The sequence below is a fragment of the Strix uralensis genome, chromosome 3, assembly GCF_047716275.1.
Source record: "Strix uralensis isolate ZFMK-TIS-50842 chromosome 3, bStrUra1, whole genome shotgun sequence".
Lineage (NCBI taxonomy): Eukaryota > Metazoa > Chordata > Aves > Strigiformes > Strigidae > Strix > Strix uralensis.
Window position 1 is genome coordinate 49,633,512 of NC_133974.1, and position 138,536 is coordinate 49,772,047.

Sequence of the window (138,536 nt, forward strand, 5' to 3'; positions counted from 1 at the left end):
TGGTTAAATAAAAGATATTATCTCTTCCTATGTGGAGGTTCAGGCTTGTAGTGGCTGTAGTCTCTGTTACTTGGTTACTCTTAAATAGTAGCTTAACCATAAACAAAATCTGAACCACATGCAGGAAAACACTAACTCCGAACATCACGGCAAACATGTTTTTGTCAACATTCCAAAGATATTTGAACTCCCCAAATTTCTCAAACACAGCTGTAAATAGCCCCAGGGCCGATGACTGCACGCTATCATAGATGAGCATCACATAGTACAACAGAAACAAAACCTTAACCCACCTCTCACTGAAGGTGAGCAACAGCATGGGAAACACGTATTGCATATGAGGTGATAAGATCTTAAGGAGCCAAACAATCCACATTTTACCCGTTTTGTTGTTATCTCAAACAAAAAAGAAAAGCCTCCGTGCCCCACATTGGGTGCCAAAAACTGTGGAGGTTTGAACTCAGCCGGCAGCCAGACGCCACGTGGCTGGCCGTTCACCTCCCCCTCCCCCCTCTGGTAAGATAGGGGAGGGACAAAAGAAGAGAATTCTTGGGTTGAATAAAAATAAAGAATTTACTAAATATAACAAGAGAACAACAGTAACAATAGTGAGTTCAAAAAGAAAACGGGCAAAATGCAGCAGTGGCGACCAAGCACAGCGACCGCCCCCCACAGCAACAATACTGCCCGATGAGCAGACGGCGTGCATGCAAGAGAGCCCGAGCCCGAGAGCGAGAGCCCCACCCCTGGGCATGACATCTCATGGTATGAAATACTCCAATGAAAATTAACTCCATCCTGGTCAAAACCAGGACACCCTACAAACCCTGCCTTTTTTCTACCATTCAACCACAACAGCTATACCATTATCGCAACCCTTTCCCTCCTCCAGGACACTCCAGCCCCTCAGCCATGCAGCAGAGATGACCAGATTTCAATCTGACTGTATACAGCATCCCAAGATCCCCAAACTGATACAGTAGGTATCATACCAAGGAAGCCTCCCTCATTGCTTAATAATCATTACATTGATGTGTGCTCCTCCTTCTACCAACATCAGGCCCCAGAACTGTATTTCTAAAGACCTGGATGCTGCTCCTGCTAAAGTGGTGAACTTGCACACCAAGCTGACAAAGCCTTTAAAAAGTGTTTCTTTTCCAGTGTATGCATATACATGTGGCATTCCTCTGCACTGATGGATTTTTAAAAGCCTAGTTTCTGACAGATGGAAGTCTTAAGCAGCTACATTCTTCTTATTTATGTGCAAAGATCCTCTGTGGAGATACATAAAGATTCATTTGGTTTCCTGAAAAAAAATATTATAAATAAGGAGTAGGAACGCATTGCATACATTCAACCTTTTTCAAGTTTAATTCATCCACTCATTATCTCAAAGATCTTCTCAAGCTGTTGACACAGAAAGGCATAGCACTTTAGTTTACTACCACTTCATTTTCAAGAAGCTTATATGAATATTACCTGTGCAATAAACTGTTGGCTGCATTTTGTAGAGTTCGGCCTGAATTCCCAAGTAATTTAAGATGCCTTAATTTTATATTTCCAAAAACAAGAAACTGCAGGCTATGAGGGGTCCTTAAACTTGACAGCACCCACCTGCTGTTTTGTCATGTGTAGCAGAAGCCTGTCCACATCTACTTCTTGTGTGGGTGTTCACCATTTTGAACAATTCTCCCTGGGTCTAGGTTAAGTACACAAAACCAGAGGATCTCATTTGTAAATTGCTTTGTAAATGTGGACTCAGAGACTTGTTCAGGCACAGGCAGTGGGGTTCAAAGCAGGACAGACAATACAATTGAAGGAGTCCTTGTTTAAATCCATATGCCATACAGTCAACACTCACTTTAACCAAGCTAGAGGTCACGTTAACTAACTCAGCATGTGCTGAGTTAAGAACTCATATCTAAGAATAGTTGCTATGAGTAAACAATAGTAGATATTAACTGTGTCACAAAAACACGATAGTTTGCCTGGAGGTAAAGCTGAAATGTTAATGAGTTGTAAAAGTGCCACTTTAGTGAGAGAAGCTATTACTTCACTTATTAGAACTTTTTTTGGCTTGAGTAAGTTTAGCAATAAAATTTCTTTTCATTTTTGTCATCTACCTTTCCATGAGCTATATCATCTGCTTTCAAGCTTCATTGTTAAACTTATGCTGAAGGCAATTTAAAAACTACTCGACCTCAGTTTTTCCAGCCATAGTTGCTATGGTTACATATATGTCAATATACATCTGGATAAAAGGAGGAAAAACATCTGACTGTTTGCCTTTTAAAAAGGAGAGCATTATGTTCTGCCACTCAAAGCATGACTGAAGACCATTTCACCTGCTCTGCTTCAAGTCAGTGGAAGCAGAGCTGAAGTCCATGCCACCTCCTCTCCATCCCCCATCAGCCACTGACCAGTGTGAAAATTGACCACCCTGCCTGGAAAAGCAGCACTGCTACCTCTGCATGAGCCATCGTGACCAGTGGGGCAGGCAGGATGCTGGCATGTACCAGGTACATGGGATGGACGTCATGCCTCAGAGTGTTGCTCTGCACCCTCACACAAAGTACCTCAACCATCATTCCCTTTTCTTCTGCCTATCACACTTTCACTGCATGGTCTTCTGGTCTAAGGTGTATGCATTCTGTGCCATCTCCAGCTTTGTTTTATTTTGCACATAAAGGGGGGGGGGGGGGGGGGGTATTTCCCCTCCTTTCCTCACACTTCACTACCTTTGGTAATAGTGATTTGACCTTATGGTTATTAACTCAGACATGCTTCAGTTTTCAGAAACACACAAGCCAGGTCTAGCAAGTTATTGTTTAGACCCAGTTTGTGCCAAAACTGGGCCAATCAAGTTGGCCATAATTTGGAGCAAGCAAGAAAAAAAAAAAACTAAAAGAATTTGCGGCATCGTTTCTTTACAGCTGCTGTGGTTTAACCCCAGTAGGCAGCTAAGCCCCACACAGCCACTTGCCCGTTCCTTCCCAGTAGGATGGGGGAGAGAATCAACAGACCAAAAAGTAGAAAACTCCTGCATTGAGATAAAGGTTGTTCAGCCACAACAACCCCCAGCAGTGCTACAGGCTTGGGGAGCAGTGGCTGGAGAGCTGCCAGTCAGAGAGGGACCTGGGGGTGTTGATTGACAGCCGGCTGAACATGAGCCAGCAGTGTGCCCAGGTGGCCAAGAAGGCCAATGGCATCCTGGCCTGTATCAGAAATAGTGTGGCCAGCAGGGACAGGGAAGTGATCTTACTCCTGTACTCGGCACTGGTGAGGCTGCACCTCGATTACTGTGTTCAGTTTTGGGCCCCTCAGTACAAAAAGGACATTGAATTACTCGAGCGTGTCCAGAGAAGGGCAACGAAGCTGGTGAAGGGTCTGGAGCACATGTCGTACGAGGAGCGGCTGAGGGAACTGGGGTTGTTTAGTCTGGAGAGGAGGAGGCTGAGGGGAGACCTCATCACCCTCTACAGCTGTCTGAAAGGAGGTTGCAGAGAGCTGGGGATGAGTCTCTTTAACCAAGTAACAAGCGATAGGACAAGAAGTAATGGCCTCAAGTTGCACCAGGAAAGGTTTAGACTGGATATTAGGAAGTATTTCTTTACAGAACGGGTTCTTAGGCATTGGAATGGGCTGTCCAACATAGTGGTGGAGTCCCCATCCCTGGAGGTGTTTAAGAGTCAGGTTAACATAGCGCTGAGGGATATGGTGTAGTTGGGAACTGTCAGTGTTAGGTTAATGGTTGGACTAGATGATCTTCAAGGTCTTTTCCAACCTTGATGATTCTGTGATTCTGTGAAAGACAGTTTAATAATAAAAAGAAAGAAAAGGGGGAGGAAAAATTTAAAAAGTGATGCAAAGAAACCTAATTGCTTACCACCAGCCAACCAATGCCCAACCAGTCCCCAGGCAATGGCAGCCCTGACAAACTTCCCCTGGAGATTTTATTGCTAAGCACCATGTCATATGGCAGGGAATATCTTTCTGGGCAGTTGGGGTCAGCTGTCCCCGCTGTGTCCCCTGCCAACTACTTGTGTACCCCCAGCCTGCTCACTGTCGGGGTAGGGTGAGAAGCAGAGAATGTCTTGATGCTGTGCAAGTACTGCTCAGCAATAACTAAAACATCCTTGTGTTATCAACACGATTTTCAGCACAAATCCAGAACATAGCACCATGCCAGTTACTATGAAGAAAATTAACTCTAGCCCAGTCAAAAGCAGTACAACAACATTTTGCCACTTCTGTGTTCCCAAACATCACAGTAATTCAGGTCATTAGTCATTATTTGAAGATTCATATTTTTGTTAGTGTGGAGGAAAAGTAGTTGCCTCCCAATTACATGTACTTTGCAAGATCAAATTCTGTAGCATTAGCACAAAGCATTGATCCCGGCAGAAAGAGCTTAAGTGCATGTGAATTGTCATCAAATCTCCCAAGAGAGGAGGTTATTTCTCCACTTGTCTTACAAAATTATAGGACATTTTTTTCTTAAATAAACATAGTTCTTACCAGAGCACAAATCAATTGTAAGTAGATTCTAACTTGAGTGGTTTCAGAGAAAAACCTTACAGTACTTTGTCCATCAAAATTATTGAAGCTGCTCACTATTGCATACACAAGATGTAGCCCTGGACAAGCCTCAGAGCAGAGAAGCTCCACAAATAAACTACTTCTCCCCATGAGCCAGAACCCATGGCAAAGCATACCACAGAGCCTTATGAGCTGATCTGACCAAACTGAGCAAAAAAAATTCCGTCTTACTAACAATTATAGTAACCAGCTAAATTATGAATATGAATGTGCTACCTCTTTCTTACCATCAACTGGAGTGAGGCAGTAAGAGGAACCGAAGTTGAAAATCCTTTTCTCTTGGGAAACCTCCACTCTACTTGTGTTTATGTTCTATTCCAGTGCCATGAAAATTAATATTAAAGTTACACTGTATTACACTGTATTAACACATTTTCACAAAGCCTGAACAAGGAGATAGTCATTAGTGATATTAAGCTGCCAATATTTAAATAATTGTTTTCCTTTATCAGCCTTATTATCAAATGATCTTGTTACAGCTACAGAATTACCTATAATCACTTGCACAGAGAGGATTTTAAGCCTGATCAGAAAAGAAACATTAAACATTAATTAAAATACTGCATGTGCACTCTGTATTTGGCTTGACAGTTTGCAGGAGCAGCCTGTTAAACAATTCCTGCTAAGAGCAGAGATAAAACAAGGTGTGTCTGTATCAACTGCACAACTGGGAACTAGAAACATGACTTTAGTCCATTTATAAAGTTTTCTCATTAGGTTTTGATTCAGGAGCAATGCCACAATGGTATTTAAAGGATATTCAATCACTCATGACAGAAAAGCTAGATTGACATTGCACAAATAGTGTTTGATTATTACTAATCTATCATGTCAGTTAGCAGGAGGAAAAGATACATTTCAATTGATTTCAAAAGACCACCATGACAAATGCATTCCAGGAAGCTGGGCAGCCACAGATTTCAGATCCTGATTAATCTGGTATACACAAAACTGGCCTTTTTTAAGAACACAACACACTCTTCAACGGAAAATTTGAGCAGCTACATGAACAAACACTGGATTATTTTCTTTCCAATCTTTCATTTGATTCTTGTGTTTGTAGGCTCAGGATGACCAGCACATTAGTCTGTTCAACTCTCCAAGAGGTAGTGGTTGTAACATTCATTAAAAATCTAGACTTCTACTCATCTGTTATATTGTCATAATTGTCATAAGAAGTAAAATGGTGTCTTTGAGAAAATGGCCCAAAATATTTGGGGACCATAAAAGTTGGTTGGATTACATAGGAGAAAGTAATACAATCAGACAGGCTATGCTCCAAACATGGTGGAAAGGGAATGTTACCCACCAGCAATAAATTGCACAGTCTGCTACCTCCAGCTGTTCTGAGAGGTACAAGGGTGTATTGAGGGGTCTCCCTCAATAAACAGACTTGTTTGTCAAAAAAACATCTCCACTGAGTTATTTTTTCCTTGCTATGGACACTGGTAGTGAAACCTGGTGTGTAATGTTCTCCAGAAACAACATGTAGCTTTTCCTGTGTCTTCTGTGTTCCCAGATTTGTTTGCCAAGTAAACACAGAAGAGCTATTGACCTTCCAGACATGAAGGAAACATAAAGTAAAAATAGTATCTTCAAATCCAGCACTCCTTAAGCAGAAAGTACTTATACAGAGGTTACCAGCATATATGATTCCTTACAAAGGGTCCCATTACAACAGGGAAAGCCATGGAAGTAGGTTAGATTTATTTGTTAGATTATCTGGTCATTAAGACAAAGAATTGTCCTTGCAGGAATTTGCTTTGCACTCCATATGGGTAAGATAGCCAGACATTTTCCCAGGTCTTCTCCATTCAGAATACCACAGAGACACACAATTTAATTATTTTTTTTTAAAAAAAAAAAAAAAGGTCACTTAAAAATATTTTTTCAAGGGTGGAGAAAGGAGGAGGGGACAAGTGAGAATTTCTTCTATGCAGGCTATTGCCTGTCTAGTTAGAACCATGTGTATGTCATGGAAGACTAAATGGAAGAACTCATAAAAAATACAAGCTCCATCATACTCCTTTCGCATTAACTCTGATGGTCAGGACAATCAACAGAAAGAGAAGTATTACCCCTTTTGCTGATGTGACTAATGACTAACTAAGACTGTCTAGCACCAAGGGAAATATTCCAACAATTAATGGGAAAGTGTGAAATGTAATCCTCTGGCTTCTTCGTTAGCTGAGGAACTTAAGAATTAAGTTTAACAGTAATTGATGTGGTCTGATATAGTGAAAAATCAGGAGAATTAATCTTATGGTTCAAAGTCTTGTTCTCTGATGCACCAGTATAATTGTAGAAAAATATCTTCTGCCTTCATGCTAGGAAAATGAACCTGAATATGAATCAATCCGAGTCAGTCTTTCATTGGAATGACTGTACATAGGGAGCTTTTTGGCGCTTCATAGAATCACAGAATGGTTTGGGTTGGAAGGGACCTCTAAAGATCACCAAGACAGGGACACCTTCCACTAGACCAGCTTGCTCAAAGCCCTGGCCTTGAACACTTCCAGGGAGGGGATATCCACAGAGTCTCACCACCCTCACAGGAAATAATTTCTTCCTTATATGTTATCTAAATCTACCCTCTTTCCATTTAAAACCATTACCCCTCCTCCTATCACTACATGTCCTCGTAAAAAGCCCTTTCCAGCTTTCCTTTTGGTCCCTTTTAAGTACTGGAAGGCCACTATAAGGTGTCCCTGGAGCCTTCTCTTCTCTAGGCAGAACAACCCCAACTCTCTTAGCCTGTCCTCATAGGGAAGGTGCTCCAGCCTCCTGATCATCTTTGTGGCCCTCCTCTGGACTCACTCGAGCAGGTCCATGTCCTTCTTATACTGGAGCTGGAGGACACAGAACTCCAGGTGGGATCTCACAAGACTGGAGTAGAGGGGGAAAATCACCTCTCTTGACCTGCTAGCCACACTTCTCTCGATGCAGCCCAGGATATGGCTGCAAATGCACATTGAGCTTCTCATCAACCAACACTCCCAAGTCCTTCTCCTCAGGGCTACTCTCAATCTACTCATTGCCCAGCCTGTATCTGTGCTTGGGGTTGTCTCAACCCATGTGCAGGACCTTGCCCTTGACCTTGAGAACTTCATGAGGTTTGCATGATCCCACCTCTCCAGCCTGTCAAGGTCCCTCTGGATGACATCCCTTCCCTCCAGCGTGTCGATTGCACCACACAGCTTGGTGTTGTTGGCAAACTTGCTGAGGGTGCACTCAATGTCTCCATATCTCCAACAAAGATGTTAAACAACACCAGTCCCAATACCAACCCCTGAGGAACTGAGCACTTGTCACTGCTCTCCACTTGGACATCAAGATGTTGACCACAACTCTGAGTGCGACCATCAAGGCAATTCCTTATGCACTGAGTGGTCCATCCATCAAATCCATGTCTCTCCAACTCAGAGACACGGATGTCGTGTGGGACTTCTACCACATTTCCTCCTTCTGGCCACTGGCAAGATGTATAGTAGTGTTGGATAACTCCCAATAGACTGATCCATAACAAAGGCTTTGGGAAACTTCCTGAATTCCAGATAGGGCTCCCGAATTCTGTACTGTAAAGCAGAAAGGAGAACAGGAAACCAGCTTCCTTCTATACATGCCCATAATTGCTGCGTTCTCATTGAGATTACAACTATGGTTGAATGTTCGAAAGTCTGATCTCAGATTTTTCTTAAGGTCGGTTTCTCAGTACAGACATCTTTATTTCCAGCTGTAATGGCAACAACTTCCAGAAAAAAAATCCCCAGTTTGCCTCACAGTGACACTGAGCTACAAAGTTTAATCATGATTAGCTAACAGGATGCTGAACACAGTTTCTCCTGGTGTAGTAAGGCTATAAAATCACAATCAGAAGCACAGCAGCCATTTATTCTTCAGAACAAATTTTGCACTTCGATAAGCTTTTACTCATGTTTTCAGTAACACTGTTCATAAAGTGAGGGACTGCTCAGTGAGAGTAACGGAAGCAGAAATGAGATTTGTGATTGGCATCGTCCTTGTAGTCATATCAACCACAGCAAGGCATCTCTCTCCAGTTGGGTCCTATGGGGTGTTCTGAGTGCATGTAAAAACAGAATCACTGAACTAATTATTTCACACTTCTCATAAGAACAAAAACCAAATCTGCTCTTGGGTCTGAAGTCTTATGTGACAAGTTCCAGTCCATTTACTAAAACCCCCTGACGTATGGAATTCATAACCACTCTGACGGCCTTAGTTAAAAGTGTGTCATTATAATCTGTCTCTCAACATAACTATTACCCAAAAATGATGTTCCTGCATATTCACTTTGTGAATTGTGGGCAAACAGAGAAAGAGAGAGAGAGCTGGGATAGGGCAGCACGGCACCTGAAGTGGGCTTGACTGCCTCACACCATTTGTTGAAAAATGCACTTTGAAGTTAATCACATTGCTTTCACCTCAATAACCAATGTAGACCCTGAATGTTTAATTATGCTACTGGTTTTATACTCAATCAATCTTTTTCATTAAAATCCAGTGAAGCAGACAACTGAGATAATTACTGAAGAATCATCTTAATTAAAAATTTTAGCTTCTAATTAAGAGTCATTGTTTACCTCATCAGAAAGCCATTAGGATTCAGGACAAGGTTGCCCTGTTCATTATGTTTTCACCTTTTTTTTTGAAAAAAAAGCTTTGGGCAAAGAGAGTGATACAGGATTTTATGTTAAAAAAGGAATTATTATAGTTGTCCCACGAAAAGGGAGAATACGCACATGACAGTGTCACTATTTGTCAGAAGCCCCATAGCATATTTACATCCAGAGTAATTGCAGAATATTTTTGCATATAAATTGACACTGCCTTGGTCCTTGAAGATAAAGCCATGTCTATACTTAAAATGGACATGACCTCCTAAATGATTTCTTTATTGTTTTCCGGCTACAATGAAGATAATTTTGAAATCCCTCAGCACTCCTATCCTGCAATCAGAAACTTTTCTCTGCTTTTCGTTGTTGTTTTCATGAATGTCTGACACTGACTGAGGTCTGCTTCAACTTCAGGAAAGTACAATCAGGCATTTCAACTAGGGAATTAGAACTGCATAGCATTTAAATGACATCACTGAAGATGTGTAACTTCACCACACTCACACTCACTACAAGGTATCAGCACCAGCTATACAGATGCAGTGAGTCTTCAAATGACAGAATTAATCTGGTAAAATTATTCTCCAGTCCTAACACTTGCAGGTTTCCTCTCTATATATATTCCAAGGCAGAGGGCAAAAAACAAAGACATCTCCATATTGAAGTTTTTTTTCACCTTCACCTCTAGCAAGAAAATTTGTAAAAATCATGATGATGTCAGACTAAGACGCTGAGTTCAGACATTTGAAAAGCAAAGCTAAACATGTATAGCTGAAATGGTTGCTAATAAGCACTGACCACCTGCTACAGAAGAAGCAAACTATGTTAGGATCAGCACTAAAATGAAACAAAACCTGCTGTATAGAAACATCTTGTTCGTTATGTTTATTTATTTACTTTTACTGGTGTAAGGAGCAATACAAATGTTCAGTTACACTTCTCAGCTGACCAATATTTCTGACATGAGGAGTTCACACTTTGGCAAACTACTGATCCACACTTCTCATGAGGAATTGAGAAGATAGTATTAAGAGTTTGAAGAATTTCTTTTTCATGCAAGTTCTTTGTAATCATTTAAGTAAGTGAGGGTAGAATGAAGAGCTGCCAGGGAATTCATGTAAAACTTTCAGGTACCACCTGAGTGTTATTAATTTAAGTAATAATTGCCTCTATCAGTAGGAATGATGTTTGCCAATAATAGAAGGTAGCCAGTTATGGTTCAGAAGAAAGTATCAGTTTATATGTTCGTTTTAAGGGAGAGAGAGACAGAGAAAACATAAGACATTTAAAATAAACTACACAGAAGAGTAAATAACAGCAGCTCCTAGCTGATTTCAGACAAAGAACTCAGTTGTGTTAGCTGGTGCCAGCACTTCTTGTGTAGTATCAGTCATACTTGCTCTATCCTTTTAATAAAGTCTGATTGCAGGAGGCTGAAACAGTTCTTGCTCCACTCAACAGGTAATTTGAGCATGTACAGCTGAGTGGTAGGCAACCAGCTACAGTACATCAAAGTGGCACATGAAGACAGAGGCTTTAGGGGTCTGAAATGCATTTGCATACGTTTGGTTGGGACACTCTTGCACAGGGGAAAGGCAAGATAAAAGGTTACATCTACAGGTACACCTGGGTGACCTTGCTGAAATTTCAGGTAACCTAATCTAAAACTTAGATCTTCATGCTATTGTCAGATGCTAACTGTACAGTTTCCAATGCACAAGTATTTCTATTACACTGTCACTGAACTGCCCAAAATCTCTTGTCCAGTAAGAGTCTCAAGCCCTCCTGGGAGGCCACATCCTGTAAATGTGTTCAGATACCAGAGATCTAGTTCAAATCATCACTCTCTCTGACTTGGATGAGTAAGCAGAGGAAGACCCACACCATAGCCTATCCGTTACGGAATTCAGACCCAACACAACATTTCACATTTCTGCTCCCTAGTATATATGGGATCTCATCACTGGGATCTTGGATATAGAGGAAGGACAACCAAGAGCAAGAACAAATCAATCATTTTAAGGACCAGTCAAGTCACCTAGCTTCTGAAACAGGTTCATGGCTGCTCATCCAAAAGGAAGAGGGAAGCATTTCCTTCCAGGAAGGAAGGTTTGGGTGCTTGCTTATCCATGCTAGAGAACAGAAAGCTTTGCAGTACTGTATCTGCTGGAGCTTAGGCACCTCTTCACTCAACTTTTTGATGTTCAGTTGTCAGCACTTCTACATCCCTGTGCACTGCAGGGAAGCCTGTCTAGCCTGATTTTACTACAGAAACTTTTTAGTTATTAACAAGACTAGTCCTTGTAAAGCTAAGACCTATCCACCACTACAGAGTTGGCTGTGAGTCACTTTTACAGGTCACTTTATACTGTGTTCGTATAAAGACTTTATTGTAGTCAGTAATGGAAAACACATGCCAAACTAGTTACAGTTGTAGGAAAGCTAACGACATAAAACAGGCACAATGCCTTGCCACTGACCTCTTATAAAATTTTAGGCCTGCCATTTTAACTGGTGGAACTAAATCAATTTATCACTTAATTATGTGTCAATTTATGAAGAAAAGTGATTTTTTTATTTGCTTGCAGTCCTACTGATCAGGGCTGCAGTGGCTAGAAAGTCAGAGATTTAAAGATAAAAAACTCCCATCTTTGCTGTACCCACCCACTTTTACAACTCTTTTAACAAAATAAATTATCTGCTTATCCAAGAAACCAAATTTCAGAGGATCTGAAATGCAACAGTAGTGAAGAACAGTTGTAAGGAGTTGTAAGGTGAATGTGAACATTTTCTAGTCTAGGAAAATACATTTACAGTCAGAGTAGATGAGCAAACATTATCCATTTCAGCCTTTTGCTGTCCGGGAAATCCTGAGACAAATGACAAGAAAAATCTCAGTCTTTTAAGCACTGGACTTATCTGGGCACAAGTAGCTCCAGATCCTCATGTCCACCTATGTAATCTAAATTTACAGAGGGATTTTATGACATCTAAATAACACTTAACATTGTATCCACATGAGGCATGGGAACTGAAAACACCCATGCTCGCTCCGTTTCTGGGGCTGATTTGCTTGGTTGGTTGTAGGTCCTTGTCTCTGGGACAGTGATGGCAGTGCTCACAGCACAAACAAGTAGTTTTCCATATAGCAACATAAGGTCTGGCAAAATAAGAAGAACCGGGAGCTAGCCAGCAGCCGGCTCTGCTGCTAATTGAATAAAAAGTGAGTAATAAAGAAATGCCTCCTGAAAGGAAACCTAGTACAAGTCAACATGCTCTTGAGACCATTGCAAGAGCAGTGTTCACTTAGGTCAGTTTGAGGAAGGGGAAGTAGAGAGAAGCCTCTGACTACAGAAGAAGAGGGCTGTAGTTATCCTTTCTGTGGAAAGCTGATGGGTTTTCCATCTAAGGGGCAATACCATCTGCCTGCAACACTGAAGGCAGCCTGAGTATGAGCAAAGCACATCAAAACTGGTCCATGCAAGTCCACTCTTGCCTTCAAAGCTGAGTGGTTACAAAGCAATGAAACAAAGTAAGGAAAGAGATAATAAGGAGCTGCAAATAAACAGGCATCTTAATAGATCTAGGAAAGGTGCTACCAACCCTTAAAACTTCCAAAAAAATCATTAGTAATCTGCATCATGGAAAGAGAATGAAAGAAGAGCAGAACGAACCTCTAGATCCAAGCACTGCATGAATGTGAATAACGACAGCAGGACACAGGAGGCATTTGCTACACATAACAGGGGAATACAGTGTTAAAAGAAAGCTGTCAAATATCTAGATTTCATTCTGATTAACACAACAGGAAGAAGAAAAAAACTAAAACATTTAGCAGTGAGATGGAAAGCTGCAAAACTCATTAATCTTGGCAATGTACGGTGGAATCCACATAAGGGACAGCTCAAGGCAGAAGAAATGAAGAGATTTACTGATGTGTTGGAGGGCACGGGACATCTGCTAAAACAATGAAGAACTTAAGCTATCACTGAATGTGGTGTCAGTGGTGCATGCAGAGCAATGCACATGAGTAACATTACAGCCAAAGTGGGAGAGCGGCTCCAGCATACAGCATAATTAAGTGTAATTGAAAAGGTGGAGGAATCCTCAGAATGGGTTACCTTGATTCCTACAAGCAATAAAAAATGAACACATGCTGGGCCAATCTGAATGTGCAAAGGCCCTTGGGATTCACACAGAGCTAAAATGGGGAAAACTGTACCACAGCCACCCTCCCAAATGTAACTTGCAAGGATTCCACAAAAGGCTGGGTTCAGTGCATAGGAACAGATACAGTTTACTCTCATCTGCTGGAGGAAGCAGAGAGGTCATTACTTCCATTACTGTGTTAGGAAGAAAGTACTTCCATACGTTAGAAGCACTTCATATTTTAGAAAAGGCAATGACATTAGGAAAGGAGAAGTGATCTGATCTAATCCTTGAAGGAGAAAAGTTGCAAGGATTTAAAGCACCAACCTCCACAAAAGAAGCAAACCACACTGAGGCTGTTGACTCTCTGTTAGTATTTACACAAAGATTAAGATAAATGTCAGCACTTTCATGAGGTCTGAAGGATAGAAGAGAGCAACTGGTAGTGAAGGACATGGACAAGAGCATCCAAAATACAAAGGATGACAATCACACTCAAATGACTCAGATTAATTAAAAGTCAAAAAAAAGATAAAATCCTGTAACAGCTGTCCTTTCATGCAGCAGGATGATGGCATACAAAAAAGAAGGGACAGATGTTCACTCACACTTATGATCTGCCAACAGAAATGGAGAAATGGGCAGGGAAGCACAGTGTGTATGTATTATTGATTTCTTTTTAATACAGCCAGCAAGGCCTGGATATCAGACACACAGCGTGGCCATCAGAGATGTTTGGATTAAAAAAAAATTCAGGCTCTGCATGTGGGATATGAACAAGTCCAAAAGTGGTTTAAAGAAAAAAAAAAAGGGATTCCAGAGAATATTTCCCCCAGGCATTTGGAAGAAAGTCTGTGAGGGACACTAAGATGAGGCAATGTACAAAAGGCAAACAAGCGCACAGGAATTTTCCAGAAAGACTTCACAAGTAGCATAAATTCTCCTAGACTGTTTTATTTATGTAAAGTATCAGAAAAAACAGCAAGGAAGCAATGATAGTTCATGATGCACCTAATAGAGGCTTGGCAGCAATTGGTGCCTGATTTATATGAACATAGGCAGCACCACTACCTGCTGATACTTGATTATTACAGTAGTTTTGTCAAAGTAACTCAGCTCAGAAACACATTATACAGCATTGCAATGAGTCAGACCACAGTAATATGCACCAGTCATAGTATTTACAGCAAGCTAATTTGAAATAATGGCTTGCAATATATACCCAAGGAATTCCAAAAATTTGCAAAAGACAGTATTTCATAGACACAACAAGCAGTTTGTATTAGCTGCAGTCCAACGGAATGGTTGAAAACACACATTTGATTAAGTGAGTAGACATTACTCAAGACAAATGAAGAGGAATTGAAATTCATACTTCAGTTTAGTACACTACCCAGACCAAGTTGTAGAGTTTTATCAGCACTGATGTTAAAAGTGCAAGAACCACCCTATCTAAGAAAAGGTGTAACACCCGGAGGTGCAGATCACTGAATACAATAGAGCCTGGTAGACAAAAGATAATGGAAATTTTACTATGAAATGTCAGGCTGCTAAAACCTTTCACAAGAAACATCAGTGTCATAATATCATATCCAGGCAATAAGGTGCAGTAACAGGAGGATAAGACCCTTTCAGGTTCCTCTGAAATATAGAATATTGTAATATATATAGATATATATATACTGTAACATAGAATACTACCTCATCTGCAGTAAACAGCAGCTCTTAGTCAGATGCACCCCACAAAGAATCTACCAAATCCACCGACTTGGCTGATCAGTGAGAAGTTGTCACTCTTGTTAATGCACCCATACTGTTGCCTCAGGTTACATATTTCCCACTTGCAGCTGATGTGTCTTCTGTTATGCGACCAGATCTGTTTTGCAAAGCCTGCTGATATCCCCAGGCAAATGCTGCACCTCACATATAAATATGGGATTAATAGAAAATTAAATATAAAATAACACAGGAGTGAATATTAAGAGCATTAAGTACATTAAGATTCAAGCATTCAGTAGTTAGAGAATACCAAGATAATGTTAATTCATGCGTGTCTCATTCTGTCCCAGCAGGTATAAGCACCATGAAAAATTAAGTGCTGCTTTTATTTCACACAAAATGGCAAAACCAGGGCTGCAGAAACGGATTGGACCCAGAGGTGCTGAAAAAAACATCCAGTTGAGAGGTATGTCCCACTCTCATGGGTTTAGAGTTTAAAGTTAACAAACAAACAAGAACAGAAAGTAAAACAAAGGCAGAAGAAACTTACTGGGGGTCATGCACCATGTCAGTAATCAAACTAGGACCAACACTAGCCCTCCTGAACCCCAGTTCAGAGTTTATTCTTTAGATGTATCATAACAAGAAGTCAACCACTGGCCAATAACTTTGGCATACTGCAGGAAGCCATCAATGTGGTTCCAAGTTTAACTGCAAGAACACCAGCATATTCATAGATAATGAATTCTTCCTCCTAAGGTCACATGTCTTGCAGACTCAATGGTAAAGCAAACTAGACTTCTTGGGAGTAAACAGCTTATAGCTATGTAACAGAAATTCAAATATTATTCAAATCTTTAAAATAGTGAGGACTTAATTTTTTAATATCTAAATAATCCAAAGAAGCAGACTAGAGGATGATGCTTCTCCCTGGACAGTTAGAAGCAATGACATATTTCCAGTAATACCCTAACAGCAGCCTGAATATGTAATAGATTAAAAGTATACTGAAAGAGATGATTAACAGACAATCCATTATGGGCTCCCTAAAGTAACATTTTCTGAAATATTAATATTTAATTATGGACATGGCAGCAGACTGCAGGGTTTCCCTTCATTTCAATGTGTTCTCCTTATCTGTCACAAAAATATTTGAGATAATGAGAAATCATGTACCTGTGTAAACTCTAATAGCAGTAATATGGCAAAGCAGAACAGAAAAAGAAAAAAAACCAGTAGGCCTCAAGCTGTTCATGGGGTCTCTGGTAATTGGAAGAGTCAATGGCTATATGATTCAAGAAAATACCTTCCCTGGAGAAGAAGACTGATTGTCCCGCATTTATACAGCAGCTAACCAACACTAAGCAGTCTTTCCTTTGCATATTATTGGTGCCAGCCCAATGAGGCAGAAAATTGCATCGTGTCATTTAATTTCCCAATCTTTGTTTTCATTATATTAATCTTTTGGCTTTGCTTCACTTTATAATTTGAAGGCTCAGCAAGAAGTAAACCAAATGGAAATTCAGCTTACTTTCATGTCTAGCTGAATGTTCGTTGCAGTTTTGGAAAGTTTAATTCTGCGTAATCTCATCCATGAATAATAATCATCTGGTTTTGTATGCAGACATATTAGTGGTTATTAAAGACTGCCTTAAAAATTCTTGGGATTGTGCCCAAAAGTCAGTCACCAAAACATCATGAACAAATAGGTTACAGAAAGAGAGCAGATAGATAGGTTTTTTAAGCAGAACCGTATGCCCTGTTGTTATAGAAGAAAGTAAAGAAGCTGGCAAACTTCCTGAACTTGACTAATGATTTTAAAGTTTACAGTTCCCAAGCTGGAAATTCAGATACTGAGGATGTTGAGACAGAGTAGTTATCTTGGAAAACGTACGGGAAATAAATATGGAGTTTTCATTTAGATAGATGGAAGAAGAGGAAAAAGAATTTAAAAAAACATTGATTCTCTCCTAGTGCTTAGAGTTAGTTTGCTCACCAAGGGCTGTGTTGTGCTGGGTACCACTCAGACAGCGGGGGCCTACCGAGATCTTGTGTTCAGAAGCAGGAATGGATTAGCAGGATCATCTCACAGAGAAAAGCCTTGCCTTCACCTCATCTGCCATGCCAGGGCAAAGTGAGGAATAGATCCCAAGTCCAGACCTCCAGTAGACTCTCTTCCCCCAGAAGCATTCTGACTCCTTGTAGAAGATCAAAAGGCTCAATCACTCCTGGGTGCTTTTCGTGCATTACTCTTGTTTTCATTTATTGAATTATCGTGAAGACACACTGCAAATTTATATAACACATCTAGTATATATTTCATGTTGTGGTTATATGATTCCCAGTTCATCCAAATAGGATTCATGAGCCATATCTGATGAATGAAGCTATTTTTAAAATTAGATGTCTTTTTCATTATTCTGTCTATGTTTTGTCAAAGAAGAGGATTTTTCTTTCAACCAGAATCTCTTGTAACCATAATGAAGAGTTTAAAGCTTCCCCTGTTTCTCTGCGGACACGTCTTACCCATAAAAGTTTGGGGGTTTTCCTATTATCTTCCAATTGTGGGAAGTTTCCACACTTGCATGCACCTTAGTCACATGAAAAGAACGTATAGCAGATATTGTTGTCACTGTCTCAAGACCAAAACATTAAAGACCTAAACAAAATTAAGCTTGTGTTTTAAAAAAAAAAAAAAAAAAGAAGAGGGTATCCTTTAAACATTCGTGACCCAGGAGAAAAAAAGAAGAGCACCATCAGCTAGACCCTGCACTTCTATGCAGTTTTCCACTTCTTAGACAGAGACAGAAAATATCTGACCTTCTGCTAACTGATGGCAAATAGAAGGACCCAAAAGAAACCACTATCTGACACAAGACTCAGGAGAGCCAAGTTTCATTACAGAAGTTTAGCCAAACTTTTTAATCCCTGCCAGGATGAGTAGCCCTACCCAGTCACTTTTCTCTGTTTCCAAAAAAAAAAAAAGCTGTTCTCGTGGAACACTTCAGGAAGCTGATTGTAATTAAAAGACTCCAAACTTGCTCTTCTGCTGTCACTTGCGCTACTTGTGTCCCCTGAATGCACAAATCACATAGGGGTGCAATTCCTTCTTGCTACTGGAACCTGTTGCAGGTTTCTACAATTCAACATGTGTCAAAGTACTTGCTTATAAGTAGATAAGATGTTTAATGCCTCTTGTGAGATGGTCATCATTCATGGAGATGATTTTGAAGTTTAAAATTAGATTCTTAAGCTTCAGATTTTTAAATAGTCTTTTGAAAAGTTTAGGAAAACTTTGTTAGTCACCCATGCTCCAAATGCACCAGAAGTTATTGGGCTAGATCATAAAATACGTCAGGAAATTCTGTATCTATAGTATTCTAGATGTATAATAAGATAGTCATAATGTTTCCTGTAGCTCCCGATTTTCACAGGAAAAGATGAGCAGCAGCTCAGACCTCCATTAGTCTTACTGAAATCGTAGAAATACCATCCTCTTTCATCTGAGTTAATCTAGCCTCAAGCAAACTCAGAGCATTCAGGGCTGCTTCAGTTCGCACACTGAAGTAATCATTCTTATCCCATTGTAGACTCCCTGTTAGCTAATTTAAAAAAGACTAGAGGTACCACAAACATTTTCATAGACCTCAAAACTCTCTGACATAAATTCAAACACTCCACCGATGAAGTTCAGTGAAGTTTTCAGAGTTCATTAGCACCAAGAATTGGATTTAATTCCATATATATATAATAAAATAAATTCCAGTAGCAAAGAGAATTGAAATCTTTTACATTCTGACTTAAATTGTCAAGAAACACGACCTGCTTCACCAAATTGTAATTCAGGCAATAGATGGTCAATTGCCAAATATTATGATATGGTATAGATTTAAAGGGTCTTCTTACATAAATGTTGATGTGTCTCTGAAAGTTAGTTACTAGTATTTTCTGCAAACTATTATACAGTTTTCATAGCCAGGACCTGTCATGAATATATTGCTGATATTTAATTGCAGAACTGAGACAAGAGGAAACAAGTATCAAGACAACCAAATTAAAAATGATAGTTACAAGTCCTGAAGTTGGTAATTTATGGATTTTTTCTGCACTTGATATCACTTTTTATTGGACATTATGGTTTCTGCAGGAATATTTTTCTGTTTAACTTGTTTTTTCCAAACACTTGTTTCTCCTTGTTATTGTGATTTGATGCAGAAAGGATGCATGTTTTCTTTTGGGAATCTTGGCTGCAGAAGTAGCATGGGTATTTTGGGGCTGCATTACTGAAGGAGGAGGAATAATGCACACCTTCCCCTCTTCTTCCCACTCTACTTGAGAAGACCCCAGGATGAATCCATCAATCTTCAAAGACCTGTCTCTCACCCTGCTCATAAAACACAAGGAAATCACCTCTTTTCAACTTCTTCCTCTATTCTATGCTGTTGGCAAACCTGCCAGGAAGCAAGAATTTTAAATACAAGCATTTTGCAGCACCAGAGAATGCCTAGTGGGTCTCCAAACTGGGCACCAGGTGAGGACAAGGCAGCCAAGGAGAGCAGGCATGGGTCTAGTGCAGCAGCCCAAGAGTGTCTGAAGGATGACAGAAAGATGTGGGATAACCCTGGTACAAAAGATTTTCTGCTATGGCTCAACCTAGATGTTAAGCAGAAAAGTGCAAAAAATTAAGTGCTAGCCTTCCCCAGAAATCTTTCCCAAAGACTTCACTTGACAGTTAATTTATATCTTCATGAAGAACTCTATGTGTGTAGACACATTCATCAATAGCTTAAGGCAACCATGAATACACAACTATAGCTGGAATAATAATGAAGTAAACAGAATTATAACATTAAGAATGTTGTGGACATCTTCAGTAAAAGAATAAAAGAACTGTGCAAAATGTTAAATAAACCAAACACACTCACAGACACTGACATGTTGTACAATAGGTTAACCTCCATGAGAAAAACCACGTAGTGGAATAGCTTAATAGGCACGTTTATTATAATGAAAAAAAAAACCTAAAAGGACAGTTGTTGACAAAAACTTCATAAGTATCATTAACATTATCATTATGTAGGAGTTTTTCTTTTTCATTATGCCAATTATTCTTATTATCCAGATTGCATTAAGTGAAAAAGACTTGTTTGATACCAGAATTAAGGGGTACCATCTTTTCATTCAAGCCCAATTCCCTGAAATGTTAGCAAATTGTTTAACAGACATTTAAGTCCTAAACAGTTAACAGATGGTCTTCTTAATGCAACACAAGTCACAGAACATTGTTAACAACTCACACCGCAAAAAGAGGTGAGGGGACAAAAAAAAAAAAAAAAGCCATAAACTACAAGGTACCAAAGCAAGAAAAGTGTGCAGGCATCACCAGTTTTTTAGGTCCCTATAATAGCAGGATATTCATTAAGAGGTAAAATTCTATTCACCTGGAAAATGAACAAGCAACAAGGAAGTGTTCACACGGGCAGAGAAAGTTCAAAAGAAGTGATTTTAGGAAACTATTTACACATAAAATTACGGTAACTTTTTTTAATTCTTTTAGTTGACAGAGTTTAAATTTGGTCTCTATGACTCACTGACAGTATGCTTTAGGATACATAAACATATACTTGTTCCTTGCCTGTTTGAACATAAAAGTTCAAAACAGCTGGTATTCAAGAAACAATTCAGAGTTTCAGAAAGCAGCTTTCAAAATGTTTGCAATGGAAATTACAGCACTGTTTCCAGGATTTTTATCTAATTGCTCCTCCAAAACCAAAACTCTCATACTTTCTACATCTATCTTCTAGGTGGACTATAATTTTCTTTTACAATTAAAAACAAAGGGGAAAAGACTATGAGAGTTTTAACTTCTTGGGGAGCAGGGGGAGGTGTACCTTCTGTGTGAGCCACAAGAAACAGATGTTATAGCTAACAGCAATGAAATAGCATTTTATGGTTTCCTGTGTTTTCAGAGCTTTGTGTGGGGACATCAGGGACAGTAGGCTGCTTTGCTTGTTTTTAAATTTCCACAGTCTGCAGAATATTTTTGTACTTTCCCACCACTATAACACTGTGCCTTAAATAGTTAGCATGGTAAAAATACCTTCAAGGTTTCAAATATTGAAGAAACTTGAAGAACAGCATTAAATTGCTCAGTGCTATGCCCTTGAGACCACTGCAGCCTTGTAGTGCCAATAGAAATGATCTTTTGACTTTTCTGGACTTTCAATCAGACCCTAAAAGTATGGTTTCAGTTCCAACTAATAGCTCAGATGAAAGGAAATGCTGATAACCATTGCCCGAAGTGTTGGACCCACATGCAAAATATGAGGTCTAGATACCATGAGGTCTAGTGCAGAAATCCTGTACCCCCTGTGGCTCTGGCCTCTGACACTGCTTTTTAGGAAGACTGTCCCATTCAATAGCACTGGAAAGCTTTAAATAATAAGGGACTTCTGATGGGAGTGAGAGGAGAGACACTGAAGTTATGGCTACAGGCAGTTGCTGTTTTATTACTCCATAAATACCTGAATGTTGGAGCCTCAGTCTGGAGCTGATCCTCTCCTAGAGATTCTGTCCTTACTTGTCTATCACAGGTGACTGCTTCTGTATTTACACTGGTGTGCACTGCAACCCTACCATGTCCCACGACCACCCTGGGACTTGCAGCTTCTTAGTTCTGCTCTATTTGGGAACAACACATTTCCTAAAGTGTGAGAAAAGACCAACAACAAAAAAGGTAAGTTCTGCTAATAAGCATTATAGTCTCCATTTCACACAAGGGGAAACTAGGGCAGAGAGATTTGTTTGCCTGAAATAGTGGAAGTCTATGCCAGAACCAAAAATTGGAACCAGGCTCTGTGCTTTGACTCTAACCAACCTATCCTCAGGTAAGTATTACCCACATTCTGTGGAGTGCCTTCAGTCTCTACCCAAATTACCTCTGATACCAGAGAAAACATAATGAACAGTGATGGCACCATGTGAAAATCCTCAATCCAGCATTATCAGGGTGGGTTTTACCTTCTCCAGAAGATACACATGGCCCCATGGAAGCATTGGAGTGTGAACACTAAGACAACACGCTCATCCCAACATGGGGGGACCTGTGCGGGGAGAACAAGGTAGGCTCTTCCAGGGACATGAGTGAGTGTGTGTGTTGGTAGGAACAAGAGGCAGCTCTGCCCTGTCAAGCGCTCCACCAGAGACCCACGTCCCCCAGACAGGGAGGAAAGGAGGAGCAAGAGGCAGGAATCAGCTGGAGCTGTAAGGAAATTCATGGAAGGGGTGCAATTGGAAAAGGTAACTTTTCAGCTAGAAAAAATTGGCACTTGGGAAATGGGAACAGGTCCACATTCAGCAGTTAATGCAAAGAATTTTGACAACCATTTGGAACAAACATTTTGAGTTTGCATTTAAAGTTAAATTGGGAGAGACAGCAAATAATAAGAAACAATGCAGACAGATAAAGAAGGTCTTAGAGTAGATATTTTAAATACCAACACAGCTAATAAATGCAAATGAAGTTCAGTGCAGATAAGCACAGAATTATGAGACTGAAAGCAAAGAATAAAAAGGAGGAACTATCTGCTTAGTGGCAATCTGCTGCACTGTAATGACCAAGAATGAGATCTGGGGAATTATTGTGAAAGAAATCCCTAAAGCTTTCAGCCCAGTGAGGAAATGATTGAAATAAGCAAGATCATAGGCTTTATTAAACCACCAGAGTATCCACACCCTGTAAAGGGTAGGAGTGAAATGCACCAAAGCAAAAGGATAAAACCAAAAAAGCAGCACTAACCTCATAGAGTAAGATGGACTTTTGCCCTTGGCTTTTGTCTGGAGTCTGAATCTTCTCGATTGCTCTGCTCCTTTGTTACTATAATGTCCTCTTTTACTATTTCTCTTCCTTTTATTATTTTTTAATCTGTCATATAAAACTTTATGAGAACTTCGCTAAGAAAGGACAACATCTCCTTCACAATCACTGTAATCTATTGTTCAGGTCAGGCAGATTTTTGAAACATAAATCCAAATTCTACATTGGATGCATGCCTGGATTACCAGATGACCTCAGAATTATGTGTGGGAACAAAATTAAAAGCAATATTACTGCAGTATAACAATGTTCAGATTGGGTGTCAGCAGAGCCTGGAATGTGGCAAGGAGGAAGCAGGTTGGGCAGAAGGATAGAGAGACTTGCATTGATAAAAGTCTGATGTGGAGATAACAGAAGAGCTATATGCAGAGGAAACTTATCACTCCAGCAAGTCAGTTTGTCCAGCCATCTCTCACTACAGGCCCTCCAGTACTGACTGGGCAGCTCCTGGCAGCCATTGGCATTTTCTGATATCACTTGATGCCCCTTCAATCCTACCCCTCATCCTCACTGCTGACTTTAAGAACACGGCAGAACAGAAGAATGGACACGGTGTGGCAGCCTGAAGGTTCATTTAGCTCAGACCTGCTAAGGGGTTAAGCACAGAGCAAACACATAGCAATATTTTCCCAGAACTTTTTCAGAGACCCTAAATACAATGCTGTTGTTGGAATGGGACACTTTGTTTCCATTTAGTTTGTCAGGTTATTTTTTAAACTCATGTAAACTTTTAGCACCCACACAATCTTGTGGCAAGAAATTTCATATGTCCACCCAAAATAAGACTATTATTCTAGCTGAGGACTTTCTAGTGATGAGCAGAAGAGGGGATAAAGTTTTCCTGGGTTATTTTATCATTCCATATCCTGCATCAAGAACATTCAGCTTGTGGTCCACAACAGCCTTAGATTTTTTCCACAGAACTGGTTCCTGGCCAGTTATTCTTAATCCTGGTTTTGGCAGCAGTAAACAACTGCACTGAGCATGGAGTCCCACCTTTGCCATTATTTTTTTGTGTGTTTAGACTGTTTCTGCATGTTGCCAACACCTTTTAACCTGTCCTTCACATGGCTGCTCTCCCCCCCCCCCCCCATTTTGTTTCAACTTTAAATTTAATAGGATATTTCCTATCCCTCAAGTAGGACATTAATGCTAACATTGACTTGTACCTGAACAAGAACAAACTGCTGCAGATAGACTTCCACTTTGTCAGTGAAATATTGCCTGAGTACTTTTCTAATGTGTTTTGCATCTACCTTGTAGTAATTATTTTATCCAGTCCATAATTCCCAGCATGCTTCCAAGAATGCTGTAAAGACAGACTCAGAAGCCTCACAAACTTCAAGGGGTTTTTTCATTTTCTTTTGTTTTTTTCCAATAAGTACTTGTATGCAGTTCATCTACTTCTGTATTTTTCTACAGCTGAATTCAAGTTGACTACCCAACCTTCTCCCAGAACCTCACCCACACTCCCTGAGCTGTCAGAGATAATGTCCTATGGCTCTAAACATCCTAGTGCTAAACTTCCTACTGTCCAGCAGGAGCAGCAAATTCAAAAGCTTGAACTTCAGGTAACTATTCTTCACCTTCTGAAACTTAATTACAATGTACCTGAACCTGCAATGAAAATGAAAAAGCAAAAGGCTTTAGGCACTCTGTTTCAATGACATTTTTGGTCCACAGCTTCCCTGCGCTGTTGAGCAACAAACCAACCCTTTCCTTGGGCATCATCTCCTTCAGCAAGTATGGCTGAAGAATGATTTCTTGCTGCTCTTTATGTCTCCTGCTAGTCAAGTCCATTATTTTCATGCAGAAGAGTAATGAGCAACTAAAATGACAGTGACACAGTGCTGATGTGATCAGAGTTCAAACTGCTGAGCTACAGGTGCAGCTCCCCCATTGCCTGGTGATGTATTAAAAATGCCTCCTCTGGTCTGTTCCTGCAGACAGCTGTTTTCAGATAGATTCCCGCATCATAATTGCACTTTCCAGGGCATATTGCTTCTCATTCTGTTCTAATACTTCTATTTTGATCAGACCAGTGTACGAAAGCTTAAATCGAACATTTTCAGGCTGTCACAAAGGTTAAAAAACCTATTTGCCACAAAATTAGACTCTCACTTGCAGGAGATGCCAAGCTCCTCTGGACTCAACAGGGCTCCAGGCTTTATTAGGACCTCTGAAAACAGCCATGCTCCCAATCAGGAGCTCCCAAGGCTGGGTCTTTTTGTCTCAGCAAGGTTACTTTGTGCTCCTCTGTCGGCACAGTGGAGCCCAAAACCTGGGGTAAGTGCTGGCTGGGCATTTCTAGAGGGCACAAAGCCTCCATAAACAACTCTAGGATTTTGTCTAGATGTTCCCAACACAATAGTACAGAGCTGCTTTCTTTGAGACCTTGTGCATTTAGAGGGAGTTCTCAAAGGGCAGAGAAACGCCATAGTAAATTTTGCATCACCACTAAACCACCCAAACATTTGCAAAATGTGCCTGGCTCAGGACCAGCTGTGGCTCATCAGCCCCAAGGGGAACTGGCACATGTCAGAGCAAACTCAAAGGTTCGGTGGTACTGAGTATTGGAAAGGGCTAATATCCCATCTTTAGCACCTCTCGAGCACAGCTCTTCTTTTCAGTCATTGACTTTGTGACTTTCTTCACACTAAAATAAAAAAAAATAATAATGAAAGAAGGACATGGTGAAACATAAGCATTTGAAAAGTACACCTTTAATAGCCTCTCCTGGGCAGACTCAGCTGAACTCAGATGCAAAACTGCTTTTTGCCAAACTGCATGAAAGCATCATAAGATCTCATTTTATCTCTGTTCTCTAGATTTATTGTAGTGGTGCCCTCTCATACTTCCACTCCAAAAAGCATTCCCATTATAAACCTCCTCCTTTTTTCAAAGATTTTAACTCATCTCTGTATGTGCATGATGCTGTAGCTTGGCATACAAAGTCCTTAGTCCAGATGTGATTTTTTTTTTTAAAGAGGCTAAACTGAGTTCTGCAGTTTTTGATTTACAGACACATAAAAACTATAAGATTTACACTTTAAAGAGCTAGGAAGGGTATCTGAAAAACAGAAATGATTGAAACTGAGGGAAAAATGAACTATTCCAGATTTTAATCCTGGAATCATCTATTTGAAAGGCAAAATATTTTTTCTCAGACCTCATCTTCTGGGCATCTACCCTCTTTAAATATAGCAAAGGCCCAATTGATTCCACCTGCAATAAAGGTGCTGGGGGGGTAATATAGTAGGAACAGAGAATTTGGCCTGTGATACGTGGTATGAGGGAACAATTTTGGTATTCGTAGTTATGATTCTAGGAGTTACAAGGCATGACCAAAGGAACAAATATCAGATCACCAGACACAGATGACAGTAAAATGGTGCACTAGCAAAGCTGACACTGCATGCAAAAGGTAACAACTTCTGAGAAGTAAAGAACATGGTGGCTGAGCCCTTAGAAATACAGCTGTTAACAAGCAGTCCACACACCCACATAGGGCAGTTTTCTGTGTATGGTCTGAGACCAGTGTAGTCTTCCAGGTAGCCCCAATAAAGACAACTCAATTTTGCTGAGAAATAAAATCTGCTACACACCAGTACTCAAAACACTCCAAAGGGGGCTGTAGGTGCCACAAAGCAAAGAAGGGTCTGTCTCTGCTTTCCTGCATTTTTGCCTGAGTCCACTCCTAACTTTAAACAAACAGGCATAAAAGTCTTAAAGAGTTGGTTTACAGCAAAAAGGAAAAACACACAGCTGGTAAAGGACCTAAAAAGCAGTATTCTTGCGTTAGCTGTTGAAAACATCTTGCAAAATTTTATAACCCACATAGTGCCTTCTATATTCACCAAATGAAGCCACCAGTGGCAGCATCTTTTATACCATCCTGATAATAAGTTAGAGTGGGTAACACAGGAGATCTGTTGATCAGATGTTCAAGACCAGAACAGACCACTGGTCTCATTTACTGTCTCCCTCTTAAACAGCTAAGTATAAAACATTGCACTCTGTTTCTCATGCCTAAACTCTCCTGTGGGCTGACTAAGTATTTCATTTGCTAGTCAGTGCCATCACACCTCTGCTGCCACAACCCAGTCTTGATGATGACCTTCCTGTGCAATAGCCCATGTACTCCTTGGTCTGGACAGACACACTGTTAGGAGACTGAGTTAACAGTTCAAAAAGTTCCATTAGCTCCTCGGTAGATACATTGCTGGTCTTTCCAAGTAGAAATCCTAACTGACTAGTTTGTCTGTTGCCTCACAACAGGAGTAGCCCCTCTGCATGTATTTAGCCTCCATGTACTTTGGAAGACATCCCAAGCACTGAGATGCAAGAGGAAACTGAGGCTGTCTCACACCCAGTGTCACATCCTCTGAATCCCCTTGGCTTTACTCCTTTTCTCTCTCTTTCATCATAACACATGCATTGAAACAGTCTTTCAGCTATTTCAAGAGCCATGCCAAAAGTTTGGTATTTTAATAAGGCTGTGTGCTGTAATATTGCTACCATAGACTTTGCCTCACGTTTGGAAGTGATCCAAACAAGAGCAAGAAGGAACTTCACACTTAAACTAGATAAGTTCAAAAGTCAGATCACTGAAGGTATTTCAGTAGCAAACCAAAATGGGTTAAGACACTGTTTATGGCCTTATTAATTGTTTCTTGTAAATTGAGTAATAGAAGAGATAGAATAATGACTGTTTCATTGTGTTCCTTTTTGATACATTGCCTGAAAGACCTAACATATTTTAAAAGGACACTGTAATTGAAAGTTTTAGATTTCCCTGGCATTATTTTACTATATCTTATAGAAAATATTTAGCTTATTGAGACATAAAAGAAGTGCACAAGGAGATGGGAAAATGGAAGTGACATCACAATTTTCTTTGTAAGGTGATTCATAAACCAATGTCGTTCTTGCTAACTGCTGACTGAGATATTTCAGTATTGAACTTCAGAGTATTCAGTATGAAACTTCCTCAATGTGTTCTGCAATGAGCAAGGAACGTGGAAACAGGATATTAACAAAGGTGCAGCTTTCTGATAATCCATTAAACCAATAACTTACACTGCATTTAAAAAATGAACTGCATTTTCTCTTTAAATTTACATGTAGATGCCTTTCAGATGCAGTTTTCTCACTACCCATCTCCTGCAGCTGTGAAAGTTTTGTTTTTCTTACTTCATGGTGAGCAAAATTATGCCCCAATATATGTCTCAATGGTAGGACATGAGATTTAAGTGGGTTTTGTTTAAGACAATTCTAGAAAAGTGTCATGGTATTGCAGTACAAAACAGTAGTCTGTTTTGCAGTTTCACTTTTCAAAAAATAAAAATCAAACCAATTGAAAACAGAATCGTTTAAAACTAAGTTAGGGAGCTCAGTATTTTCTCCTGTTCTTGTTCCATCAAGCAAGCTCAGTTGTGAGCAGGGACTTTTCCTCCAGAGCAATGAATCCTGCAATAACATACAAGTGTAGAGCATTTATTTTCCCTCATAAATTGTCACACTTGAAAACATCAAAAAAATGTTTCTATATTCTCTTTAATCAAAATCAGTTCTATAAAAGCAGAATACAGGTTTAAAGAAGGCCTCAGATAATACATTACCATGACACTATAAAGCACAGTGTTTAGGAGGTATGCTACACTGACGTTGCTACTGAGCTGGAGAGATCTGCAATGCAGTAAATGTTTGATAGGAAATGAAAGGCTAGGAAGCTTTTCATTTCCCTTACATGTACTCAAAGCATTTCATATTTCAACATACTTATATAAACATGCCCTTGTTTCAGGCTTTTAGGAAAAAAAACAAGCACAGTTTACTACTAAATGACTACTATCTGCAAGTGGCAATTCCAGCTAGCAGCCTGCAATTTGTCAGGGACAGATAACAGAACACTGTTATACTGCACCTGGTTAATCCTAGTCCATTTTATCTTGTGTGCGTGTCTGTGCAGCCCAGAGATGTAAGCAGTAACAAATCTCATGGCATATGCGCACATGCTGTTGCCTTGTTCATCAGATTTTATCGTATTTTTTTAAGCCCCATATAAAATGTTCTTCCAAGGTTTGCTAACTATAGAATATACCTTTGAACTCCAGCACAACTGAAACTTTATGGGAACCTCAACTCTCATTCAGCTGTTTTGAGAGAGGTAATGAGAGAAGGAGAGAGATTTTTCTAAACAAATGAGTTTTCATATTGGAAATAGTCTACTTTATGTTTTAATGCGTCGTGGTGGAACATTAAAGTGTGCTGTGCAGGCTTTTAAGAGAGAATATTACCGTTTGTGGTTAGTCACCATCCACAGCCCATTATTTGAAGGAAAATATTATCCACTAATGGCAGCACAGAGGAAATTGCTCCCTTGATAGAAATGGTTTACAGCAAGTAGGAAACAACTTTGGAATGGAGATTTGCTAATAGCTTTACCTTGTCTTTGCAACTTTTTATATTCTTCTTTGCCTTTACTGCAAAGTTGACTCCTTAATAGGATAGAGCCTTTATTGAAGAATATTAGTTATTCATGTAGCTTCTGTAAGCAGAGGAAATAAATCACTGTAAGTTGAAAATACTTCTCAAAGACCATGAAAAGCACCCCTTTTAAATTGCTCCATTAGGTATAATTATTTTATTTATTTCCAGCTTTATATTTCTCAGTTAGTATCTTGTTCACTTGTCCTAGGGACAAGTTGTAATTTGTCTTATCAAAATCACCCAGTCCAGTCTAAGGTGAAATTTAATTGGGAAAGCAACTGGTAATGATACAGTTCATCTTTAGTAAACATAAGTGCAGTATGCGCAGACTTTTACATTAGTAGGCAAATACTACACAGAATAGAATGGATCCAACATTAAATCTGGATGCTGCATCTTCCATTCCACCAGCAGACATTGCAAAATGCAGAAGTTTCAGTAAAGCTATTTTTCAGAGTAGGACTTAAATGTGTAACTCTCTTACACAGTACAGAATGTGCATTAATACCTTTTTTCCATATTGTCTTTCATCTGACAATCTAAAGTGGCTTTTCAGGTATTAAGGTATTAACCAAAAGTGCTTAACATGTTACCAAATGAGATTGCTTTCTCTGCTCTTGATTCATTTCAGTTTCTGTTCCCTGTATGGCCAGAATCCAAATGTGGGGGGTTTTTTCAAGCCAGCCATAGAAGTCTGTTCAAAGGAGTGTTCCTCCTGACTCGTTTTGAACTGTTAACAGAAATAATGACTGTCATGATGTGTTGATATTTGCAGAGTGAAGCCCTTTCTGATTTCCACCCCCAGTCCTTTGCCTCAGGAGTTTGGAGGGGCTGGAGAACAACTCATAGACAAAAGTACCTGGTAGTTGGTTACATTGCAAGCCTCTGTCTTCTGTCTGTCAGAAAGCAAGTAGTCAGCATAAGAAGCAGAGGTCAAGAGAGATGTCTGCTTACCTGTAAAACTCATGGGAGCTAATGTGGGAAACTGAGCAAGTCGCAAGATTTTTGTCTCTCTGGGTGCCCCAAGGAAAAAAGAAATCTTGCTATTCACCCAGTAAGATTAACAGTATGCTTAATTCACACTCAGTTCACGGACATTTAGATCAGAACATCCAATAGTTTGGGCAGATAGCTGTCGTCAGCTTACGTTCCAGCTGAGTACCCTCTTGAGTATTCAGAAGAAAGGTTTGCAGGTTCAAGCCTCACAAATATCAGACCATGACGGTCTTCATGCCTATATAAATTGACACATATTCTGCCAACTCTGTGTATAGCTATTCGTATGTTAGCCAACAGCACAAACAATCACAGAGCTTGTCTCTTTTACCTTGCGATAATGAAAAAACAAGCTAACTCACTTGAGCATCCTCCCTGGCCAGGAGCACGTGCAGGCACAACCCTCCTCTCACATTGCAAGCCCATTTCTCCAGATGGCAGTACTAGTAGTCAGCTCAAGGGTGAACCCAAACGGATCAGCTCTGCAAGGGAAAGAACAAGCTAATAACCCACCAGTGACAGGAGGAGCAAGATCCTGAGCCCTTCCTATAAATTCTTCCCACCTAGTAGGAACAGGCTGTTAGCTGTCTGCATAAGTTATCCCCACAACCCGTAAAATAAGGAGATTCTACCTGTACAGCCTTCTTTCACTGAATATATTGTAACAGTAGGACATAACTCAGCTGCTGCAGATTAAAACTGTAATTCAGATGCCCAAGTACTTTATAGGTGAATTAAACCTGTATTCGAATTTTGTCTATTAAGCATTTCATCTGAAAAGGAATGAGAAAGTTGCATAATTTATTATTTAATGTTTTCAATAGACCTCACTATCACACTCAAAAGCAAATAGTTTACATGAGATGCACATATAGACAGGAGTTATAAAAAGGCTATGCCAAAAGATTTTATGGTGATGCAGATGCAACAAGATTGTTTTATAAACGTGCTTTCTGTGCGGGAGCTCATTTAAAGACTGGAGAATTCTTTGTTCATTATCACAAATGTATACAAGATAAATTCAAGTTTTTTAATGACCATGGAGAGCATGCCTCACTCAGGCTTCTAAATGTTGGTCCTACTCTTTCCTTATGTCTTCTCACAAAATTACATTTGCCTATTTCCTAGGTAAAGGTTAATTTCTTTAACATCCCTCATAAAAGATGAACCAAAACAACACACTCATCATAATTTCAAGTTACCTGTCCCATCAGTTCACACTTTCTATTAGCCAGATCGCTTACTAGCACCACATTGGGTTCCACAAGGGGCTGTGCCATGTAATAAAACCTCCTCAACTTTTCTTTTGAGATGGTGTTTAAAAATACTAAAATCATACGACCCAGCTACTGTCACTACCCGAAACATGAACAGCCATTTCAACCATTAAAAGTCAGGTATTAAACACCAGTGTTGCAACCCAGTAGCATTTCCACCTACTTTTTGCAGTGGTACAGGTATCATTCCCTGCTCAAGATGTGATTACTCTCTCTCATACTGCTAAGCCCTTTAAGGGGACAAAATCATTATAGGTGCCAGCTCAATGCACAGTGTTCGTAGAAAATCAAGCACACATTTGGCTTCACAATGCCGTGCAACAATAAAAGCATTTTTTTATGTTATTTGACCCAGACATTCTTAACTACAAAATACTCCAATCTATAACCCAAGACCCTGAGAAGGCCTCTTATTTCAGGGACAAAAGACAGAAGTGATAACATCACAGCTGAATTAGTGGGCTGTTTCAACACTTTCTCTGTCATCAGGCACATAACTTTACACATCGGATGTTTCCAACAGGCTTGTAGGAGGCCAACTTGCTCAATGTCTAGAGACAACAGCAATGACATGCCAGCTGTTTGAAAGAGAAAAGAAGCCAACAATCCTAACCTCAAGGGCCCAGTTCTGTATAGGGACATTGGATGACTGGGAAGCAGCGGGGAACCAGACAAAAAATTCTGTAGACTCAAGTTCAATCGAGGGACGCTGTGGGATACAAGTAGTTTGCGACAGAAGTGATCATCAGATGGGATGGGGAAAATGCACAGATAATTGATTGAAGCAACATTTATGCCCAGATAACCCTCCAATTCTCAACTAAAACTTAAAGGAGATGTCAAAGGAGTAATAAAGCTACCAATAATGATTATATCACTTTTCATCCCATAAGATGTTTGGATGCTTTTCAGACTGCAGGATTGCTCATCCACTGCTGAATTACATCTGGCTATAGCAGTCATTCTGCAGCACTATACAATAGCTATTATGAAGGAAATGAAGAATAAACTTCTTCTATTGATCCAACAATGGGAATCTTCAATAGACAGAATGTAATTGCCTGAGCTAAAGCAGAGGAAGGTTGCAAAATGGCAGTAGCTATGAGTATTAACAAAGTACAAATGAAGTTAGCAAAGTTAGCCTTGAAACAGCCAAGAAATCTCTGTGAAAAGTTACAAAGGACACAAGGGCAATCAACATCAAGCTTTAACAGTACATCAGGGAGAAATGAAGAAGGGAATCTCGGCTCTGCCCAACTATCCCACCCTCCTTCCCCCACAAATGTAGCATCCTTTCCAGCTAAAACCACCACTCCCAATGGTCTTGTCACAGGAGTAAACAGTGACTGTATATGCAAATATAATTAACTTGGTCTGAAAACACAGAGTGAGAAAGAAAGATAAGGAAGGCATCTTTCCAGAACAGTCTCCCTCACACTCTGTGGGGAATTAGACAACTTACAACCTCTTTGGGTGGCAGTCTTCCCTCATTCTCTGGCTCCAACAGAAGCCATGGCTTTGCTTGCAGAACAACAATGCGTCCCGGGAACACCCAGGACTGGCATTGTACAGTGTGTGTTTTGTTCCAAAACAAAAGATCCAAAAGTAGTTCCTAGAGGAGACTCTCACTGTACAGCTTGAGGGCCCACGAATAAACAACTCAGCTAGTTTTTGCTCAGATTCTGCAGTATACCTTTGTTGCCTCTAGTTATCAGCTCCTGCAGAGGACAGTTCACAGAATTATAGAACGGTTTAGGTTGGAAGGGATATTAAAGATTACCTAGTTCCAACCCCCCTGCTCTGGACAACCTTCCCCTATAACAGGTTGCTCAAAGCCCCATCCAACCTGGCCTTGAACACTGCCAGGGAGGAGGCATCCACCACTTCTCTGGGCAACCTGTTCTAGCATCTCACCACCCTCACAGGAAAGAATTTCTTCCTAATATCTAATCTAAAGCTACCCTCTTTTAGTTTAAAACTGTTACCTCTCATCTCATCTGTCCTGGTTTAACCAGGATAGGGTTAAGTTTCCCCAGCAGTGGCGGGGAGCTCTAGCCGGGTTATTCAGATACCATGCCGACGTCACATCCTGGCAGGTCACATTTTCCTGGCGCGGAGCGCGGTGCACTCGTGGTTTTGTACATCGTGCTTCCCACTGCTGTATTTGGTAGCTATTTTGCTCTGTTCATTGCTATCACTATTACTGTTATTGTTATTGCTGTTGTTTGTTGTGTTGCTATTGCATTGTTGTATTAAACCTTTCCTTATTTCAGTCTTGGGGCTTTGTATTTCACTCCCTTTGTGGGGGAGGGGCAGCGGCCGCGTGGTCTCAGACCCCGGCAGGGGCTAAACCACCACATCATCCCTCTCTGATAAATAGTCCCTCCCCATCTTACCTGTAGGTCTTCTTTAAGTACTGGAAGGCCGCTATAAGGAGTCCCCGGAGCCTTCTCTTGTCTAGGCTGAACAACCCCAACTCTCTTAGCCTGTCCTCATAAAGGAGGTGCTCAAGCAGGTCCATGTCCTTCTTATGTTGGCGACCCCAGAGTTGGACACAGGACTCCAGGTGGGGTCTCATGAGAGGAGAGTAGGGGGGGAGAATCACCTCCCTTGACCTGCTGGCCACATTTGTCTTGATGCAGCCCAGGATACAGTTGGCTTTCTGGGCTGCAAGCACACATTGCTGGCTCATAGTCCATCTATCATTTATCTAGCAAAATACATCAACCTTCAAAGAAAAAAAATTCATATACCAAAGTCCATTTTGAAGAGACTTGTTGAACTGCGTGCCATAATGAATATTACTGCTTGGAAGTTGGCATTTTCTACAGCTTGCAACAAGTCAGATCAGTAGACCCAATCTGAAAGAAAAAAAACAAACAAAAAACCCAAACAGTTTAATCTCCTGTTTGTCAGGAAACTGGCTGTGTCTCAGGTACATTTAATCCATATTTTATAGACTTTGTAATATTCTGCAAACATTCCACTAAATGTTAGTTGTCATGCTGTGGCATGATGGATTTAAACAACCTGATGACATCATTGATTTAAATGGTCTTTGGATAAGACCCAGGTTTGCATCCTTGCCTAGTCTTATATTTGCCAAAACCCAATTTAAAAAACATTAAGTACTGTGAGGAGGGGATTATTATTAAGAGATTATTTTAATTCAATACCATTTAAGCCTAAAGTAATAGCCAATAACAGCAGTCAATGCTTAAAAGAATGTCGATAGTGCTTTGAAGATAAAGTGTTCTTTAGTATTTATACCAAAAGAGAGCTGATTTTGAGTAAACAGTATCTCTTATTATGGGAGGGAGAAGGAATAAAGCAAGTTACTATGTGTCAGTCTGTAAATAAATAACTTTTGTGCTACTTGAAAAGGCTCAGACACTAATAAGATTGACAACTGAACCAGAAGATTTCAAGTGTTTTGGTGTTATTAGGTACTAATCTATTTCTTTGAATGCTTTCATAAAAGTGGCCATCTTCATCAGACAAGAAAAGTGGTAAAAATCAGGCCTCAGCAAGATAGCTTTTCAAGACCTTGCCAAATTACAAAAAAGAACACACAATTAATTATGCCTTTGATTTAATTAATTTGGGTAAGCTACAAACTAGCTGTTCTAGTTTCATTTTTTCCTCATAATTATACTCAAAGTTACTGTGCTTCATTAATCAGAGGTGGATGAATCTCACAGGCGAACAGTTCTCCCATGCAACAGTTAAAGTCATAAACGTGTTGATTCATTTTCACCCTGGAGAGTGGAGGTTGCTGGGACCTGGTTGAGGGTAGAGGCAAATCAGCCTGAGTTATATCACCAGTGTGAAGCTACAGCACCTAAAACAAAAGTTATTTCAGCACATATCAACAAGGGTTTATTTGGTAAGATAGCAAATGGGTTTTCCAAGAAACCCTGAGTCTGCTGCCTTAATGAAGCAAATGTCCAGGACCCTTGCTTCACTGCTCTGCCTTCAGCACTGAGAGCAAGACTGAGCAGCAAGGAGTTCTACTCTGAAACCATTACCTTTGTGAGGTCTCTAATCAAGTGTCAAATCTGTGATCAGCCCCAGCTTGACTTACTGTTGTTAAGCACCATTGTAAAATCATCTTCTCTGAGGCCCTTCTTTTGGCCTTGTTATGTGGCAAGAACAGGAATGCAGAGGTGACTCTTTGTCTGGGTCGGGGGTGGGCGTGTGTGAGGCTGAGACAGGGCAAGGGTGACTCATGACTCAGTGTGTGAAATGCACCATTTCTGCTCATGCCCTGAGTTGTTCTCTAGCAGCACTACCATGTTAAAAAACACAGCCTGAAGTTAATTCCGGTTAGTCTCAAATAGTCATCTTCTTCCAGACTCAGCTACACCAGAAAAAACAGCAACCATCATAACCACTGATCACCATTCTCCCTTGTTGGAGGCTACTGTCCTTGCCAGCCTGCAGGTGGAGAAAGCTCTCCAAGCACTCTCATCTTGTTTCAAGCCAATCCATGTGAATTAGCTCACATAACACAACACATGTTTCTTTCCCTGAAGGAAATAAGAGCGAAAGCTTTCACAAAAGTCCCCATAGTCTGACCAATATGGGAAGCAATCTCTTCCACCAGCTCAACTAAAAGATATCTATGTACAGTCTACACTGCTGGTTTCTTACATTACCAACTTTTTGTTTCAATGGACAGATCCTCCAGGTCTCAACCACATGATGCTATAAGACAGTTTGTACAAATAGGTTATCTTTCTCCAGACAGTCTGGCCAGTTCTCCCCAAATTTCACTGTGTTTCAGGAGTACAGTTGAAAGGGTCAGCTAAAGAAGAGTATCATCAAGAAGATGACTTCCCTCTGTCAGAGTCTTCCTGATGCCAGCATCAAGACAAAGGGACCTCAGGACATCAACAGAAGTCAGATGCTGTTACGAAGCTCTCAGTTCTGCTGAGAGGTGTCTCTTGGGATAAGTGTTGGTTTCTTGGGAAGCAAAAAAAGGAAGGAGATCCCCTTTGGGAAGTGGGAAGGAAGGAGGGAAGGAGGGAAGGAGGGAAGGAGGGAAGGAGGGAAGGAGGGAAGGAGGGAAGGAGGGAAGGAAGGAAGGAAGGAAGGAAGGAAGGAAGGAAGGAAGGAAGGAAGGAAGGAAGGAAGGAAGGAAGGAAGGAAGGAAGGAAGGAAGGAAGGAAGGAAGGAAGGAAGGAAGGAAGGAAGGAAGGAAGGAAGGAAGGAGATCCCCTGTTTTGTGCACTATCATGGATTACATGAATCTGCTACAGATTCTGCTCTTCACTCCATGGGTGCCTGGCTGCCCATGCTAAATGCTGTCTGAAGGCACATTTGCTTTCAGGTATGTGTTTGCTCAGGGTGACTTTCAGTAGATAAGTGCTATGAAAAATCCTCTTACCTGTGCTAATAGCAAATGCCTTTCTGGATCATGAAATGAAATCAGGATGAGTAAAATGACATTGAAATTGCACAGAAAATGATAGTAATGAATCAGCAGGAAGACAAACAGTACTTCTGCAATTACATGTGCTACACAGAAAGCTCTCTGTCAACAACAACTGACCTCTTCAAGTTGTCATGCATAATATCTGATTGTACAAATCACCATCTATAGCACTGAAGGGAGACAGTTGTCAAGCACCATTTCTTTATTATTATCATTTTCCATAGATTCAAATGCTCTTTGAAGTGATCAGAGATTAATAAATAGAAACAATTGGTCTGTCCCATCAGTCTGCAAAGATTAACACAATCATGTCCTTGGCGAAACCTTGCCATGTGAAGCTAATGTGAATGCGGCAGTAAGGAAGACGTTCAAAGGACTCTTCCAGAACTTGGAGCAATCTACAGCTGCATCCTCTGGGTGTCAAAACAGGAGTATAATTTGACGCCTTATCTATAAAAGTTGAGTCTGGTTTAATATATCTCAATAAAGGATATGAAATCAATTGAAATTGGCAGTGTATTTAACAAAAATTAAAAGAAAACAGTAGAACAGGCTCCAATTTTTCTCTTGATACCTTCTTGCTGTTAACACAGATCACCTCATAGGTCATATCCACAACACTTCCATGAGCTGGAAAGTAAGGCTAAATAACATGTCCAAGCTTCTTTAGGATGTCTGCTGAAGAGAAAAAAAAATTTTAAAAAATCAACCTGATCATCCAAATCCAAGGCTAGCCTCCCAAGCACTGGAGCATCTTTCCTCTGCCAAGTATTTATCAGACCGCTTCACGATTCATTGCCTTTCCAAATAGCTTTTCACTGAGGAACAGGAAGTTGCAAAAGGCTTTGTAGATTGAGCTAGAAAGGTCTTCAGAAGGTGAGCCAGGAATGATTTCAGATACAGAAAGTAAAATGTTGTCTTGAAAGAGGTCAGAGAAACAGGTCCACATCACTTCAGTGATGCTGCAAAACTGATATGCTGAACATTTAGCCTCAAACATGAATTGAGGAGCCTCCATCCCCCCTCCCTGCCTCTGCAGACTATTCCTTAGATGCCATTTGTGGATTTTTCAGCTCTTTCATCTCTTACAACAGCTTCTCAGAGCTCTTCTACAATCCCAGGGCAGACTCTGTTAGAAAAACAGAATTATGCCTGTTACAGATGTGACTTCTGATAAATTATCAGCATAACCCTTTATGTAGACGCCAACTGCATCACGATAATATCATATATGAACATTAATTATTTTCCTCCCTATCCAATTAGAAAATCAGCTTTACTGGCCCTGCAAGCAGCATACAAAATCCTATGACCAAGAGCCATAAAAATGGGTATGTCAGAAAGCCAAGGGGAAAGGAGGGGGCAGGTGACAAGAAAGGCTAGGGCATAACAGCTGCTCAGACCCTAGGGCTCCACTGCAGGATGGGACTCAGCAAAATATCTGGCTGGATCCAAGGGTACCCCAGCAATGTTCAGCCAATCATCTACAGGATCCTGTAGAGACATGCTGCACCTGGCTCAGGAGTCACAGACTAGCCATGTGGGAATCGTTGGTACCATTATCAGACACCTTCTTGTTGATATTCATGGGTCTGTCCTAGTAGCTGGTATAGTACTGTGTTTTGGATTTAGGATGAGAATAATGTTGATAACACACTGATGTTTTAGTTGTTGCTAAACAGTATTTACACTAAATCAAGGCCTTTTCTGCTTCTCACCCTGCCCCACCAGCGAGTAGGCCGGGAGTGCACGAGAGGCTGGGAGGGGACACAGCCAGGACAGCTGACCCCAACTGACTAAAGAGATATTCTATAGCATATGGCATCATGCTCAGCATATAAACTAGGGATAAACCTGGCCAGGGGTCCACTGCTTGGGAACAGGCTGGGCATTGGTTGGTTGGTGATCAGCAATTGTTTTTCACTTGCATCACGTGTTTTTCTTGGGTTCTATTTCTCTCTCTGTTATTTTCCTTTTCATTATATTTTTTTAAATTATTATTTTATTTCAATTATTAAAATGTTCTTATCTCAATCCATGAGTTTTCTTATGTCTCTCCCCCATCCCACCCAGGGGGAGTGAGCAAGCAGCTGTGTGGTGGTTAGTTGCCAGCTGGGGTTAAACCATGACAGGAAGTTTGTGTCCCTACCAGTATCCTGACACCGTTAGACGAGAACAACTTTCATACTCAGGCAAGATTTCATTTCACTTATCTACAGGGCAAAACCTTCTCAAGTCGATTTTGACCAAAAAAAAAAAGCTCAACCACAAAGGACAACCATGTTCTTTCTGTCTGAAACTGTCAGCAGTCCCCTGTTTGGCAGAACATCCACTCCAGTGCTGTGGGGCTTGGGGACTGCAGGAAGGAAGAAGGTAGATTTTAAATAAGTCCCATCAATAATGTCTTACTGGATAAAGTGCAAGAGGTTATTAGACCTGGGATCTTTGAACAAGATTTTCAGTTTTCTTCTGAAATCCTGCAAACTGAGTTTTTGGATTCACTGAATATTTTCCCCAGTGTGATCATATAAAATATGATTGAGGGATAAACAGAGACCTGGACACTTCACCTAAATACCTGTTTTCAAACAGCATATCCAGTGGTGTTCAGAAGGCAGTGCCACATGAAGCACTCCTTCACATTTTGCTTCAAGCTCTCTATAGCCTGCCAGCATTTTTCAAAAACAAGACAGCGCATCTGCAAAAAGACAGAAACTAAAAAGAGCTGCCAGTTTAGGGTCTTGAAGTCTAGTTACTGCTGTGCTAGAGGAAGAAGACCGCAGGCAAGGGGTATAGCACCAGAAGAAGAATAAGGAGGAATAACTATACAGGTGATTTTTTCATCCAGAGTGCTCACCTCAACTTGCCTTGCAGAGGGAGGGAAGGCACCTGGCACAGGGGATGAGTAATTGTTCAGTCTTTCTGAAAAGAAACTGCACAGAAAAAAGTTTAAAGTTCTTCTAGTTTGGGGGAACAGTTACTGACCTCTTTCACGGAGTTGATAAGGGTTTGGCTGTGGTTGTTGGGGTTTTTTTCTTTTAAAGCTGAGATGTCATTTCCCAGACTAAACTCAAGTCTCTGACAGAAATCAGCTGTTACGTCTTTTTGACTTACTGACATCATTAGAAGCAGTTTGATTTTAAAAACAATTGAGAGAAAATTGCTTTTATTTACAATTCCAAAGTATGTTAATTTAGGTTTTTCTTTAAGGTGATCAGTTTTGAGCTATTAAAATCAAGAGAATGAAACTTAGCATAATGAAGCATTTGGTTTCTAACTACCATCAGCACAATACATACCTGGGTTGTGGTTTGGGTTTCTGAGATAGCTTAACCATCTTTAAAGCACACCAGCGTTAGAGAGGCATCAGACAGATTCTGTGACTGTGGTGAAATTGGCTGAGGTGAAACCAGTAGAGACTGGGCTGCCAGCAAAGCAGGGGATGTTACTGTCACCCCCAGAGATGGGTCCTCTGTCATATCCCCCCACAGCACACACATGTTGAGAGTAGGGCTTCAGCTTTCTCGCAAGGGCATGGATTGGTTTACACAACTGACAGAAAAACATATAAGCATCTGTGAATATAACAAGTGTAGAGAAGATATTTACTGTGAGTATGCTTGGATATCAAATACTGAAATATTATATGCTGTTATAAGATTTTTTTTAAAAAAAGGAGATAAAAGATATCAACTTCTAAGTAAAACACCTCTTAAAACAATCTATTAGAAGCTGGGGAAGTATTCATACTTCATTTCTTGATAAGAATATCTATTTGGAAACTCAGCCACTATTAAGAGACATCATAGTTTGATAGTTCTTATTTCTAATCAGTATTTTTAGAGAGAATTTGGGGGTTTGGGAATTTACTTGCACCATAATCCAGAGATCTTTCTCATATTTCTTTGCTTTTCTATCTCATGATTAGTTTTAGCAATTTATTCTCCAAAAAACAAATACATTCATGCTAAGAGGTTAAATACACATGCACTCTCCCAAGGAATTTCAATCTTGTTTATCACAAATGCATCTTTCATTTCTGATTTTTCTATTCCACAGCAGTAACCAGACAAGCCTTTGCTTGTTCATTTGCATCCAATCCCATCTCCCTTTCAAAAAGCTCAAAAATATACTGCCAGCTAGGTGCACTGTATTTAATTATTACCTGACAGTTCCTCCACATTTGGAGCTATATGGGTAATGCTCTTGCTTTACAGCATTAGCAAGCAGTGAGGTTGGGCAGCTCTTTCTTCTGATCCCCACTCACCTATTCCATCTGGATCTCTAAGCACTCCTGCAGTACAAGGAATCATTACTTGCAGCAATGATCTGCACATTATTTGCATAGACAGTATGTCTTGATGTGCGCCATCAAAGCAACATTGCATTCTGTTGAGATCAGCATCGCATTAAGTTCAGTGCCAAATAACAGTGGAAGATTTCCCATATAAAGTGTTACGGTGGAGTGTGTTCAACAAAAATGAAGAGTGAAAAAAGTCTAGTGCAATTTTTCCATTCATTTGCATGGTCTGTTTTGTCTTACATCTGCCTTTCAGTTTGTCAAAACACTGTCAAATTTGGAGTAAACTCTAGAAACTGTAAAGAGGAGGCCCAATGCCATGCAGAGGCATTTGTCTGTGCATTTGCCTTGCCTAGAACTAGGGTTTAGGAAAAAGCTCTGTGGATAGGAAGGCATTTCAGTTAAAATACAAAAACCAGGAGAGCTGCATTTCCAAATTAAACTCTTTTGACTTCCTTCTGTTTGAAATGGATATATCTCGTGTCATCATCCTGACTTGTAAGAAAAGCAATTGCTGAAACAATCATCCCAAGCTCCTTCTCATGGGACAGAAGGATTAGACTTTTCCTAGAGCACTTCCACACACTAAATTGCTGTTATTAAACCCTCCATATGCTAGAACTACGTAAGGAATTTATTAGCTTCTGCATGACCATTCAATAATGGCACGGTCTGCTGGCCTATTGACAACAACCTTCCTATAAGGTCTTGCCATGGCAGAGCTGACAGCTAGGGTTGGCTTGTTTAACAGCATCTTTACATTAAAAAACAGCTCTTTGAATCTTTCAGAAATTCTACAACATCCTGTCACATGCTCAGTGAACTGCGACACTGAGTTTCCTTGAATTGCTCTGAGAAAAAATAGTCTTTATTAAATACTAATTCAAAACAGAATTAAAACCAAAATAAAGTAGTTATTGGCAGGAAGCTGCTCTATGTTCTTTATCAGAAAACAACAATGATTAGCAGTCCACCAAGCAAATGTCAAAATCAGGGTGCCCAGCAAGACGTAAAGTGTGTCACCTTCATTTACAGTCCCTGAAGTATATTTTAACCTGTATTTTCCCCTTTATTCTAGAATTTGTTTAATCACTTGCTACAGAGCAGCATTTAAAACATGCCTTCTAACTTGCTGAGTTGTAGGGGGTCATTGCTAGAGGTCCATTTTTGCATTCATAGTGCTATAAATAATTCCTTTCATTTATGGCATTATTATCTTTCCCATTTTAGTATCTCTCAAAGTGACATTTTGCTGAGTGCTCCTGTGTCTGAGATGGAGTAACAATACAGCTACTGAACCACATTTATTAGAGAAACATTCCCTAGGTTATTGACTTATACTCTAACATGGTTCTCCTTTACATTTTCATTGCAAATTTTAGAACTAATTATTTTACAGGTGATTTCAAAGCAGAGCAGTATAGCTTCTCACTTTTCTTTCCTTCTGGAGTCATGCACTTGCATTAGCAAGTTACATTCATGTTTTACTGCTCATAGATTGAATTACATTTATCATTCTGCAAGCAGAAACAGCATGACTGCCCTTCTACATGTGAAACATGCAATTCATCGATTTTTGGAGCTGTAACCACAGCTTTACATTTATCATATGTCAGTTCTGGTTTACTTAGCAGTCCCTTGTGTGGGACAATGTACTTTAATACATTGCTATTAAAGAGGAAAAAGAAACATTTCACATACAATGGTAACATTCATCAACTGTTCTTTGAAGAGTGGTGTAGCATTATTTACCAAATACCAGTTTCCAATCTCTCTAGCAATAACTTTCTTACTCTTATATATGGCTCAGAGATCTAAGTACAAAATGACAAAAAGAATACTTCAAACATGACCCATATAAACCTTCTACCTGTGCCAAACTACAGCGTCTTTTTTATGGTAGGAAGAAGCAATTTTTGATCCCTGAACTTTTTGTCTGAAGGTTCAGATCAACTTCATGACCCTTAAGGAAATTACTTTGCCCCCAAAATTAAGAGCTTCACTCCCAATTTTGAATACCTCCATTTGAGTGAACAATTCCACATTGAGCCTCTGAATCTCTCAAGCACTCTGCTTCATGTAGACAGCCGCTGTTCAAGCGGACTGTCTGCTGACCTCATGGATGTATTACAAACCAAAACAAACCTTGGCACCTGCCATTCGGTTTTCAGATTAACTAAAAGTGAGGGTAAATGGCAAAATCCTCATTCCTATCTCAACTACTTAAATCTGCAAATATGAAACACCTTTACGTAGTTCCGAAGCTCTTCCATGCACTTGCCCTTTTTTTAATTTGTGGCTGTGATCAGCACAAAGACTCTGACAACTGGTTGGGTGTGCAGGGCCAGTGTCTCTGGTTCCTGGTCAAGCAAGCCTATTCTGTTGCCAAGGAAGTCAGGAGAAGGTTATCTTATCTTCTCTTCCAGAGACATTGCACATCCCTTCCAAATCCCAGATGGACAGTGGGAGAGAAGCTGCAGAAACACATCTAGGATGGTCTGCAAAGTATTCAGCAAGCAAAATTTCAACAACCCGTAATTTTCAAATCTCTCTAGACTTTAAGGAACAAAGCGTATTTTAGCAGGAGGAACAACGAAGTGATGGTTTTGCCGGCTGCCAGACCTGGAGGCGCAGCAGCTGCCTGCCTGACACTGTGACAGACACAGCAATGCAGTCACCCACTCACTCCTGCTCAAGGATCTTCTAATAGTCCTTTTCACTAGGAAAGACAGCTCTTGCCAGTAGAATAGCTTGTCCGGGGTAGGAGGAACATGGGCAGAAAAGGGTCGCAACTGTTACCACACCTTGCTCCTCCAACTGAAATACATTTTCAGGTGGATGAGAGGGAAAGCAGAATTTGTTCTGTCAGATGACCACCAGGACAGGTCAACACAACTGCAGGAACCAGCAGACTTAGATCTCTTATTGAAAATATATTCCCTGAGGCAAATGAAAGCAGAATGGCTTAAACAAAATTATGTCTTCTTATTACACTTAACCCTGAAGATTGTTTCTTTCTATCAGAGGTACTTTCATGCAGTTTACAACATGAATAGCAAAATCACAGACTCCTTAATCACAAAGCAGGTCCTATTTGTTTATTGTTCTATGTGTGAAAATTGCTTTTCTGGTTAGTGTCAAAGATGTCTGAAATGAAAGGCTGTAAAAGAAAATCTCCCCAAAAAGCTTCCACTATTGTACAAACATATGTTAGCAAAGAATAAATTATGTAATGATTTTATCTGTTTTATCTGTTCAGGAGTAAATTGGTTTTCGATGAAACAGGGCGTAAGAAAAGATAATCCCCAAGAACAGTCATTTCCACCTCCTGCAAAACTTGCTATTATGAAAACAAAGTAAGGTCTTTCTAATGTTTCTTCTTAAGAAAATGTCACCATTTCCATCCATAAATTAGGACAGTCACTTGAAAAGTGAGAGAGATCCACATCTGAGATGTTACTGTCAATTAGGCAAACCAGAGACTTAAGTCTGTCTTTCTCAAATCCCAGGTTTGGAAAGGACCTCAAAAGATCAAGTCATTTGACCTCCTTTTCAAAGTAGGTCCGCTAGATCAGGTTGCTCATGGCCATGTTCAGCCTAGCTCTGAATGCCTCCAAGAACAGCCTCTCTGGACAGCATGTTACAGTGTTTGACCACCCTTGTGGTGGAAAAAAGGTTCCTAATACCTACTTGGAATTTCTGTTGTGGCAGGTAGTCTCTGTTGCCTCTCATTCTTTCCCTATGCACCTCAAAGAACAGCATTAAAGTCTAAACATCACCCATTGCACTCCCTTCATTTAAATACCACAAAAGGTGATCATACTGGTCAGGCACAGTCTACCCATGGTACATCCATGATGGCTGTTCCCAGTCACCTACCTATCTTTCATGTGCTTGGACTGGCTTCCAGGAAGACAGGATCCATAATTTTCCTGGGGACAGAGGTTAGGCTGATAGGCCAATAGGTCCCTGGATCCTTCCCCTTGCTTTTCATTAAATTGGCCATGACTTCTACCTTTTCCCTCTTCCCTGACTGCCATGACTTTTCCAAGATGATAGAGAGGAATCTTGCAATGGCATCAGCCAATACTTAGTACCCTTGGATGAAGCCCCTGTGTTTCCAGAGTCTTGTGTTTGCCCTGTTTGCTTAAGTGCTCCTTATCTCAGTCTGCCTTTCCTGTAAGTCAAGCATCACTCTCCCAGCCTCTACCACTAGACAGAGAGACCTGGGAGACCTCAGGACAAACATTACTAGTAAAGACTGAAGCAAAAAAGGTATTGAGTATGTCAGCCTTTTCCATGTCCTTTGTCCTTAGGTTCCATACCCTGCTGAGCCATGGTCTTAGAGTTTCCCTGGTCTTCCTTTCGTTGCCAGTGTATTTTAGAAGCCCTTCACTAGATTCAGGTCCACTCCAGTCATGCAAACTATCCCAGCACAATTCTGTAAGATATCATAAGTCTGCAACTGCATGTGGACTTCAAATTACTTCTATTTGTTTCCCATGCTGTATATGTACCTGCACAAATACTTGATTGATTGAGAGTCTGCCTTTACAGAAAATAAGCAAACTCTTCTTTGTTAATACTTCTTATCAGAAGTTGTGTTTATCTATATACATATCAATGTTATCACAGTTCTTGGATATCTAAAAGCTGGAATAGTAAGTTAAAAGCTTTCTTTTTGCCTATGTATGGATTTTATAAGGTCAATAGTCAAACACTAGCTATAACTACCATCCATAGTCTGAAAATAAAACCAAAAAAAAAGCAGATAGACTGGAGAGCACGAAATCTGAAGGGACTGTTACAATACATATAGGAAGAGAGAATGAATGTACAATTGGATATTCTTGGGTGTTGATACTCGTCCCCAATAGTGACAAGTATTCCCCAATATTAAACAGAGTTTAAATGTTTTAAAAGTCTCAAGAATTAATTAGAAGCAAGAAAGATTTTGGCCATGGTGTCCAAGTGCCATGGACATGGAAAGCACACCTTACAGAAGGAATATTTAATTGAATGGAATAGAAAAAGCCAAGCTCCAATGGCAGATGAAGCCAAGTAAATTTAAGTTATACATAAGTTATAATCTTTTAAAATACTGTGGCAGCTGAGTACTAAAACACATCTGTAAAGAAAAAGGTGGAGTCTCCAGCTCTTCAATTCTCTTTGCTGGCAGTCTTTCTGGAAAATGTATTTTAATAGATCAGAAATAATTAGCTCCTGAGAAAAACGTATCTTGCAGCCTCTTATACAAAAGGTCAGATGAGAATGTACCCATAGACCTGAATGTTCAGACTGAAACCAGCATAAAACATGTAGTTTTTCAATTCTGCCTACATAGTAGCAAGCACCATAGAAATTCAGGGGTGTGCCCACCAGCACCATAGTCAGTGTTGCTGCTAAGGTGCTTTCTGTCAGAAAAGGTTCATTTTCCTTTTACTTGCATTAATAAATTCAAAGTTTTAGGCATAGTGATGTGAATACACCAGTAATGCAGTAGGGCAAGAGCCTGTTTATATTCCTGTAGAATGACATTTATTGCAGTGATGAACTTTACAAACACTTTGGACCAGATGGCAACTGGTTTCCTTGATGCGACACAGGGGAAGCAGAGCCCCTAGGAACTGAGCACAAAGGAAATCTCAGCAGTTCACAAGGTAACGCCTCCACTGACAGTAGTTTTCCCAAAGCAACGGGGCTTTTTCTGTTTGCCCTTTCCATGGGGGTAAGCCTGGCTGGGGATGAACTCATCAAGAGGAGCAGATGTGACAACCTTGTCAAGATGGACATAGCTGTCACCTGCTTCTTGCAGTCTTCAGAAACTGGGGCCTTCTTCAACTGGATTTATGAAGGTACTTCAAACTTATGTTGAAGTGTATCAGAATGTTTGGAGAAATCCTAAAGCAAGAGCAAACACGGGCAATATTTTGGCAGGTAACTCTTTTTTGTGGTCAAGTCTCTGATCATTTGCTCACATTCAGCAATCCTTTCTTAGCTTTCTTATTTCACTGCTTGAGCCAGCCCCTTTTAAACAGCTTGCTGTCCTGACCCCTCAAGCTGCAGATTTTGATATTGGTCTGGTACCCTGCTGCGATGAGCAGAACTTCATGCCCATGCTGCAGGATGGAGCAAAGCCCAGCCACTCCAGCCAAAGAAACCTGGAAGCAGAGAGATCTTTCCTCTTCCCTAAGATGACTCCCATGCCCTGTTTGACGCTGACAAATAGGCTTTAAATTGTTTGCAGGTAAATGCTGATCTTCTGTCCACAGATGCACACTTCTGTCTGCACACCGCAGATACACTCTTTTGGTTTTATGAAATACAACTATTCACATCAGCAAAATCTACATGCCTTACCAGGCTCTTTACCATTAATTCTCATCGGTACCAAAGAAACAAGATGCTCTTTGAGATACCCAATGAAGGTACTCTTTAAGCACTTGTCACTGCATACAGAATGTCACTGTTTGTGTATACCTCTGCAGTGCAGCATTTGAGAATGTACATTTAGATTTTACCATATTGTAGGCAACAAATACAAGCTTAGTGTAATAACATACCATTTGCACAATCATCCAATATATGTGTTAGAAGATCAACTCTGCAGACTCATCTGCATAGACAGCATAGCAAAAATATTTAAAAGAAATTTGGAAATAAAACTCTGGATGCTACAATTCTAGAAGTAAAAACTAAAAAGCTACAAAATCATGCAGACTTCTGTCTGGATTGGTTGAATTTACAAATACAGTTGCTTCAGACATTTTACCAGGGGAATTGAAAGCCACAGGAGGAAAAAGCATTTGTGTGCCTGCATGCATATCTTGTGCATACACGCAGACACATACACTATATTTATGCATGCACATGTGCAATTTCTCCTTTACACTGAATAAAGCATGAAGGATCCTAAGAACTACCAGTTAATTCGGTGGCTGTATTTTCAGATGCAGATCACATCTGCCTAATGACAGAGAAATGGATTGATTGCCACTGATATTTCTTTTCTTGATGCTGATGTAATTTATATCAGGAGCAGAGCTGGAATGCCAACCTGGACCAGCGGTTGGTTGTGGCCCCAGCACGTTAGCTCCCAGTTTCCTCTGTTAGTTGTGTACATCTATACATCTATCAACCTGTCAGGGCCAACTTCTGAACTGCTTTAATGTGCTCCAAAGATAAACACTCCTACATTTAGGAAAAGAAATGAGAGGTTTCTTTTGCTGATAAAAATATGATTTACAACAGGCATTGGGACAGAACCTTTCCAATTAAAAATACCACTTCAGAACGTTTTTGGTCATCAATATCAATGAAATCAGAACATCAGTATAACTCTGTTAATTTTAACTTGATTTAACTAGGAATAATCCTCCTGAGCCAGTAGCTGACCTCCAAAGCATTCCATCTTCCTGTGGTATAACATGGAGTAAGAAACACGCTACTGTAAAATAAGCAAGGCTGGTGTGAAGTTTGTGCCTGTGCTGTCAGATAGACAAGCCTACAGCAAGTACTCAGCAATGATCAAATAAATGTCCAGAGACCTTTTTTTAACAGACAACTCAGCAACTGCAAACAGATTTCTTGAGTTAATTCACTTGTGGTATGAGCCAATAAAGCAGTATTCATCTCTTGCTTTAAATCAAGTTTCTGTCATAAGGTTGCATTAATCTCTCCCGTGCCATCAAGTGTCTTAGTGGTAGGAAATTATATTTCTAAATCGAATTTTGTTCTCTTTCAGTGTAGTAAGAAATATTTTCCAGACTTCTAATATGAATCCAACAGTACATTTGAATAAATAAAAGCTATAAATTAAAGCTACTTTCTTTCAAGCCCCAATGTTAGAGCAAAATAACAAAAATTGGTTACTACATAGTAGAAATTTAATAGATTTTAAATGAAAGTGAGGCAACAGATGGTTAACTTTTTTTTTAAACTTTTTATAGCAATGGGATTTTTTAAAAAAAACCCTTTATAGTCAAATAATCTCCGGGTACTAATAAAACACTTATTGATTCTTAGTGTATGTACTTACTCTACAAGATGTCCTAACCTGCAGCCTCTACTATTTCTAATGGAAACAGATATTCTTTACACAAGTCTGCAAAGTTAGTGCCCCTTTGTTTCATGGGAGACAAAATTGCAGAAAGTAAATGTTTCCGCATTAAATTTACTATGCTAAAGTTAAAATAAATAACCATGGGCAACAAAATAACTTAATTTTATGGCCAGCAATAGAGCTGCAAGGTGGATAGGGGTAGGAGGCATCAGAATCTACTGCAACGTTGGCAAATTTTATGGCCTTTGCCTTTCAAGAACAATACTGCAGTCTCAGTAATGTTTAGACTTGTCCCAAAGATTTCTTTGAATCTTGTCTACTGCTGAACATTACCATCTCACTGAGTGCAACAAACAGCACTGGACAGGGGCTTAGATCAGAGGTACCACCTGCACAGTCACACAGCAGTCAATCCAGAGAACTCTTATATATCAATATGTTTGGATTTACATTATGCAGAACATACAAAACCACATGCCTGGGCACCATCACTCAATCCACATCAGCTTTGCAACCAAGCCCAAATCCAGGTGGTACAAAAGGAAGTAATTGCCTTAAGATATCAGGGTTTGAATGAGTTACATGGATTCAATTTCATCCAGATGTGATTTACATTAAAAAAAAAGACAACCTATGTAGATATAGATTTATTCCCTCTCTGTAGTAATCAGACATTTCTCACAAAGTGAAAGGCAGAACCCTTGCCACAAAACGTTTACTTTGGGTGGGGGTGGTGTTAACTTTTAAGTTCAGCTGGAAAACATGATGTAATGACTTGAATATAATTGAGAGCACAGCAAGAAATGACTTGCCTTAAATATTCCTGCTTTTACTCCTATGACAACGGTCTCAAAGAGCCCCCTCCTGCATTGCCATGATCTTCATTGTTGCATTTTCTAATATCTCCCAACCTTTAAAGCATCTATCCTCATAATTAGAGCTGATCATGAATACATGAAATAGTTGTGACAATTTTGTCCATAAGGAAAATTTATTATAAACATTTTTCAAGGCTAATATAGGCACATGCATGATGTATTTGCAAGTAGAGCAGTCTCATACATACAAAAAACAACTAATAGCAGCAAGTTGAGGCGGCTATGGCAAAAACCATTTCTCAGACTACTGGCTACTTTTGCTGGCAGGAACTAAATAAGATCTTATCCAGAGCAAAAATATAACTTAAGTGTTTCCACAAAACAGAGCTCTTAATTTTTGGCCAGCTTTCTTTGTGACAAATGGAAGGATCATTCCCCCATTCAATAGAAAAACAAGAGAAGAGAAAGAAGGGGGGAAAGAGAGAGAGAAAAGAAAAAGCAACAGAGAAAGAGAGAAGGGTGGCCACAGCCACTGAGGTTGGGGAGAAAGGGGAAACACATCCAAGAGCTGGCAAGCTTCAGGTTAGCATTGCAGCAGCAGTACTGCAATTTCTGCAAATGATTAGTAATCAAAAGAGCCTGTTCCTGTCAATGCATCTGAAGGGGTCTCAACGTTTTTTATAGTCCCTTTGTTTGCCCATCAGGCTACTCCCTCATGACATTAATTTTATCTTCTTTCAGGTAAAGCTGTTTTACTGCACACATTTGAGAGGCGTTTGCAGCCCCAGCTCTAAAAAAAATAGATGGTGTGTACTGCTGCTTTCAACAACCTGTGCACACCACATCTCTTTGGACACTTCTTCCCCAGCTTGCCCTAGGTATCACTCCGATAAGTAGCAGAAGAAATGTCTTCCCAAAACACTGATGTTTTCCCCAGAGACTGCTGATCAGAGTCTTTTCCTACCATAACTGAGATCCAGCCATAAAGAGGAAATATGGTCTTAGGACAACATAAACAGAACCACATGCTCCTCTAAAATTCAGGATTTTAAGAACTCCTCAAGAGTACGCATAAAAATATGCAGTGTAGGGCAGATGTTAACTCTCATATTTCAAGGTGCTCTTCTACACGGAGAAAGAGAATCTAAAGAGAGTAAAAGACTATTTTAAAGTAAGTGTCCTTATTTGTACTATCTGAATTCAGTAAAGATTTAGGTAAGTCTTTGCTCAGAACATAAATATAGCAGTTGGGCAATAAAAAGAAAATCCAGTAATTGAAAACGGAAAGAAATGACAAAGCAAGTTATTCACACTTCCCACACTTCCCATAGACAGCAGTCTATTAAAAACAGGGTAACATACAAACACTAAATTCATTAGAGGAAAGAGGAATTAGACTAATTATCATATAATACTGCTCATTAGAGGTATGTTGTATGATCCTCCCATTCCAGACCATTTTCTTAAACAAGCTGTTGATAAAAGCTATGCCTTTTCCCAGAAGTCAAAAGCCAAGCGCCTTTGGAAGCTCAGCAAATGTTTCTGAATACAGAGCTCTCTTTACCCACCAAGTAATACGAGCCTGATGAACAGGACGACCAACATTTAGTTTGGCCTTTGACAGGCTTAAGGCTTGACACTGTAAAAATAGAAATCAGAGCATTCTATCACTGGCAAGGCAGACTTAGTAGCAAATAATTCAAGGTAATTACACTTAAACGCATTCCCATTGCTTGATGATACTGATTCATTCTTTGCATGAAGCGTGCAGCAAAACGGAACCAGATGTTTACCTTCTGATGTAACTTTATACGTCAAAAAAAGCAGCTTAAAGCCCTGAAGTAACAGTGTTTATAATATTTAATGGAATGTCTGGCAAGGTTGTCTCACTTGTAAAGCTGGGTACCACCAATATCTTAACTCTCCTCCAGTCAAAAAGAAAACACAAGTGTCAGCAAAAGTGGGTCTTCTGCAAGTAGCTCTGTACACTTTGAGATCAGGTACTCTGAGACCCTAATCTGAATTTCATGTGCTATAATCAGAGAGGTTATTCCACCTACATATATGGCTCATACCTTTCATTATGAAATATTTTTACTGTGTTATTTCTTGCTTCTGGTGATGTCAATCTTTGTATTACACCCAGGGAAATAAAAATGTCATAAAAATCACAAATAATTAAGTTCCCTTACTTAAGCAGGTTCAGACATACTGAACTAGCACAGCTTTATGGTCCAGGATCAGGGTAGATAGTTACACTAAGTCAGAAAAAGAAACAGAAATATTTTAGTAAGATTTATACTTAGCACTCCTTTTTTTTGGGCTAGTAGGAGCTGATGTTTGGCATATATCACCACCTGGCTATATATCACCTTCAGAATTAAAGACCTCCAGACCTTGCAGATTCTTTGCTGGTTTACTGCTTTCTATCCTTGCCTTCATCAAGACATGCTCAGAAGCATTCCTGATGCTGTGAAGTTTCATTTGTCTGAAGGGAAGGATGGCATGAAATTTAAAGATCTGATATTCCAGTCACAGAAAGGTACATTTTAAAAAAACAGCATCTCTCTAAAGCTGTAGGATAGCACCCTGGATGAAGAGACTGCCACATTTCTGGAAAACCAAGAAACTCCCCACCCTTGCTCCCCAATTTCTTTTTTTTTTTTTTTTTTTTTAAGTGCTGCCTTCTTGAAATATAGATTTACAGTTGTTTCATGTATGTAACCGTTCATCCTACAAAGATACAAAGCACAGAGCAAAACAAAACAAACAACACTTACTTATGTTTACACTGTCCAGAAACTGCTTCCCGCTTTATAGAAATCACCAACACCCAACTCACATTTCCCCTCCAGGAAAATTTTTGACAGAAACAGGAGGCATGCACCTACACCAATCACACTAACAGTAGGCTTTAAAGAATGATGACAATGCAATACTGGGGCAAAATAACTCAGGAGTTTGAGTTAGACAAAACCTGTTAAAATATAGGCATTGGGCTTTACTTTATTAAACTAAAAAAAATTCACTATATGTAGCAAATATATATTGAAGACACATAGATTTAGTGTCAGAGTCTCTATATAACAGAGAAAGCAGACTTTCTTAAGTATAGATTGTACTAGTGAGAGCTTGTACATATAGAAAAAAAGGTAGGATCAACACAAAATGGACTGTGGGTTCAATTTTAGGTGCTTAATCTTGGTACAGAAGTTGCCAGGTGATGTTGAATGGATACAGAAAAAGACCCAAACAAGAGGAGCATGACACTAACATCAAGGCCTCTGAAAATGAATTTCATTTCTGCTACAAGGATAAAGTAAGATTTCCCATCAGATAGCCCCTACTGCTTAAAAGCAACTTTCCAACTATGTCAGAAGTTGGGAAACAACAGCTAGAGACATTTATCTGAAAGTTAAGGAATCAGTGTTAAACCACGGGGATTTCCCACCTTTATCAAATGCACCTCTCCATTCAGGCCACCAGTTTCTGGACAAAAAACCCTCCAGCAACAAAACAATGAAGACTCTTGAGAAGATGATGCCTCTAGGGCAAGTTGAAGCACCTGAGTCACACTCCTATAGAGCATCCCCATCAGTTTACTATTTCTTGAACATGATTGCTTTCCAGACATCACAGGAATTAACATATTGCCCCACACTTTACTAAGCATATAGTCAAGGTGACAGGAGAGAATAAGACACTGAAGCAGAAGTAAGCCTTGGAGAGTGCTTGGGTCATCCTGAGTCCTTCTGTGTGACTTTATTACCAATTTCAACATTTGTGACCAGTGAGCACTGAACAGCATTTTCAAGATAGAGTTTCCTAACTGTGTGTTTATGACAGCCATCCACTTTGGCTTGATCCAGCTGCCAGAAGAGCTCAGTGGTGAGACAGAAGAGCATCAAGTAGATTCCTGAGGCCCCACTCAAGGGCTGTCTCCAAGGAAGAGTCATCAGAACTAAACCCTGGGTAAAAATACATACACTACCTCTGGACACTTCCAGATGTCCCTACCGAAGTCATCTGTTCTGTGAGGCATCACACAGATATACAAAGGGTGTCTCCTTCCCTCAGAAGTTTGCAGTCTAACTATAATAGCATGGGCCTACATACAGAGACACAAAGTGATTTACTAAGGTTACAAAGGAGGTCAGTGGCAGAGGTAGACATCAAACGTGAGCCTCGGCAGTCTCTGTGTAATCTGTCTGTCCACTGAACTTTGCTGTCTGTTAAACACAAAGATACACAACAGAGCAAAAGCCCCTGGTGAACTCACATCAAACCAGTCAAGACTGAGTAACAAAAAAGCTTGGTACTGGAGACAAGACAGACACAGGAGCAGAAATAAGCCCTACAGTCCAGCAGTGCAAGACATGACCAAAGATGTTTTGCTGTGAAAGACAATAAGGAAAATATTTTCTTCAGGCTTTTACACACACACATACAAATAAAGTACACATAACTATGAGCTGCAATTAACACACTAGCCTCTTGAACAGTTTTAATCAAAGTATTAATATAACTTAAAGAAAACATAAATTTACATTAAAGGTTATCACAGTTACTCATACTTTTCCATTATTTCAGTCCATTTCTCTGGTAAAGACATAGGAAACCATCACCAAATACACAGAAAGAAAAGGTAATGAATAGCAAAGACCATAAATATGTTTGTCTGGTCTTTCTAAGACCATTCTTAAATTGCCACAATCCAGTCAACACTGGAGATTGGAGACTCTAATTATACTAAAACAAAAAGACTACCACAGGAACACTGAACCTAAATAAAGCAAGCAATGTTTACCTAAATTTAATCCAATTGGATTTTCAACCTTTGTGTGTGAATTACTTCAGAGTAAAATCAGGAGAATGGCTATATTCTGGCAACAAAGGTAATACTAACATTTAGAATGTCTTTTTGTTTTAAAAGTACACACATGTTATTTCCAAGACATACAGGCAACATAAATAAGGTGCATTTGAAAAACATGTCAACAAGCTGAGGACCAAAAGCACAGATATGGTAATTAACACCCATGTGTCCTGCCCACAGAGTTTACATTTGGGGTTTTCTTACATTACAGACAAAATTTAGCAAAGTTACACATGCTGATGTGCTTGAAGTGGTGCCCTTTCAGCAGAAGCTTAACTTGCTTTAGCAAATACTACCAAGAAAATCTACCTTAAGGCATAGGGAAAAAAATGATCAAAAAGACAAGTCAGCAGAAGACTTATTCTATACTAGTATCAAATGTGAAAAAGAAAATTCACAATCTCCACAAACCTTCCTCTAGACCTGCCGGGCCTGACCAGTCTTCTCAGTCTGTGGCAACAGACTGCAGCTTTCAGACAAGGTGGGGAAGAAAAACGGATCACATCTCAAGGAGGCCTGGGCAGTTTTCCAACCCGTCAGCTGAATGACTTATCTGTTGTTGAAAACATACCTGCTATTCCACATTTACACTCAGGACACTACTCACCTCTTCCCTGAAGATACTCTTCACTTTCAGAACTGTGCTTCTACCATTTATTTTCTCCTTTCTCTTGCTTATGTCTTACACCTAGAGCATCACTAATACGTGCCACAAATCAGGGGCAAAGCACAGTAGTTGTCTCTGGGCCACCTCACCAGGCCTAATCTATTATGGAATTTAGATTCCCTATAGTACAATCCCTTCCTTTAGGTGACATACACCTAAAAGCCATACTGCCATAACATCTACAGGCGTCCAAATACCAATCAGCAGCATCACTTTATTTCCACAAAGACAGGAATTAGAAGAACTAATCTAAAATAATGCTGATACATAGACTCACCTAAATAAGTCAGAATAAACTTATTAGAACAGCAAGCTGTGTATTAGATACCTGTAAAATCTTTGCCCATGTGCATGTAAACTAGTATCACTCTTCAAGTATTCAGTTTTCTTTCCAATCACGCAATTTGTAGACCAAGGTGTTTTTATATACTGGACAGCACGAGGGTTCAGTTTCCTTTTACCAGAAGTTATAAATTTGACTCGACAGCAACAATTGCTTTTTAATCTGAGCAAACTGATCTGTCACAGTCAATCAGTATGGTGAAACTATCCCATGAGAATCTTAATAATTCCAATGAATCACTCGGCACTGTATGAAGCTCAATAGTTGAACTCTTGGCACAGAATGTCATAAGCACTTAATGCAGCAAGTATATACAGCCTCAAACAGTGGGCTCGGGGACATATGCCTTTGCAGTGCTTGTACTTCTACTGAATTTCTACACCTTTTGGCATTATCCAGTTTCTAATCATAATAGCATAACGTTTTTTTAACAATTTCTCATGGAAAAAAATTAACACACATTTAAGGATATTATTTCCTATTCCTATCAAGAGGTACATGCTACATTCAGAGAAAATGGTCCAGAAATTGGTCCAGAGAGGTTCTGTTGTAAGAGAAAATTTAGTAATATACAGTAGTCAATGACATGAGGAGACCAAAATGGATGGAAGACACTGATTTCAGTGGACCATTGAAGCCCTTCTCATTGCTGTTTTGAGCTTATCTGTAACATTTCAAACATATTAAGTGAGCATTTTAAAAATAATATGTACCAATTAAATTAAATGCCATGTGTGGAAAGACACGCAATAATGCCATTTTTTAAACCCAAAGTAAAGTTGCATAGGAAACCCATTCTATTTTAATTCAGATTTTATTAATTTATTCTATTAGTTTAGATTGCATGCAAATTTTTGTAACTGCAACTAGAAATACTGCTTTATATGCATAACCAGAAATGTTTCAATCTACGTAACTGTTTTCAAATGAAACCAAATATAAGAGTAAGCCAGTAACCTTATACTAGGTTTCCTTATGTGATTGGTTCCTACCGCCTCTAAGCTACAACAAGTCCCATAGAAGTATATTAACTCTGTTAATGTCCTTAGAGAGTAAAAAACTTGTTGAATTGACAAGTGTGTCTACAAAACATATATCACAGTCTCTAGTTTATCAGTTGTATGATTATCTATAGTAAGTCTGGGTAGAAACAGATGTTCTGACTTGAAAGGCACTTATCTTTACAACTCAAGAATCCCTCAGGAAGTTTAATCTAGTTGATTTAAAGCTTTGGTTCTTAGCATCAGTTTAGTAGTTGGCCAATTTTACATCTTAACTGGAAAAATACTCTTTTATGGACATGCTAAAAATTCTTAGTAACAACAGCTGCATATACAAACCACTGATTTGCCCATAATTTCAACCACCTAATTGAAAACCCACCCACTATTTCAAAATTAAGATAAGGAAAACACAAACATATGCAAATACACATGCTCTTCTAGAAGCACACAACCAGTTCATCCCCTTTATAGGTAAGGGAAGTAGGCGGAACAAGAGACTCCCCCCCTTGACTTAACTGTGAGCTTCTGAGTCTGCTCAAAACCAAAAGAGCATACCAGAGATGGAAAAGCAGATGAAAACCCATTGAGGGCATTGCTAGGGTGTGCAGAGATGCAATTAGAAAAGCAAAAGCTCAGCTTGAATTGAAATTGGCCAGAGGTGTCAAAAACTACGAGAAAGGGTTCTTCATGTACATAAAGAACAAGCAGAAACAGAAGGGAAACAGGACAGATTAATTAGTCACCAACAATGCTGAAATGCAGATATTCTCAACACTTTCTTCACCTCTGTCTTTACCAGCACTATTGGGCCCCAGGCCTTGGGAACAAAAATCCAGGTTGAGGCAAACACAAACCCACCATCAGTGAAGGAAGAGTTGGTATGTGAACTATTACAGTAGCTTGACCCCTACAAATCGATGGGCCCTGATGTTAATCACCCAAAGGTGTTAAGAGAGCTGGCTGACATAGTAGTCATGAGGCCACTCTCCATAGTCTTTGAGAAGTTGTGGAGATTGGGAGACATCCCAGAAGACTGGTAGAAGGCTAATGTCACCCCCATATACAAGAAGGACTTAAAGGAGGATCCAGGAAATTATAGGCCCATCAGTCTTACTTCAATCCCTGGAAAAGTTATGGAACGCATCCTCCCAGGACCTATCACAAGTCAAATGAAGCACATGATTGGGAAAAGCCAGCACGGATTCGCCAAGGGCAAATCATGCTTGACAAACCTGATCACATTCTTCAACAAAGTAACCTGCTTGGTTGATGTGAGGGAAGCAGTGGATGTTGTCTACCTGGATTTCTCCCAGGTTTTTGATATGGTTCCCAAAAGCCTTCCCCTAGAGAAACAGATGCATTATGGTCTAGACAAGTGGTCTGCGCAGTGGGTGGGGAACTGGCTGACAGACCACCCCCCCGAGGGTGGTGGTAAATAGCTCCTTTTTAAACTGGCAACCTGACACAAGTGGGGAGCCCCAGGGATCAATATTGGGCCCAACGCTGTTTAATATCTTCATAAGTGGTATGGATGATGGGATCAAGGGTACCCTGATGAAGTTTGCTGATGATACCAAACTCAGTGGGGAAGTGGGCACTTCAGCAGGGAGACCCACCCTGCAGGAAGACCTGGATAGGCTGGAGGAGTGGGCTAAAAAGAACCTTATGAAGTTCAACAAGGACAAGTGTAAGATCTTGCACCTGGGAAAACATAATCCAGGAGTGCAGCACAGGCTGGGATCTACCTGGCTGGGGAGCAGCTCTGTGGAAAGGGACCTGGGGGTCCTGGTGAACAATGAGCTCAGTATGAGCAAAGTATGCTGCAGTGGCAAAACAAGACAACAGATTGCATCAACAAGGGCATCACCATCAGAGACAAAGAAGTCATCAACCCACTCTGCTCAGAACTTCTCAGACCACACCTGGAATACTGTGTTCAGTTTTGGTGCCTACTATACAAAAAAGATATAGACAGGCTAGAGAAGGTCCAGAGGAGGGTCACAAAGATGGTCAAAGGACTGGGAAGCCTGTCAGATGAGGAAAGGCTGAGAGAATCAGGTTTTTTCATCCTTGAGAAGAGAAGGCTTAGGGGATACCTAATCACCATGTTCCACCATTTTAAAGGGTGGCTACAAAGAAGATGGAGACTCCCTTTTTACAAGGAGTCACATGGAGAAGATGAGGGGCAATGGGTACAAGTTACTCCTGGGGAGATTCTGATTGGACACAAGAGAAAAATTTTTCACAGTGAGACCAATCAGTCACTAGAATAATTTTCCCAGGGAAGTGGTGGATTCCCCAATATTGGACACTTTTAAGATTCAGCTGGACAGGGTGCTGGGCCATCTCGTCTAGACATGCTTTTCCTAAGAAATGTTGGCCTAGAATCATCTCTGAGGTCCCTTCCAACCTGGTATTCTATGCAAAATCCCCAAGTACAAGGCTAAAATTGAAAGCCTACTTCAATCTATACAAAAGTCATTTGGTTAGTAGCATTAATTGAGGAAAACAAAATCTCCACAGCCTAAAACACTCCGCTATGTAGCATTTTACTATAGTAGTACCAATGATATTATCTATATATTTTAAATATTTTATATATAATTAAAATGCTTTGGGCTTATATAATGTCTATATAGTATATATTGTTGGTTTATATGTAAGTATTTATTGTTATATATAATAAAGCATGGAAACTATAGAGGGAAAAAAAAAACAGCCTTCAAAATCTGAAAAGCTGTCTTGGGAAAATACCTTCTTGTTCTCCACTCTTCAATGTCTGCATCACATTCCAAAAGCTTGTGGTAGAGATAAAATGTGCTAAACACACATCAGTATGCCTGCCTGGTAAAAATTAAGACAGGGTCATCCATTTCCTCTTATCACAGTTCATATTTATCAGTCTGTTAATTAAGCAGCTGGTTTTCTTCAAGCATTCTTTCTAACATGCAAGAAAAATTCCCACAGAGATAGTACCATCTTTGTTTTCTGATTTCTGCAGAGGGAGCTGATTACTTACTACCTGGAATAGAGGATATCAGAACAGCAGTCAATAAAGCAATTATGTTCAATATGCAGCTATTTGGCTTCCTAAAGTATCCATTTCAGAGGAGAAAGAGTGGCTCCTAGAAAATAATCTTGCATCAGAAAAGTTTGTAGGGGTTCACTAGTGCAAGGGTTGCCAGGCAAACAGCTGTTCCTGTGCATGATATACCAACACCATCTCAGATTTCTTCTAGAAGCTATCCTTTTTTTTTCTCCTCACAGCTGTGTTAATTAATCAAGAGACTTGACGCTGACCTCAATCATGAACCAACAACTTCTGTTTAACATGCATAGAAAGAGAAGTATGTAACATGGGGAAAAAGAGAAAAAAACAAACCTTGAAGAATCCTGCCTCCCACTCTGGCCTGCCAGCATTAGGCAGACATCTGACCTTATGGAAGACTCCTTTCTTAAACTACCAGCATTACTGTATTTGATCGCACCTTCCTCCTCTGCTTCCCCCATCACTAGGCCAGGAAGCACTCCTCCGTTTTTGCCTTTTCCCCCCAGAAGAAAACTACTCTCCAAAGTTAAGGTACAGAAGCAAAATGGCAACTTGGGAAGGGAAAAAAAGGATCACAGGAAAACCCCCTTATTTTTGCATATTATAAGCCATTTAAGGTAAAGATTATCTCTATTCTGGAGACTGTGGTGGTGTTACTACAGGAACAAGCTATTAAGGCATTCCTTAATTCACTAGCCCTCTTCCTTCTTCATAAAGGTGCTTAAAAAAATATTTCCTTTGTGAATTCACTGGACTTTAGAAAGTAGGATATGCTACAGTACTTTTTCAGTATCCTTTAGTATTTTAATAATTGCTGGAAACATGTACTTAAAATATTTTACAATAAGCAGTTATTTACAAAGTCTTTAAAACAGTGACTGGGTGCTCTTAATGAGACTTCTGATTATAATGGGCTTTTTTAATTCTAGAACAAACATGAAAAATGTGTCAACTGAGAAATCTGCCTTTTGTGAAGATTTGCTGAAACACAATTAGCAATGGTAGACTGCAAGGAATTCAAGGTTGCTCTATGTAACAACCAAAACATAACCAAACCAGAGCTTTCACTGAACCAAGAATCCAGAACTCAGCAACTGTATTTAAATAATACCAAGAATAACTCACACAAAGAGCTAAAACAGTTTTATTACAAAGCCGGTTAATCTTGTTGGGAGCATTCAGCAGCTGTATTCTTTTGATTCAATCAATTTAAAAAATTAAGTCTTGATCATTGAGGGAACTCTGGATTCTGCTTTTCAGCCACGGATGCCTGGCTAGCAGAGGGCCCTGGGAGGAACGGAAGTAGGCCAGTGTCAGCAAGACTTCCACTGCCTGAACATCAAAGGACTTCTTGCGTGCAGGGAGCAGAACTGCAAAGACTACATTGCTTCAGTGTGAAAGATCAACCCACTACATCTAGAAAAGGAATGACAATCGCTTGGTTCAATTTCTACACCTGATTCCTGTGCAATGCCACAGCAGCTTTACTGGAAAATCACCTGCACGTTAAGACTTGGAGGAACACCTCCAGAGTATTGCTTGTCTGCATATCATGAGGGACAACAAGGTTTCTTATTTATTCAGAAGCTTTAGAAAAGCACATCTGAGCAATCTTCTTCACCCTTCCTTGCTCTATGCACTGTACATCCAGGTTGGATGTCGTGAAGTGACCTTCCTTCCACTCCTGCTCAGGTCTGGAAGGGGAAGAGAAAGTCTTTTCTGAGGCACTACTGAGCTGTACTTGCAGAGCTGAATCAGCTCATTAGACTTCAAAAACAGTCCAAAGAAGCTCAAAATTATAGTTTTAGTTTATACTCCTAAAGAGTTTACATGCTTCCAAAGTGGAGGTGGCCCTAATGTTTTTTCTACTGTACATGTGGAAGTCTCCAAGTCGCTGAAAGATTCAGGCCAAACACCTTCTCCCTCTCATTCCATTTTCAATCTTATTGACTATGGAACATACAGTACAAGTCATTAAGCTACATTTCACAGTTTATGGTTTTAATGGTTTTGCAACATTAGATGCACGACACATTTTCAAGCATCAAAAACTAGGCTTTGCTATCTAACATTTCATAAAGATAATAAAAGTTAATGAGCGCTCATGATCTATGATCTGACAAGACATCTGTTCTGTTCTTTCTGAGATAAAACACTCACCCTGCCTTGTTCTGGCACAGTGGGAGAGAACAAATATAAACCAATTAATCATTCTAAACTATAACCTATATTAAGTTATAGTTTCTCAACAGGCTTTTCATACCCTGTTGCTAATAGGGTGCAGGTGTCCTAAAAACAGTCTTTCAATGCAATAATTAAATCCCACTAACTTCATATGGTCAGCTGCAGCAGACAGCACTGTTTAGTGTTTCAGCAGGAAAACACCTGTTCAAAACAAGCAATAACAAGGTGGTTGTTATACCAAGAGTCCAGTATCAAGAGCTCTATTCCCTTTTTGTACATATTTTCATCATGCTTTTTTATTACAGGAGTATTTTAACAAAAGCTCTTTCTGACCTATCAAGGGAGTATTTGGTACAAATATTACAAGAAATACTACAAGATACTTCATATGGGACATGACTAACATCAGTATGGGGGAGGAAGGAGTCACCTGCTTCTGATCCATTTGTGAGGCTGTAATGGGGAGATCTGGCAGAGAACTGCTGAGAACATTATAAGTTGCTGAGCATTTTAGGAATACTGTTTGAGACCAAATTCAGCTTGTTGATACCTATGTCACTACAGTATAATACAAAAGTATAAATGGGAAAAAAAAAGAATCTAATTCTTTTTTCCCCTTCACTCAGCCTTATGGTATGACATATTTTGGACACTACACAGGAGTACACAAGGTTTCTGTTTCCTGCAATCTGCTGTATATTACCATGAAACAGAACATGTGAAAAAAAAAATATCACAGATTGTATAGTAGTTAATGAACATTATTTACAGTAAAACCCTCAGATAAAGATAAAATCCCAGTTTACATAAAGAAAACAAATACATAATTCCTAATAAATATCCCGTATTGCTCAAAACACTGCTGCAAACAATCTACCTTGCAGAGGCACACAAAGAAATAAGCTGTGTAGCCAGGGAACTAAGCACTGCCCACCTGCACAGAAAAGGTAAGTATTTTTGCTAACTGAAGGATCCAGGATAACTGAGATTTAACGCTACAGCCTCAAACATCTAACCTCTCTAAACAGTCTAAGCTTCCTAAAGCACACCAGAGACAAATGGCATCTCTCCACCGACTGAAGCAATAGTCTAACCAGCTTTCACCAGACTGCCCTGCTGGAAGAGTCTGCTCTTTCTGCTAACTAAAAGCTGTATTCTCCTTAAGTTGCAGTCACAAACACCTCATAAGAATTTAAACCAACATTTATGCATACATGTACACCAACAGAACTGAAAGGGAAATAAAGTTAGTAAGTCTATGTATAGAGCTTAACCCAAAGGAAAATTACTGTGGCACCACTAAATCAGATTCCTCTCTCTCAGCCCCAGAGAGGTTATGTATGCTTTAGATTAAAATAATTAAGTAAAATCTGGAAAAACAGCCCCAAGTAAATACCCTAGACAGATCAGCTGGTAAACTCAGGCTACACATGCACTAGCATAGTGTAGGAAAACATGAATGGATCAGTAGCAAACAGTTTGGGCTGAGGACCTGAATCTTAAAATTTACATGGTTGGGAGGTTTGCTATGCCTGAACTCATTTACTAACTCTTCAGATGACCTCTTCAGATCAGTTAGGTCTTGCAGACATAATTAGATTATCCATTAGCATTTGGTACATTTTTGGATCATGTTTTTCTGTTTAGTTTCACCTGGAGAGAATCTAGTTTGCATTCTCTGAAGCAAAAGCATGACAAGCAGGGATGACCAGATTAATTATTAAAAACAAAAAAAAAAACACCCCAAACAAACGCACAAACAAAACCAAGAAAACACACCTAGCCTGAACCAAAACAATAATGTAGACCTACTCTAGGGTTCCTAAAAAGCAGTCATGCAAATGTACCATCTACCCCAACATGTACAGCTACTTATCAAAAATACATGCCAATGAGGCATTGCTTTGTATTTTTCATATTAGTTGAGTAATATATTCTAATTTTATATAAATTTTGACATGAGATTCTAATTATTGTAGTCTTGCCAGTTAACCTCAATAAGCTCAGGTCCCTTGTGCATTTGCTTATGTCCATCCATACACTTTGACAATGCCTTCTCAAATGCTGCTTCCATGACAATTTAAATTATAGTAAGATGAATAAAATTCTGGGGAAAAAAAGAATAAACCACCCACAAAGACACATAAACTTGTCACAGTCAGATTCTGGTAAAAATATTAAAATTTAATAATACCTTTTGAACATACAGTTATGTCAAGGAAAGAGTAAAGGCATTCAAACAAATGGATATAGATCTTAAATAATACTTACAAATTCTAAACTGCAAGTTGACTATAAAGTCACAAATACTTTAAATATTTAGTAGAATATAGTGTAAATTCTAATATAAATTAGATATTAACTTCATCTGTTATTTCTTCCAGTGATAACAGTCTAATCTTTACATATTATATACATTAAAATACTAAAAAGTTATAAAATTTTATTTCTGTTACTATGCAAAGAAATGGAAAATACATCAGATCTGTCTTACTGTACAATATCCAAATTGAACTTTCTATAGTGTTCTCTGCAAAAATAAATGGCACTTTCACATGCAACAAGGCATAAAGTACAAGTCTGTCCATTAGCAGTATGCCATCTGAGTGCAAAGTAAACTAAAACACAAATGTCATTCAACCATATAGTTGAAAGTCAAAAGTAAACTGTGGAAAGTGATTCTGACAAACTTTCTGATTCAGACTGAAGTAATAATGAAAAGCATCTAAACTGATTTCCATACAGATCTGTCATTTTTAAAAATTAAAACACAGCATATTGAGAAGTTTGTCATGACAGTATCAAAGCTACTTTGACAACATATAATGGAGGAAAAGTTGATGATCCTGTATGAATTCTGAAGCCCAGCCCTGCCAATGGGCTGCAGCATCTCAGCTACTTTTCTATTGACAGTTTCCAAAATTACTTCTGCCACTTGGAAGTGCACATCAGTAGTCAGATGAGTTTTCTAGACTGTGTTATGCCATTGTGTAACCATAGCTTCCGCAGTGCAATGCCACAAGAAGCCTGTCCTTAAGGATTTCTTTACTTGGGTATTCAGGTAACTTGAGCATGTTGATACTGAAAAGAAAAGAATAAAGCCACATCACAGCTCAGCAAGAAAACCAACAGTAAAGTTTTCTGATTGAAAACCCTGGAGATGTCACATTTATGAAAGAAAACAAACCTGTGCTGTATTACAGTACCACTGAGCACTCGAATATATTGCAGGAAATTATGGGAGTTTTTTCACTTCAGTAAATTGTAATACAATAATTTAACTTGAGTATTCCCTTATTGATCCCACTGCCTTTAGTTAAGCAAAATGAAGTAGTAAGCAATGCGCAAACATAACATAACATCAGTGAATACTCTACAAACTGTCTACACTTTTTTTTGGCCTTTTAGTGAAACCATTCAAAATAACTGTACTTTTGACTGCGACGAACGTGAAAAGATATTTCAATGAGACTAGTTAACATACCATGTGCTTGATGTTGGTAAAAGATTTGCAGTATACGGCACAGCAGCAATTGTAAAATTTTGCAAACCACTGCCACCCATTATATGGGCAAAGCCACCATGAGGCACCCTGGAACTGAGAAAAATCACAGAAATTAGACCATTACAAGAATGTTATAAGCCAAAAAAATATAATATTTACACTGCAAATGTCTGTTACTGCTACATGTGACCAGTTACTAATACTTTTATCAAGCTTTTCCCTTTCTTACCCATAACAAAATTCTCATTGTCTAAATGTTTTTAATTACAACATTGAATAACACATTTGTCCATTTACATTAGACATCAAATTGTCTGAATGATATTTAAGAGAATTCTGTTTGAGAAGAAGTCTCATTTCTAAAACCAGATTTTATAACAGAATGTTATCTCAGTTTAGGCAAACATTTATGGTTATTTATGTTTACAGTTTAAGAAATACTGCATCATAGAAATTTTATTCTCTGATTACTATCCGTGGGACAACTGACCAGTGTCCTTGACATGTCTTTTCATTTACTATTTCAGACCACATATTTCAAGTAACTACAAAAACCATTACATCAGTCACACTATCACCCAGTGACAACCTACGGAAAAACCAGAACACACTGAAAAAAATCACTAGCATCTTCAGGAATGCATTCTCACTTATTCATATTACCCAATTTTTTTTCCTTTTACCAATGTATTATTCAAGGATTACTCAAGGTGTAAACGGACAATAGCCCTGGAGTCTTCAGAGTCACTCCCTATATTTTTAAACTAACAGGGACAAATAGAATAAAATTCAAGTATTTTTAGAATATCAACTTAAGCTGGTATGCATTACAAGGTAACGCTGTTAGCATAGCCCTCACACCAAGAAAAAAGAAAATCAAGAAACTATAATGAAAGAATAAGGACTAAAAGAAGTTGAATGTGAGCCAGCAATGCATCCTTCCATCAAAGAAGGCCAGCAGCAGCATCTTGTGCTGCATCAGGAAGGATGCCACCAGCAGGTTAAGGGAGGCGATCCTTTCCCTGTACTCAGAAACATCTGGAGTCCACCTCCAAGCTCCCCACTACAGGAGGGACAGGGACATACTGCAGCATGTTGAGCACAGGGCCACGAAGCTATTAAGGGACTGGAGCACGCAACACAGGAAGAGAGCAACCTGGGACTGTTCAGCCTAGAGAAGACAAGGCTCAGGGGAATCTGATCAATGTATATAAATACCCAAATGGAGGAATAAATAAGATTGAGTACAAGTGTCAAGATGAAGCACCCAGTGTTCCCTAGGGACAGGACAGGAGGCAGTGGGCACAAACTGAAATCCAGGAAATTTCATTTAAACATGGGAAAAACTTTTTTACTGTGAGGTGGGCAAACACTGGAACAAGTTGCCCAGAGAAGCTGAGGGGTCTGCACCCCTAGAGACAGTCAAAACCTGACTGGACAAGACCTTGAGCATCCAGCTCTAACTGACCCTGCTCTGAACATGCGGTTGGACTAGACAATCTCCAGAGGTCCCTTCCAGCCTCAGCTATTCTGCAATTTTGTAGCTAGCAACAAAAGAATCTGATAAAACAAAATAAACCTTCCATAAAATATATAACAGTTGTTAGAATTTTGGATTACGGGTACTTACATTAAAAACAATGCTCCCATATTCACAAAATCAAAATGACTGTAAAAACCAGGACTAAGAATGGAAAAAGAAGAATGAAGTAATGTTTCCACTCAGTAAAACTCTTGGCAGAAATGTGAAAGGGTTGCTACTGCCAAACGTTAAGGAGCTAGGACAGAGTTCGCAGTAATACATTTTAAACATACCTTTAATAGCTATAGTATCCAACACATAAATCCGTATCAACTAGCTTCATGACAGCAACACTAGGCATATAGTTCTAGCACTGGCACATAAGGCAACTACTATGGACTTAAGTACTGATTATTTGCAGCATGCTATTTCTGACACGCAGACTTGTGCTCACAGCCACAGTTCAGAACAGTTGTAAAGATTTTACAGCAGTACTCTTTTATACCATGGTTTTGGCTCGCATTTCTAATACAGTGCTGACTCCTCTGCAGTGGTTTTTTTTTTCCCCCTCCAATGAACCAAGAGAGCTTTCATGTTCAAATCAGCAATAAAACACAGACTTAACTGCTGAAAATTTCTCATTCAGTCCACTATTAGCTAAAATCTTTTACAATCTAGCTTATTAAAATGTTTTTCATACAACAGGGCAAAATCATATAGTATGATCAGGACTTTGAACATTTAAAGTAACAGTTGGCTGCCAACTTATGCCTCCAAGAATGAGCTTTCTTTCCAAGCAAAACACTGCCAATATAGTAAAGAAAGCTTCCAAATATGTGCAAATAAGACCACAAGATCTTACCTCTTCTACTGCATATGCAAATAACCTTCAGCAAGAGCACCAATACAATTTCATAGCTTTGGAGACTTCAACGCTATTAAAATGTTTAAGTTCACATCTGAATCCTAACGTTTCTACCTATTTTTCCACTTAGATTTTGCATAAATTTACTTGAAATTAAAACAGTGCAGGAGAGATACTTCAAGCCAGTTTCCTTATGTTTTGTTTTACTTTTAAAAGTAGTCTATGTATCTACCACATTTATCAAATATGCTGAATTTCCCTTAAAACAGCATATAGCTTATTACTCATCAGAAACTAGTCTCCTAAATTAAACAGTAATCCTGATACCTGCAGAATATCAATAAAGTAGAATATATCATGATAAACTGCCATTTCCCTCCAACTCTTAAGTAAAAACCTGATAAAAAGTTGTCAACGGATAATTAACAATAATTTAGCCAAATACCACTATAAACACCAAACAGATCAAGAAGGGAGGAAAAAAAAAGTAAAAGCATGTGGAACTGGCAATACCAACTCAAGCAGCTGTCAGCAGAGAAAGAGAAGGTGGTGCATAAGTAAATTTTTGGATCCTCAACATGAGGCACAAGAATATTTAGGATTTTTTCCTGAGTATGCTAAGGCTTTCAAACATCAGAATCTCCTATTCAAACACTGCTCACGACAATTACTTCACTGTTAAAAGATGTCTCAAAATTGGTATTAATGATCAATGCAATGGTATCTCCACTGAAACTACCAAAGCAAGACTTCATTTACATTGAAGAGAAAAAGGTGTAAGAATAAGGGAAGAAGATAAAAGACAAAGTTTAAGAAATACTTACAGATGTCAGAGAAACACTGAAGACATAATTATAAATGTAATTGTTTTATTTAATTCGCTAAATTAATTTCATAGTCTTTGATTGGAAAGAAAGAATAATACCACTTCACACACACACCCCAAAAAAAACCCCCTCAAGTGAATATGCAGAAAAGATTACAGGGAAATGTAAAAAGCAATGAAAATTTTTAATGCAGCCTTGACAGCCAGTACATACAGAAACAAATTCTTCACTAAGGAAATGTGATGCCAGAAAAAGATCATAGTTTGAAATCAGGTATACTTTTAAAGTAAAATTTTACTTAAGATACTGGCCTGTACTAGAGTAACTGCTGTTTTAGCTCACAGACAACTCAGTATCTAAATCTTTCATGCCCAGAAACTAGGACTGTCTGGGGATTTATTTGCAAAAGTGCCAACTGTATACCACTATAAGAGGTACAAGGTTAAGTTTTTATGGAAAAATAAAATATACCTATTACATTTCAATCACTGAAGAAAACACACAATGGGTTCCTACTAGCTGATACAGAAAAGAACCCTAAGCAATCTGTTTTTAAATTCCAGCCCAGACTTCTTAGAAGGCATACCAAAAACTTCTTTCCTACTAACAAGAAATGGATAAGAACAAGTTGGGTGGGAGTGTTGATCTGCTCGAGGGTAGGGAGGCTCTGCAGAGAGATCTGGACAGGCTGGAGCGATGGGCTAAAGCCAACTGGATGAGCTTCAATAAGGCCAAATGCCGGGTGCTGCACTTGGGCCACAACAACCCCCAGCAGCGCTACAGGCTTGGGGAGGAGTGGCTGGAGAGCTGCCAGTCAGAGAGGGACCTGGGGGTGTTGATTGACAACCGGCTGAACATAAGCCAGCAGTGTGCCCAGGTGGCCAAGAAGGCCAATGGCATCCTGGCCTGTATCAGAAATAGCATGGCCAGCAGGGACAGGGAAGTGATCTTGCCCCTGTACTCAGCACTGGTGAGGCCACACCTCGATTACTGTGTTCAGTTTTGGGCCCCTCACTACAAAAAGGACATTGAATTACTCGAGCGTGTCCAAAGAAGGGCAACGAAGCTGGTGAAGGGTCTGGAGCACATGTCGTACGAGGAGCGGCTGAGGGAACTGGGGTTGTTTAGTCTGGAGAGGAGGAGGCTGGGGGGAGACCTCATCACCCTCTACAGCTACCTGAAAGGAGGTTGCAGAGAGCTGGGGATGAGTCTCTTTAACCAAGTAATAAGTGATAGGACAAGAGGTAATGGCCTCAAGTTGTGCCACGGAAGGTTTAGACCGGATATTAGGAAGTATTTCTTTACAGAACAGGTTGTTAGGCATTGGAATGGGCTGCCCAGGGAGGTGGTGGAGTCCCCATCCCTGGAGGTGTTCAAGAAGCGGGCTGACATAGCGCTTAGGGATATGGTGTAGTTGGGATCTGTCAGTGCTGGGTTAACGGTTGGACTAGATGATCTTCAAGGTCCTTTTCAACCTAGATGATTCTGTGATTCTGTGAAGACAGCATATGATTTGTGACCAAAATGAAAAAGACAAAAAGAAAAGATCAATGTGCACAGAACTAGCTTAAGTTGTCTGTGATCCCTAAAAACAATGCAATTAATAATAAATCATGTGTAACTAATAGGATTTGAAGACCATGCCATTTGATGATATATCCACGACTATGAAATTCCTTGGTATAAAAGACAAGTTTTGATGATCTTAATTTGTACTTTATCATTGCTTAACCACAAAACTTAAAAACAAAAGGTCAACTTCGCTACTAATCCTAAAATATGAAGGGAACATCAAATTAAGAAGGTGTGATCTCTATCTGCCACCAGAAAAAGTCATGGATTACACAGCTCAGATGCTACATGTCTGTCTATGGATCCACTTTGCAAAAATGTCTGTATACACAAACTTGGCAATTCACCCAGCTCACAGGGGCATTTATTGCTCAAAACCTTCCCCCACGTTTCCATAAAGGCAAAGTGGCTTTCCCTGAAGAACAACTAGAATTTAAGACAGAAATCCTACATAAAGCAAACACAGTCTTGCATAAAGTTACATCTTCACTTGATCTTGACACACCACGTTAAATGTTAAATGCAACTCAGCTTTAGGGGAATGATGTTCTGTTTACACTGACTGAAGTGATACCTAGTTATCTCATATATTAAAGCCTGTATCGATTACTAGAGAAGCCAAGAGCCACATAAATATGCAACAGGAAGAAGAATATAAAACGCAGTTAAATTCACTACCGTCTTGTTAAAAATTGCCTGGGACATCAACAAAGGCCTCTTGCAAAATAGTCAAGTAAAATAAATACGTAATCAATCATTTTGCTGGCAATACAGTCAGCAAAAGTCTTAACACCTACTTTGTCCACTTTGATCAACATATAGAACACCAAAGTATGCAAAACAATTTCTAGTTGGGTGATGTTGTATGGTAATCTGAAGTCTCTGGACTTATTTCAGAGTATACAGACAATATATTTGTTGCTATAGAAGAGTTTCTCACCTGCCAGTAACGAACTGCAGTAGCAATACTCTCTCTTCCTGAGTTAGTTCTTCCACAACATCCCAGAACCACTAAATGAAAAATAAGCTAGTTTGTATTTTCTATTAAATACTTGCAGTACTTGAAAAGATAATGGTAAAACAATAGATGGAATATTTGTGTGTTTGTTAAATTATAGAAATTTTCATATGAAATTCATACATAACTAAATCACTTAATGTAGGAATATAGTATAAAAAAACCTCCACAAATTTCAGCCAAAATAAACTTCCATAAACACACAGAGAAAATTACAACAACAAAAGCATCTTTTTTGGATTAAAATGCAATACTCTATATTATTAAAACAAAAATTTACCTGAATAACTTGGTCTCCTCTCTCATAGCCACTGGTGTATTCTGTATTTTTTAACCAATCATTCACATCAATTTCTGGCATACCAGACAACAAAAGCTCCTGAAGAAGCAGCACACAGATTGTGATTAGTCTTCCTGACTAACCATTAATTTCAAGTGTTTATGCTGCTTTAAAAAGTAATGCTTTAAGAAGTATAAAAATTACAGTGCTTTTTCTCTTTAGTTGCAACCTTACGGAACCTACAGCTAAACTTTAATACAGGAAGATTCTTGAATTCAAGTAACTTCACGTGATCTGTTTCATTTAAGTACACAGTACCAAGAGATAGAAACTATTGCCAAAGAACCTAAAAGAAAAAAGCTCCGAGTTTTGGCATGACTTGAGACAAAACTTGAGATGTGTTGGTTACAGAAGATCAAACCACCACAAAAACTTATTGGAATTTGATTCTGTGACTCAGAAAAAGGAAAGACAATAGACAGCATCTCCTTACTTTTAAAGGACTTCTGTCCCCTTAAAGAAAATATGAAAAGGCTTAAAGGTCACATCATCCCTATTCCATTTAGAAATTACAATTTAAGCCATTTATCACTGGCACATGAAGTTATCACATTCCAGGAAGATAGTCATTCTAAGTAATTAGGATAAGCAGGAATACACATATTGAGATCCTCACTGATAGATGCCCAGAAAACAGAACCAAAGTGAAAGATAGAAAATGTTTATTTTGTGGGTACCGAGCTTTACTTCTACATCATTACACTACTGATGAAGTATGCTGAACAAAGTATTTTTAAAAAATATAGGCATTTCTGCTTACCAGTTCATATTCATCAAAAAGCTGGATCAAAGACGGTGGAATGAACATATGGAAGCCTTGTAAAAAGGCATTTATCTGAGGCTGAATGGCTCTTGTCATTCTAAGCTCTGTGACAAGCTGGACATACTCAGCCTGCAATGCAGAAAACGACATTAAGATATGTGACAGCAAAAATACATAGTGCTCATGCAAACTCACACACACACAAATGCAGTCCTCAATACATTACAAATCTCATTTACTGTAAGATGTTAAAGAGTCCCCATGCACTTTTCACACACAGAAGCAACCCAAAATAATTCAGAGGACCCCTCAGAGTTCAGAGCCCCTTCTGCTCTTCCCCGTTCCTTTCTTCCATTCCTTCCAAAGACAATTCCCAGACAGAAGTGTTTAAATCACAACACAAACAAGCCAAAAAACAGGGACTAAGATAAAGGAAGTGAATAAAACTTAGTTCATCGTGACTGCATCTAATACAACCACCATTGTGATCATCTAAGGACATAAACAAGGCAATGTTTGCAAAGAAAAATATTCCATTAGGGAAACTGATATAACTCAGGAAAAAGGGTAAACTTCTGAAGGAATATTTGTGAGTCAAAAAGCTTTCTTGCTTTCCCCCCATCTCTGTAAGTCTAAGAGAATATACACTTACACATGAAAGCTTTGTCGTCTTAAGAACAATTTCAGTTTCTTTAAGAAAGTCCTGAAAATCTCCTCAGTTTTTAAAAATGAAAAAAAAACAGGAAAGCATTTATACCATAACCATGTGAATGGACAATATCATAGTTCACATGCTTTAGAGATTATGGGGCTGTCCCCTTTAAAAGATGCCAGTAAGAAAGGCAATCCACCAGAACTTTGCTTTTGTTGAAAACACAAAAGCCTAGGAGGCAGTTAATGGAGGAAGGTTTTTAGAATGAGACAGTCAGAAGTGCCTACATTAAAGCTGTATAAACACATCTCATCTACTCTCACAAAACTATGCAAATCTAATAAAGTTTCTTTACTCAAGAAAAGAGATTTCTACCTAAGAACAAGATTATTTAAGGTACTCAGTTTCAAAGCAGTGCTTTGACTTCCTAATAATGATTTTTAATAACGAAATCATGAAACATATCTCCCAATTAAACTAATCTCAACTATCACCATCCTTCAATACAATAATCTAACAAAAATACTACCTTGATTTTTAATTTTTAAAAAATTAACATAAACTTTTAGGTTCTGAACCTGCACAAAAACAACCAAGCACCCTTTCTTTCCTCCCCTTCAGAAAAACAAAATGAAGTATGAAACATTTCAAAACAGAAGAATATTTTTCAAAGGCAGTTCCTTACATTCACAGAAATATAGAGGGGTTGTCATTTGCTCTGCAGTTGGAAAATTTTTAAATGCATTACCACCATTTTATTAGAGTGAGAAGACAATTAATCTGTGTAGTGCTCTGAAGAAGAGGTACATTACCTAATCATATCTTGAACTGCAGAGCTGTTCCCAAAAATCTAGTTTCAATCTAGTAATCTCCCTAGGTTGCTTCTACTGTCAGTGGAACTGAAGACACCTCCCTTCTCTAAGGAATTAGAGGGGTAGCCAAAGGAGATTAACTGCACTAGATGAAAGTCAGCCTCTGCGAATACATCTTATGAGCTCCAGGAAGAAATCACAAACTTTAACAATGTCAGAATTAGATGTATTGTTAATACTGGTCTTCAGTAATCAGAAATACTTGTTTTACATCTCTTAAATTGCTATTACATAAATTTGCCTATTCAGAAAACAGCGTTTTAGAAAGAAAAATTCACGATCTTATTTTTAAAAAAATCCATTAGAAAAAATATGACAAACTTATTTTCTGCATTACAAAAATATTTATACTGAACACTTTCATTAAGAGAAAGTAGTTGCTGTGCTTTAGGTGTAACAAGAAATGTTTTAAATAGACTGGAAAAGCCAAGCATCCTGACTATCAGCACTGGCACATGCTGAGAGACCTGTACCTCAGAATTTACATAATATGTCAGTAAACAAAAAAAACCTAGTCAATTTGTTTTTCTCTCTGCTCACTTCATTTACATTTTATTCCCTCTCAGAAGCCTTAGAAGCACATTACAAAACAGAAATATCTATGGAATTTCAGACCTACATATGCATTCCTACACAGTACATAAAAGGTACAACCCAGCCTTCTTTCAAGAGGGGAGATTTGATTGAACACACATGAGACAGGCATCACAAATATGATGACAAAGTCTAGTTTGGGTGAGGGGTTGTTCTGTATTTTCCTTTGAGGTAAATCAAGCAGAGATCATGCTTCCCCAATTTCACAACCCCATATACTGTAAGACAAGGATCAACGTTCGTTATGATGTTCAGATTCAGAGAGCAGCTCCATTCCAAAGCTGTTTGAAAAACAACACGTAATTTTTTACTGCCAAACAGCACAGCCAGCTCACAGACAGACAAGTCCTGGGAGGACAGAGAAAGCCATAGGATTGTGGAGATCTGCACCATTTTTTTAAAATAGCATATGGTCAAACTTTGCCTAACTCTAATTTTATTTTTGTCCTAAAAAGTAAGTAGAAAGCTGCAAAAATATACAGAGCAAAGAACAAAGAGAAATGCACAGCATGGACACTGGACAAAGCCTGACTTTTCTCTTTGAAGTCTCTCCATGACCATGACAAAAGGCAGTTGAACCACTTCTATAACTGATACTTCCATTGGCACTACATGGACACTCCAATCGCAAGACTGGAACATTTGCATGGTATGGTCCCACAACCATTCACCTACTACACAGTTGATGTAAAAAAAGAAAATTCCCTCCTTCAAAGAAAACAACTTTTTACAGAAAGCTATTACTACAGTTCCTCAGTGGGCCATTTACTCTCTTTTACCTTGGTTTTAAATAAGAGGGAAATAGACTGTTTGGGTGGTTTCTGTGCAGAGGCTTTTTGTTTTGTTTTTGGGATAGGGTTTTTTTGTGAGTTTTTGGTTTGTCCGGGTTTTTTTTAAAGAATAGAGATTCACTCCATTTCACACTAAGAAAATGCTATCCATTAAACAGGTAATCTGCTAGGGTGCATACATAGCAAACTCCTTTAGAAGCTGAAATTTCTTCTCCCAGAGGTATAGCAAATACACAGAGGTTTTTTTAAACAGTGATCTTCTATTCCTCAGGTAAAGGCAGAAAAGAGGATGTGTCTTGGAAGAAAAAAAAAATATGGTTTATAAAGTAGACACTTTCCTGTTTAACCTGTTAGAACCGCTAAGCTAAAGTGTACTGTGAAACCACATCACATTAAAGAAACTGGGAAAAATCCCCAAATGCCACTCAAGCACAGATCTACAATTTTCAACACCTTGGTTCACCACTGTCAAAATCAGTGAACAAGAGAGAATGCCATCTTACAGATGTTTGCTGACTTCACATTTTGCAGCTTCAAATTAAAAAAAATCAATTAGTATTAACAGTTTCAAAGCTACCACAACAGTAATCCGTTTCTTACCACCTTTCAAATAAAAGCTACACAAACTCTTATCCCCTCTTGCCACAGCTGAGGAAGGCTGATGAGCTAGAATGGATGCATCTGTTCTACACATGATGTTCAATCACCCTTTTTAGTCTGTGCCCTGAGTCAGAAGTTAACAGAGCAATTTAAGCTACTAATGACTGAGGGTCTCCTCATATGGGCAAACTTCTAATTTCATGCTAATTGGTAACAGTTTTTACATAGTTGTTATGAAACCACAATTTATGTCAAGTACATCTGTTTTATATATGCAGAAGCTCAAACTGTCCAGAAACAAGAATCAACATCCTTGTTTTCTTCAACAGGTAAAAGAAATTAATCATCCACTGCCTTCACAATTAGACTTGTCTTACGATCTGTATTCTTTCATGAATGACTATTGCAGAAAACAGTTCAGAATCGGGCTAATAATATGTATTCCTGTTATTGGAATGACACTACCTTAGCGAAAATGAGGATTAAGCATAAAAGAATACAGTGTCAATTGCTCCAACACAAACTAAGATTTTGTTGGAACAAATGCTGACACCAACTGGCCATTTACCGATACAGCAGCTGTCTACACGACTGGTAGAGGTGAATAGTGTACACAAAGCAAGTTAGGCTAGCTCAACACAAATGAAAATCAAAACACAAAGCAGACGTAAGGATCAAAAGAGTCAATGATACAAAAAATTGCAGGTCTAACCCATGACACTCCTGCAGTTACACAAAACTATCTAGTGGGTAACTGCAGAATTCAATTAGACTGATGTCTATCGATTTCTAGATGATTTTCAAAATCTGGCTGCATTTTTTCATATTTGTTTTTGAACTAATGCTGCAGAGAACTCAGGGACTTTCCAAGCTGTTACTACTAAAGTAAATTAAAATGGTAGATTATTTCCATACAGACTAAGTGACTTGCAAATGGCTGAAAAATCTTCCTGCAGCATTTTTGTCAATCATCCATATGTTACTGTAGAACAATCCAGTGCCAGACTGCCCTAGCTGGCAGCACACTTTGCAACATTACCTACAATTTTACTTTTAGCAACTGCTACTGTTTTACCTTCCTAGTATATATACCCATGACTTAACATGACAAATATTTATAACTTCTAAAATAAACCGTCCATTTAAAGTTGATCCTATTTTCCTTCCAAAAGTTCTGTCAGAACAACCTCGAACCTGAATACTTATAGAAATAGTACTGTTTAAAATATCTGTTAACACGTTAAGCTAGAAAAAGGTTGAAGAGTGTTGGCAACTTTATTTTGCGCATTTCCTTCAAAACAGGTACACCATTTATGCTTCCAGTTATTCAGAAAGTCATTCCAATTGCTTTTCTTATACTCTCAACTTCTGAATAAACCTGTATACTCACCTTGTTTTCTTGTGTAACAAGTATACTGGCACCCCCTGGCTTCAGTGGCACTTCTTCCATTGCTCCAAACACATCAGTCTCAACAGAGAAGGTCAGCTCTAAACCCAGATCACTGATATCATTATCTAAAATCCACTGCAAGTTCTTTGCATACTCTGGATCAATAGATGCTACATCCTGATAATTTACAGGTATACCTAGAAAAAACAAAGAGACAAAACCCCTCAAGTAAATAGGATAAAGCAAAAAGGGTTCTACGCTTAATACATGGTAGAAGATTGCCCTCTAGAGAGAAACCAGAATAATGCAGTAATAGGAAAAGGGAAAAAGAGATTTACCATTACTAACTACAGCAGAACTGTACTTACTACATTTTAAAAGTGTTAAAGAATCAAGTTTCCTCTGCATGTTTTTCTTCTCAGTTAAGCAAATGGCTTACACTTGAGCAACAATTTCCACAATTTTACCTCACTAATGGATTTCAGTAAAAGCATCCAACCATACAGAACACACAATGTTAAACAAGTTTCCTAAAAAAATAAAAAATCTTAGTTTTCTACGTAACTTTTAAAAACCCAAATATTGTATTTCTCTACACAATAATATCTTTTCCCCCAGAAAATTATTTAGAACTGGGGTGGAAGAGGGGGGGAAAAAGACAACTCTTCTGTACTTAGAGAACTTTTACTCCTCAGTTTTCTTCTTTTTAATCATGTTTTCTATGAGACCTACTTTACATTTGAAAGTCATTTAGAAGCATTAAGAGGAGAGTTGCTGGAAGTTTGACTTTTATCCAAGTATAGAAACTGCCTATTTACAGCGCCTTCACAGACATGGCACTCAAACAAATTTGAGCAAATGTGCCCAGAATAAGGTGACCCTGAGCTTGCACTAGAGAGCTATGCACTATTGTCTTCACTACACAAGAAAGCAAACCCCAATTGCTTTAACTCTGTCATGATAGGTACTTTGATTTTACCAAGATAGATAAATATCTGGAAAAAGGGCAGGGGTAAGGGTGGTAGGAGATTTAGAGAAAAGCAAGTTATCGGGAAGTACTCTTTGCTTTACCGTTTTTTTGTGCACTGTGAAGTGTCACAAGGGTGCCCATTAATAGATGCCTCAGCATACTATGGACTGCTGAAGCAGTACCCCAGAGAATAACACAAAATTCAAAGGTTAGCAGCAGGTGCAAACATGTAAGTGCAAAAACCGTTACAGTATCTCCTTGGAAGAGCTGACTAGTGCTGAAATGATGTGTACACAAGCTCTAAGGCACTGTTTTTCTAATAAAATCAAGAAACACTCCAGTTTAAGAGAGGGATAGATAAATTTACTAATGAATTTTCACTGTCATCTTAAAAAAAGTCTAACAGCTGTCTAGCAGCTTCTAGAGGACTTTCACTTTGGCCAACTAGTAAGCATATGTGCATTTCACATATGAAATGTGGAAATAAGGATATCTCTGAGGAATATAAGCAAAACATGAGGGAAAAGGAGGAGATTGAAAACTAGGAATCAGAGACTCCTCTAGAGAGGAAACTGAACTGGAGCGTTATGATGAGACTACACTCATAGTGAAGCATGTTGTGAGCGAGACCAAAGCACAAAGCTCACTCATTTGCTTGACAGATATTTTACCAATCAATAGACTCAAGCCAGGCAGTTATAAAGGAACTCTATCAGATTTATCAGTACAAAATTTAAATCCCATGAAATAATATGTATCTTTCTCTTGCTATACCCTTAAGGCACCTGTAGTTTGAAAATAATGAGAAATCTACCTTAGCATAATTGTTATAAACAGGTATTTCTGTGCAACACAGAACTTCAAAAAGATACTACAGGTAAGCTCTGAGACAAGTTCAGTAAGTATTTAAGGATTTAAGACCTCCAGCTCAAAATACATTGACCAAGAAATTAATTTTCGCTTTTGTTTATGTCATTTCAAGGAACATTTTCTATTATACTAGGAAAGAGGGGAGTTAAGCTTAACAGCAGGTAGCACAGTTAAGAATTTATCTGCTAGGTGCATTTGTGGGTTGGAGATGGAAGTTTCCCTTTCCAAACAGAAAATTAATTGGCTCCTTAGAAAAAATACAAAGTACTACTGGACAACAGCACTAGAGAAACTATCTTCTCCTCCCATGTTTAAGTAGAAGGTAGACAGATAGGAAGTTTTGAGAAAAACAAACCTAAGAGGCCTTAGTAATTTCTGACTATATTTCTGCCTCAGGTCTACATCTGTAATAGAGTGCAGCCCTAATAAACATGAAGACCTATGGAATAATGTTTGATTTTACAGCACAAAAAAAAAATCATGCAAGCTACATATCTAACATCTTATACAGCTCATCAGTTGTGTGTTAGCTGGGTCATCACTTAAGTGAATGATCTTTCCTTGCTTACCAGATACTGTTGCAGAAGATCTCAATTCATCACAGGGAAAAAAGGTGATGCACCCACCTGAGTCTCAAAAAAGTAGCCACATTTGTTCATACAGGTTTCAGCTTCTAATTAAGGCACTTCCACGTCAAGTCTGTTGACTAAAGAGAAGAGCTCCTTTCAAAGAGGTTCACACTGTTCCTCAGATAGGAGGTCTTACCACACAACTGGTGGATTCAGTGCTACCAATAGGAAAGGCTACAGAAAACAAGGATCTCAGTGCAAGGTGAGAAACCACAGGAATAGAAACGGTCTCAGGCTTCAAAAGATTTCATACTCCATTACTTAAGGCCTGACAAGTAGCTGAAGGGAATCTCTATGTCTGTAACCTGGTAACGTTTATTTGACATGAACAACTGTTAGCATAACCCATAGCTGAACCTGAAACAAAAATAAAACAAAAACCCCTCAGGAGCATCTGCTGCTATGCAACTCAGGTTCCTTAAGCAAGGAGAGAGGAGATGCACAAAGCTGAGGGAAAAGGCCTTGGAAAGGTTTAAACAAACCACCATGATTGCAGCAGAAAAAGCAACTACTTTGGGAAGTGAAGACATACTTTTTCCAGTTCTCTGTCTGTTAAGTAAGAAGAAGTGATAAAAACCTGTGAACCTTTTCAACTGAAAGAATGTGCACAAACCTCTAGAAAGTTCCAGGATACCTGTTCAACAGAATGACAAGACCTTATTAAGAGGGACTGGTAAGATCTCATTAAAAAAAGACTACTCACTGCTGTTTGGTTTGCAATAGTTACTCTAGCAAAATGAAAAAAAGAAAAAGTAAACAAACAAAAAAAAGAGTAAACAATAGGTTATCTTGACAAAGATGACTGAGCCTGCACCATCAACAAACTATGACAGTGTTCCCTAAATGCTTTTAGGGAAGAGAAACAGTAAATCTGCAGTTGAGTTGATCTGTCCTGGAATCAGCTAACATCACAGGAAGACTGTACGTAGACAGAATAATTACAGAAAAACAGAACAAGATACAAACAATTCATGAAAAACCTTGCTAGGTCTTACAGTAAGGAGTGGTTCTTGAGAAGTAAAACTTCTGACATCAAGCCATCTTATACTTCCAAAGATCAAAGAATAGCACTTAAACACAAAGGAAATTCTGCATGCAGAGGCAAAGGAATTTATGTACTTAAAGGAGTAAGAGGAAGGCAAAGGTAATTTTACCCTTCCATCATATCTTCATTCAAGAGGAAAAGTTTTTCATGACAGTACAGAACAACTGCATCATGTTCAACAATCAAGAGGCACAAGGGTTCTCAAAGAAGCGAAGAGCCCTAGACCACAGTTACCACCAGCTAACAGGGTCTTTTCTCTATTAGTAAGGAAAGTTACATTTAAAGACTTCTGGCCACTCCTCTTGAATGTTACAGTAAGCATATGAATTGACTTTCCTTGAGAAGGAGACAGGGTGGATCTGCATTAGTTCTGAAACACTGTTTCTACCCTGAGTGGGTAGACAGAGAAGTTTGCAACAGTATGGATTCACCTTGTTAAAACATTACACAACTGAAGAACTCCAAGCATAATAAAGAATGCCTGACAGACTTCACCAGCAAGGGCTCCAGCCACACCACCCAAAATGCAGAAGGCAAAGGTGGGGACTGGGAGTATGAAGAACCACCCACTGTAGGAGATCATCAGGTTCAAGACCATCTAACGAACCTGAAGGTGCACAAGTCCATGGGACCTGATGAGATGCATTCACAGGTCCTGAGAGAACTGGCACATGAAGTAGCCAAGCCACTATCCATCATATTTGAGAAATCGTGGCAGGCCACTGAAGTTCCCAATGACTGGAAAAGGGGAAACATAATCCCCATTTTTAAAGAGAGAAAAAAGGAAGACCCGGGGAACTACAGGCCAGTCAGTCTCACCTCTGTACCCAACAAGATCATGGAGTGGATCCTCCTGGATCCATGTGCTAGGTCACATGAAAAATAAGGAGGTGATTGGTGACAGCCACCATGGCTTCACTAAGGCCAAAGCGTGCCTGATTAATTTGGTGGCTTTCTATGACAAGGTTACAGTGTTGGTGGATAAGAGAAGAGCAACTGATATCATCTACCTGGACTTGTGCAAAGCATTTGACATTGTCCCACATGACACCCTTGTCTGTAAATTGGAGACATGGATCTGACAGATGGACCACTTGATTCATAAGGAACTGCCTGAATGGTCCCATGTTCAAAGTCCAAGTGGAGAGCAGTGACGAGTGGCGTTCCTCAGGGGTCGATGTTGGGACTGGTGCTGTTTAACATCTTTGGTGGTGACATGGACAGTGGGATTGAGTGCACCCTCAACAAGTTTGCCAGCGACACCAAGCTGTGTGGTGTGGTCGACACGCTGGAGGGAAGGGATGCCATCCAGAGGGATCTGGACAGGCTGGAGAGGTGGGCCTGTGCAAACCTCATGAAGTTCAACAAGGCCAAGTGCAAGGTCCTGCACATGGGTCGGAGCAACCCCAAGCACAAATATAGGCTGGGAGATGAGTGGATTGACAGCAGCCCTGAGGAGAAGGACTTGGGAATAGTAGTAGATAAAAAACTGAGTATGAACCAGCAATGTGTGCTTGCAGCCCAGAAAACCAACTGTATCCTGGGCTGCATCAAGAGAAATGTGGCCAGCAGGTCGAGGGAGGTGATTCTCCCCCTCTACTCTGCTCTCATGAGATCCCACCCAGAGTCCTGTGTCCAGCTTTGGGGACCCCAACTTAAGAGAGCACCTCCCTTGTGAGGACAGGCTGAGAGAGTTGGAGTTTTTCAGCCTGGAGAAGAGAAGGCTCTGGGGACACCTTATAGCAGTCTTCCAGTACTTAACAGGGACCTACAGGAAAGATGGGGAGGGAATCCTTATCAGGGAGCATAGTGATAGGATGAGGAGTAACAGTTTTAAACTGAAAGAGCGTAGATTTAGATTAGATATAAGGAAGAAATTCTTTCCTGTGAGCGTGGCAAGACACTGGAACAGGCTGCCCAGAGAAGTTGTGGTTGCCCCCTCCCTGGCAGTGTTCAAGGCCAGGTTGGACGGGGCTTTGAGGAACCTGGTCTAGCGGAAGGTGTCCCTGCCCCTGGCAGGGGGGCTGGAACTAGATGATCTTTAAGGTCCCTTCCAATCCAAACCATTCTATGATTCTGAAATTTTTGCCGGGGTTCATAAACATTATCAACTTTGTAAGTCTGTCCTAAGTTAACTAGGGAACAATTATTTTAGTTTCTCAAGAACGACATTACGCGTCAGGACATATGAATTTCACAACTGTGATGCAAAGAATTTTCATACACCACAAAACCAATTGGCTGCACTAGTCTGCCTTTCAGGCATTCCTAGTCAGCAACATTAAAGACAACTAAATTATATGATTATGCTTTAGACAGATTAATGATGCCTGCCTTGTTTTTAATTTAAGATTCATATTCAAATATAAATTGAAAGATTAGCTATTTTATTAAAAGTCGCTAACTGCATAAAATTCCCACATACTTTTGGTAATGTATTTCTGCATTTTGCAACTATAACAGTTCCTAAGAGAGGCTCAAACTGGAATAGCAATTACTGCCATATTATGGTTTGACTCTAACGTACATAGAAAATTAGCAAGACATTCATTTCCAAGACTTTTTCACTTTTAACACACACAAAAGAGGAAAAGGTTTACTGCTCAGACAACTGTTATGACTGATAAACAGGATTTTCAAAAAAGCATACCAAGAATATGTTTGTAGAATGACCTCGTGAAGTAGATGTTCACCAACTGCCTGTGATTCAGAGCCAGCCCCAGGATCTGGCCTGCGAAACGGAAGTAGTTCAAATGATCTGGATTTACAGAAGAGTTGCTGTTGGGCTGGAAAGTTGTTCCTATAAAATAAAAATATTATCATGCTTCACAACTCACTTTTTTTGGGTTTTAAGTGAAGTTCGTATTTATTAAATACACTGAGCATCTGAAACCACTGAAAGACTTTTATTTTGGGGTTCTGGAAGATTATTTAGGGTTTTTTGTTTACACCAAAGACATCAGAAAAACATATCAGAATGTAATGACACCTATTATTACAGTGATACTGCTTAGCCACTCTCCAAGGCACCACTCTGAAATAATTATCATCAACATAAGGATAACCATTATCTGCTAAATTTGGTTCTCCATCTTACTATATTGTTATGTGCATTTTTTGCTCACTCTAATGGGCACGTTTCTATCAATTTGTGAACATACTCAAAGGAAGGATCAGAACTCATCTACTTCCTTTTATTTGGCTCAAGCCAGATGCAGACAGGACACAGTCCAGTCCTGGTCTCCTTGGAAAAGACCACCTCAAACAGACATCCCTGAACTTTTCCTTTTATCTTTCAGGAACTAATCTATGCCTCTACTGTTGACTGAATTCCTTGCCACTTCCCAAGACTGTGTAAAGTATAAATCAAAACATTTATCACTGATGATGTTGATGTGTAATCTTTTATTGTTAAAGATTTCCTTTATATGAAGCACCAAAAAGACAAAAAGTTAAATACAAGGTAGACCTGGGGAGATCAACATCTGGTTTTACCACAAATTTTAACCGATTGAATTTGTGGGTTTCTAGAAGGAAATAAAGGAGTACCTCCACCTTGCAGATGCAGAAGAAAGGAAAACACTTTCTATACTGCTCTCAGTGTTATGTCCTTCTACTACCAGGCAGAAATAGCATGGACTCGTTAAAATGAACAACACACTCTCCTCTTAAAAGAGAGCGCAAAATCAAGGAAACTTCAAATTAAGGAAAACATTTCATCTGTAGTTATAAAAATGTACAATGAATAAATCACTTCTCTCTATATATATATATGAGATCAATTCTGTCAGTGTTGCTTTTAAAAAGTAACGATCTTATACTGAGACCAATTAAGTAGCTTTTTTTTTGGATTATAAAATGCTTTATAAAAGACGACACCATAAAATTAGGAAAAAAGGCAGAGACATACCATCAGCTGACTGGGTAAATAAGGCATAATCTGGATTCACTATTTCACTGGATAAGATATCAAACCACTCACGCACCACACCCTGTCCCTGCGTGTCAAAAGAATAAAACATATTAGTACATAGAGCTTTCACTGCACTACAGTTACACTGGGTAACCACATATTTCTTAGAAGTATAGAAGTTATTTTAAATTAAGATTCAGTTCAAAACAATACTTGTGAAAGAGAATTAAACATTTCCATATATAAATACCATAAAGGAAAACCATGCAATTTTACCCACCATTCCTTCTTCTCCATGAAATCTCACAGCAATCCCCTGCTTTAGTTTTGCACAATTTGCTTTAGACACAACTTCACAGCTACTCCTAAAAATAGAATCTACATACAAAGCACAAATTAATTTATCTTAATTCATTATATTGGAGTGTATTTAAAAGATATACTAATTCCATTTATAACACAATACCTCTGTGAACCAAAAGGATGTCATTTTCATTGACAGGCCTGTGCACCATGTCCGAATCTGGCTGCCCGGCATGCAGATGTTCATAGAACCATTCACAGCGATCTTTAAATGGCTACAAAACAAGAGGTAAACCATATTATATAGATGCATTCAACTGAATAATTCCTCTCTCATAACCATGACTGGAAAATGGTTATGCATACTTCTCAATTCATTTTTGAGATGTGCAGAGAGTTACTCAGTGCTACCACATTACACTACACAGTATTTTGGGAAGAGGAAAGAACTAGACATGCCCTAGAGTGCTTGCTAAAGTCTGGTATGCGGAAAGGCTGGACCACCAGTTATACAGAAATAGCTAGAGTTCACCACATAGGAGAAAAATAGCACAAAACTTCTTTCAGGGCAGGGGGGGAGGAATCTAGATAAGTCAGTCAGTCACTGGCTTCTGTATCACTGATTATCAACCACAGCTGAGCACAGAAGCACAAGTGATATAAATAAGTCATATTTGTAGTAAAGTTGATTGGCAATAAAAAAACAGGCCAAAGGAACCAGAAACCTTCCAAACCAGGTGAGAAGTAGTCCTAGCTAGTACAAGTAGTCCTTGTAGGTGAGAAGGTCCTAGCTTGCTTGAGTCAGTATTTAGATGGACATGTTCTGAAACAGATATGACACGTATGGCCCCTCACCTATCACGATTGACAGCATGTACTTTTAGTTGATCTAACAAGCAGAGTCTCAGTTCTCTGAATCTCTTTATTATTCATAACTATGAATTTCAAAACCACACGTTTTAACCAAAGAATGAATAAACAATACATCTACGCCATGTCCTAAAAATGAAACTGGATTACCAAAACCAATGTACATCTAAAAATAAAGGCACAGTACTGTTCACAAATAAAGAAATAAAGCTTTTGGAACAGATCCCCCAGTCTGGGGGTTGGGGGTAGCAGGGGGGAGGATGCAGAGTGTTCTGCATGGTTAGGGGAATTTTACCTTTGTTTACAGCAAATTCTCTTTTGACCAAAATAGTTTAATGTAAGGAACCTTTCTAACAGAGAACAAAGCAAAAGTAAACCAGTGTGTGCTAAATGAAGGACTTCCAAATAGTTCATTATCACCCAAAGACCATCTTCATTTGTAATACAACAAATACATAGCTCTGGCCCTGAGTTACATACAGACAATCATAATCTTTTAAAGGCAAGTGATGAAAACATGGCAGATGCATAACGCTACAGTGTTATGTAAAGCAGCAGATTTCCATACTGGGTTTGCTTGCTAATTTTTCCACTTAACTACACTAGGCTTCCCTAGAGTAACTCTTTAGTCTTGAATTCATGTCCCACGTTAAACCAAGAAGTGAGTTTAGGTTATGCAAGGCATCAGGATTTTACTCAAGAACACCAAACCCAAACAAAAGAAAATGGTAGGAAACAGCAAAGGGTAACAAGACAACATGATGTTTCACTGAAGGAGCTGCCACTAATTAACTATGGCCACACCAGCTAATGGTGGTGTATTTATCCTCTAGTTTGTCTCAAAATGTAAGTCAATTAAGGAAAAAGCACAGCATTTTAAAGCTCAATCTATTAGATGTGCACAAATAGATTTAATAATAGGAAGTTAACACTGTTTAACTGAAAGTTGGACTTGTAAGACATTTAACATTGGTCATCTCAAATGGACTTACACATGTATTTTAAGGAATTAGAAATCTGGCTGCAATGTCTGTTTAATCTGAACTTTCAGCATACCAGATTCAGAAGCACTGGAGGCCACACTTAGTTCTTCCATCCCATCCTCCCCAAATGGATTTTTTTTAAATATTATTATTTTTAAACAAAACACCCTCTTTATATTTATTAAAGCTGTAACTAAGCAGCTCCTGGCATTTACCTGAGCTTTTATGATGTGCATAAATCTTGACATTAGTTCAGGACACTCAAGAAGAAAATGAAAGTGATCAAAAATTATTTTGGGATTTCTGAAAGAAAAATAGATTAGAAGTCTGTTAGTCAGAGATGTAATAATAATGTTTCATGATACACGAAGTCTACATAAAGAGACAATGCAATTAGTCATATAGAAAAGGTTCAACAGACTCTTCTATTTCATGATGTTTTCCTAACTCTTGTTTCCAAATGTCTTACACTACCTCATCCTTTGAACATGGAGGATTACAAGCAGCTCTCCAGACAGAAGCAAGGTTACAAACTGGCGGTCCCAGAGAAACTCTGGAAACAGCCAAGTGTACAAGGATGGTTGAGACTCCTTTAAGAAGTCATTATGTATAATACATTTGAAGAAAGAGTTTTCATCTGCCTCAAAAGGGAAGGCTTTATTTGGGACAAAGATGAGGAAAAAAACCATTAAGAAAATTATTCTGTTGCTCTGTGAAAAAGATTTTGTTCAGAAAATCTCACAGAATCTTATAAAAGGATCGCTTACACATGCAGAAGAGTTTACTTAAGCCTGAGCTCCAAATCATTAATACAGACTCCTTTGAATTTGGCAGAACCATTAAAGTGCATATGGTACATACGTCACAACAATAACCTAAAAATACAACTCCATAAGAAGAAAAACGTAAGTTTTAATTATTTTGGGGAAAAGACATTAGAAATTCCATTTTTCCTGAAGCTTACCGGTTAACAAAACACTTAAGAACATCATCATGTTTACAGACAAATTCTATAAAACGAGGCGATGTCATCCTGTTCAAAAAAAATCATAAAGATGCTTTCGGTTAATGAAATTGAAAACAATTTGAATTACATAAATTGTTGATTTTTTTAAATAAAATACTATGCAAATAGAAACTGATAGTTTAACTAATCAATCATAAAATGAAATACTCAGCAGCATTAAGATTTCATAATAAACTAACAGAAAAGGCAAAAATGCCAATAATCAAGGTCAAGCAACCTGACCACTGTATTAACTATATGAACAAGAAAACCTCAAGCTAATAGAGACAGACATCCTTCTACTGGATAATTCCAGCTTTCACTACAACAATGGAAGCACATATAAGGAAGGACTGATAATATTTGTACAATATACACGATATGCACATTGTCCTATATTGTTGTTCATTGTATAAAACTGCCATCATGCACCTTGTAAATTATGGTAAGTGAGGAAAAGACTCATGAAGAAGTAACGTTACAAACATAGCAAACTTAATAGTGGGGGGCAAGGTGGCATTTAATGACTTCATGAAATAACAAAATTACTTGCCAGGCAAGTGTCTTACACACTGGTATGGATTTTTATTTTTTCTCCTATATATATATCTCTGAAGAATAAGGGAAAGATTAACATGGGTGCAAGTTTTACTCCATTTATTTACATCTATGTTCTGCTTTTTTTTAAAAAGATGAATTCTTAATCAGATCCTTTAAGCCTCAGCAACTGAATAATGAATAATGAGTAACGAATACTTGCAAACAAAAATAAAGTCCTCTCACCAAATGCCTTGAAAGGTTGTGAAAAATAGTACTTTAAAAAGTCAAGGATGACAATCCTTAGAGAAGAGCTGCTCATTTTATATAAAAGTGAGCTATTTTCCCTCTCCCTTACTGTTCTGAAGAAACAAGTCTCATCATATCCTTCCCCTCAACCACACAAAAAACAAGCAAATAAAAACTTCCAGACCAAATTTGTACCTTTTAAACACACTTCTGGTCTGAGAGATGATCTGAAAGTATTAAACAACTAAAAGAGTCTTCCCTGAAAGGAAATTAACTCTTTACCTGTAATTGCCACACAAGCTGTAAGATGCAATATACAGAGAAGGGGTGGGGGGAAAACCAACCACCTTAGCATACACTCATCAGTTTTGATGCTGAAAACTTGGAACATTGTATTTTGGTATATTAACAAAGAATACCTAGATCCCATATCAGCATTTGCAGAAAAAAAGCAATTGTGGCAAGTAAAAGAAAGTAACTTCAATATTTCAAATGTTAACCAGCATGAAATGCCATCTTTATTGTATGAATATTAGGAACAATGGAAAATGATGAGCTCTGTTTACTCTCCTCCATTAAACATAAAGACACTCACATCTAAAGTTAGAGCCATTTTAAATTATTTTGTCTGAAAATGTCATTTGTTATCATTGCAAATACTATCTGAAGATGGCAGCATTATTGAGTTACACCATTGTGCCATTTACTCTTATTAATATCAGAACTTCAGTAAAACAGAGTATGTCTCAGATCTCTGTACTTCTCTACACAGTTCTGAAAAGCCCTAACACAACATAGAATTCAGGTGTGGTCTGCCTTACTTTCCTGCACCCCAGGGAGTTCTCTCAGTTGTTGCTGAAACAGTTCTTACTCTCCTAGCTTCTATGATAACAACTCTCAGTTAAACTTACATGGTATCCACAGGAGTTGTCCCTAACCTGAAGCATAAATTATGCACAGGGACAGACCCACTGGGCAAGGCCCTGTGTCCAGGTGGACTTGCTGATGGAAGACAGTCACCTCTCCAACTGAATTTTGGTATGAAGAGATAAGTCAGGGCAGGGCAGGTTGGGCAGGGTAGGAGGGAAATGTACTTAATTACTTAATTATACACATTTCTGGTTTTCATTTGACTGCTGTCAATAATACTTCACTAGCATTTTATCTTAATACAGTTTGATGGAGATTTCAAAGGAAATGGCTAAAGAGCAGTTCCTTTTCAAGGTGGAGTAAAATTAAAAGTGAAAATACTGAGGTGCTTGTGAAACATTCTGATCCCCAGATCATCTTCCAGAGTGTCCACAGAGGAGTCTGCCCCAGACAAACAGTACAGCCAACTTGAAAGCTTTTATTCCACTCAGTCTGGCAGAGAAAGAAAAACCTTTACAGTGGGTGGGAATAACCAAGAGTTGTCACACAGTGGGAAGCTTGCTTCTAGATTCCTCAGGGAGCTTGTAATACCACTATACTTTCCCAGCCCTCCACTCAAGAGGGTCAAAGGATCCTTTCCCTGCAAGTTCACAAATATAATCCATAACAATCTTGAACAGACTGAGACCTCTGTAACAGTGGACACACTTTCTTTTCAAACCAGACACTGATGGCATTAAATTTACCTAAGTTGTAGTGGCTGTTCCACACAAAACTACGTTGGCCAACCCGGGACACAATTCCAAGTGAGCACTACTTTGAGATTGAACTTCTGCAATATAGCCAAACAAGTTTTGCCCCAGCTGTCATTTCCACATATGAAGATAATTCACATTTTATTCTGAGCTCATAGATCTTCTTGCTAGATAATCACATTAAATTCAGGGATAATTTCATATTAAGAAGCAACAGGAAGATCAATTAAGTTTCAAGAGATCAAAATTACATTACCTGCAAGTATCCCACATGATTACAAAGAGCCATTAGACATTCAATACAAAATCTGTCCCAACGCAGCTATGTTCATAGGCAGCAGCACTATGGAAAATTTGCCGTGTTGTTTGGTGCCATTAAAGTCAGAAAAAAAAAAAAGCATTCAAAAACTGAACTAGTGAAAGCATTAAAAGGCATACCCTTGACTGTCACTAATATCAATCTTCCAAGAAAGCATATAGGATTTTAAAATGGTAACAGTTTAGGTCCTCTCCTTACCCCTGAGGCATCTGACAGGAGCAGCACATGTAAAAGGCTTGAATGACAGCACTTAGCCTGTTTGCTGTCATGGAGATAACATCCTGGCAATCAGCACAAGCTTCCTGCTTCCCAGCAACATCGTATGTTTTTGACTCGCCAGCACCAGTGGGTAGCTCTTTTCTGCCCTCCGTTCCTGCAGCGGCAAAGGAAGGTGTAGGAGTAGCATCCTGGTGATCTGGTCCTTTTTGCTTCAGTAAAATAGAAGTAATGTTGGCAGAGTTCCTTTTGTTTTTCATCAGCTCCGTGGCTATAAGAACGAGCCATTCATCTAGAGAATGCCAGAGCAGTTCCAGTGGCTGCAATAAAGACATGTAAAAGCAGACAAAAAAGGAACATGTTGACATTAGATAATATTAATAATGTGATAATCCTCTTAAGGCAAATAAATATCATGCACATTATAAAGCTTTAAATGATCCTTTAAAAGTCATGTTAGAGATAAGACTCAAATACTCATAAAAACTTCTGTACTTGTAGCCATAGAGCACAAAGAGAAAATTTCATATTGAAGGAAAATAATCAAGCAGCAGATAGAATAAAGATAAAATAATTTAGAAAGAGTGAAACACTGAACCATTTAACAGAGTTTGGCCTCACAGTTGTTACATGGCACACTACTGCCTGACTGCTGCAGTCAACAGAGAAACACTAACACACATGTTGCATTTTCAGAGTTAAGAGTGCATCAGTTATTTTTTGAGGCCCTGATCAAAAAAGCTTCCTCTACCAGGTAGATGAAGCAAATTCCAAACACCACCACTGAAATTCACTCATGCATATATGTAGTAAGATGAGCTTTATGCATAGGGTGAGCTCATACAGCTCATTTTGATAGTACCCCAGATGTCTGAGAGTAAGGGTCACTAATACGTAGCTTTATGAAATAAAAACAAGTATCAGTAGAATCTCATGTCCATTTTTGTTAAAATAAAATAAAATTTATTGTTTTAAAGTCACTCTTTATTCACTACCACGAGCTTAGAAACAACATAATTGAAACCTGGTACAGTTCCATCATTACACATTTGCTCTGAGGTTCAGATCTACTGCAGAGGAAAGGGCTGAGATACCTGTGGCGCGCTCATGAGCATTTCAAAAAAAACACAAGGGCTGACTATGCTGTCCCTTAATGGTGTTTAAGGGGATGTTTCACAAGCATACAGGTCTAGTGAGCACAGGGATATGCATCCTACAGGGAGGTAATTCTGACTCAAGTCTTTTATAGCATTCCAAAAATAAGAGTGAGCTTCTAAATGCACTCCTTTTTCCACATATTACTGTTGCATCAACATTTGTCACCAATTAAAGCTTTCAAAGACTTCGCAGAAACTGAAAATTATGTTCTCATCTTCTAAAGTTGCCTTTAAAAATTAAGAGCTATTCAGAGCACACTGTACCAGAAGTCTACACTATCTGGAGCACTGTCAGTACACCTCACAGTGACATGCTTTCAATACGCAATAAATTACTTCCCATAAAAACTGTGTATTAAAAAATTCTGTTGAAATTTACCATTAAAAAAAATTTACCATTATGCTTCCATTTTTTCCCAATAAGAATTTTTTGGAAAGCCAGCCTGATCTCCAAGACTGGCAGGCTTTGATCAACATACTGTGTAACGCTCAATTCTCGTACTCCTAGTGACCACACATCGCTCTAGATGGTGACCTGAACACCTCCAGCACAGGTACATTTTTCTACATAAATGTCTGCCATATGGGATCAAATTAGCTTCTTTCCAAGACCTGCCTGGCACAAAACAATGTAGAAAAACTTTCTAATGGAAAACAGGATCCATTGAATATAGAATTAAAATGCAGTTGTGTTCTTAACACGTAACTCACAAGACACTAGGTAGTTATTTACTGGAATACTAAAAGATAGTTTTCTTCTCCCATACTCTCAGCACTTAACTTGCCAGACACCATTTTTCTGCTGACATCTTGTGGTTTATCTTTTATTTCCCAGAGACTTAGCATGCTTTTCAGAACTCTTGCAACTGATTTGTTTTTTCAAAGCTAGTTTTTCAGATTCTGATCACAAACTCATTTAAAAGTGTAGTCAAGCATAGCACCTTCAACATTTCACTTTCTTTTTTTCTAGTCTGACTTCAGGATATAAGGCACTCCTCTAAATTTTCCACCACCTCCATATCCATGGCTGACAGCATTTTATGTTAGCACCCATGATCAGACCATTTCAAGCGTAATATGGATATAGTCAATCAAAGCATTAGCAACATTTTTTCAAAACTAGGTCAGCATTCTTCGGTCAATTCATACCATGAATCACATACTGAACACAAACCTCCACTCAACCTTCAGTTTTCACATTTCACAAAAGTTTCTTTGGAATTATACATCTGAGTCTGAATACCAAGCTTTTACAGCTGCACATATCTCTCAAATCCAAGGATTTAGCTATGCAATGCCTTCCTCTACACCCATCTAGAAAGCAAGACACTGGAAATCAAACTCATACTCAAAGCGCAAAGTTGGAGCAAAACCTTTTGCCAGGTGACAGATAGTTAGTCTTTTAAGACACAGGGTACAGGAGAACACTTATCCATGAAGTGACTGTGTCACAGCAGGGAAGTCAATTCAAGTCTAGAAAAGAACAGTATCTGAAATGAGGGAAAAACATTACAGGCTTCCCAACTGTGTTCAACTAGACAGGGAGATTTTGCAGCAAGTTTCCCTAATACGTGATCATACTGAACAGCAACTGAAAGAGCAACACAGGAAAAAGTAATGAATGTAAACCTGGTCAAAATTACTATTCATAAAGTTTCTCACTGGTAAGATCTCATTTGAGTTAGCAGTAGCTTGTTTCACAACTGGGTGTTGAAATTCAATGACTATTTTGGTTTTTGCAAGATCAATGTCTTAATTAGCTAGTGTTTCCACTTTAAAGCATTTGGACATGCCTGAATTGACCAGGCCTGTAATGAATTACATACAGGGAACTTCAGTAAAGCAGAGATGTCGCCGTGATTTTCTTGTCCTTGTCAAGCAATAACATTCCTCAGATAAAGATATACTCACATTTTCAATACCTTCCAAGATAGATTACAGTGACAACTCTTCAAAATATGTTCAATCAGTATACTAATACAGAAAACCTTAACAAAGCATTAAGAAAAAAGTCAGAAGAAAGTTTTTCTTCATTTCTAATACTGGATAAAACGTTTTTGCCCCAGCTTTTTAAAAGGAGTTATGAAGTACATCTTTAAGGTCATCAGGTCAGAGCTATTTGGACCTAATGAGAGCATGTTCAGAAGGAAAGGAAACAAACCCTTATACCATACAACAAGGCCTGATGATGTTCCTTCGCATATCCCACAAGGGTACCATAAGACAGAACTCCTGCCACTGCTACCCTCAGTCCTCCCCAGATAAAAGTTTCTAGGTCCATTCTTGAAAGAAGACAGTATTGAAAAACAGATTAGCTTCCTATATAGTAAAGACAGACAATATCCAGAGGTCTTCATTTGCTCACATAAACAGCATTCAGAGAAACAAGTACTTTCTTGTACTGTGGAAAGTACTCAAGACCTTACATGGGACATGAACCAGCAGTCTGAGAGACTTGTTTTTTCCCATAAAACCTGTATCAAAATTCAAATTATCTACATTTATCCCCACAACTGAATTTTAAGATCAGCAGCATATTCCAATTTAAAACTTATTTCCTCTGAAATTTTCAATATGGATCTCAAATTTAAAATCTTTAAGTTCCATGTTGACTTTTTTAATACAGATTTAACTCCCATTTTGGAGCATCAAGCCCTGTGGTTTCCTTTATAGTCTGTACTAAACAGTTACACAGTCTACATTCAAGAAAACTCAAATAAAACAAAATCCAGAAAACGAATTCTTTGTCACTGACCTGCATGTCCCACATGCAAGTACTGGTACCAGTGAAGACACACAACTGCCAGGTCTTCAAGTAGCCTCCATACCACTGCAATAATCTAAAAGATATAGTAGGCTTTTTTCCCCTCCTCCCAAAAGGCGAAAAGGACCATCACAACCATGTTTTCAAGGAAAGGACAAAAAAAAAAAGGAAGGTAGGAATAAGAGAGAACAGGAAGTCACCAAATTGACTCAGCACTATGTCTAATCTCCCACTACTCAGTTACTGTAAATTCAAGGAAGAACAGGCTAGTGCAACCACGACTGAAGATTACCAGAGAGACCTGTGCACCCCATTACCAAATGAGAATAACCTCTCATCATCAGTTTTGTATTTTTGAGTTTGAACTTTAAATCAACCTCAAAAATATCATGGAGACAACAATGGCCCTAATGAAGGGCTGCCTCAGTTATAATACTTCTAAAATTAGTAAATTAAAATAGCAATAATAATTTTTAAATCATCCTGAAATTTTTGTTTTGTTAACTAATGCAATAGTAGTATATATTTGCTCATTTATTAAAAACGTGAAGAATTAGTGATATTTTCTGGCACAACCATGCCAGCTGTGTAATGTAAGTCTACTGCGCAAGACGAAAAACTCCATACTAAAATGAGAAACAATTCTTTCAGCAAACAAAGTAGTTTGGGCACACAGATAAGTGATTCTGCTGAAATACAATTTCCTTCACAAATTGTAATTGAATGTTTTTGTTTGTATTATAGTGAGTTCTGAAATGATCTGGAGCTGAAAAGCATGAAACCTTCTGGTTTTTCCTTTTTGGGCTATGAGCAAACACAAAATGCAAGGAGATGAGGTCAGCTACTCCTAAAACCTTGAAGAAAAGAAGGTAGCAGAGTATCTCACTGGAGATAGTTCCTGTATTAAGTGCATTTAACATCTGCTTGTTATTTAATCTGGTATATTTAAACCAATTTTCATTAAAACTGTTAGAAAATACTGTCTTTAATAAAATTATTCTTGTGATTTGGGTAGGGCTTTGTTTTTTGAAAATGGAAAATGGTTAAACTCACAGTGTGCCAGTCGAGTTCAATATTATTTTAGTCCTTTAAAGGACAATTACTACATCACATACTGTATAATGTATTACATTTTGCACACACTATTTTTCATACGCAAGCACTAGTTTGATATTCATTATAAAAATCAATTCATTATTAAAACTATTTTGCTATCAGAAAAACAAACATTTGTGCCTGTTTTTTAAATAGTCTAATGCTTTCCTTCTTTCCATGAGAAGAAATTTAAACAAAAACTGAGCTACTTAACTAAGTATAACTGGAATTAAGAATGTCATCCTTCATGACCCTATCAATATAGCTCTGTCTTAAAAGTCATTAGAAGTAACCTAATGAACACATATCATCAGATAAATGCAGTAATTTCAAAATATTGTTTTCACAACACTCTGGAAGAAATGCAAAGGTTAAGGAAAATTCTCATGTAATCACTGGCATCTAAATTTGGTGATATGAACTGTGGCATGTAAGATTATGGAGGAAGACGGGGGGGAAAAAAGAGACTACCCTTCACTTATTATTATGTCAGTTATATACATAATGCAGACTGAGTGGCACACAGGAAACCAGGACTGCTTTGCAGAAAAGCAAGCTATGATTTTCTACAGAGGGATTCCTCAGCCAACAAGTATGAAAAAATACCTTCAGAAATTAAACATCTAAATGGTAAGCACCTAAAGTGTTTAAAAACAGCTATAAATCAATAATCTTACAAGGGTAGTAGTAAGCTGGCAAGTTTCAAAGCATGTAATAATGAAATTCAAGACAAACTTGGGAAAAAACTTCATGGTCACAGTAAGAACAACGAACAGATTAAGAATTCAATTATTTCCATTTATCTTGTGAAGCTGCATAAAACTGAATGATCAGAACTACCAGTGAATCTCCAAATATCATTTTGAAATTACATTAATACAATCTATTAATATTACCACATTTTGAGTTCTCTATACTCTTAAATAACATAATAGAAATAAAAATAAAGTTTACCAAAATCATCTGGTAACTAAACCTTCAACATCTAATAAACAATATATTAAGAAATAAACAGAAATCATAAGATGAGATGTGCATCGGTGGTTAAATGAATCTAGTGGGAAAAAAAATAATGAAAGAGAAGGAAAGAGGTAGGCTTAAATTAAGAAGGGATAGGGACATCAACCAAACTTACTTCCTGTTCATGAGATGTCTGATTAATGAATGCATGCTTTGTGAAATTCATCTCTTTAACGTCTATCTTCCTAACAACATCATATACTTTTCTGACCTTGAACACCTGACTTCTTGGAGTTTTATTTCCATTGTAGCCCATGTCATTTCCATTACTGGGAGAGGATGGGCCAATGCGAAAGACATGGCAAAATATCCTCACGATCCTTAAGAGACTCTTCATTTGAGCTTCATAATTACTTGACAAGCTGGGGGAAAAAATGGAATATTTAAGTTTCTTTTCCTAGATGAAACAATTTAGTATATTAAGGAGTAAGCAATCTAATGGTAGGGTCTGACACACATGCTGAAAAAACCACTAAGCTTTAAACCCTAGTGAATTTTAACTTTCGTTTCCTGTACCAGCCCCAAAAGTCAAAGATAAGCACTATAATTTTACTAACATGTATTCATAATTTTAACTAGAAGTGAAATAAGAACAGCAAATTCCAGATCTTGCAAAATATCATTCGCTTTTACATACATGTATGCTTCTTATGAACGGCTGGTAAGAAATTCAACTTACTACAGTCAGGATCTCAATGTATGAAACAAATTGGGATATCCAGATGGAAATATTTTTCAATCCAGAAAAGATAGCATCCAACGGTAAAAGTGTACTGACTAATCAGATATGCTGCCACAGCCCATCCTCATCTAACTATTATCCTAAATGCCCATTAACTACCTCAATCAGACAAGGGATCAGGATGGTAAAGATGCCACTATTTCTACTCAAGAGAAACATCACCTAAAAGATACTACACAAAAGCACCACTATGTTATTTATCCAATAAATATATTAAAAGTTTTATGTCTTAACTGAACTGGCCAACACTGAATTCTGTACCAATACAGTGTAGAATATGATATATTCACGAGTTCATGCACAAGTAGTACATTCTCCACCCAATTCAACTTGCTTTCTTTCCTTAAACCCCATGCAGTAAGAATTCTGTCTTGAACACGTAACAAAAACTGCAAGAAATTAAAACTTTTTCTACTGAACTCTACTCACTTATAAATAGTATATAAGTGAGCACATATTCAATTCTATCCTTGAAGGCTTGCATGCTTACTAACTATAAGATCAGTATACACCAGGAAACTGACATCTTAGAGGATGCTGTAAACCTCTGATGCAATTAATCTGTTAATTCACAAATCTGAAACAGAGCTAGTTGTAACATTACAGTACCTTTATCATGACCTCAGTCTCCCTACATCATGGGTAAAAGCAAAAGACCTACTGGTTTTCAGCACCACATTTTAATGACTGCCACCGAGGTGTTAATTTTAAAAAGCCATATACTAAGAATTTTACCAAACTGATACACAAAGTACGACTTTGTTGTCACAATCTAGATTTTAACCAGAGAAGTTTTCAGTAAATCAAGATAAGAAAGAAATACAAAGAGTAAACAGTATAACAGTAGGAATGTTAAGTTTTTAACCAGGTAAAGAAAATCCCTTGACTAGCAGGCTGTAATTATATTACCAGCAGCTCCAGTCACAGCCAAAAATTGGCATTTATAAAGTCTTTGCTTATATACCGAAAGAATCTATAAATGCAAGAAGCTAAGTATTGAAAAAAAAAAAAAAAAAAACATTTTGACTGAGGTTTTTCCTCCCTCAGCAGCAGTGTTTTCATGGTGAAACTTCAGTTTAAATCTCCTGGTCTCCAGGAAAAGGACCCATGTATATAGGAAAACCTTAAAGTGCTTTAAACAGTTTACTAAAGCTTTGACTAGCACATTTGTAAACATTCAGCTAGGCCAAATCTGCACCAGCAAGTCCAAATCATGTCACACTACATTTCCTGGAAAGAGGAAATACACAACGGAGGTAATGCTAACTGAACAGACTCTTGCTGGTATTCAAGGCAGAAGTCCTCAAGCAGAAGCCTGGTGGCACTCCTGGCTGTCTGCTAAAAGCACTACCAAAAAATCAACTTCAGGCGCTTTTAAAGTAAACAGCAAATAAACCCAACAGCAACAGGTTGTGGGTTAGCACCCAGGACGCTAAGTGATAATACTAGTCCCGCCATGCAAGAGTATTGTTATTGGAAGCTTTCATATAGCATGCATTTTACATACTATTTGATGGAAGGAAGAAAGAGGGGAAAGAGGCACCAGCTTAGAGAGTCTATATTCACCAAGTACTACCTTCATCCTTGTTATGTTAATAATAAAGCAACTGAGAAATACTTAGTTGAAGCAGAGATTGAAGCCTCTGACAGGGAACAGAATTGGAGAGAACAGAGATGCAGTTTTTGTGAAACTGTATCTTGTAATAGAAAAAGAAATTCTATTTCCCTTGTGACATATTACAAAGTACCGAAGAGAAGTGGGCCAGTAAGAGTCTACAGGACACAGTAAGCATCTCTGGAAATGCTTGCTTATCCAACACAGAGCAAAGCTTCCAACTTGTCTTCAGCCTCCGCTAGTCGATGCGCAAGCAGCAGTTACACAGAGTACATACTGGCTCAAATTCAGAGACAGTACAGGCACATAGATACTGTTTCTACAGCCATACTGAGGGAGCATTGCTCAATACAGAGGAGCCATAACAGTAATAAATCAAATCTAAGCACACAAGCAGTTTAATTAATGTCTGAAGATACTGAAATAGAAACAAATACTGCCTCATAGAATCTAAAACAGCTACCACTACTTCTGATAATGTCTCCATACAAAGCAAGTTTGAAACCCTTTCCTGCAGAATGGTTGCATACTTTATCAGTTTATTTATGGGAGATCTATTGGCTCTAATGAAGTCTGGAGACAAAAGGCATGTGTTACAAGTCAAATTGATTACACACTGAAATCCAACAACAGCTAAAGTTCTTCAAAAAGTTATCTTTGCAGCGACAAAATGTTATATGTCTACGCACTTTAACCCCAAACATTTCAGAGGTTTAAGTCTTTTACGCTCATTCATCAAGGTGAACACCCATCAGAACAAGACTGTGATTAATGGTGTCGTGGATTTCCTAGCATTGTCTAGGAGTTCTGACCTACTATCTACAAGCTCCATCCAAATTTAACATGACTTATGGGAAAGGAAAAAAAGGCACCTATAACTAAGAACATATTATTTAGTCTCCATCTAACTGATGGGCTCCTTGCACCCCAGCCCCAGCTGACAAGCAGCAAAGTCTTACTCCTCTACAACCTATGCTGATAGGCCTCTCCCATTACAGAACACTCTTAAACCTCTCTTTTCCAAAAAGTTATCCAGAACATGTTAGCAAGGAACTTCCACTCATGATTTCAGTCTCTTGACCTCTTTCAGTACAGATTTTCTTAGCTTCTAGTAAAGCATAAAGGTTAGAGCAAATTCTGCCAGCTTTTGAAAACAGTAAAATGTTACTGGTGTTCCAACAGTTGAGGCATTTTGCACAAACTCCCTCAAACAGATGCCACAAGAACTAGGAAAGACATACTAGATAAACATGCTTGCCTGTTTTATGTGTTTCACCAAGTAACCGCATCTTGCACTGCTGAGACAGCAGACTGGTAGATTAAATTTTTGGTCTCATACCTATTAGTAGTCATGGAAGGCAATGAGAGCCAGCAAACGTGACACAAGTGTCTGAAGTAAAAAAACTCTCTTCAAACACACTAAGAAAGCATGCAGAAAAGTAAAGATGTGGAAGAGAAGAAAAGAAGAGGGGAAAAAAAAGGAATGATTGATAGTTGGCTAAAAGCTTCCCTTCCTAGAGCTGACATAGCTGAACTAACTAAACAGAATACACTTCTCTGCAACTTAAGGTTCTATGTGCCAGCAGCTATACACGGACACCAACTTTCCCTCATGAAGTCCTTGTGAAGAGAGTGATCTAAACAGGCAGTGTCATACAGAATCAGATTTGAGATCCATCTACTCCAACATGTGCCCAGCATCAGATAGTTTAGATTATTAAAACTACTAAGTGGCACTAACTACTAGGTACCTTATCAATCTACTTATGACCCTCTCACACTTACCTAAGCAGTTTGTGACCATTTGTTGTAGCAACTTCAGCAAGGCTTGTTAGGATTTTAAGATACTGGCTTTCACTCTGCTGAGACAAGTGTTCCAGAACTTGCCGCAACTGATACATTAAAACAAAAAAAATTGCATAGTGTCATGGAGCATCAGATCAACAATTAATTTAGAACATCATCACTCAAGCATTAATATCTAGCAGTATTAATGTACACCTGTATCATCCAACATCTCATCTAGCCTCAGTTAATGTTTCATTATAATTTACAAAGATTACTAGTGTCAATGTATGTACTACAGGATATAAAATATTACAGAATGCTGTGAATGCTGAATGATTAACCATGTATTATTAATTCATAAGAACAACTTATTTTGATCTGAAAAATCTATGGGATAGCTTTCAGAAGTTAAAAGTTTGAGAGCACATTTTGAGTTTCATCATTCGTAATTTACCTGTCTCTCCAGTTCACTCCTCAGTTTATGACACAGTGTAAATAAACCTTGAACCCTAGAGTTTGCTCTCACTTCCTCCATTTTTGCTCAAGATACTGAATGTCTGTCCTTGGATAAGAAGCCACACCCTGCTAACCAGTAATTGTTATGATTACCCTCTTCTCAAAATTGTCCTTTCTCTTGCTAATACTATTACTTGACTCACAAAGACTAGATGTTGCAAACACCCAGACACTGTCTTCAACTCCTTTCTCTATCCCAGACATTTTTTTGCAGATAAACTAACTCTTCAGTGACACTGCTCTTCATGCATTCCTATTGTATCCTCATTCACTCCCTTCTCTCTCACTTTCAGAAAGTTCAATAAACCTTCTCACCTTCTCCTGTAGGAAGGTGGAATGAAAAGGAATCTCATAAAGGTCATCTAGTCCAACGCTCTGCCCCAAGGCAGGAGCACTTGTATCTGTGATCCAAACTGGCTTGCCTGATTTGCCTGCCTGGTTTTCAGATGTCTTCTTCTCTGAAGCCCTACAGCTTCACTAACCGATCTCTTCTAATACTTCACTGTCCTTGACTGTGTGAAAGTTCTTCTCAAGGTTCAGTTGAATCTCTAGCTACAAATGGCTAAGGCATTATCTTTCTCCCTGCAGTCGGCATAATTTTTCCAGTTTGTCAAAAACATTTAAAACATGAGTCCTGACTTCTAACATACATCCTGTCTCTTCATGTCATCACTTCCAGATAACATGAACTGGTTTTGGGCAGAACAGCTCAGACTTGGCCATAGAAAACCACACTTAAAACATGTTTCCATTTTGGCAATGAAGCATAACTATACCATGTATTATCTAATACATTTTGCATACTCTCTCAGTCAGATCTTGTTTTTGCACACACATGCACCATTACTCAGACAGATAAAACATTCTTCACACTTACTGTCTTCACTTCTACAATATATGATAATATGCTTTGCCCTTCACCTTTCTGCAGAAAGTCTTTTTTGTTCCATGGTTTTAGTTCTTTTAACTTTCTCTTATTTGAAATCATCTACACCATCTCCCCATGCTTCTAACATACACTTTGAGAATTCTCACCCCTGTCATTTTACTTTGTGAAACTCAGCCCTGTGTCAGAAATTTAAACATTGTTTCTATATAGACTTATAAATCCTCAGTCTTGTATTGGAAGTAATGGGATTACAGAGAACAATAAAAACTTCACAAATCTAGCAAACCAAGTTCAGTGAAGTGGCAATCAATATCTTACTGAATCTATTCTTTATTTTTAATTTACAATCTGTAAAACTGTTTTCAGCTATTTTCAAGAAAGCAATATATTAAAAACCCACAGCTAGCCAGATCTGGAAGGGGAAAAGAGCACTCCATGCTTCCTTCCCCTCACACAATCAAGAAACAAAAATTCTTTTCTTTGCTTTAGATTGCACTACCCCACAATAATAAAAGAAACAAGGTATTTAAGTACCACTGGAAACAGAACAGAATAGTTTCATCTACAGCAATAATAACCAAATGAAATCACAGCTGCAATCTTTTACACTCTAATTGTACAAGCAAATTCATACAGAAAAGCACTCATACTTCAAATGTTCAAGTCATTCTAGATGATTCAAGCCTCAAGACACATCCTAGAATGGGTATCTGCAGATAATCACTAAATGAAGTAAAGTATAAAATGCTCTACCACCACCTTTGTATTGAAGCTTGCAACAAGTCTGCTCTTTCAACTCCTACACTGTCTAGATCACTTTGCCAAATATGCAAAGTTAGAACACTAAATTAAAATAGATCCTACATTTAATCCCAAATTCTTGTGTTTAAAAAAAAAAAAAAACCTATGTGAAGACTGTATATTTTCCAGGAGCGAAAGAAAAATAGATAGTGGTCAACTACTGTGGTGCTGACAGTCAACTGCTAGTAGTGTCTTCTAATCAGGACACTCATATTAAGCAATCAAATCTCCACAACACAGATCAGTGACTATAAAACACATAATACTGTATTACCATGTTTTCCCGTAGATCTTCATTCTGCGTCATTTGAATTATTGTCTGGAAAAGTCGAGGATGGTATTGTATTAAGACTTCACAAGTCTCTCCATAACCACCCTATAAAAAGCAATAGTTCAAAAACCATTTTAATTACAAGAAACATTAGAATTGGGGTTTATACTATTATAGGCATTAAAACGTCTGAGGATTACAATTTTTTTTTTTTTAAATGCTGTATGGAGAAATTTGAAATTAACTGAAATTCAATAATGTATCGAAGTTAGATATCTCAAAACATTCAGGAGAAGATGGAATCAAATTCTTTCAGTATATTGGCTCACATATATGTGCTCCCTTTCTTCTGTTTTTTGAAACACTTTCCTGCTTAGGAAGCCAAAGTTACATTTGAACAACACTCCACCTAACAATTTATCAAAGATTAAAAACAGTGCAATATTTAGCTTCTCTTCCTATTGGTGATGGATGACACCCATCTACCTCATTACACCCAGAATCAAATCCTTCAAAACAAGTATCTTCCTAAAGGTTCATAAGGCACAAGTCTGACTTATTAAAGGAAGAAATAAGTTAAATAATCCCTTCATGGGTTTATCCTTAGAAGTAATACACAAGCACGATTCCCCTTGTGCCTTACATCAACAGCTCAGACCAACTTAACAACCTTTTGCAAAGAATGTTTTTTGGAAAGAACAGAACTTGAATTTGTGGTTTATTTGTATCAAACTCTTATTTAACACAGTTGCATTTTTAAGCAGACACCTAACATCTGAATACACATCAAATTCTACATTAGAAAGATGACTGTGTAATGTATTAAATGCTGCAACTCCAGAGGCTCCTTCTCTTTGCATGACAGTTTATAACTCACCTCAGTGATAAGAGATTCATTAAACAGATTAATTTAATTGTTCCTGGTGCCAAGAAATTAGTATTAAAATTAAAACCACCCAGAATCCGCAAGACTTAATGAAAGTCAGCTCTTCAAGACCAAGGTAATACCATGTTGGCAAGAAGTATATGATTATATAATTTCAGACTTCTAAAAACATGTATCTACTCTGAAAAGCAAACCTGTAAGCAAAGCATAAAAACCCTTGATGTAAAAGAAAATATTTTTTCTCCTTTTTTACTTAGTATCATGAACTTGTAAACTAGATCATCTTGAACACAGTAAGATCATCACTACAAAACAGCAAACACCAGGTGTCACTACTCACACCTAAAAAAAGTTGACAGAATTTTGATGTATGAAGTGGAGACTGACACAGACGTTCGGAACACTAATCATAAAAACTAAGAATAATACCATTAAAGTACACATTGGTATACCGCCTTACAGGTCTGTGGCTGCAGAAAGCCTCAAAACTGACTAGACTTCCTCTGGTTTTATGGTAATGGTAAGGCATTTTGCCATAATAAAGAAGAAAAAAACTCTCAGCTTCACAGTTGAGTCAGTAGTGAAACACTATAGTGATATGACACTTCTGAGCAACTGCAGCTGAGGACTTATTAGGATTTCTTATATCCAAAAAGAAATGCTCTAAGTAACCTAACTTGACCAAGACCTTCCACAGATAGTCTGAAATTTTTCAGAGTTAAACATTCCAAGAATATCCCACAGGTACTGGAGACAGCGGTCTACCACACACACACAGCTACTTCAATTGCAGGTCTTAGGCACATGAGAAATCTTCAGACATTAAATAACTTGAGATTAAAATAATATGCTAGTACAGCAAAAGATTTGAACATTTCAACTTTATCCTGTCAAACTAAAGACATGAACCAAGGTAATGGGATGTCCACTAAGTGCAGTGATTTTTTTTTAGCCTCCAGTTCAGTTTTCTAGTCTGCTGATTACTAGCAAAGGTTCAAAAGCTTCCATTCGTGTTATTTACACACTGACCTTAAATTGATCCTATAGAAAAATGTGTGTTCACAAGCCAAGAAAAGACACCCTAGCAAGTAGTACAAACAACATTTGGTATCAAGCAAGAAAGACTGTGTTTTGCACAGTTGAAAATGCTTAAGATTTTTGTTCTTCATCCAGATATAGTATTTGGAATACCTTTGAAAAGTAACAGTCAGCACCATGTAAGCTGTTTGTTTTCATTAGTAATATAAGAAAATCTAGTAGTTGAGGTTGAAAAAATATCATCACTCCTTTATGCACGCCTTTACCTCTTACTTGTTAACAGTTAGGCAGACTTAAACAGTATCCATTACCATTACACCAAGGATTCTCAAACTTTCTAGTCAAATGGAGTTCTGCAAACTCTTCGTTTCTCATAAGCTTCAATCTTGCAAAGTGTTTAAAGATGTGAAAGACTTTTGCAAAGGGTACAAATTGGGAACCTGCCTGTAGGATCAATTTAATTGCAAAAAAATTATTTTTTCATTTCTGTTTTGCCAAAGGACTACCATCTTTCATGGCCCTTAAAAATAAAAAACGCTAATCACGTGACACCGTAGTAAAGACAGAAGTTCACAGAAAATGAGTGTTGCTAACAATACCTGTACACAGAGGTCCAGTGGAGTAATACCATTTTTGTCTGATAAATACTTGGCTCCTCTCATCAAAAGAATTTGTGCAGTGTCTCTCTGACCATGGCTATTCAAAAGAAGAGAGAAAGGGAGTTAATACAGCACTTATGCTCTACTATGAGTGATAAATCTGACTTTATTGCATCTAACAAACAAAACCAACATAAGCTAAGAGAAAACAAATAGTTACGGTATGAAACTAAGCAGAAACACAGGATGGAAGATAAGGCTACTTCCACTACCTTTCAAGGCCACTGCAGAAGCACAGTGCAAAATTAGGTATGGGCCATTTATCAAGCCGGAGTCACCTTCATCGTTCTGAAATGATTCATCTTCGCCTAGCCTCATAAATATGTATGAACTGCATTTCCTGCAAAAAAAGCTTTCTCAGTTCACACCCTAATTTATTTCACAGTCTTCTTCACTGAGTTCTGTGCTTTAACCATCAGTAAATCATTAGTAAATAATTTTTTTTGATAAAACTTATGGATTTTTTTTGCACGAGAGTTCAATATTGGCTCTAATTTCTTTTAACCAATACATGTGAATGTTTTGCCTAGCCTTTAAACGTGAAGAGTGATGAGTTTTACTTTTCCACTCAGAGTCTATTTCAGTCTCAGTCATCTATTTACAGGTTGTATAGGACACTTATGTTTCTTTGAGTTGAGAATTTCACAACTATTCCAACAGGCCATCATTGCCTAGAAAAAAATAAGACTAAAGTTTATATACCCCTCAACATTTACGAGCATATACTTTCCAAAACCCTTTCTTCTGAAGAAAGTGAGAAATTGGGTACCAGTGATTAGATACTGACTTCACTAAAAATCACTGAAACACTAGTTGACTATTGCCTTCACTGATATTTAGTGCATATACTGACAAACATAACACAGAAGCATCTAAAGGGTGGTGAAAGACTGATACAAAAGACATAGCAATTAAGGTTACAGATATAGGTTTTTCAACGAAGTTTTGTATTACTAGCTAGTTTGCAGTGCACCCTTTACACAAATGTATATGAGTATTTGCTGTGCTAGAACACACCAAGGCTGCCTGCACTGACAGTTCAGGAAGGGCACAGGAAAAGTGATAATTAACAACTGAGGGTTAACAAGTAGCTTCACTGGTCTCTCAATAGTTCCCAGCTGAGATGTCCTCATTCACGTCCTTCCAGCCCAGGAAACCAACAGATTAATCTAATGTACCAGACTTTACCCCAGTGCAAACAGAGTCAGCTACCAGATCTCAAAAAGGAGCCAAGACTTACAGCCTACTTGAAGCACCTCTTCACTGTAATACTATAATGTACATTAAAGAATAGTCAAACTTGCATTATGAAAGGCTGCATTTTTAGTTTACTCAAAATAATCCAAATTGATAGATCTCATTTTTTTCAGAAAAAGTTCCGCAGTCATTGATTTATGACTCATGCTAGAACATGCATGGCTATGTGCTTAACCTGTCTGTTAGAAAGAGGTATATAAGCCTGTAGTACTAAGTACTTAGATGAGACACCAAACTACATTCAAGCATGAGGCAAGATTAAATACCAGTCAGCTTTTATGTTTCCTAAATGTTGTGCTTTCTAATCGTTGTTATTGCAGAAAGGAAAAAAAACCTCCATACAATTATTTCACTTTTAGCACAGTATTCAAAAGTTAAGAATATACAACCTGCAAGCAAAATAGAGTGGAGTTGCTCCTGACACGTTCGGCCTGTTTATATCTGCACCACTGTCTAGCAAACACTGCACTGTCTAGAACAGAAGAAAATACCAGCATTAGAAAAAGAGCAACAGAAAAGCCTATTGGCTTGCAACTATTTAGTTTCATGCATGTCTAATTACACTGAAGGATTTAATTTTCAGTAATGAATCTGAAAACCAAAATTCCTAAACACTGTATGGAAAATCACAGCTGTCAGAGCTCATAAAGCTTCTTTTGAAACTCGCATTTTAATAACAATGCATTTTATTGAACTTCAGCTCATCTCAAAGACCCCTGGAACTACAGGCCATTTAAAAAGAAAAATGACACTTTTTAAAGAAGTAAATCTCAAGTTAGTGACAGCCATAAACAGCCTTATCATAAGCTGAAGTTTTAAATGCACACTAGAATTGAAGAAATAAGTAAGCAAATTCTAAAATATTAAGACATTGAACAGACTCTCAAACAACTTTTGCTATACTCCAGTCACAAAGTAGTTAAGTCTATAGATAACAGCTTCTCAGAATTTGGTCTTCGAAAGTCGAGTTCTGACAGTGACAACAGAAACAATCTGGGTAGAAAGACAATTTTTTTTTGAACAGTAAATAGTCCTGGAGGCAGTCTGTATTACAGCCATATAGAGTTATGCAGTTCAAGTAAAGCATCCAGACCTGTAGTCTGAGAGTAAATAGTCAGTCTTAATGCAAGGCCAGGCCTAAAAATTATTCACACAGACCAATAAAAGAAGAGTCTATGTGAAGTTTTTTACTCCTAATGTTAAATATTTAACTGACCCAACTCTGTGTTCATTTTTTATTCACAGTAAATTAAGATCATTTCAGGTTTCAAAAGCACATAATAGCTGGTACAATTATGAATCAAACATTCTAAAAAGGAAGAACATTTTCAGATGTTTAACATTACATCAAAATCTGCAATCAACCAGGCAATAACAGTAGTACAGAACTGCTGAATAGTATACAGTAAGTCACTTAAACTCCTATAAACACTGAGATCAATCATCTCCACAAGAATAAATTAGTTGTTCCCATAAAAGTGTATGCAGTCAAAACTAAGACAAACAATAGAGTTCTTCACACTTCTATTCATTACTAGCCTGAAATTTATAAAAACACACACAGCAACACTAAGGCATTACCCAATTCTTCACAAATCCGATATGTTAATAAAATTTAGAAACTTACAGTCTTGTGTCCATTTTGACAAGCTACATGAAGGGCTGTCTGTCCCATTGCATCTTCAACATCTACATTACTGACATGCTGAACAAGATCATGAAGCAATTCTGTTCGTCCATTGACAGCCAACCAATGAATCTAAGTACAAAATTATGACATATATGTTTCCTTTAGCAATAAGTATTTCATAAACATGGTTTTAAACCTGACTGTACTACGGTCAACATTTTCACAAAGAGAAGCTTTGAACAATACTATCATATGCTTACTACTTTGATCACATCTTTTGATTCTTAAGGGCACAGGACACACAGCAGTTTTGTTTATTTACATGTAAGATGGCAGAAGCTTAAGAAATGAGAATCTTCAAATTCTTAATTCAGTTTAAGAGCACCATGATAATCAAACAGCACTTACTGCAGTCAAGCCTTCGTTATTACAAATGTTGACATCTGCACTGTATTCCAGCAGCTTGCTCATACATTTCTTCTGACTATAAACAAAAGAATACATTAAAACCCAACCAGGGAAAATTATTTACAAAGACCAAGTATCTTCTTAGAGCTCCACGCACTCTAATTCATCATTGTACAAACCACAGCAGGTAGTTTTACTTTGTAAGGATTATGGTATTCAGCATGTGAAAAAGTGATTTCTCTCGTACTCAGAAGTGATCTCTATGGTACTGAGCATGTGAAAAAGAGAAGTAGCACTAGAGACTCAAACAGTGCTAGTGTGGCACAGGGCTAAAAACATAGCTGTGTAGCTGAATGTTTTTGTGGAAAGTGTAGAAGTACTTAACCACCAGTCTAACAGCTTCAGCTCAGCATGAACTACACTCCCAAGACAAGAAGCTAGAAATCTGCTAATGGAAATCCATGAAGTTCATCATCATCTGTACACTTCAGTGAACACATTTACAGTAGACCACTAAAACATTATTTAATGAGACACTCATTGTAACCCTATGTAAACCTTTGGCAAGTACACCCCTACTTTCATTAAGGCAGTTACTGTTTTTCCTACTTCATGTTTTGTTTGGTCTTTTAGTGCTCTCTCTCTCTCTCTAATGCTCTAAGTACTTTATCCTTAAGATTTTATTCTTATTTTTCCTTTTATTTGGTACCTCTCACACCTTTCTCATGCCTCCTTTCCACATAACTGTCTCCTGGGTGTATTTCTGAATTTCATCATGTACCATTTGGCTGCTTCATTCTCCCTTCTCCTACAAATACTCCTCCCACATACCTAAAAGCCATTAAACACTACCTCCTCCTCATTTGAAGTACAGTAACTGAATTGTATCATGGCTGGTAACACATACATGCTCTAAAAAGAAAAAGACAGTGTTACCATTATCAGCTGTGTGTTTCCACATACTACGAGAAATAAGATCTTAAAAGATCTTAAAAAGGTGCTTGCTCACTGTTTTGAGTTTGCTTCATTTTCTTTACCCTCTCCTAATATTGTGCAGGCAAACTTTGTATTCCTTTCCTTGTGGTAAAAAGGTATTTGGATACACTATCTGAGAAAAATCTGCAATCTCTGAACCCTTTCAGATCCTCCAGTGTCCTCTTTGAAATCTTTTCTTATTTAGCTAACTGGAAGGTGAATGGATCCCTTGTTTGATCACTGTTGTAACAATCATTAAGCTCCTGCCTAACACTAAAATGGCACTGAAATGGGCATTTTAGACATAACTTCCTATTTCTAAAAAATTATTTTCTGAATATTCAAATTATGGATTTTAACTGCCACATTCCCTGTAAACACGCCATCCCTATTTTCAAAAGTGAAAACCAAAGTATTTTGTTTGAACTATGCAAAAATATTGTAGAACATGTCCAGGGTAGTAATGCACTTCAGCTGACTTCAGGAGAGCAGACTTCAGCCTCTTCAGGGATCTGCTTGGCAAAGTACCATGGGATAAAGCCTTGAAGGGAAGAGGGGCCCAAGAAAGCTGGTTAATATTCAAGGGTCACCTCCTCCAAGTTCAGGAGTGATGCATCCTGACAAAGAAGTTGGGCAAAAACACCAGGAGTCCTGCACGGATGAACAAGGAGCTCCTGGACAAGCTCAAACACAAAAACGAAGCCTACAGAGGGTGTAAGCAAGGACAAGTAGCCTGGGATGAATACAGACAAACTGAGCAACCAGGGATCAGCTTAGGAAGGCCAAAGCCCCGATACAATTAATCTGGCCAGGGCTGTCAGGGGCAACAAGATTCTATAGGTATGTCAGTGGTAAAAGGAAGACTAGGGAAAATGTGGGCCCTCTCCAGAAGGGAACGGGAGACGTGGTTACCCCGGATATGGAGAAGGCTGAGGTACTCAAACTTTTTGCCTCAGTCTTCACCAGCAAGGGCTCCAGCCACACCACCCAAAATGCAGAAGGCAAAGGTGGGGACTGGGAGTATGAAGAACCACCCACTGTAGGAGATCATCAGGTTCAAGACCATCTAACGAACCTGAAGGTGCACAAGTCCATGGGACCTGATGAGATGCATTCACAGGTCCTGAGAGAACTGGCACATGAAGTAGCCAAGCCACTATCCATCATATTTGAGAAATCGTGGCAGGACACTGAAGTTCCCAATGACTGGAAAAGGGGAAACATAATCCCCATTTTTAAAAAGGGAAATAAAGAGGACCCAGTGAACTACAGGCCAGTCAGTCTCACCTCTGTGCCCAGCAAGATCATGGAGTGGATCCTCCTGGAAACTATGCTAGGGCACATGAAAAATAAGGTGATTGGTGACAGCCAACATGGCTTCACTAGTGCCTGATGAGTTGGTGGCCTTCTACAACTGGAATACAATGTTGATGGATGAAGATAGATCAACTGACATTATCTACCTGGACTTGTGAACAGCTTTTCAGACTGTTCCACACAACATCCTTGTCTGTAAATTGGAGACATGGATTTGACAGATGGACCACTTGGTTCATAAGGAACTGCCTGAATGGTCCCACCAAAAGAGCTGTGGTCAACAGCTCAAAGTCTAAGTGGAGAGCAGTGACAAGTGACATTCCTCAGGGGTCAATGTTGGGACTGGTGCTGTTTAACATCTTTGGTGGTGACATGGACAGTGGGATTGAGTGCACCCTCAGCAAGTTTGCCAGCGACACCAAGCTGTGTGGTGTGGTCGACACGCTGGAGGGAAGGGATGCCATCCAGAGGGATCTGGACAGGCTGGAGAGGTGGGCCTGTGCAAACCTCATGAAGTTCAACAAGGCCAAGTGCAAGGTCCTGCACATGGGTCGGAGCAATCCCAAGCACAAATACAGGCTGGGAGATGAGTGGATTGACAGCAGCCCCGAAGAGAAGGACTTGGGGGTAGTAGTGGATTGAAAACTATGAGCCAGCAATGTGCGCTTACAGCCCAGAAAGCCAATCGTATCCCAGGCTGCGTCAAGAGAATTGTGGCCAGCAGGTCGAGGGAGGTGATTTTCCCCCTCTACTCTGTTCTCATGAGACCCCATCTGGAGTCCTGTGTCCAGCTCTGGGGCTGCCAGTATAAGAAGGACATGGACCTGCTTGAGCAGGTCCAGAGGAGGGCCATGAGGATGATCAGGGGGTTGGAGCATCTCCCTTACAAGGACAGGCTGAGAGAGTTGGGGTTGTTCTGCCTAGAGAAGAGAAGGCTCTGGGGACACCTTATAGCAGTCTTCCAGTACTTAAAGGGGGCCCACAGGAAAGATGGGGAGGGAATCTTTATCAGGGAGCATAGTGATAGGATGAGGAGTAACAGTTTTAAACTGAAAAAGGGTAAATTTAGATTAGATATAAGGAAGAAATTCTTTCCTGTGAGGGTGGCAAGACACTGGAACAGGCTGCCCAGAGAAGTTGTGGTTGTCCCCTCCCTGGCAGTGTTCAAGGCCAGGTTGGACGGGGCTTTGAAGAACCTGATCTAGTGGAAGTTGTCCCTGTCCATGGCAGGGGGTTGGAACTAGATGATCTTTAAGGTCCCTTCCAATCCAAGCCATTCTATGATTCTACAATTATGCACATAACCTTTTTAAGGGTTTTAAAAACTTTTTCCTTACCCATTCCTTGCTGCTAAATGGAGAGGTGTGCATCCTGAAATGTCCTGATAGTTTGGATTTGCTCCTTTTTTTAATAACAGAACAAGGCATTCAACTGATCCACAGCTAAGAACAAAATAAGGAAGGAAAAAACTGTAACAAGGATATTTACAAACCACATCTATATTGACATAAAGACAACAGCAATACTATATACAGATTACATTTAGCAGAAAGTCTTCACACAAAACCATTTTTACACCCTCATAGTTCATGTTACACAGAGCTAACAAATACATTTAAATGCAGTGAGAACTGACTGATCATAACTTGTACTAATGAATAGATGCTAGCCTTCTATGTGATTTTAGTTACTTTAAAACCCAACAGTGAATCATTAAAACTGCCAATTGTTTAAAATGTAAACTGTTTAAAATGTTTTACTTACTATCTCCTCTCACTACCCTCATCTTTAATCTATTTACAGGACTGAATTTTCCATTAAATAACAATTCCAACATTTTTGTTACACTTCAGTGTCTGGAAGTTACATTTACAAGTTTAAGTATCAGAAAAATTCTAAAACTCATATAAATATTTCTTTGCTTTGTTTTGAACCTGTAACTCCCTTCTACTTTTCATAATATAGCAGCTCTTCAGGATAATCAATGTCACCAAGATCACAGAAACTTTGCATTATATGTTTATCTTACTCCTGAACTCTTCAAGAGGAAGAGCTGATTGGAAGGATAAACATATAGTACTTTTCTATCTGTCACGACCAGCTTATCCATTGTTACTAGTCTTCCCAATGACAGAGCTGCTACACAACCACCCAAAGAAACTGAAGACTAGCTGTACAATAACTTGCAAAAACAGCATCTCAATGACCTCTTAATGACCCAACAACTAGCCAAGATAAAAGAAAAACCAGAAACTAAGTGTAACACAATTTCTTGGGTTTTATGATCAATAAATACAGTTTTCAAAGATACTTCTAAGATGTATGCTAAAAATTTGCTTGCATTTTTTAAGTACTTTCTTAAGTAGATTTTACATAAGCAGCATGTAAGTCTGAGATGGAACGTTTGGGAAACTGGTTCTTCTAAAACATTCTGATTAAAAAGCTGGAAATTCTACCTTTATACCTTTACTGTGCCCAACTACCTGCTATTTATATGCATTCTACTATTATTTCTTTTTTTTTTTTTTAACAGTTTACATATAAGAACTTTCAGAATATTTAAAATGGGACCCAAATATAGAGCATTCATTCATTAGTTTAAAGTTTAGTTTCCTGAAAGGACATTTCAAAGACTACCTGGCTCATTTCTATTAAGGTTATGTTAATCTGGCTGGCTTTGGCAATATAGATTTACCCATATGAAAGAGCTATATAAATAATAAATAATCTAGGTCACGGATTTTAAATTTGCACTTCAGTCCTTTATCTAGGATACATAAATTCATTAGAAGTTAGTGGCCAAGTCATATTCCTTTCAGTTATGGTCACATGAAGTACTTTGGAATAGTTGCTTCCCAATGAACATCCAAGTGCTTCCCACTTAGAATACTTCAAAAACAAGCAGCACCTGCAGACAAGATTTCTCTAAATCTACAAAGGCAAGAGTAACCCAGCTATAGAGGATACACATAATGGCTACATTTCTTCAGAGACTGAGATTTCACAGAAAGGAAAAAAGTATCCACCAAGACTTCCTTCACTAGAATTTGGAAAGCCATTGATACCATGTGTAAAACCTGTCCTCTCAATGAGGCAGGCACATTGCTAAAACAACAAACAAAATACAAAAAGGAAGTGTAAAAACAAAATGTTAACTGATACTACAGAGTTTTCCAGCTTACATTGGTGCCTTAGATTTGTGGTAATACTTTCATTGTTAACTTCTGGACTGGACTCAAGTAAGTCTTACTTTGCTGCAATATGAAGCAAACTTCTCTTCACACGTCCAAATGCATAATTCACATCAAATTTTGAATTTGATAGCAGCTCTGAGACAGACCTTCAAACAGAAATATAATTTTAATTTAAAAACAGCTCACAATATCCAAGCAAAGTCTATACTGTAAGTTCTACACAAATACTCTTACTTCTTACTTGATCACTATTTCTTTTCCCTCCAACAACTTCAAGTATTTGCATATTGATAGTACTTTCACTCTTCCACTTCTTACTTGTACATAAAAAATTAACTGTGACATTGAGCAACTGTTTCAAATATAAACTAGTAAGAATTAGACCAGATGGCCAAATCACTTCTTTACAAATATGGAAAGCAAGCATATTAATAGCTTTGGTTCGAAAAACTATAAATTCCCATTTTCCTCCTTATCTCAAACACAGACACCGTACATATCCAGCAGTTTTCCCAAACACAGGCAAAGTTCAGAAGGACAACTAGTATGTGAAATCATCATGATGAAGCAGGAGGACACATGACATGCCAGTAGGATAAGAAATTTAAATAGGACCCTTCACGCTCTAATGAATTAGTAAAGATAAAATTGGTTAAGATAAAGTATTTCAAAACAGGCGAAACTGCAAGTGAACTGATGATTTCAACCTCCCCTAATGAGCTGATCACATAACTTAAAACCCTTGCACACAAATCTCAAGATACTATGTAGCAGAACCAATGTTTATCCTGATTAGATAAGGAGTTTACAGTTTCAGGAAGAGTTACTACCAGCTTGCCTACAAAACTTATTGGAAGGTAGCACCACTTAGCTGGCACTATACCGCCCCCAGGTCCTAACCCCTCTGAGGACAACTGGGTAAGAGAAACAGCTGCTCATCTGAGGAATCCCAGAAGTATCAATCTCATTGTCCAGCTCTTATTCCATGTCTTTCCGAGACATCTAATGAGACTAAGAGCTTCCATGTCGTCAATAAATACACACTCAGAGCTACAACCCAGTTACAAAACAATGCTTTTGTTCTTGTCCTAGGACAAATTTCTCTATGTGCATCAACTGAACAAATTCCAGCTCCTGTCTATGGCAAAAAATAAAACAGGTTTCTCAGATAAGAATATGGTGGGATATACACAGTCAGTGACTAACTTCAGCAACAGAAGATATCTCAGCAATTCAGCAGCAGAACTCCCAAGAGTGCTTTAGCAGCTACAACTCTAGCAAACATGCTGGGTTTTCGGACCTTAAAAAAAGGAAATTTAAGCAGCTCTCACCTGTGCTGGTCAGCCATAACCATCGGCATTAGGGTATAGACAGCGGTTTCATTATCTGTGAAGAAATTAAATTACTCCATTATCATACAGAAATCTTTTATGTAAAATAAATTCATCTAGCAACACTTATTTACCTTTTAAAGTGTCCATTGTTCAATAGTTTGGTTTTTTGTTGTTTTTTTTTTTTTTTTTTTTTTTTACACACACAGTTTATATGTACCTGAAGTTTCATTACAAAGAAAAAGCTACCATACCTAGATAGAAGAGGTAATTAACAGGATTCCAATACATGGAATTTCAATGTGGTTTTTTTTCTTTTACAAAGTAATAATTACAGAACTTTCAATGCAGCATCAACTTCTTTAAACTGACAAAGTATTTAAGAAATGTGCATTAACAAAAAAAGTAAATAGCTTATTTTAAAAAGAATGAAATTTCCTGTGTTCTAAAATGACTTCCACAGTTCTGATATCTATGAGTTTGTAAAAGTGATTTCTTTAAACTAAGTTACTCCATAGCCATTAATTTTTGTCTCTAAACAAGAACACCTGAATGCAATAAGTTTTGGTTTAGTTTCTAATCAGTTTCATATTCCACATTTGAAGGCAATGAAGAAAGGCCAGAACACAAAGATCCAAGTCAATGGTGGGAACAGACTGTCATTCAGCTGTATTCAGTACTACTGCTGAACATACCAGCACACTGTATGGGTATGACATCCCTGCTTGGTCACTTATAGACTTTCTGGACCAAAATATTATTTTTGAAGGATGAATTTGACAAAACTTTAAAGGCTTTAATGTACAATAATTATTATTATTATTATTGATGTATAATTATTGTATTTTCTAGCTTGAAGCAAGCTACCCATTGTTGGGAGTACAATCTCCACAGATTCCTCACATAGATGCCAGCTTATAACAGGAGGGACTACACTTTCTGAGAACCCAGGTGTACAGTTCCAGGTTATGGAAACATAGGACTGTTCTTGTAAAGCTTTTATTCTGAACTTTTTCCTCATCACCTTAATTGATCTAAATACCAGTTACAAAGTTATCACAACAGGAAGAATTAAAACAGACCCAAGTATAGCTTCTTGTATCTTTTACATACCACATTTCTATACATTCACTACTTCCACTAGAGAGGTGAGCTGACATTTATCAAATATTAAACAAGGAGTTCTTCCATTATCACGTGGAGGTCAGAGAAACCCTTATCATGCTGCAGCTATGTTATTCATTACTATTCTTCTACAGTGCTCCAAGACTAGTACTGCTATTTGAATCAGTCTGTCTGTAGCTAACAAAAGAAAGAAGCAATGCTAATCTATTATAACCCTTGAACACTGAAAAGAGGTAAGTCATATTCAAATTCAAATCACATTAATTCTGTTATTTATAAAAATGTAAAAAAAAAAATCAATGTTGCTTATAGTGAACACATGGTAGAAGAGACACAAGCCTCTCAAAACACCAAATAATGTTTCAAAGCTCCAGAGAATCATTCTAACCATCATTAGGTTCAAGAGTTTGAACTGTCTATAGATTGTTCCTTACGGCAGAGCTCTGTGAGCACCTGATAACTCCATCCCAAACATGCACCACTAGAATTTGACTGCTGGGGTGGAGGGGGCAGGCTGGGAGGGGAGACACACACGCAGAGCAAGAGTCATGGAAATATAATTAAATAGATGCTAAATAAAGATATCAGTTGTGGAAAAGATTTGATCACTTCTTAAAAATGTATCCATGATTAGCTCCCAGTATATACAAATGAAAAAAAACTTCTTGCTTGAGCTCTGTTCCACAGATCTCTTGGCAGGAAGATAAAGCTCTCCAACTGAAACAAAAAAACAGAACTCAAGAACACCAACTAAATCTAAGCATGACATCCTTACATATTTCCAATATCATGCCCTATTAAAGAAAAGAGACCAAAAAAAAAGCTTTAAATATACCAGCACACTTAACTGAAATGCTTAATACTGATCTTAAGTAACTATATCACAAGTATAGTTATCTAGAAAAAGACAGTATGAGTGTAGCTGGGCCATAAAAGGTGTTTATGGTATAGTTACAAAACTAAGCCATTTGCTATTCTATTAACAGTATCTACACTGTGGAGCATATGCAGATTTTCCCAGAGTTTTTTTTTAGAGAAATAATTAAAAAGGTGTGGGACTAAGGAGCTTTTGTGCCTATTTTTGATAAATAGTATCCCTATTCATAAACAAACTTCTATTGACTTAAAGTAAAAGTACATGACAACCAGAGAAAGAAAAAGCATTATATGCTTCATGCACTTACAGAACTTACTTGCTATCCAACTTGTTCGCATTTCAAGTCATGAATATCTAAAAATTAAAAAAAAAAGCACGCAAAATGCAAAGTCAGAGCCAACAAAGGGCCTAAAACCTACAGCTTTGGGCTGAAGACCCAGTTTTCAGGCACTGAGCCTTAACAACAGAATCCAGAAATTTATGTCAAGCTCAAGTGCCTGGAAAATGCCTGCTGAAGAATACTTCAGAATAGTGAAAAAAACAACACTATTTCCTATTGGCAAGGTCAACTCAGGGTATTCACTAGCACTGGACTCAGGTGTTAATGCTTGCTTTAAAAAAAAAAAATCACTTAAAATTCATCATCTAGAATCATGCCGTGACAAGATACACTTATTCCTTTATTTCATAAAAGATATTGGCTTGTATTTGGTAGAGATCCCAATCTTAAAGAAGTGTCAGCACCATCCACATAACACCCTAATGGCTACAGCATGTGCAAAGGCAGTTAAATACCTGGATTTAGTGTCTTCTTCAGCATAAGGAAGTTCAAACATACATCTCCATTTCCTAAGACAGTACTACGACTCTTTGTTTAAGGATGGAGAGGTGAACTATATATCTTCCAAATTAAAGCTATTCAAATGTATGTGGTGGGAAAGAAAAAAAACATAATTCAAGAGGCCAGACACAGCACACAGGAAGCCACCAAACTGCATGCCATACTAGACTGGTGGTGGTGTTTTCTAAGCTGATCCTGTCAGTACATGTTTGGAGCAACACATTACAACCCAAACCTGCTTCTCAAGAAGAGTTTGGGCAGGCCTGCATGAACCTAGGGAACATGAAGGTCAAGAAAGAAGACATGTAATGAGCTAAGATGTACCCAAAGGTAGATAATCATTGAATGGAGGTTTTCTTAGAACGTAATTAGAGATTACAGTGCCTGAAGTCCATTTATATTCTTATTTCAGTCCAGCTGTGATTTGTTTCATGTAATTCTTAGAGAATACATAGGCTTGACATTCCTTCTGCACTACAGGGCAAGAGAAGTACTTGTTCTGGAGGTCAGAGGGCTTGCCTTTGCACTACCACAGGCATAATTACCTCTTAAGTGTAAGATAATAACGCCCAAGATAGGAAGAAAACAGCTGAACTCAAATTCAGAAAGAATTTGCCTGCATTAATACTGACGTAAATTTAAAGCAGCTCCAACTGGCATAGGCTGTGTTAAGTGTTACTCATATTACCATCATCAATTAGTTAAACTGATGCTACTACATTATTTCTGTAAGTCTGAGTTTACATTAACAGCATTACTTCAGTTTTCTCTGCTGCCATTCAAGGGCTTACAAGAAGGAGCAAAATCGTCTGAAACTTGTCTGTCAATTTTGTGAAATTCATGAGCAACTGCACTGGCAGACGCTGGAACTGTTGACAGGTGACAATAAGGAAAGGGTGTAGCAGCTCAGCGTAGGGGGAAGTCCAGACGCAGCAGCCAGGACATCCGAACAGGAAACGCATAGAGAAAACAGAACATTACTCCCTTTCCTCCACCACCAGAGATGAAAGCTGGCAGACAGACAACCAAAGACTCGTCCATAAAAATAAATCCTGAGGAAAGTACAGTGACAGCACATGACTCACAAGAACAAAAACTTCTGTATATCCAAAAGCTTTTGCAGAGGTAGTCCTCCCAAAAGCTGGACCTGGCTGGAACACTGAACTACTTGCCGTAACTGCCTTAAACTGTATTTGCAAATCCCGATGTCAGGTGGCTAGCGCCCATGTAAAGTACTTTAGAGCCAAAAAAATTAGGCTGTGACCAGTGACGGCGACTTGCAACACCTTTTCAAACAAAATTCAGCACTATTAAAAAGAAAACCAAAAAAGATTTGTCATCACTAGTGTGTCACCAACGAAGCTCTTAAGGAAGGATTTAAAACCGGGTACGAAGAGGGTCCAGCACCCCAGACCCCGGGCCCAGGGGCGGCAGCAACGGGCAGGGACACCCCGCGCCCTGTGACAGACACCGCCGTGTCCCGGCGGCGAGACACAGGGGAAACGAAGACGACGGGGAAGTCGTTGCTGCTGTCGTCATCACCATTAAAAATAAAAAAGCCCCCAGGAGGCGGAGGGAGGGAGTCAGTTTCCATTCTCCCCAGTCGCCACGCCGGGCGGGGCCACGCAATAACCCCCGGCTGAGCCCACCCCCACCGAGGAGGCCGCCGCGGCGCCGGGACAGGCCGCTGCGCCCCCGCCCCGCGGCCCCCCTCCTACCGTCCGGCAGCTCCACGGTGCGGGCGCGGCGCAGGGACCTCGTCAGCCGGTTAAGCTGCTCCATGGCTCTCTCCATCCTCGGGGCGCCCAGCCTGGAGCCGCTCACACCCCCCGCTGCTGCTGCCGCCGCCCCCTCGCCTCGCCTCTCCACTCAGCCCATGGCGGCGGTGGCGGCGCGGAGGCTGCCCAGGCCGGCACCGGCCCCCGACCCTCTGCACATGCTCAGCGGGCGGGCGGCTGCGCGCATGCGCGGGAGGGATGGAGCCGCGCGCTGCGCGGGAGCCACGCCTGTGGCGAGGGGGCGGGGCTTACTTCCCTTTGCTTTTTTCCTAGGGACTAAAGGAAAAGGGATGGCGGGGCGGGATAAATTTTCAAAACCTGTGCAATACGGCTATTTAAACATCCACTTGTCACATTTTCTGATTAAAAAAAAAAAATTACTGCCGTTTGAAATCTTCTCTGCCGGTGTTGCCTCGGAGCCTGGGTTTCCCCAGAGCTAAGGGCCATAATGGTGCCTGGCAAATGCAGCTGAGCAGGGTGGAGCAGCTCTGCTGTCATCCCTGCCCTGAAGTTGCAGCCAGGCTGCAGCTATGTTTAGAGAAGCCCAAGACCGGAGGGGAAGGGGTTTTCATGAGTCAAACTCCAGGAGCTTTAAATCTGTGGGGTTACTGAACATGAAGAAAGAAGCACATAGCAAGGGTGAAATGTGTGATTGGCCTTACTGGCACTTTCAAAGTAAACACAAGAAAAGGAAGGTTTGGGAGCTGTAACCTAAAAAAAAAAGTAAGCCACATTTCATAATAACAATAATACATAGTAAAACATGAGAAGCAAAGAAGAAATGTTCATAAATTACTTGTCAAGTCTTTTTGTGTTTCAGTTGTCACTCCCAACTACAGCAAAGCAGATAAAGCACTTGAATCCAAGGCGAAAATGTTATACTCTCAGACTAACGAAGGATCAGTTAGGTGGTCTCAAGTCAGCAGTGCCTCGTGAACTCCCTCCTAAGACTTGTCAAGACTAGCTGAAATGGACTCCTGGAAGACCGCTGGGGTTTGGAAAGAGGCAGTGTGGGGAAGGAAAACCTGGGGATTTATCAGCAAGTCCATGTAACTTAAATTCCAGCAGAAGTACCAGAACAAAAACTGTAGACACTTACAGTTGTGCAAGGAAGCAGCTGCCATCATGGATCTGTCAATGCATTTCTTCCTCTGGCAGGGTAATACATGTTGTCAAGTGTGAAGAAGCATTCAGAGTCAGGTATTTTGGCTTTAATGATGCTTCAGGTGTTAATGTAATCTTGGCAAGCCAGGAAAGTATGGGTTACATGAAAATGCTGTAAAGTGAGAATGTAAAAATGGTGGGATAATCATATCCCAACAAGTTTTTATTAATGATCTACTTCCAAATGCAAGGAAGTGTGTGGGAACCCACAGGGCTCTGTTGTGATCTGATTCCATGTAATGGTTTCATTGTTTCATTCTGTACAATGTTTCAGTGAGATAATGCCATAACATGTTCCAGTGACTCTGACCTGGAGGATAAATTGGAGAAAAGAGATCTAAGATTTGGAAAAAGTTCAGAAAAGACAACAAGGACAATCAAGAGATGTGGATTGCCTTCCATGTAAGTGGGAACTGAGTTGGAACTCTGCTATCTGGAAAAGAAACAGGAGAGGACATAGTAGAAGTGGAAAAATGATGAGTGGCATGGAGAGAGGACATGGGGATCTATTGTTCACTCTCTGCAGTCAGGCAAGGGGACACTGAATGAAGCTGGTAACAATTAGTTTCAGAAGCAAACAAAAAGTGGTAGTGCAACTGCAGTTCTTGCCAAATGATGTGATGATTGCTGAAAACTGATGTAGTAACACTGGAGAAGTTCATGGAATGAGCATCCACAGAAGACAACTGTGGTGGGTTGACCCTAGCTGGACGCCCACAAAAGCTGCTCTATCACTCCCCTCCTCAGCTAGACAGGGAGAGAAAATATAATGAAAGGCTCGTGGGTCGAGACAAGGACAGGGAGATCACTCAGCAGTTACCGTTGTGGGCAAAACAGATTAATTTAATGCCAATCAAATCAGAGTAGGATAATGAGAAATAAAACCTAAATCTTCCCTCCACCCCTCCCTTCTTCCCAGGCTTAACTTCACTCCTGATTTCTCTACCTCATCCCCCACAGCAGCACAAGGGGACAGGGAATGAGGGTTGCGGTCAGTTCATCACATGTTTCTGTCACTCCTTCCTCCTCAGGGGAAGGACACCTCACACTCTTCCCCTGCTCCAGTGTGAGGTCCTTCCCATGGGAGACAGTCCTCCACAAGCTTCTTCAGCGTGAGTCCTTCCCATGGGCTGCAGTTCTTCATGAACTGCTCCAGTGTGGGTCCCTTCCATGAGGTGCAGTCCTTCAGGAACAGACTGCTCCAGCGTGGGTCCCCCATGGGGTCACAAGTCCTGCCAGCAAACGTGCTCCAGTGCGGGCTTCCCACAGGGTCACAGCTTCCTTTGGGCATCCACCTGCTCCATCATAGGGTCCTCCACAGGCTGCTCCACCATTAACCTAACATATTCTCACTCCTCTCTCCAGCTGAAGTTCCTCAGGTTTTTTTTTCCCCTTCTTAAATACGTTATCCCAGAGGCGCTACCATGATCGCTGATGGGCTCAGCCTTGGCCAGTGGTGGGTCAGTCTTGGAGCTGTCTGGCATTGGCTCTTTTGGACATGGGGGAAGCTTCCAGCAGTTTCTCACAGAAGCCACCCCTGTAGCCCTCCCCCCGCTACCAAAGCCTTCCCACACAAACCCAATACAACAACTAAATACATAAAAGTCATATCTGCCTCAGGATGCCCCTAAATGTCCTCAAATTGTTTGGAGCTGAGATTTAGCTTTGATGCTAGAAAAATATTTCCTGATAGTCATAGCAGTAGTAGAATAGGTTGTCTGAGGAGACATATGATTGGGTAATTTGCAAGAGGAGCATATCAGAGGAGTGATGTAGATCCATTGATCTGGATGACCTCTTTGGAGTCCCTTCCTAAAATTCTGTGGAAGATACTAGATATTTATTATTTATATCACAGTAACATTGAACACTCTTTGAACAAGAATCCCTAATCCCAATCACAAAAATAAACAATTTACATACTATAAAAAATCCAAAATGCGAGGAGGATAATTTTAAGTGAAAATACATAATTGTTGAGGAGGAATAAAATTATTCCTGGGTTTTAATGTTGTAGCAAAGAGTGATGGAATGCTGTGAAAATGTAAAAAAAAAAAAAAAAAAAATCCATTTTTCAAAAATAAATGTTCCAAATACAGCGTTGTAAGAAAGAACTCTATAAGTTAATTTCTGATGTGCAAATTTTCTATTTGAAAATGCTAGTAATCTTAACAACAAATGAAGCTTTACCATTAATATATGAATGAGATACCAGCTAACAACTTTATTTTCTTAGCAAAATTAATTATTTAAATGCAATTTTAATAACTGTTGGTTTATTAGATGTATGTTTCTACTGGTTAGCATTTCATGGAATATTGTAGTAGACTAGAAATGATCTGATGTACCAATACCTAGTTCCATGTGACAAATTTAAATACTTAACTGCTTAAGGTTTAGGTTTTTGATCTGTCAAAAAAGAGGGAAAAGAAAGATTAGTGTCCTCTGTCATAAGATCCTGTCTCAAACTGATACCTACTAGATGTGTGGTGACTAGACTCCAGTCTTCTCCAAGGAATTATCAGATGGCTTCCAGTCCTTTTATCAGATTTATTTTTCACAGTGTTTTTTAAAAGGTAATTGAGATGTTGATTATGCAGACAAGACTTGAGAATTTAACACACCCCGATGATGAATGAAAGGAGTTTGTGCTTCCTAGGGATCAGACTTAGTTTACCGATAGGGGATAAAAACAGAGTAGTTTAAATTCTAAGACAGCCTTTAACAAGTGGAGAAAAAGAACAGAAATCAAATGGAGGTTCAGAGGAGGAAAACAGGTTGCTAACCTGCCTACATATCTTGAAAAAAGCCCAACGTATAATAACAGTGCCTGATCTTTAGAAAGCTCCTAGGTACCCAAATGACAGCCTGAACTCCCCTGGTTGATGATAGCAGTTGAGGTATTCCATATAAAAGTCAGTTGATTAAATATCAGGAGAATGCTAAGAGGGTATACACAGTGAAAGACCTTCAGAACTGGAATTCATTGTCTCCATTGATCTGACAGTCTGAATATCAACTTTCAAGAATGTTGCAAAGCCCATCTGTTTTCTCAAGCCTTTGTTTTATTGGTGATTGAAGAGTATTTTTTAGTTTTCATTATGAATTAAAGCTGTTGGTTTTATAGCTCTGTAACACGTAAAAGAAATTAAGAGCAGAGAAAAGTTATGTATTTTTATTGTTACGGGCACATGTCTGGTCAACCTGGCTCAGAAAAAAGGTTTTATTCCCTCTGAAACGTTACAGAGAGAAGCAAGAAGAGTGGTCCATGATGTGGAATGTCTTGTCTATGAAATAAAGCAAACAAGACTAGGACTCTTGCATGTGAAAAGGGTGGATTCAAGTGAACAGGATAAAGATTTATAAAATCTCAAAATCTTACCAGTGTGGAGAAGGTGACTAGGAAATGAAGTTAACAGGCAGCAAGCTTAAAACAAACATGTTGCAGAGGCCAGGGTGCAAAGTGTATTCCAGTGAAAAAGTTCATAGAGTACTGGGTCATCACCACATGATGGGTGTAGGTGCAATCTGACTCAGTTGCTGAACTACAGGCTTCCACAGCCGGGTGTGGAAACCAGGTAAAGAATCACACTGTGCACACGTTGTTCTGTAAACTCTGTAAGTATGCAAGAGATGTAAGAGGACGTATTCATCACCTGTCATGGTCAGACACGAGACGGCAGACTGGCCTTAAGTGGTATGGCAGTTCTTACCTGGAACAGCATGTGTTCTGATCTGGCATTTTTAAATCCATGCGGATGGCTTTGCTGATCTCCACAGAAGCGCAAAGGTGCCTATCTCTAGCTGTGTTGCCAGACCAATGCTTTCTCCTTCCCTTGTTCACAGGGTTCTGATACCTGGATCCTGCCACACTTTCCTCCTTCCTTTCCAGACCTGCATGATATTATTGCCAGGACAATATTCACCTGCAGCACTTGGACAGAACACTTTCTCTTAAGTGTGGAGGCTTGGGTGTAGGATGAAAAATGGGTCTTATACATGCTTTTTAGAGCACAAAAATTAAATACTTTTTTTTAATATTATGTGAAAAATGTGACTTATTTTGCTGTAAATACTTGATGGAGTAGAGTTGCTGTGAGGAACTGAAGGAGTTAATGTCTCAAATATTCATCGACACAGAAAGCCTCAAGGACAAATTGTGGCCTTTGTGGTTAGTCTAAGGAATGAATTATCTGCCTAGGGAAGCGCAGAGTGTATCGAAGGGTGCATGGCTCCGCTCCCTTGCAGTTGTACAGCCAAATTTCCTAGATAAGCCTCAAAGTGGGGAGACATAGACTGAGTAAAACCATATGTTCAGGTTAATGCCTACACTTTAATTTATGACGATAGCCTTGAAGAATAGCTAAAAGATTGATAAGAGAGAAAACACCTGACACCAGACGGAGCTAATGACTGAATAATTGCCCAAGAAACAAAAACTGAGGAAAAGGTAAAGATGGTAGGAGGAGATCATCACCGCCGACTCAATTGGGCAAAAGGGTTCATGCACCCCATTCCCCCTCAATGCATACACAGAACCCATGCTCCACCTTTTGCCTGTCTCTCATGCAAATGATTTCATTAAATACCTGCCTCTCTTTGTCTAGTATGTAAATCAGCCAGTAAGAAGAACTTAAAAGTGTGACAGAAAACTTTGCTGGGTGTGCACCCACCAGCCAAGATTACCAGACCTGAGACAACGCTGGAACCTGGGGTGGTGATCCGGATTCTTTAACTCTCTTTCTCTCCCTTCCTTTTCTTTTCTTTCCTTTCTTTAGGTTTTCTTTTAGATTTCTTCTAGATTTCTTTTTTTTTCTTTTAGATTTATCAACAAGAGACCTCATCACTTATTATCCTTTTCTAAGTTTAAGTCATTTCTACCACAAGTAAAACATTTTAACTGGTCGTTTGGTGTCATTTCACTTTAATTTAACCCAAGGGGATCACGAAATCTTTTACACCTCCCAGTCCAGGTCTTAACAGGAGCTCTTTCAACAAGAATGTTAGCCCAACTTGAGTTTATCACGTGTTTCTTCTGGCAAATAATGGAACAAGAAATAGGAAAAAAGTTAGGTGTCATCACGTTATTCATGGATTTGAAATCCATCCTGTGTCACAGTCTACCTCTCAAAATATTCAAAAAGTATTCAAAAATGTATTCAAAAATATTCTATAGTTGCCTTTTTCTCTTTCTTATTTCATTGGTATTAAGAAAGAAAAAGGATCAACTACAGAATGTCTCCGTACTTAAGTGTTCCTTAGAAAAAATAGTATGTGAGTTCTATTTAAGTAGAATAAACAGTATAATGCAATTCTCCCCTCCTCTGTAGGCAAATCAGCAACACTTCACATTCAGCTTTGCCAAAGGCTGCTGATGCTGCTAATAGAAACAAACAGTATTAGCATGCTATTAAACAGTGATGATCTGTGAGTGTATCCAGAGCTTTTTCCTTTTATTCCAAGTTTCGAAGAACTAAGGTTGTTCAGGGACTAAGATTAGAGTTTACTCCAATTTCTAAATGGCCTTACTAGTGTATCTGACGAATTAAATCACCTTGAGGTCCCTTTCCTTTTGTGCGTGTATGATTCTGGATACACCTAACAGTAGAACCACAACACATGTGAACAGCAACCATTGTTTGCCTTTGCTCATCATAGCAGTCAAAATGAGAAAAGCAAGGAAACTTGAGAATATATGTCCTTTCTAAATTAATGTCTTTTGAGGCCCTCTGTGAGTGCAGTGATATTTCAAGGGTACACCACTGCCACAGGACATAGTTAGTGGCATCTTTTAAGAGCATCAAAATAAAGACCTGAAACAAAACAAAAGCATTAAGGGCATGCAGTCAATTGCAAAATGTTAAAAATTCTTATGTATTTAGTTTCCATTTCAGTGCTAAACGCAAAATATATTCAGGGTTGCATGTTGAAAAGTTAAAGGGTTGTTACAGCAGTGGTATAAAATCTTTAGTAAATTTTGTTTTAAACAAAGAATGTTTTACAGTCAAACACTGCGTGCACTGTGATCTGAAGTCAGCATGGCAGAAGTGCTACTAGAGAGCAGGTAGGCAGTGAAGAGATAACAACATAAGCTCTTGCTCTTACTTCAGCCAGAGTTGCTTGAGTTTATTGTGGTTTTAAGATTTTTCTTAGTTCTTCTTGGGACACAGATAAAATCAATGTTATTACCTTCCATGTTGTCACAAACAGCTCAGGAAGGAAGGGAAGGGAAAGGAAGGAGGATACCCATTAACTGACTTCCCTAGCAGTAAGCTACACAGTCTCCCAACCCTAAATACAAGGTCTTCTTTGACCTAAATACAGGGTTTTCCACTACCTACCTCATGAGGTCTGCTATCCAGCCAAACAGCTTGGGCTTCATCAGGGTAGGAAAAATGAGACCCTTTTCCCTGACTTATCAGGGAAGTTTGTCAACCAAGCTCCTTGACTAATTTTGCTCCTGCATTTTTTGACCGTATTTCAGGTTTTCTTGCACAAACTCATTCTACTTGCCAAGATGTTCCCAAAGAGATAGGACATATTGATTGTCATTTGCAGCTTTGAAGCCTTATTCTTTCCACTGTAGCAGAAAGAATTCTACAAGGAAAAGCATCTCCTGAAGTCTAACATCTTTGGTTCATGACTGTATAAAAATTCAAGGAAGGAAAATCCAGTGAAGGCCCAAAAGCAAACAAGGTAGTGGTTATGTGATATCAGTGTCAGTGGTCACAAATTTCAGTATCACTTTCAGAGGCTTAAACTTAAACTCCAGATCCACCCAGCTGGTTTGAGGCCTGCATAAATGGCTAAGGGTCTTTCTTTTTAGTAGACTAATTTATAGTAGACTGCATCATCCAAAAAAACCTCAGCTCAACCCTATGAGCTGTTAGCATGTCCTGGAAAATTCCTACTTGAACAGTGTGCTTTTCCAGTGGTATTGCTACTGTCCATGCCTATATTGACTGTCATGGAGAATTAGACACCTCCAGATGGTAACTAATTCCATCTAGTTTAGAAATTGGTATTACACAGGGATCAAACACCTTCTGAGGTGTCTGTAAAACACCTGTAGTAAGACTAGGTCTCAAACTGAAAACTTTTAAGTGACTAAAATTAGCTGAAAGTAGCAAAATTAGCTAATATTAGTTACACCATGACAGGTATCATCAATAATGCTTCTAAATTTTGTTAACTTCCTTGATGTCAAGGAAAAAAATGTCATCCCAAGGAAAGACTAAGATTCCCAACTTACCACTTACAGCTTTTGTTATTTGCTCATCGAATGCATTCAGCAGAGTTCTCTTCAATACTGAGATAAGTAGACACTAATATATATCTATCCACTGCACTTGCATATCTAAAGATGTCATGTTCAACTGCCTAAGAGCAGTTGGTCAAATCTGTCTCTCACAGTGAATGAAATCAAATCAATTATCAGTCCTGTGAGAGACATACTGTCCCTGGATTTTACAGGAAGTTCATTGCCATGGGCATTCTCAGCAGAGACAAGAGATAGACTGTGTTTCTTTTCAAAAAGATAATACCATCAAAACAATTAAAATTGTGGAGCTCATGGAATTTAGTCTGCTATGAGTGAAGTCTTCTTCAGAGATAAAAATTAATTTGTTTTCAGGATTTGGAGGAATGCAGATTCTTGTCAGAAAGGAAATGCAGTACTAAGTGAAAATAAAAACCTTCAGCTCTTTCGCTCTGTTTTTCCTCTGTACGTTCTTCACACAGACATACAAAATTATAAGAACTTTAAGGTAGTTAGCCTACAGCACAGAAGAAAGAGAGAAATTTATATTGCTATTTCTGTTTTTAAATCCCCAGAGAAATTTGTGGCATAAAGTATTCAGTGAACTTTGGATCTCATTTTTTGTTGCATCTCGTCTATCATTAGATTGCTAGGTCTTCACAAAGAGTCTTGTCTGGACAATGCTGAGCCCAAGCATCCAATCCTAAATTGGACTTTTTGGGCATCACTGGATGCCAAAATACAGGAACAAATTCAATGTGTGGGAAAGTGCATTTCAGCTGTATTCTGTTGTCTCCTTTTACCAAGAGAAAAGATTCCGCTAAAGTTCAGATTCACTTTAGCAGTCTCTATTCAGTTACTGGCAAACTATGACTACTTGAAAAAAAGATCAAATCTCTTCAGAAAGGAAAAATATCATTAAATATTTACAAATAGGTAAAAGAGTATTTTTTTTTTTTTTTGTCTGCCACTCATACTGAAGGAGCAGATAGCATGGTAGCTCATGTTTCATCAAGGAATGAACTAAATATCTCACAGACTATGATATTTTTATGGTATACTCCAGATGGGCAGGCATAAACCAGTGTGCTTCCCCCTGCAATTCCATTAGCCTTCATTCCCTTCCCTAGCAGTGGACTCACGAGTGCAACTCAAGTCCTTCATGGAAGCTGCTCTGCCAGCAGAGATTTTCTTCTCCACTGCATTGCAGTGTTAGGAGTCAGCATATCTTAGGAGTGTGGCTTGGAGCCATGTTTCCCAACAGCCACGTGCTACTTGTGGGCTGAGACAGCTTCTTCTAGACACACCAGCAGACTGAGGTTGGAAACTGCCTGCATCTCCTGTGCAGAAACTTGCCTGTGCTGAAAACGAGGCTATGCAACAGAGGACCTTTGCAGAATTTAATTCTCAGAGACTTATTTCAGCTACCTTCCTCTTCCCTATGTTACCATCAGAGAACATAAGACATCCACAGAAAAGTCCATACTGCTTTCCCTCTGCTCTTGAGAGGACTGCTCTTATTGCTGGATAGATGCTCTTAGGGACTGAGGAAATCAGATCAAGCCACTCCAGACAGAGAACCTTGCATAATCCCAGTGAAAACAATGATGAGGGATCTATACATTATCTCTGAATTCCACTGCTAATGCAGCTGCATGTCTGCACTATATGCTAATTCATATGGATGTATTTTACTACATCTGACCATGTAAAATGCTACCACAGTTAGACTTACAGTAACCTTTTCAGGATATATTAGCTGTGCATCACTGGACAGATAGGCTTTATACATATATACATGAATCTTTGTTTTTTCAGATGCTTTTCAGATTCCAGGATCTATCTTCAGCCTTGTTGTCAATAGTATTGAGGGTAAGAAAATGTAGCATTAAGCTATTTCACTTTTATCTGTTATCTGGACTGGAAATCAATTGTTTCATTTGCATATCCATCTTAAAAGCAATCAATGCAACCTCACTTTGTTGTCAATTGGATTTATAAGACAATAATAATAATATGGATTGTGTCCACGTTTATTTCTACTGCCAAATGAAATGTGAATTTGGCTGTGTTCAGATTTGAGTTCTGAGCCTTGTTATTTGTACTATAGGTGGCAAAGCAATACTAATGGAAGATTTAAGAATAAGAATAAGAATAATCTCATAAAATAAGGTCTATTATTTCTATGTCTTGTCTTATTTTTGAGGAATATTATCCTATGTAAAAAATGATGCTTTTATAATTGCTTAATGGGATTTCTTAAAACCATTGTAATATCTTCTTTTAATGGACAAACTTAGTCCCCTAAATAATGCTGAAAACCATGTTCTAGAAAAGTTCAAATTGTGTATACTTTGACTGGATTTCTTTTCATTTTACTGTGAAGAGATTTCATCATGGGGGGAAATTCACTCAGAGAAGGCTCTGAAAGCGCTGAAGTTGCTTTGGTTCTGCCAACTTGACAGGTAAGTAGCTGTGGGTCAGGACATCAGAGAAAGTCCCCATCACTTCTTCTGGTTTTATGTGCATTGTTGAACTATTGAATTCTTTCCTTCTGTTTCTTTCCAGATTTGTTATAGGAACTATACTAAATCCTGGTTTCTCTTTCTGATACTTATTACAGTGCTGCAAAAGAGGTACAGTTCTTCTTTTAATTTGTTTTAACTCTAATTAGAACCTAACATAAGGCTAAAAATGTTGTTGTCTACTTTTATGACCCACATGATTTACACTGATTCTCAACAATATTTCTAAACTTAAGGACCATCAATTACAGTTTGTGAAGCATCAGTTTCTATTCTCTGTGGAGCAGTTAGTGCTACTTGATGCCTACCTACATTTCCTGAAAATGCTGAAATTTCTCAGTAATAAAGCATTCAGGCTTGAAGATATATTTTTTAACTCTCTCTTTGTCTAATATGTCCATGCTCCTGGTCTGAAGCAACTCTGTCAGTTCTGTTATATTTCTGCTACATTTCTGTTGCATTAGTTGTTCAAAAGGAAGTTTTACTGTGCCTCAGAACAAATCCACAGTGCTCAAGGATTAGAGTGAAGATACTTAGAACTACTTTCATAATGCCATAGCCCTTAAATTTGCAATATCTTTACTGGAGTTTGAAAAGCTTACAACTATGTCTCATATTTAAAAAACAGCATCACTCTTCTTTTAGTAAAACCCATCTTCTGTACAAAGCATTTCTGAGCAGAAAATACCAAATAGACACAAGCCTTTGTTCTGCTAATCATTATGCTCCTCTTGGTATTAGCCTAGGTGGAATCAGTGAAGAGCTGACTATTTAAACATCTGCTTGGGCAATAAGAAGTTGATAATCATGTGTCCTTGTCTGTCTAACTTTGGTGATGTCATTCTTGTAAGATTCTTGCTGGCTGTCATGTTTTCCCTACCACTTCTCTGGTTAGTTGTGTTTGTAACTTTATTCTGTGCAGCTGCAGCTCTCTACAGATGTAAGGCTTTATTCCTCCAGATAATTATGGCAATTTATTTCTATTCTCTCATGTTTCTAGAGCATGCATATTTACCATTCCGCAATAGTAATCATGTCTTAATGTCCTGTAATTCATTACCTCTATACTCAAGCAGAGGTCACAATAAGGAAACCTCCAAGGTGAACAATGCTGAAATACTACATTACATCCTGAACAACAACATAAACATATTAAATGAAGAGTGGAACTAATTATTTTGTTGCATTTGCTATGAACTTAGAGTGTATGTTATACTGAGACTCTCATTACCTATCCCTGTTTCGGGTTTTCTTTAACTGTAAAAATTGCATTCAGGCTGACACTATTTCCTGTCATTCCAAAATTGATTCTATTTTGAAGGACAAGCAAAATCTATGAATTTGTTTCTGATCAGCTAATTTCCTTCTTGGAAGTATATTAAAACTGGGCTAGTTTTAGTTGTTGGGAGACAAGGGAGCTTTCTGTCACTCAAAAAAGTTCAAAGAAAGGCAATCTCCTTTCTTTTCTCAAACAAATAACTATATTAATTAATTATATATATATGAGAAAATACTGGGTTTATCTATCCTTACTTAACATAATAATAACTGGAGATATTTGATCTGTTGTTTCTCTGCTACTTGCTGATGATGCTATACAAGTGGACACCTCTTGGTATCCCAAACCTCATGTAAAATATTGCTGCAGAAGTTGTGCGTGCCTGTGAACAAGCTAATAAAGTACCAATAGAAGATCAGAAAGTTTCAGATAAACATCCAAATTACTTTCCAGCTTTGTAGCAACATATTGTAAGTTGCAAATTGCTGTCTAAGAAAGAAACTTCTACCTTTAAATTCAGAAGAATATGAAGATGTAGCCTCATATTATAACACCATCCCTGAGATTAAAAAAATAATGTAGCAACTGCTATACTCTTTGGACTGGCAATAATAGTATTTCATGCTCTGAAATGGATCCTGCTTTGCAGACATTTGAGGTGTGTCTTTTACGCTTACACCACAAGAACATGATGAAATCTTGGGGAGCACTGCAGTGCTCCCAGTAACTATCTTGACTAAATATATGCAAAAGGCAGGCCTCACTACACACATTCCACTGGACACTGGTAGCTTTTAACTCACAAAAGACAGAACATCATTAGAGAGATTTTCAAAATAAAGTACACTCTCCAGTTACTATAGCCAATGCCTTCAAATTTGTTTAGTTGTTCTAGGGTAGGATTGCTAACAGTTTTATAAATATTTAAGCTGATAAATATCAGCATGTAAACAGAGACATGTTAAAGAGGGCTGTGATTGTGGTAAGAATGCTTTCGTACATTAGCAATACAAAACCATAAAGCTCTGAAAAAAAAATGGAAGTAAATTTTGATACCAGCATTGCTTCTTTTCTCAGCTCCCTGTTGGGGTTACTGAAGAATTTTCAGAATCGTGTAGCTAATACACAGTCCATGGCATAGAGAAGACGTACAATAGCTATTTAAGCCAAGGGAGAAATTCAGTCCTTTCTAAGAAACTGGAGCAGAAGGTGGCATACAAAAAAGCAACCACAAGATGTCAGCCTTAATGAATTACAGTACATTATTCTGAGTGGCTCCTTCCTGATAAGTAACTAGTCAAGGAAGAACTGTTTATCATGTTGAAAATTTTGTGGAGAAAGTAATCTAAGAATAATATTCCTAGTCAGAAACATATTCAGAAAAACGAATGATCAGCTCCAAATATAGTCTCCATGCACATTTGTATCTACTAGAAAAAAAGCTGAAAATTTAACCCTTCTGCTTGAGGCTCACAGGAAGGAGATAGCAGGGATTTGTCACTCCCCGCTTGCCCTTTTTTTACATTCTTTCTCTAAGCATCTGCTGTCAGACCTGGGATATCAAACTAGATGGACTTTGGGCTTTTTTCTGCAAAGCTATTTTTATCTTCCTAGTATTCTTGACCATGTTCTCATCCTACAGTTCTGAATGCTTGTAAGACAATAAGAAAGTCCATTTTCCATTTCCAGTCCTGGTTTGGAGACATCTAAGTGACAGATATTGATCGTTGTTCCTGGAATGCTTTGCAATCTATTCCCCCATAGTTTGCCATTTGAAAGCTGACAAAGGAGTTGTGCTCTCAGTCGGGTTGTTTGAGGGATGCTCTGTTTGCCTTTAGCTGCTCATACTAGCAATGTTCTTGTGTTTGGTACCAGTTGCTCAGAGTAGCCAGGTTTACCATTAGCTACTGCCTTCAGTCACAACCTCCTGTTATTGTTTTTGCTGGTTGTTCACGCTGTGCTGCTTTGCTCTGCTCTGTTCTGCAGCAAACTGCTGACTGCTGCTGTGTCTCTGCTCAACCCTTTCTTTCTGCAGTCCATACCATCTTTCAGTTGTTCTTAAAAAGTTAAAGTGATACCCAGGATCTGCACAGAGACCTTGCCACAACAGGCAAATTTCCCAGCAGGATCTTACCTGTGCTCTGAAAAAAAAAACAGAGAAAACACCAAAAGATGCTTTGACCCAGATAGGCTTTTTGTTCCTTCATTGTGAGATGCAATGATAAGCTGAAGCATTTTCTCCCTTAGCAATCACAGATAGGTTGCCCAGAACACAATTAAAACCCTTACACATCGACTTGGAACTGAAATACCCTGAAGCACCACAACACTTACCAGGAAATTAAACCCTGAACCTGTAGTTCCTTCACTGGCTCTCAGTTCGCTGCAGGCAGGCAGGCTCTAGGCTCCCATTTTACAGGGTTCTCACACAGGCTGTCATCCTCCCCTGCACCTCACACCTCCAGCCTTATAAACCAACTGAAGCTGACCAACTCTTGTCATTCAGCTATTAAGTGAAAGCACTTTTACTAAAGTTACTTTGGCCTTAAAATTTAATTCACCTGCTGTGTCTCCAGGTTTAATAATGCACTGTTTGATGGTTGCCAGTCTCCCTTGGAGCATTTGCTTCTGCTTTCTGAAGAGAGCAGGCATCCTAAAATGCAGATTAAAGGTGCCTTGGGGCTTGACTCTGGGGTTTCCAGGGGTAAGAAGCCAACAGAGAGCAGAGACACCACCCTGCAACTGCCTAAATACCACCTGCAAAGCAGGGACAACAAAAATGCACTCATATGAGGCAAGAAGGGAGATGCACACTGGTTGTGGAGTCTCCAGAAGTCTGAATCTGCATCCCATGGCTACAAGTCACCTGCCATCTGGGACAAGCACATCTGCAAACTTAGGTTATCTGTGTGCTTGGTTGAAAGATGACTCACATTCTGCCAAGATCTGTTCTGTGCTCTGTAAAATGAACGTGTTATGGTAGGATGTTTAAAAATTTAGGAGGGAAAATGTTTTGGGATGTTAAAGCTACTTACTGATACACCACTTATTATAACAGTATTCTTTATTTGTAGTAATCCTTTGCAAATATTAAAAGTAAAAAGGTAAAGGATGAAGAGCTGTTGTTTCTTGTTTCTCTCAACTTTTATCTTGTAATTGTCTGGAATCTGTCTGGGTTTTGGTATAAAATCAGTTTCTTCCTGTGTACTTTCTTCTCTGGAAAACAACTAGACATATTGACCACTAGTGCAATCACAAGGGATATAGAATCATAGACTCAGGAGTTAACATACATTGATTTAGTACTCATCAATTATTTTGTAATGAGTACCACTGGATAAATGCAAAATGTCAGCAAGACAATGAAATACCAGATTTTATCTCAAAATATATCTAACACGGATACTTTCTGCAGAAAGTCCAATGCTTCCATCATACAAAAATCAAATTTTCAGACCAGTCAGTTAATTGTATTTATGTTTTTCAACATTTCTAAACACAGTCTGTTAGAATTTGCCATTTAAATAGCTTGTTCATGTCACAAAATTGATTAATATAGCTCCCCAACTCTTACACCAGAAGCTCCTAGAGCACTTGGTTTCATGGGTAACTTTACATTAGTCAGTACAACCCAAGCTCAAGTTTCATTGAAGACAGCTAATAGAGTTACTGTATTCCATTAAAAGAGTTTTCTTTCCTTGCCTGATGCTTAATCAGCTTCTTAAATGTTATTCACTTGTTCACTTGTTCTCAGTATGCAATTTTCTAGTTTTAACATTTTAAGACAAAGTTATAGATCGATGTTTCTTTCAACATCAGTTTTAACCATTGACAGTGATGGTGATAGATGATGTATACTTTCCCCCCATGGCAAGATACTAATTCACAATCCATTTCCTGCCCTGCATTCCTAAACTTACCCATCGCATTCCTTATCTTCCTATTCTGCCACTTTATTTTGGTTTTAAAAACTTGCCCACCCATGACCACTACCCTCATCCTTCTCTGCATCAGCTTCCTGTACCACTTTGGGCCTTCAAAACACACACTTATGGGCAGAAAACAAACCAGCCCAAGCCTAGTGAGACATGCAGGGTTACCAATCTTCTGTTGCAGTCTCGTTTTCCTTCTTACACTAGAGTGTTTCCCAGAGGGCAGGATGTGACTTAGTAGTGTGTCTAAAGAGCTAACCAGGCAAATGGGGATGTTGTATACGTTAAGGTAAGGTTTCTTTTTAATAGCTCATGGCAAGGGCAGGGAAGGATAGGATTCTTGGCATTGTCCTGGTTTCAGCTTCAAAAAAATCATAAAAAGCTGTTTTTCCTAAATTCTTTTTTGTGTTTTCCTGTACTGCATGAAACCCATATTTGGATTTTGAAATTTTTGGACCTCTCAACATCTTCGTCACCCACTTTTTTCTCCCTGGATTTGGACACATGGCAAAGTTCCTGTGGCTCACTTCCTCCTTGAAGCACTGGATCATGCAACAAGGGACCTGCTGAGAGGCAAAACTGTAGCTGGTGAATCTGTTTTCCAGCACATACTGCTGGTTGCTCCTCAACCTTGTGATCTCCCTTGTTCTCCTTGCCATATGCAGCTGTTCGGTGGGCCTTTCAGCTGCACCTGGCCTATGGGATTCTGGACCCAGGAAACAGATGCAGGTTAGCGTGGGGATACATCCTGGAGGTAGCTGATTGTTTGGTACTATGGCTTGGAAACATGGGACAGGGGAAGGTTGAGTGAGTGTCAATTTTAAAGGATGATTTGACATATGTAGATTTGAGAGGAAAGTTCATTCCTTCTCTGTTACTCTCTAAACACCTGGCAAACCTTGAGCACTAGAGCACAAGTATAATGATAATTATTTTTTTTTCTTATTATAGCATTTTTTCTTTCTTATAATATCTATTATTATTCAGAGAGATTTGTTGTTGGGTTGTGTCTGCTGCCAAAGAATTCAACCTTAAGAGTGAAAGCAACTTTGTAAATTAAGAGTTAATCATCTAAA

The 138,536-nt window shown here is 38.8% G+C and overlaps 1 protein-coding gene across 7 annotated transcripts; it reads right to left on the minus strand.

The window, feature by feature from the left end:
• Positions 1-64,645: 64,645 nt before the first annotated feature.
• HACE1 (HECT domain and ankyrin repeat containing E3 ubiquitin protein ligase 1) lies at positions 64,646-121,489 on the minus strand. Of its 7 annotated transcripts, none has more exons than XM_074862182.1 (25): positions 121,243-121,488; positions 119,000-119,037; positions 116,682-116,736; positions 115,407-115,496; positions 113,494-113,598; positions 109,865-109,940; positions 109,454-109,585; positions 108,216-108,298; positions 106,510-106,606; positions 103,990-104,091; positions 101,507-101,613; positions 97,480-97,726; positions 91,311-91,648; positions 88,341-88,409; positions 87,592-87,679; positions 85,687-85,798; positions 85,501-85,598; positions 85,218-85,305; positions 83,958-84,107; positions 77,794-77,990; positions 72,892-73,023; positions 72,072-72,170; positions 71,714-71,784; positions 65,967-66,080; positions 64,646-65,563 (listed from the first exon to the last, which is right to left on the minus strand). In XM_074862182.1, the coding sequence occupies exons 2-25, from the start codon at positions 119,019-119,021 to the stop codon at positions 65,461-65,463; spliced, it is 2,775 nt and encodes a 924-aa protein (XP_074718283.1). In that variant the 5' UTR covers positions 119,022-119,037; positions 121,243-121,488; the 3' UTR covers positions 64,646-65,460. The 7 variants fall into 7 exon arrangements, with proteins under 7 accessions (XP_074718283.1, XP_074718282.1, XP_074718285.1 ...); XM_074862181.1 differs by having other exon boundaries at positions 118,991-119,037; XM_074862184.1 differs by lacking the exon at positions 119,000-119,037 and having other exon boundaries at positions 97,576-97,726.
• Positions 121,490-138,536: the final 17,047 nt, after the last annotated feature.

Excerpts from the sequence above, each read along its gene's own strand:
- HACE1 (XM_074862180.1), bottom strand. The coding sequence starts at position 121,318 with ATGGAGAGAGCCATGGAGCAGCTTAACCGGCTGACGAGGTCCCTGCGC. Across the intron at positions 109,586-109,864 it reads ATAACGAAGGCTTGACTGCA|ATTCATTGGTTGGCTGTCAA; the intron begins GTAAGTGCTGTT and ends TTTTGTACTTAG. Across the intron at positions 91,649-97,479 it reads AGACATCTCATGAACAGGAA|CCACTGGAACTGCTCTGGCA; the intron begins GTAAGTTTGGTT and ends TCTTTATTGCAG.